Genomic DNA, 106,773 nt, shown 5'->3' with positions numbered 1-106,773 from the left:
AATATAAGCATCTATAACTGGCTATATATAACTGGCTAACTGCTGAGTTTCTAATAGCAATCAAACACATCTGAGCTATAGCCTACTAAAGACATTACAATTGAAAAGACTATCACAGTTACAGTATAACTAGTAAAATAGTACACAAAATATAAATGATGTTCGTTTTGAAAGAGGAGTTCTAGCAACTTTTACTTACAGGTGGTATGCTAGCTCTATACAATAACTTTCTTTCTCTCATTTACCCAAACATACCAAAAGTCAAATCTAATCCAATCCAATCTGCAAATCTAGCTTGTTATATTTTCATGTGTTGACTTCTCTGAATGAGATCTACATATCTGTAGATGGAAGAATATACTTACTAGTTTCAATATATTTCCTCTCTCTGGGCATTCAGCACTGCAGCTCTGTAAAGGAACAATAAGTCCTGCTGTTTTCCCTCCAAAAGTCTTCTTCCCACAATCCACTGCAGTCTACAGTAATTTACACTAATTTTAATGTAAATTACTGTGAACATCTCCAAAGCACTTTTGAAAGCGCCATTGTGGTACAATTTACAGTCATATTTACAGTAATATAATGTGAATATCATTCACAGTAACACATTACATAATCACAGTAATGGACTGCTCGTAATACAGTAACTATTGTTAGTGCAGTAAAATATTGTAATTCAATTCACAGCAAATTACTTATTATTTATGGGCTGGTTTTAATGTGAAAGTGTGTGTAATTTACAGTACTCTAATGTGAAAACATTTACAGTAAATTAGTGTCAATACTACAATAGTCCAGAATAGAATCACACTACTTAATTGTAAACATAGATCACAGTAATGCACTGTCAATAGTACAGTACCATACTGTGGAAATCACAAAGATTCGTTACAGTGTATGTGTATTTCTGTTGGCGTGAATATACTACATATATATATATGTGCATAAATGACCAGTCCCGGGTGAACTTCGCCTCTCGGCCGAAGACAGCTGGGATAGGCTCCAGCACCCCCCGCGACCCTCGTGAGGATAAACGGTAGACAATGAATGAATGAATGAATGTGCATCTCGGGCGGGTCTTGGGGGGTCGGCCTTGGCTTTGCCCGCACCCACGAGGCCGGTGGTTCTCTAGCGGTGAGAGCTTGACCTGGCTGCGCGGGGCAGGGTTTATTGGGTAGTAGAAGGTAGTCCCTCTCCTTTTGTCATTCTCAGTGACAATTACACATTCACACACACACATTCACACATATGAGCACACTTACGCACACATTATTATTATATACGTATTATCCACATTATTATTATTATTTATTACAGGGGAGCCAGGCAATGACATTTCGTTGGAAATTTCACTGCTGTGTTATTATGCAATGACAATAAAGGAAGTCAGGAAGTCAAGGAAGTATATTTACATAGTATATGAATATGCACACCAACAGAAGTACACACCTCCATATCCGCACTCACAGCACATGGGTGCTTCTCTACTCAATCTACCGTCTTATCCTTGATCCTATCCTTGTCCTTATGCTATTGGTATGCTATTATTACAGTAATAATGATGTCAAGCAGTGAGATTTTAATTACTGCAACTGTATGGCTGTAATTCTGTTTACTATGACGGTTCATGTCTTCATTGTTACTATTGCCACTGGTAAGTTGGACTGTTTCATTTCAGTGATATCATCTCCATTGTGACCCTCAGCCATCATTGACATTTAACTGATACAGTCCTGTTTGTCACTGTTGTTGTTATGAGAATTGTTATTACGGCTGTTTTTGTCTCTCTCTCGCTACTGTCTCACTGTCTCTGTTTATTTCATTTGAACATGCATCAGATAACAATTGAGTGCATCACATAATCAGTTCTTATGGTTTTAATTAGATATTTGCATGTGACGCATGTTTGAACCCCCTTCTACAAAATAAGACAAACTACGGGTATTTTACCCCCCTTTGGTTGACAACACAGGGGAGCTGTAGATATTTGGGAGCAGTGATATTTGCTGATAAATGAGAGATGATGAGAGTTTGGTCGTGGGTGGTTTGGTAATTGTTTATTGACTTCATTACCCAGAAGGTTTAGCGCTGTAGATGGACCGGAAGGCATCTAAGCTAAGCGTGTGTACCAGAACTGCACCATGAAAGCAATAAATAGTCTAGATATTGTTACACGTATACGCAAGAAAGAAAATAGTTGTGGTCATCAGTTGATATCCACAGACAAACCTGACTGGTGAATATGACAACAAGTTGCGGGCATAGGACAGCATCGCACATTCCTGCAAGGTCTGATAATTCTTGGCATTTTTGACTTCCAACAATATATATATCTTTTTATAACTGATTATGAACTGATTATTATTCATAATCATGTGATGCACTCAATTGTAATCTGATGCATGTTCAAATAAAATAAAACCATTACCATTACCATTTTTTGGTCTTTGGTTTTATTATAAATTTCCCTTTTTCTTGGTCACTGCAAACTTGTGTGTGGTCACGACAGGATCAGCGGCCACCTTACTCTGCATTTTTTGGTTGTTTCGTGAACTTCTTCCCCTTTATGATGGACTATCGTAGTGTAATAATATTTAGAATGTCCAACTGGACGTGATGTGCAACCCAGCAATTGTCATTCATCTAACAGAATGCAGTATGCGACTCACCGGAATGCAAGAGTACCTTCTGCGGTCACACAGGCTGAGGCCGCAGTGGAGGTAAACATCTCGGTATTCTCCCTGAAGAAGGAAGAACAGGGCGGAGAAACGAGCTTGGAGGCATAAGCCGCTCTCAACCACAGACACTTGCTGGCGGTCAGTGGGACATCTAGTAAAGACAGGCAGCTGTCATATTCACCCCAACAGAGCATAGACATACTTGTTCTGGATGAGGAAGTATCGTTCAGGATTATCAGGGTTGGATGAGTGAGAGGCGAAGCAATCCTCCAAGACAACTGCCAAGCTGGGATCTGTCTTGTCCACAGAGACCCCCACATATAATGGTGAGCCCACTGGAAGGACCACCGCACCTGCCCCATAAGGATCTGTGTAGTCGGAGTTCCGGAACAGGACCATGGCGGCTCTAGCTTTGGCACCTGAGCCGACAATGGCCCCTTCCGTCCTGTCAATAAAAGACACATATACACAAAGTCATCACACAGCGACTTAACACTCAAAAGGTACCAAGGAAATATACATTATGTTTAGCAATAGGAGTTGGAAATAACAAACATCAGCTATTTTAACATCTACCCATAATGCATAAAGCAACACATACTGTATGGATGGTGCTGCAATGCAGACTCTGTCCGCCAGAGGGAGCCAGAGGAGCCTCGCGCAGAGAACCCAGGGAGAGGCTGACATCATTGCAGCGTCTCAATGAATGCGTTGCTAGTATGCAATGCCTTTATATTTTTTCGTTTATACTCGTATTGGTACATGTGTGGTGTATATTTCTGTGGTACACTTTTGGAGTACAATGTTTCTGTGTGATGAGTGTTGTTCTCAGTCCATCCATTCATTTTCCAGCAGTCTCAGTAGGGAAGCCCAGACTTCCCACCTCCTCTAGCTCCACAGGGAGACACCAAGACGTTCCCAGGCCAGCTGTGAGACATAATCCCATCAGCGTGTCCTTTGTCTGCCCCAAGGGCTGACTCCTCTCGAAGCGGCTCTACTCTGAGCCCCTCCCGGATGATTGAGCTCCTCCCCCTATCTCTTAGGGTGAGTCCAGCTACCCTACGGAGGAAACCCATTTCAGCCGCATGTATCCGCGATCTCATTCTTTCAGTCATGACCCAAAGCTCATGACCATAGGTGAGGGTGGGAACATAGATCGACCGATAAATTAAGAGCTTTGCCTTCCGGCTCAGCTCTCTTTTCACCACGACGGTCCGGTAGAGTGACCGCATTACTGTCTGTCAACCTCACGCTCCCACCTTCCCTCACTCGTGAACAAGACCCCGAGATACTTAAACTCCTCCACCTGGGGCAGGACCTCATTCCCAACTCAGAGGGAGCACTCTGCCCTTTTCTGACTGAGAACCATGGCCTCTGATTTGGAGGTACTGAATCTCATCCCAGACGCTCCACACTCAGATACAAACCGTCCCGAAGAGGCCATAAGACCCACATCATTTGCAAATAGCAGAGATGAGATTCTAAGGCCCCCGAACCGGACTCCCTCAACACCTTGGCTGCGCCTAGAAATTCTGTCCATGAAAATTGTGAACCGAATCGGTGACAAAGGGCAACCTTGGTGGCCAAACACGCTCGACTTACTACTGGCAATGCGAACCTGAAGGTCGCAGCCCGAAGAAGCCATAAAGAACCACATCATCTGCAAATAACAGAGATGAGATTCTAAGGCCCCCGAACTGGACTCCCTCAACACCTTGGCTGCGCCTAGAAATTCTGTCCATGAAAATTGTGAACAGAATCGGTGACAAATGGCAGCCTTGGCGGAGGCCAACGTTTACCGGAAACAGGCTCGACTTACTACTGGCAATGCGAACCAGACTCCTGCCCCGTTTGTACAAGGACCGGATGGCACGTAGTAACGCGCCACCAATCCCGTACTCCCGAAGCAACCCCCAAAGGACGCCACGAGGGACACGGTCAAATGCCGTTTCCAGGTCTACAAAGCACATGTAAACTGGTTGGGCAAACTCCCATGCACCCTCAAGCACCCTTGTGAGGGTGTAGAGCTGGTCCAGTGTTCTGCGACCAGGATGAAAACCGCATTGGACCTCTTGTAGCAAAGGTTCGACCAAAGGTCGTATCCAGGGAGGTGAGGAGTGTGATCCCCATTTAGTTGGAACACACCCTCCAGTCACCCTTCTTAAAAAGGGGGACCACCACCCCGGTCTGCCAATCCAAAGGTACTGTTCCTGACTTCCACGCAATGTTGAAAGACGTACTAGCCAAGACAGTCCCTCAACATCCAGAGCCTTGAGAAATTCTGCCAGGACCTCTTCGGGGCTGACCGAAAGTCGTGCTCCATGGCCTCACCAAATTCCTCCCACACCTGAGTTTTTGCCTTGGCAACCGCCGAAACCGCAAACCGTTTGGCCTGACTCTAGCTTTGGCACCTGAGCCTGAGTTGGAAATAACAAACAGCAGCTATTTTAACATCTACCCATAATGCAGTTCATTGGAGAACAAGCAACACATACTGTATGGATGGTGCTGCAATCAGCCTCTGTCCACCAATAACAAAGAACTGCCGTCTGTGATAATTAACTTCACACTTTTATCAATTTGAGTGTTCAGTTACTTGTTTTTTGTGACAAAGACCAGTGCTCTATTCATTTCACCTTCACCTGACTTCATCATCCCTGAAAGAAAGGATTTCTACTGACTGTAAATTATTTATTATGGGAGTCAATGACAGGAAAATTGAGTTGAAAGTCAAGCTGATGGTCTGTCATGACGTATATGACTATAAAAACACATACCTCATGCTTTTGCAATGAGCTGCAAGAGCAGAAGCAATAACGTCCCTCTAGGCACCCCCATATTGGAGCAAATGTGAAACTCTACCAAGAAAAAACATGCACTTTAGAAGCCCACACACCACATCAGACTTACACTTGATGTGCATCACGCCTTAGCTTTGTTCTTCCTAAAAACATATCGTCATGCCTACCTTGTTACCTTGACCTGCCACACGGTCCAGGAGCTGGTCCCAATGTTTCACGTCCATACAGAGTGGGAGAATTTGTACAGGCTAAGTTGGCACAGCCAAACATTTATCACACACATGACAGCATATTCACTGAAATATTGCCTCCAAATAGTACTTCAACAAATAAAGGCGGGTCAGCTATGGAAGATCAAGTGGGACAGATACTAACTTAAATACCATATTTTCCGGACAATAAGCCTGTTTTTTTCATAGTTTGGTTGGTCCTGTCACTTGTACTCCGGAGCGGCTTATATACACTACAGGTTTCCCCGTTATTTATTGTCATTTCTTTTATTGTAACAAAGTACCAGAGGTTAAAAAAGATAAGGTTACCAAAACTGAAAAATTTGTATTTCACAATTATCAAATAAGGCCTGTTTCAGGGACCACAAAATGGGACAACAATTTAAAGCTGTTCTGCAGAAATAGAGGTTGATCAAACCTTGGCGACTTGTTTCAAGTTCCAGAGGACCAACTACCTCCTCTGTCTGCATTAAAGCAGCGGAGGGAGTCACCCATGGAAGAGCAACAAACCATCTTAATATATATAAAAGTGTACCTTCTTACTCCAGACAGATTGGTGTGTTCTAAATGGCCCTGATGAATGCATTATCATGCCACCTATTCAAGCTACAGACGTCAATCTTTAATTTCACTATTGTCCTATCCTATGCACCTGTCTCCAAACGTGTCAATGGTTGACTTGGCACTTTGTTCTAATCTAATATTTGCAATGTTTTATTCCAATAAATGAGCATTATGTAACACTGAAAGTACGCAAAGTAATCTCTCGCTGTGGGTTGTTCTCTTCCATCATTGTTGAAGGCTGTCATGATAATAGCACCTAATAACAAATAACTCAAGGACCATTCAGATGCTAGAACCCTTTTTTTACAGTATATGTGATGTAATGCATTGTATTTGCAATAGTACTGTCTACGGATGGGATTGATGACTAAAGCAGACATAGATAGATAGACTCCCTTTATTGTCATTGCACAAAAACACAGTAGTGAAATTGCCAACGAAATGTCGTTGCCTGGCTCCCATATAATAACAGACACAAAAGACAAGTAATAATAAATAATAATAATAATAATAATAATAATGTGGAGAATAAATAGATAGAATAGACACCAAATATGAACAACATAATGTAAAGTGCAGCGTGAACAGTAAATTGCCCAAATAATTTAAATAAATAATAATAATGTAATTAAGGGTAGAGGGGCTTATTTGGCATTCAGCAGTCTGATGGCCAGGGGGAAGTAGCTGTCTCTGAACCTGGTCGTCCTACAGCGGATGCTGCAGAGCCTTCTCCCAGACGCCAGGCGAGAGAACAGTCCATGCTGGGGGTGTGTGGGGTCAGAGCAGATCCGATGGGCTCTAGATACACACCGGCTGTTTGCTATGTCCATAATGGGGGGGAGCGGGGTCCCGATGATCTTCTCCGCTGTCCTCACCACTCTCTGCAGTAACGTCCAGTCCGAGGCCTTGCAGCTCCCAGACCAGACGGAGATGCCGTTGGTCAGCAGGCTCTCGATGGTCCCTCTGTAGAAGGTGGTAAGGATAGGCGGGGAGAGGGAGGCTCTTCTCATCCGCCGCAGGAAGACTAACTGTACTGTACATTTATAGAGAGCACACAACTCCATTGTTCAGTAAACGGAAAATAAACATTCCAGTGTTCCGGCCTGAGCATTTTAGCTAGACACTTACTGTTAAACTGACCAAATGTCCTGGTTTCGCAGTTTTTACGTCCTGTCAAGGCCATTTTGGTTTTCATGGTTTTTCATAGGCCACTCAGCTGCATGTGATGTAATCCCTGAGATGCCCAAAAGCAGCAAAAACCCAAGAAAAAGCTAAACATACGCACAGCGTTAACCCTCTTACGCTTGGTAAAATTGGGGACGTGATACACAATGGTGCAAATTTAGCAGGAATATTTCCCCCCCAAAACATTGCTTACATTCCAAAACTTATCAAGCATGGCCCCTTGGCCCCTTTGCCTTTTTGGAATCAACAGTTTTTCAACCTTCTTACTTTGGAATTTGTCTTTTTGCATCATAACAATTTTCTTTTCATACAAAAGGGGAAACTGAAGAAAACAGCACTTCTAAACATTCATTCATTCATTCATTCATTTTCTACCGCTTTTCCTCACGAGGGTCAAATTTTTGCCCCCAATCCTAATGCTTAAAAGGACCAAAACGAAGTATTACACAATGTCATGGGTGGACCTGTTACTACATGGTTACAGGATGTATATAAAACCATCAAACTTTCTTGGAGGTGTTTTAATAGCGGGCTTTGTAGGCGGAATAGGTGTGTCCATTAGGTGCAGTAATGAGCTGCCTCTTTTTAATCTGTTTTTATAGCTTTAGAACACACATGTCCTACAGTAGCGGAACTTCCTTCCTGGGCGCATTAACTTCACGTAGCAACATTGAAATAAACGCTACACCCAGCGTTAGCTTTTCCAAGCAGTGGCAGTAGCTCCAATATTCTGATGTGCTGTGGACACCTAGTGGCTAACCGCTAGTAGCTAGCCAGCGAGTAGCTAGCCAGCGAGTAGCTAACTGCTAGTATATAGCCAGCTAGAGCAGGGGTCGGCAACCTTTACAATCAAAAGAGCCATTTTACCTCCTGGCTCACTAAAGAAAAATAGACTGGAGCCGCAAAACATAATTTAAAAACAGCAGAGACGTGCTCGGGTGTTTAGCGTGCAGACCTCACAGCTAGGAGACCAGGGTTCAATTCCACGCTCGGCCATCTCTGTGTGGAGTTTGCATGTTCTCCCCGTGCATGCGTGGGTTTTCTCCGGGTACTCCGGTTTCCTCCCACATTCCAAAAACATGCTAGGTTAATTGGCCACTCCAAATTGTCCATAGGTATGAATGTGAGTGTGAATGGTTGTTTGTCTATATGTGCCCTGTGATTGGCTGGCCACCAGTTCAGGGTGTACCCCGCCTCTCACCCGAAGACAGCTGGGATAGGCTCCAGATTTGGAGGGAATTTTGGGGTATCAAAGTAGTTCAGAGTTGATCAAGTAGTCTTGGTCTCACAGAAAGTCTGGATTTTTTTTCAAAGATGCGTATTTTCCCCATTCGGGTGTTAAAAAAAATACTTGAGCATTGTGACGGGAGCCACAACAAAGAGGCTGAAGAGCCACATGCGGCTCTGGAGCCGTGGGTTGCTGACCCCCGAGCTAGAGCTAGCCAGCTAGTAGTGGTAGCAGCTCCAATATTCTGATGTGCTGTGGGCGGCTAGTAGCTAGCCGCTAGTAGATAGCCAGCTTGTATCTAGCCGCTAGTAGATAGCCAGCTAATTAGTTAGCTAGTTAGCCAACTAACTAGTACTAACTAACTAACTAACTAACTAACTAACTAACTAACTAACTAAGTTAGCCAACTAACTAGTTAGCCATTAGCCGCTAGCTGCTCGCAGCTAGCCAGCTAGTCGCAGTGTATTGGCAGCAGCTCCAATATTCTGATGTGCTGCGGACGGCTAGTGGCTACCCGCTAGTAGCTAGCCAGCGAGTAGCTAGCCAGCTAGTAGCTAGCCGCTAGTAGCTCATTAGAGTTGGAAAGGTATGCTGGAGCCCATCCCAACTGTCTTTGGCGAGAGGCGGGGCAATTGGTGGCCAGCCAATGGCAGGGCACCATGCCAGCATAAAAAGAAACAACCAGCCATTGGCACATTCATACCTAATATGTGTACAGAAAAAACTCCAAACATGCGAGATCCAAACCCCGATCTTGTGACTGTGTGGCCGACATGAGAACCATGGCCTCTGATTTGGAGGTACTGAGTCTCATCCCAGAAGCTTCACACTCAGATGCAAACCGTCCCAGTAAACGCTGAAGGTCGCAGCCCGAAGAAGCCATAAAAACCACATCATCTGCAAATAACAGAGATGAGATTCTAAGGCCCCCGAACTGGACTCCCTCAACACCTTGGCTGCGCCTAGAAATTCTGTCCATGAAAATTGTGAACAGAATCGGTGACAAAGGACAGCCTTGGCGGAGGCCAACGTTTACCGGAAACAGGCTCGACTGCCCCGTTTGTACAAGGACCGGATAGCACGTAGTAACGCGCCACCAATCCCGTACTCCCGGAGCACCCCCCAAAGGACGCCACGAGGGACACGGTCGAATGCCTTTTCCAGGTCCATAAAGCACATGTAGACTGGTTGGGCAAACTCCCATGCACCCTCAAGCACCCTCGTGAGGGTGTAGAGCTGGTCCAGTGTTCCACGACCAGGACGAAAACCGCATTGGACCTCCTGTATCAGAGGTTTGGCCAACGGTCGTATCCTTCTCTCCAGCCCCCTGGAATAGACTTTCCCAGGGAGGCTGAGGAGTGTGATCCCCCTATAGTTGGAACACACCCTCCGGTCACCATTCTTGAAAAGGGGGACCACTACCCCGGTCTGCCAATCCAAAGGTACTGTTCCTGACTTCCATGCAATGTTGAAGAGACGTGTCAGCCAAGACAGTCCCTCAACATCCAGAGCCTTGAGGGATTCTGGGCGGAACTCGTCCACCCCCGGAGCTTTGCCACTGAGGAGCATCTTAATGACCCCAGATACCTCAGCCACAGTGATGGCACTGTCCACGTATGTGTCCTCAGACTCTGCTTCCTCTATGGAAGGTATGTCAGTGGGATTGAGAAGGGCCTCAAAGTATTCCTTCCACCGTCCGACTACATCCCCAGTCGAGGTCAGCAGGCCCCGTCTCCACTTTAAACAGTGTGGACTGGGCACTGCTTCCCTTTTCTGAGGCGCCGGATGGTTTGCCAGAACCTCTTCGAGGCCGACCGAAAGTCGTGCTCCATTGCCTCACCGAATTCCTCCCACACCCGAGTTTTTGCCTCGACAACCGCCGAAGCCGCAAACCGTTTGGCCTGACGGTACCTGTCAGCTGCTTCCGGAGTCCCACAAGCCATCAAGGCTCGATAGGACTCCTTCTTCAGCTTGACGGCAGCCCTGACCTCTGGTGACCACCATCGGGTTTGGGGCCTGCCGCCGCGACTGGCACCGACCGCCTTGCGGCCGCAGCTCCAATCAGCTGCCTCAGCAATGGAGGCACGGAATATGGTCCATTTGGACTCAATATCCCGGTCCTCCCCCGGGATGCAGGTGAAGCTCTGCTGGAGGTGAGAGTTGAAGACTCGACGAACGGGAGACTCTGCCAGACGTTCCCAGCACACCCTCACTACTTGTTTGGGTCTACCAGGTCTGTCCAGCATCCTCCCCCGCCATCTAATCCAACTCATCACCAGGTGGTGATCAGTTGACAGCTCAGCCCCTCTCTTCACCCGTGTGTCCAGAACATGCGGACGCAGGTCTGATGATACGACTACAAAGTCGATCATAGACCTGCGGCCTAGGGTGTCCTGGTGCCAAGTGCACTTATGGACATCCCTATGTTCGAACATGGTGTTAGTTATGGACAAACTGTGGTTCGCACAGAAGTCCAATAACATCACACCGCACGGGTTCAGATCAGGGAGGCCGTTCCTCCCAATCACGCCCCTCCAGGTCACACTGTCATTGCCCACATGGGCGTTGAAGTCTCCCAGTAGAACGACGGAGTCACCAGCTGGGGTGCTCTCCAGCACCCTTCTGATGGACTCCAAGAAGGCAGGGTACTCCGAACTGCCATTTGGTGCGTACGCACAAATGACAGTCAGGACCCTTTCCCCAGCCCGAAGGCGTAGGGAAATGACCCTTTCGTTCACCGGGGCTGACTCCAACACAGAGGCACCAAGACGGGGGGCTATTAATAAGCCCACACCAGCTTGCCGCCTCTCCCCTGCAGCAACTCCAGAGTAGAACAAGGTCCAGCCCCTCTTGAGGAGTTTGGTTCCGGAACCCAAACTATGGGTTGAGGTGAGTCCAACTATGTCTAGTCGGAATGTCGCAACCTCTCGCACAAGTTCAGGTTCCTTCCCCACCAGCAAAGTGACATTCCAATGTCCCAAGAACCAGATTTGGCCGCCGAAGACCAGGTCACCTACGCACCCGCCCTTGACCACCACCCAACACACATTGCACCGGACCCTTATGCTTGCCCCCGTAGGTGGTGGGTCTACGAGGGGGAGATCCTGTGTGGCTTCTTCGGGCTGGGCCCGGCCGGGCTCCATGGGTGAAGGCCCGACCACCAGGCCTGGTTCCAGGGTGAGGCCCCGGTATCCCACATCCGGGCGAGGTACGTTGTCTCCTCTCGTTCTTGCTCATATGGGTCTTCTGAATCACTCTCGGTCTGTCCCGTCACCTCAGACCTGTTTGCCTTGGGAGACCCTACCAGGGGCATATAGCCCCAGACAACATAGCTCCTCGGAGCACTCGGGCACTCAAACCCCTCCACCACGATAAGGTGGTGATTCACGGAGAGGCTTTATGAGAATAATGATAATAAAATAAAAAATACAACAATAATAATAAAAAATTGCTATATGCTATTTTAGTAGCATAAAGATGAAATACTAAATAAAGAAAGTAGGATTTGTTAAAAAGTTGCAATATGGGAAACAAACATCATCATTTTTGGAGGGGAACAGCAGAAAAATAATATAGGAATAGGGTTAGGGTTAGGCCACACAACAAACACAGGCCACACAATCAGATGGGGAACACCTGGGTGGGTTTGACCCAGGTACAATCCGCCCCCATCCCAAAAACATCTCAAAAACATGTTAGCTTCATTGGCCACTCCAAATTGTCCATAGGTATGAATGTGGGTGGGAATGGTTGTTTGTCTATATGCCCTGGGATTGGCTGGCCACCAGTCCAGGTTGGACAGCTGGGATAGGCTCCAGCATAGCCTCGACCCTCGTGAGGATAAGCGGTAGAAAATGGATGGATAATATGCGAATAAACTAAAAATATTACTGGAATAAACTCTTAATATTTTGAAAAAAAAGTTACTTGAGATGAAAGTTGAAATATTACAAAAATGTAAAAGAAACACACAGTAAAAGTAGGTTTTTCCACATATATTTCAAAGCTGAGATGCAGATTTTTCTAGAAACATATATGACTTTTTCGCACAACGGCATCATTACAAAATATGAACGTGGTATCCATGTATTCATTTTTCAGTATGTGGAAAAAGTGTAAGTAACAGTATAAGTTCAGGGAAATAGAAATATTAGCAGATTAAAGGAGTGTCAGATATACGGTAAGAACTGAATGAAAGCACGTCAACAGTCATGGACTTCATTTGTCATGATGTGCCTTTCTTGTCTGTGACAGGATCAAACACTTAAGATGATGGAAAAGAAGCAAGGCCACTCAAATATTACGTAACTCTCATTGATTGGAATAAAACATTGCAAATGTTATACGGTATGAGAACAAAGCAGCAAGTCAGTCATTGACTTGACTTGTACCGCATGTTTTCAGAGGGAGTTCATGTCTCTGTTGAAGAAAACACCTTATTAAAACACGCCGTTATGTCATGGAATGCAAATTCTTCAGCTGTTGTGTACGATGTGTAATTATTTGACTGGAATAACTGATGCTTAGGAATCCTTTAATCAATTAAGGATTTTAATTAATTAATTGATTTATTTATTTTTTTTAATCTTTAATTAATTAAGGAAAAAATCAAGCGAAAGACATGATTTTAACTCCTAAGACGGAGTGTTAGGGCAAGAATGAAAAAAACTATTGGAGATATGGAGAATAAAGTTAACATTTACGAGGAAAACTTTATTCTTGTAGTATTAACACTTTTTTTCTGGGAAATAAATGACTGTATTCTCGTGAATTAATTACTTTTTTCTTGTAGTGTCAAGACTTTATGCTTGTAAGTTTGACTTTTTTTCCATTTATGACCTTTTTTTGTAAATTTCCTACTTTATTCTTATAAATGTATGACTTTTTCTGGAAAATTCCCAACTTTATTCTTGTAAAGTCATACATTTATAAGAATAAAGTTGGGAATTTCCATTTTGGGAATTTCCATTCAATTTGTAAAGTCATACATTTACAAGAATAAAGTTGGGAATTTCCCAGAAAAAGTAATTTATTCTTGTAAATGTATGATTTTCCCATCCGTGAATCACCACCTTATCGTGGTGGAGGGGTTTGAGTGCCCGGGTGATCCGAGGAGCTATGTTGTCTGGGGCTATATGACCCTGGTAGGGTCTCCCAAGGCAAGCAGGTCCTAGGTGACGGGACAGACCAGAGTGATACAGAAGACCCTTATGATGACAGCAAAGAGGAGAAACTGTACCTCACCTGGATGTGGGATACCGGGGCCTCACACTGGAGCCAGGCCCGGGGGAGGGGCTCGCAGGCGTTCACCTGTGGGGCCCGGCCAGGCCCAGCCCGAAGAACCCACACAGGATCTCCTCCTTGTAGACCCACCACCTACGGGGGCAAGCATAAGGGTCCGGTGCATTGTGTGTTGGGTGGCGGTCAAGGGCGGGTACCTGGGCGATCTGGTCTTCGGCGGACAAATCTGGTTCTTTGGACATGGAATGTCACTTCTCTGGTGGGGAAAGAGCCTGAACTTCTGCGAGAGGTTGAGACATTGTCATTCCGGAAGCTTCATCTTTATGTGGAAAGTGAGATAATTCTTTTTTTTCTGCCATGTTGTTTTATTCATAAAAGTGTTCCGGAGTGGAATGAAGATCTGCTCTTTATCTTTTCATGTGAGAACCTACTTAGTCAGACTCACCTCGACCCACAGTTTGGGTTCTGGAACCAAACTCCTTGAGAGGGGTTGGACCTTGTTTTACTCTGGAGTTGCTGCAGGGGAGAGGCGGTGAGCTGGTGTGGGCTTATTAATAGGCTTGGTGCCTCTGTGTTGGAGTCATCCCCGGTGAATGAGAGGGTCATTTCCCTACGCCTTCAGGCTGGGGAAAGGGTCCTGACTGTCATTTGTGCATACGCGCCAAACCCGGCCGAGTACCCGGCCTTCTTGGAGTCCATCAGGGGGGTGCTGGAGAGCACCCCAGCTGGTGACTCCGTCGTTCTACTGGGAGACTTCAACACCCATGTGGGCAATGACAGTGTGACCTGGAGGGGCGTGATTGGGAGGAACGGCCTCTCTGATCTGAACTGTTGCGGTGTGATGTTACTGGACTTCTGTGCGAATGATAGTTTGGCCATACGTAACTAACACCATGTTTGAACATAGGGATGTCCATAAGTGCACTTCGCACCAGGACACCCTCGGTCGCAGGTCTATGATCGACTTTGTAGTCGTATCATCAGACCTGCGTCCGCATGTTCGGGACATATGGGTGAAGAGAGGGGCTGAGCTGTCAAACTATAGGGTGATCACACTCCTCAGCCTCCCTGGGAAAGTCTATTCCAGGGTGCTGGAGAGAAGGGTAAGACCCTTGGTCGAACCTCTGCTACAAGAGGTCCAATGTGGTTTTCATCCTGGTTGCAGAACACTGGACCAGCTCTACAACCTCACAGGGGTGCTTGAGGGTGCATGGGAGTTTGCCCAGCCAGTCTGTGCTTTGTAGACCTGGAAAAGGCATTCAACCGTGTTCCTCGTGGCGTCCTTTGGGGGGTGCTCCGGGATTGGTGCCATCCGGTCCTTGTACAAACGGGGCAGGAGTCTGGTTCGCATTGCCAGTAGTAAGTCGAGCCCATTTCCGGTGAACTTTGGCCTCTGCCAAGGCTGCTCTTTGACACCGATTCGGTTCAAAATTTTCATGGAGAGAATTTCTAGGCGCAGCCAAGGTGTTGAGGGAGTCTGGTTCGGGGGCCTTAGAATCTCATCTCTGCTATTTGCAGATTATTTGGTGCTTATGGCCTCTTCATGCCGTGACCTTCAGCGTTTCCTGGGACGGTTTGTATGAGTATTGAGTGTGAAGCTTCTGGGTTGAGATTCAGTACCTTCAAATCAGAGGCCATGGTTCTCTGTAGGAAAAGGACGGAATGCTCCCTCTGAGTTGGGAATGAGGTCCTGCCCCAGCTGGAGGAGTATCTCGGGGTCTTGTTCACGAGTGAGGGAAGGTGGGAGCGTGAGGTCGACAGACGGATCGGCGTAGTAATGCGGTCGCTGTACTGGACCGTCGTGGTGAAAAGAGAGCGGAGCCGGAAGGCAAAGCTCTTAATTTACCGGTCGATCTATGTTCCCACCCTCACCTATGGTCATGAGCTTTGGGTCATGACTGAAAGAATGAGATTGCGGATACTGGCGGCTGAAATGGGTTTCCTCCGTAGGGTAGCTGGACTCACCCTAAGAGATAGGGTGAGGAGCTCAGTCATCCGGGAGGGGCTCAGAGTATTGCCGCTTCTCCTTCACATCGAGAGGAGTCAGTTGAGGTGGCTCGGGCATCTAGTCCGGATGCCTCCCGGACGCCTCCCTGGTGAGGTGTTCCGGGCATGCCCAGCCGGGAAAAGACCCCCGAGGCAGACCTAGGACACGCTGGAGGGATTATGTCACAGAACAGGCCTGGGAACGCCTTGGTGTCCTCCAGGTGGAGCTGGAAGAGGTGGCCGGGGACCGGGAAGTCTGGGCTTCCCTACGGAGACTGCTGCCCCCGCGAAACGGACCCGGATAAGTGGAGGAAAATGGATGGGTGGATGGATGGATGGTATGACTTTTCCTGGGAAATTTCCAACTTTATTTTTAGAAATGTGTGACTTTTTTCTGGGAAATTGATGACTTTATTCTTGTAAATGTACAACTTTAGTATTGTAAATTTAAAATAATATTCTTGTAAATTTACAACTTTATTCTCATAAATGTACAACTTCATTCTTGTAAGTTTGGGTTCTTTTTGTTGTAGATTTCCAACTTTATTCTCACAATTGTATGACTTTTTTTTCCAGGAAATTTATGATTTTATTCTGCAAATGTACAACTTTATTCTTGTACATTTATGAGTTTGTTTTTGTAAATTCTTGACTTTATTCCAATAAATGTACAACTTTTTTCTGGGAAATTTACAACTTTATTCTCGTAAATGTATAATTTTATTCTTGTAAGTTTATTACCTTTTTCCATGGAGTTTTTGACTTTATTCTTATGAATGTATGACCTTTTCTCGTAAAGTTACGAGATTAAATTTACTTATTTCTCATAAATTTATGACATTATTCTATAAATGTACAACTTTAGTCTTGTAATTGTATGAGTTATTTTTCTTGTAAATTTCCGACTTTATTAAGAGAGCCCAAAAATAAAACAGTGGACACATCAGCCCAATCAGAAGGCCTATCAGTCCAATCAGAAGGAATACGGTTTAAGTTGGGTTTTAAAAACATCAACAGAGTCTAATGAACGCAGAGAGAGAGAGGAAGATCATCAACAGCCTGAAAGGATCGGTCCCCTCTGGTCCAGAAACGAGTATGTGGAACCGTCAGTAGGTTCTGGTCCACAGACCTGAGTGATGGAGCGGGGGTGGAGGGCAGGATCAGGTAACTAATATAACACGGAGCCTGATCATGCAGTGCTCTAAAAGTGAGGACCAAAATGTTAAAATCTTTCCGATAGCAGACTGGCAGCCAATGGAGAGTTTTTAAAAAAGGCGATATATGTGTCCTCCTATTTGTGCAAGTCAGAATCCTTGCTGCAGAATTTTGCACCAATTGTAGGCGAGACAGCTCCTTCTTACCTAGACAAGAGAAAAGACTATTGCAATAGTGAAGACACAAAGGCATGAATGATTAGCTCCAAATCATCATACGACACCATATTCCTGACTTTGGAGATTTTTCTTAGTTGAAAGAAGCAATTTCTCATCAGCTGTTTGTAGTGCTGCTTTAGTGACATATCAATGTCAAGGATAACCCCAAATTTCTGAGGGATGTCTTGGATGACTGGCCCAAGTCACCCAAGTACAGCTGAATTCCTGGGATTGAGTCATCAGTGGCAAGAATCAAAGTTTCTGTTTCATTTGTTTTGCTGCAGGGAGTTAGCACTCAACCAGTTCCTGATTTCTACTAAGCAGCTTTTCAGGGAGTACTTGTGTAACTCAGATGGCTTGAAGGAGTAGTAAAGCTGGATGTCATCAGCATATAAATTATAAAAAACATCACAGAACAATTGAATGATCGTTCCCAAAGGAAGCAAATACAGCATAAACAGTGCAGGCCCCAGAACAGAACCCTGGGGGACTCCACACAGCTGTGACGCTAAAAGTATGACCAGACAGATGTGAGGCAAACCAACCAAGGACTGACCCTGACAGACCGACTTGGTGTCCCAACCTTCCCAACAGGATATGATGGTCAACTGTTGTCAATGTTTGACGCCATATTATCCACTCATATTATAAATATATTGTCATAATTTGGGATGTCTGATGTTAGCTTTTTTGGCAGTGTTGTCCAACTGTCTGTCTAACATGACATACGTGTCTCTCCTGTGTTGGAATGGACACGTATGTGTTGTATACTGCATTTCTTTAATATCGCTTTTCATGATCAGGAAAAAAAATCCTTTACTGATATCAACCGATATATCGGGCCAATAATTATCTGACATCCCTAATAGTAATGCAATATTTCATTTATGTTATGTAAACATGTTATGTTTTACTGTTGAAAAAGTTGTGATCGAAATGCCAGTGGGAAAAAACTGAACACTCACACACGCACACACACACACACACCAAAAATCCCAGATTTTCCCTAATTTCTCAGAAAATGCCCCCCATTGTCAGAAACATCTACCCTATTTCCTTTAATGTCCAAAAAAGGTAGTTTACTGTCCATAATTTTTCCCGGTTTTCTGCAAGATGTCTCTTATTTATTGTCATAATCCCATATACGTATTTATAAATATCTTCATACAGTGTCTATACTGTATGTATGCCTTCAATTGTTACTTTATTGAACAAATGACACATTGGAGTGATTACGTTGAATTCATTGATTTCGTTTGATCCTCTGGAGCTGACTGGCCTTTGTTTGCTGGAGTATTATTTCCAGGAAATATTTCAATGGATATGTCACCTTTAAAGACAAGGAGTGCTGTCATGTCGACATTCATGTGCGTGATAAATGCTTGGCGTGACCATTTGCATCACAAACGTGCCCTATATAAACTCTGCCACTCTGTCTGGACTTCACATCGGGACCAGCTCCTGGACTGGGTGCCAAGTCAAGGTAGGGAGGTCGGCATCAGGGTCTGGTTTTAGGAAGAACACAGCAAAAGCATGATGCAATCCAGCGTAACGTTGATGTGATGGTTGGAGCTTCTAAAGTGCCTTTTTTTTCTCAGTTGAATTCTACTCTACCTACCTGTGCTCCAAGATGGGAATGCCCAGAGGGATGGTACTGCTTTTGCTCTTGCAGCTCATTTCAAGAGCATCTGGTATGTTTTTGACTCTCAGATATGCTATGACGGACCGTCGCTTTGACTTTCAACCAAACATTCTTGTCACTAACTCCGTAAGAAATAATACACAATATGGAGAAATCATTTCTGTCTGAGGTCATCAAAATGTACATCAGGTTAAGGTTCAATCAGTAGAATAAGTTTTCAGCACTGGTCTTGGTGAGACAAATGTATGATACAAGGAACCGTAAACTCAAATGACAAAAATTGTCATGTGGGGTCGCCAGTGCGGAATCGCTAATACATACACGGAAAATAAAGGTTGGGAGTTTTTCATCAACTTGAAATTTTTGCTTGCAATTTTAGGCCAGATTTTTCAAAGTTTTTAATGATAACTGACTGATATTTCATTTAATCAGTTTTATTAATTGTTGTGGTAAACAAACAAGACATAAACCCGGGCTCACACTTTATCCGTTCCGGGTCCGATCCAGTCTGGCTGACTACGGCAGACGCAGTGGCGAGGTCCTACAGAGTGCTCTGGCGTCTGAAAAAAAATGTCAGTCCCCAAAAGGATTCTTTCCGTCGGAGACTAAGCTGCACCACACGGAGCTAGTGTGAGCCCACTACAGGGATTTCAATTTTGCCAAATGTTTCCGGAGCCGCGACAGATTCAGTGTGAGCCTGCTTAAAACTACAAGCTGCATGAACAATGAACAATGATGTATTGTTTTAGGGTCAGTTGTTTCCAGCTGTGACGCGTGCCATGATGATGCAACATGCCAGGAGTCACAGGAAGGAGTGGACTCCTTCAGCAGATTGTCATGTGCCTGCAAAGATGGCTTAGTGGGTGATGGTGTCGCCTGTTACAACCCCTTCACCTGCAGCGACGGTTCATGCTGTAGCCAAGGTTATCAGTGGGCACCTGACAGCGGCTGTGTGGACGTTGATGAATGCGCCCTCCCCCACCCACCTTGCATGGCACCTTGGATTTGCCAGAACACACCTGGCTCCTATGAATGCCTGATCCCTGCTTCACTCTCCACATCCGCCATTTCTTCACCATCAGTGCAGTTCCGTTGTGGAGACACTATGTGCCCAGCAGGCATGGACTGCGTTGGGAATAACGAGACCAGCTGTGGCGACCCCTGTGACAGCTACACTGTCCTGCATGATGCGTGGCGTTCCACAAAAAAGGGATTTGTACCATCTGACGTAAAGTGTGACAAAAATGTGGAGTGGCAAGGCTGGTATCGTCTGTTCCTGGGAGAAAACAGTGCACGTATTCCAGAGGGATGTGTTCATGGATTCAAATGTGGAACCCATATTACCATGACACTAAATGAACCCCATCCCACTCAGTCCAATGGAATTGTAAGTCGCTCGATATGCAATACTTGGGGAAATGAGTGCTGCAGTGTCCACGCTTCAATACGCATCCACGTCAAGCAGTGCTCCAGAGCAGGTTCCAGCTATTACGTCTACAGACTGGTCAGGCCTTCTGTGTGTCATTACGCATACTGTGCAGGTATTGTTCTATCTGAGACACCGAAACAAATACATGACCAATCAACCTGGTTTATGCTTCTGTGTCGGCTCGCTCCTCCCCCTCCAAACCCGCCCACGCATCGTGTCATCCACCTAAACAAAAATCCTACATACATTTTTATGCAAATAATAACAGGTGGTTGATGTTATGTTAACTCAACTGTACACCCTCAACTCCAACACCCAACTTCAGGGTTGACAATGGCATCAAAGGGGAGGGGCTACATAGAAGCATAAGGCAGCCTTTATGATCACATGGCATCACATCACTCGTTGACACAAATATTAAACTTCTAAATATATTTTTTGTGCACAGAGGTACAAGAAACAGATTCTTTTACACCTGGACCGGAACAAACCTCAATGGCGACAACCGCTGCCCTGGAAACGACTGGAGCACCAACTCGTCCAAGAACAACGACTGGAGCTCCAAGTCGTCCAAGAACAACCACCGCCATGGAAACATCTGGAGCTCCAACTCGTCCAAGAACAACCAAGCAAACCATGGACACGACCCATCGCCACTCAACAACAACATCCCCCTCAGTAAACGAGGGCGAGGTCCGTCTTGCTAACGGAGGGAGCAGCTGTGCCGGAAGAGTGGAAATCTTCCACCGTGGACAGTGGGGAACAGTGTGTGACGATATCTGGGACCTGAAGCATGCTCGGGTGGTGTGTAGACAGTTGGGATGTGGCAGGGCCCTGTCGGCCCCACATAGTGCCCACTTTGGACCGGGCAGAGGACCCATTTGGTTGGACAATGTCCGATGCACAGGCAACGAATCGAAGCTCAGTGAGTGCGCGCACCAAGGGATCGGATCCCACAACTGTAACCACAATGAGGATGCCGGCGTGGTTTGTGAAGGTGAGTTTCAGGTATTTAATACTACTTGGACATATTACATAAAGGAAAGGAAATGAACGCCCCCATTATATTTTCTTTAGCGTCGGATTCTTCACTCAGGCCATCTCGCCTTATTTGTGGCTCGGACAAAATCCAAGTGGCCGTGGATTCAGTTGTTACAACAAACTCTGGTTATGACCCACTCACTGGCAACCTGGCGGTCCACAACTGTTCCTGGGTCAGGGTGCAAGGTGATATGGTGTGGTACGAAGCTGACACTCGGGCAAATGCCTGTGGAAACATGCTGACGGTAAAAACAACCTGAGCTCCTTGACACACAAGTACTGTTGGCATTTTGATTTCATGTCCGAGGCAAACAATAACATTGGACATTTAGTAGTAGTATTTCATATTTCTCCTGTCGGTGCCACGCATACTCATTTTTAAGATGTAAGGCTTGAAATTTGAATATTCCTCATAAACAGAAATCCACCATCATCAGTGAAGGCTGCATTTCAATGAAATGTAAATGTTTCATATGATGACTATTTGTCTTTCAGACCAACAGCACACATGCCATCTACTCCAACAGCTTATTCCTTTATCCAGCAAGCAACACTTCCTTCTCTGTCCCTGTGGGTCTTCCTTTCTCATGCGTCTATCCCCTAAACACAGACAGCAGACTGAATGTGGCCGTCAGACCATTCCTGGTGTGAGTACTACCTTCATAAGTGGTATTGATGGAATTTTTTCCACTTCTTGAATGGAAAAAGGAAGCTGGGAATACAGATTTAGCAGTTTCACCTGGATCACCTGCTTTGCAAGTCGTTTTTTGTCATGAATTTACTTACGTACTGAGAACAACACTCATCACACAGAAGCATTGCACTCCAAAAGTGTACCACAGAAATATTCACCACACATGTACCAATACGAGTATAAATGAAAAAATATAAAGGCATTGCATATGAGCAACACATTCATTGAGACGCTGCAATGATGTCAGCCTCTCTCTGGGTTTTCTGCACAAGGCTCCCTCTGGCGGACAGAGGCTGCATTGCAGCACCATCCATACAGTGTGTTGCTTGTCCTCCAATGAACTGCGTTATGGGTAGATGTTAAAATAGCTGCTGTTTGTTGTTTCCAACTCCTATTGCTACACGTAATGTATATTTCCTTGGTACCTTTTGAGTGTTAAGTCGCTGTGTGATGACTTTGTGTATATGTGTCTTTTATTGACAGGACGGAAGGGGCCGTTGTCGGCTCAGGTGGCAAAGCTAGAGCCGCCATGGTCCTGTTCCGGAATTCCGACTACACAGATCCTTATGGGGCAGGTGTGGTGGTCCTTCCAGTGGGCTCACCATTATATGTGGGGGTCTCTGTGGACAAGACAGATCCCAGTTTGGCAGTTGTCTTGGAGGACTGCTTCGCCTCTCACTCATCCAACCCTGATAATCCTGAACGATACTCCCTCATCCAGAACAAGTATGTCTATGCTCAGTTGGGGTGAATATGACAACAAGCTACCTGCTAACCATCGTCTTTACTAGATGTCCCACTGACCGCCAACAAGTGTCTGTGGTTGAGAGCGGCTCATCCCTCCGAGCTCGTTTCTCCGCCCTGTTCTTCCTTCTTCAGGGAGAATACCGAGATGTTTACCTCCACTGCGGCCTCAGCCTGTGTGACCGCAGGAGGTACTCTTGCATTCCGGTGAGTCGCGTACTGCATTCTGTTAGATGAATAACAATGTTATGTCTGTCATTGGTGCGCTTGGTTGTAATGTTATCTTGTCGTTTGCCACCGTGTAGTCCTGCTCAAGGAGAGCACAACGCTCCGTGTCAAAGTCTACTCCAATCATGCCACTCACCGTTGGACCAATCACTTGGAAGTATGTCTCTCAGGAAGGCAGTGGTTTTTAAACCTTTCTGAGGTTTAAACCTTTCCTAAGTTGTCATCCCCCCAACCTCACACGGCTGTTAACCTTTACAACAACATAAAAAGTGTGACAAAATGTCATTTTTAAATAAATGACCCAAATAAAGAAAAACATAACTTTCATGTCATCTTTATTAATCTGAGCCACGGATCGATTATGTGTGGACAAAATGTAAATAACAACAAATATCTTCCAGTAATTCAGTAATATCCAGTAAAAATCCAGTAATAATGTACATAACATTAGTATTACTTTCGCTAATTAATGGTATCAAAGTTGATGGATGATTAAACAAACACAAAATAATAATAAAAGCATTCAAGATGAAAACGTTCTGCTTGTTTGCCTTTATTTCTATGAAAATACACTTTTAGACAGAGTACTGGAGGGAAAAAACATGACTAATGGATGCATCCATTAGAAAAGCCTAACAATGTATTTTTGATCCTCTAAACCAGAGGTCTAAAAGCCATGGCCTGTGAAATTAGCTTGTCTTACCATGAGCAATCACTGAAGAACACAAAAACCCAAACTCTGGATGGACTGGTGTCCTCTGTTGTTTTTTATTCTAAAAATATCATTCAAGTCAAAATATTAAGAGAATAACTTTGTAAAAAAAAGTTATAACTGTACAAGAAAAACGTATAATTGATATAAAATCATGACTGTTCATCGTCAGAATCACCATGTTGCCATTGGACGGAGGGAAGCCTATGACAAAGTCCAGTGACACATGGGACCACAGTGAGAACAGTGAGCAGAAAGCCGGAGCGCTTGCCTCAAGTGGCGCGGTGGTGACTTGGGGCACCGAGGCTGGCTGTGGAGTGGCGGCGGAGAGCTGCAGGGCCGACAGTAGCAAAAGGGCTACTGGAAAAACAGGGCGAGAGGCACAAAAACAGAAAACAACGAAGGAACAAAAAACACCGAGATAAAAGCCAGACAGCGAGGGGACAAACAATGGAGGCTGTGCAACAGGCAGACAAGGAACATGGAGGTTACTTGACGGACAATCTGGCGTTTTGCAGGTGGAAGCAAGGGATCTTATGTCATCCCAAGCTAAATTGGGTTCAAGTGTGCAGGAGGAGAGCGTCTGCTGCCACTTAGGGTGCACTAAAGACAAGAGGCAGCAGGCGGCAGCAGAGCGACACAGATCATGACATACGTATGTATATCACATATGATCATATATAGTGCTATAAAACATTGTAAATATTGAATGAGTGCTCAAAAAGTAAGCCATTTAGCTCATTTATGATTTGAATTTGATAAGAGAACACTGTAACAAATGGCTGTAAAAATACAGGGTATTTTGAACAGTAGTGTACCGTTCTCCATTAATACAGTTGAATACTGTAAATTCAAACGCCTCTGAGCAACAAAATATTAACAGCAAGCTTCTGTAAAATCTTACGGTACAAAGCCGTATTAATTTTGTTTTTTTACAGCAAGCTACCATAATCTTACGGTACAATACAGTATTTATTTTCTTTTCAGTTAACTTTAAATAAAGACTTGGTCTAGGGTCTGTTCAATCCTATTCATCTGAGCAAAATTACAAATTAAATACAATTTAAAAACCCTGTTGTTTTATTTTGAGATCGAGGGAACAATAACTAGAAAACGAAGAATTAGTTTTCACACGGACTCTTAAACTGAAAGCACCAAACTGGACGGAGCACTTGAGGAGGCGCCACCAACTGCTTTCTCCCCTTCTCGCTCAACTGCGCGGCGCATCATCATTATCCATCCTGCACCCCAGAATGTAAATATATCTTGCTGAAGTCAGAATAATGCTATTATGTGATTTTGTGATGGATTAACATTTTATTAAGGGAAGCTTTTTTTTGTGTGTGCCTAAAACGTTTAATCAACATTAGCGCCGCAAGCTAGCGTAACGCTACTAGCTAATTTAGCAAAGCTGTGTGGACAAAGGTTTAGCTTTTTGGGGGGGTTACTTAAAACAGTTACTTAACTTAACCATTACTTACATTTGATTTGCTGGCTACAATGCTCTATTTGACCAGTTCACTCTTTTAAAGAAAACAGTTTAGGGAGAGGCTTGTTTGAGGCAGGTGTGCATTATTGTAATATATGTAGCTAACAGTTAACAAGTTTACTTTTTTTCTTGAGTGTATTTTAAAGATTGTGTGTAGTTGAGATCATTCTGTTGTGAAAACATGATAACTTCCTATATATGTGGTAAAACTTGCAGGAACACATTTGCATATGCCAGGCACATGCGGACTCATAGTTGTCTGCCCAATGCGTCTTTCAAGTGTGGTTTCCCTGAATGCACAAGAACTTTTTCAAAGTTTTCAGCCTTTCGCTCTCACTCTCATCGCCATAAATATGTAAAGAACGTAACTAAACTGGATAATGCAGGAGATTTAACCTGTCATGTTAGTAACCTGTCATAGTATAAAGTGTGATGATATCCGGGGTCTTCTCTTGCACCTAACAAGTCATATAACTGATTGCAAAACTGTCTCATGCCCTTTTAGACATTGTGACAAAACATTTACAGTTAAGTCAACGTTCACATCACATGTGTCCAGAAAGCATAAACTAATGCCACACAAACATGAAGTTGCACAAAATATACTGTTAAATAAAACAGTATGTATGTATAAGAGGTGGCCTTTTCTGTGAACTTCTTATCCTCATATAGGGCCCATATTTGTTTTCCATTAAAATTTATTTGTTTACATCAGTTGCTGGTGATGGAGTCACATTGGGCCATTGGATGATCAGCGTCGAAAGCCAGTGTGTGAAGACGCCCAAAAATCCTTCATCACAGGGCTTGCTGCAGTTTTTGCAACCTTCTATGTGTTCAACCTGCAGTACCAAGAAGAAGCGGCAAGGACACTGGAGTTTGTTCAAAGGTAAATTTTCTGTTTGAAAAGAGTGTTACCCCTCTTTCCAGCTCTATTCAGGAATATTAAATTGTCATTTATTAAAAGCCATGCTTGTAAATTAACTTTTACTGTTACAGTTGTTGCACCTATCTCCCAACATCAAAGCGGTGGCATGTGGTCGTGCTGGTAAAAGAAAGAAAGAAAACAGAAAATACCAGATTGAAATCAATATCTCCTTACATCTGATTTAAACTGCCATCTGTCTCATGTGGAATAAATAGACCCTTGTACAGTTAGTAAACAATGAGAAAGCTGCACATGCATGCAAATGATCTTTACTTATCGCACCTAATATCTTATGTGCTATCTATTATTTCATTTTAGGCGCCTCATTGGTATCAATCCCGAGAGGGGAAGCAAGACCGGCCAGGGGAAGGTGCTGTCCAAGAAGACAGGGAATCTGGTCCACAAAAAGGCAACAACAGTCATGTGGCCACACTCCTAAAAAATTTGATGGACTTTGAGTGGGGCTTTATTTAATAAGTATAGCTCAGTCCATCTCTCGGTGAGAACCTGTTGTGTGTGTATGTTTTGTTGTTATTGTTTGTTGTGTAATGAAGTTACACAACAGTTACGTGAAGTTACGTGTACATAGTTTTTTTTTTTTGCCATCTCTTGGCATAGTTACAGTGTTACTAATTAACAGTGTTTTGTATGGATTTTATGGATACTGAAAATGTTCAGACTGAAGGGCAGACCCAAGACACGGTGGAGATTACGCCTCGCAGCTGGCCTGAGAACGTCTCAGGACAGTCTGGGTTTCCTTAGTTGGACTGTTTTAGTTGGACAGATAACCAAAAGAAAATGGATGGATGAATGAAAACTAGGAACTAATTTTATGATTCTATATATTTTATTGACAGGACGGAAGGTACCAAAGCCAGAGCCGCCATACAGAATTCTCTTAGACGAATAACAATGTGTAGTCCTGCACAAGGAGAGCACAATGCTCCGTCTCAACGTTGAGTCCAATCTAGCCACTAACCATTGGACCAATCACTTGGAAGTATCCATCTCTCAAAGGCAGTGGTTTTTAAACCTCTGACATGCTCTCTTTGAAGGAAGACAACTTGTGATCTTCCCAACCGACACCACTGTTGATCTATTGATCTACTTTGTCATTTTTGTGAATTGGTTTTGGGCCATATCAGAATTGCAATCACTGTACTAAAGTAGCAGGGTACAGTATGTGTAAAGTGTAAATAACAGGGATAAGATAGTAGAGTCATGCTATTGGAGTGAAAAGTTGAATGAGGGACAAACTTTATATTTTAAACTCAGAGATACAGATTAAGAAATGATGACAGGCATACAGTATACAGTATTGTACTTATATAATATGCAGTTAAACATCATCATGTCTTACCAAAGCAAATTCCTGCTGGAAACTTATGAGTGAATCAACATGTAAGACAGTGCCCTCTGCTGGGTTGATAGCTGCAGTGCTCTTTTCCTAAACCACGTTTTATTGATGTTCCTATTAAATAAAACTTTAATTACTAATTGTATGTCGGAATTGGCAGATATTTTTAAGCGACTACATTGGAGCAAGAGATCTGAATTATGTCAAATAACCCTTGCAGCATTTGCACTGGTCGGCGAGAGGCAACAGTGCGTGGATTGCAGGTTTTGTCAGTAAGTCAAGTGTTTGCAAGACAAACATGGCATGGGAACAGGCTGGAATGCTTTGCATCTACAACATTTGTTGTACAAATGTCAGGTACTGTACTTCCACACATGCACACATAGACGTGCAGACAATGTAAACACCTGTCCTTTACCATGCCCACAATTACATAAACATAGAAGTGTGGCCTATGGGAACAGACTCTGTGCTACAGGACCAGTTCAAGCACACAGACTGGAGTATGTTTGTAACCTCAGCAACCACTCACTGCCATACTGACATCGAGCGCTACGCTTCCTCTGTAATGGACCATATCTCTGCCACCATTGACGGCGTCACCACAGAGAAACGGATCACCATGTACCCCAATCAGCGGCCCTGGATGAACAAGGATGTCCGTCTACTGCTGAAGGCCCGCAACATCGCCTTCAGATCTGGAGACGCACAAGCCTACAGTACAGCAAGGGCTAACCTGAAACGGGGCATCAAGCAGGCGAAGCACTGCTACAAGCTGAGGGTTGAGGAGCACTTCTCCAACTCCAACCCCCGACGCCTGTGGCAAGGCATCCGAGTCATCACAGACCATAAACCCACCAAACCCTCCCCCCCTCCCTCTGACACATCCTTCCCTCCCTCTGACACATCCTTCCTAGATGAGCTCAACAACTTCTATGCTCGCTTTGAGAAGGACAACCACACATCTGCAATAAAGGCAAAATGGACAGCTGATCACCAACCACTAACAGTTTCCACTCCTGATGTTGAAGCAGTGTTGCGCAAGATCAACGGACACAAAGCTGCAGGACCTGATGGCATCCCTGGTTGTGTTCTCAGAGCATGTGCTGGTGAGCTGACGGGGGTCATGACGGACTTATTTCCTTGGCCCAGGCCATTGTCCCAACCTGCTTTAAAACCACTACCATCGTGCCAATACCAAAACACTCCGCCCCAACGTGCCTAAATGACTACCGTCCAGTGGCGCTCGCCCCCATCATCTCCAAGTGCTTGGAGCAACTAGTCCTGGCGCATCTCAAATCCTACCTACCCCCCACCCTGGACCCCCATCAATTTGCCTACCGTAAGAACAGGAGTACAGAGGAGGCCGTCTCCACAGCACTGCACTCTGTCCTCTCACACTTGGACAATAAGGATACATATGCCAGAATGCTCTTCATAGACTTCAGCTCAGCATTCAATACAGTCATCCCCTCCAAGCTAGTAGCCAAACTCACAGACCTGGGCATCACAGCTCCTGTCTGCAACTGGTTACTGGACTTTCTGACCAACAGGCCGCAACATGTTCGGCTGGATCACCACTGCTCCTCCACCCTCACCATAAACACCGGAGTACCACAAGGCTGTGTGTTAAGCCCATTCCTCTACTCTGTCTTCACCCACGACTGCAAACCCAAACATGGCTCCAATGCCATCATTAAGTTTGCAGACGACACTACAGTGATTGGCCTCATCAACAACAACGATGAGTCTGCCTATAGGAAGGAGGTGGACTGCCTGGCTGCGTGGTGCGAGGACAACAACTTACTACTCAACACAACAAAAACAAAAGAACTCATTGTGGACTTCAGGAAGAATTCTACCATGCATCCACCAATCTACATCAACGATGAGACAGTGGAGCATGTGGCCAGCTTCAAATTCTTGGGGATCCATATCTCACAGGACCTCTCCTGGACTACCAACTGCTCCAGCCTGGTCAAGAAGGCTCACCAGCGCCTCTTCTTCTTGAGGACCCTGTAGAAGAACCACTTCTCTTCAGACATCCTGGTGAACTTTTACAGATGCACAATCGAGAGCATCCTAACCAGTTGCATCACAGCCTGGTTTGGGAACTGCTCTGTCGCGGACCGGAAGGCATTGCCAAGAGTAGTGAAATCTGCCCAACGCATTGCCAGAGCCCCACTTCCTGGCATCGGGGACATCTACAGGAAGCGTTGTCTCACGAGGGCATCACAAATTGCTAAGGACTCATACCACCCACCGCACAGACCGTTTGCCCTCCTACCCTCAGGGAGGCACTATAGGATCTTACGAACAAGAACTACCAGGTTCAGGAACAGCTTTTTTCCCAACAGCTGTCTCCTTGTTGAACTCTGCCCCCCATTGCCCACTCCTTCCACAGCTTACATCCCCCCGCTGATCTATGCCCCCTCCCCCCAATCACTTCATTGCACTACTTCATTGCACTATTGTACATATTACTGTTATATCTTGAGCATTCATAGATCATACTGTTTATAATTTATATAATCTGCAATAGCCATAATCTAGTCACTTCATTGCAATACTGTACATATTATATATTGTCACATCCATACTGTGCATACTGTTTATAATCTGTACAATCTGCAATAGCCATATTATAGTCATTTATATCCCTGTACATATCCTCACTGTATTATAGTCATAGCCTGTTATAGTTTGTACATAGATCTGTCCATTTTTCTACATTTACTTACTACTAAGGTACTTATAAAATTGCACTTCTGGTTGGATGCTAACTGCATTTTGTTGCCCTGTACCAGTGACATGAGCAATAACAATAAAGTTGAATCTAATCTAATAATGAACCTTTTTGGCGAAGAGAGCCATGAAGGCCAGATATTTTAAAATGTGTATCTGTGAGAGCCATACACATTTTTTTTAAACATTGAATGCAATAAAATGTGTGCATTTTTATGTAAGACCACCAGTTTGAGATAATGGGCTCTAATTACGTAGACCAGGCACACTACCCCACGCCAATGGGGTGTGGCCAGCACACTTTCGTGAGCAGCGCAGTGTCTAATAATAAATCAAATACTTGTTGCCATTAATAGAACCTCTGCTCCTGCATAGTTTTGCACCGTACTCCGTAGACGTATTTCATTCTTTTGGCCATCTTCGTCAGAAGGCTTGGTTCTGCAGCTTTAGCTATTTGACTAAAGGAGGAAAGTTTACATTTACATGTTTTTTTGACATCTCAATGACCCAGGTAGACTACAGCATTACCCAGTAATAATCAAGTTTTGGTGTTTGACCTGGAAAATATCATCAGGAAAGATAGATATGTTTGGCCGTATTGCAGCAGAATATAGATGAACAAATTAAAATGCATAAGAAAGTTGTTGATTTTGAATATTATTTTTAACAGTCATTTCTGTGATGGTTTACTTTAAAATGTTAGCAAAAATACATTTTTATTGTGGTAAGAAATGCTTGAGAGCCAGATACAGTCATCAAAAGAGCCTTACCTGGCTCCCGAGCCAGAGGTTCCCTACCTCTGATGTATATGATACTACATAAACATCTTCTGTCTGTTCTCATACACACATGATATCAAACAGTCAATGATGTGAGGATCTGAGGAACCTCATTATTGGCCGCCCGCATGGAAATGCAAAAGAGACCACTAAGCACTGAGCACTTCTTGGACGCAGGTGGACTAGACAATAGTAGTTTTTGCTTATTTTACTCTGTTGACCTTTTTTTCTACTGTATGCAACAAAATTGAATAATTGCATTATTTTGTTGTTTTAATCATTCTCATTCCATACATTTTCTATACCGCTTATCCTCACTAGGGTCACGGTTATGCTGGAACCTACCCCGGCTGTCTTCGGGCGAGAGGTGGGGTACACCCTGGACTGGTCACCAGCTAATCACGGGGCAAATATATTCATTCACATTGATACCTATGGACGATTAGGATGCTAGGAACCTAGCATGCATGTTTTTTGGAATGTGGGGGGAAACCACGCACGGAGAGAACCAAACTCCACACGTAGATGCCTGAGCGGAGAATCGAAACCAGATCTCCTAGCTGCGAGGCCTGCATGCTAACCACTTGTTCACCGTGCGACCCATCATTCACATTTTTTTAACTTACCCTTGTTTGGTCCTGTTTATAATCACAATCAACAAATTAAAGACGAAATGACCAAATAATTCCACGATCTTGAAAAAAATCCAGTAAAAAGCATAAGTATGAGTATCGGCACCGGCAGCACTTCCCCAGTATTTACTTTGGATCACCAAAATATTTACCAAAATTGGCTGTATCGCTCATACCGAGCACGCACTCTGAATTCTGGAGTAGGTTCAGAAGAGTAGATCGCCACATCATAAACCAACCAGAATGGGTTGGAGTCCAGAGTAGGCGGGACTATACAACACTCACTGTTCCCATTGGAAGAAGGGGTTTCGAGCGTTTGGGACCAATTTCCTCTCTGTGGTGGACGTGTACACCAAGCAGCTCTAACTTTTCTTGGCGAGGGCCGTCGTCATGTCGAATAACAACGCCAGCAACAACTTAATCATCGCCCAGAGGGCCGTCAAGCAGCTGCGGTTAGAGGCCAGTATCCGTCGGATCAAGGTGCCAACGTCTAACACATCAAATTGCGGAGATAATCTAGTGTTAGTTTAGTGATCATGCATAAGAGACCAACACCGTACTGCATGGCGAAGATAAATGTTTTTTGTCTCCCTTAATTAATGTTCCACTTTGTGGCCTCCTTTTAAGTGTTAGTGTGTGTGGCAAAGTTGTAGAAATTTGATGCGACGAACACACTTGCTACTCGTTGCTGGTCACGTGGACGCAGAGAAAAGCAGTTTGGTTGACGCACAACAAAAGTCATGATTGTCTGTGGAGGTTTCTCTGCAAGTTACACGAAGTCCAAACGTTGCCTCTGCAGGTGTCCCAGTCTGCTGCCGAGCTGAGGAATTTCTGTCTCCAAAATGCCTCAAAAGACCCTCTCCTGGTGGGTGTCCCCTCCAGCGATAATCCCTTCAGACCACCAAAATCCTGTTCCCTCTTCTGAGGTAGGCTGGGGAACTCCGCTGTGATAGATCTTATAGTACTGCATTGATTGCAGTATTTATTACTGCACCATGCACACACTGACATTCAATATAAGTTCATTCACCACTGTATGATGCTGGACTATCAGGTGTTGTTATTGTCATATTTTGGGTATAGTATAAGATACATGTATTTATTGATGTAATAAGTTTATTTTATTTTTTTACCAAGTTATTTATGTAAGTTTAATATGTATTATTTCATCATAATTCCATTTGAATATGATTAGGAGTTTATTGAATAATTTATTTAATGGTAGTTCCCTTTCCCCATCTTTACTGCACAATGGCAGCACACCTCGCTAGCTAAAGCCAGGCTGAGAGGAGATGTCCCGCACACGTCCTCCTCCTCCTTGCCCATTGCCTCGCCTTATTAGTCCGCTTGTAGATGCTAGTAGAAGGATTATGAAGTGCTTGAAATCACTTTCTTCAATAAAACGGGTTACGCAGTCACACCAAAAGAATATAGTAATAGTATAGTAATAACAGTAAATGGGAGCGAGAAGGCAGCTATTGTTTGCTGATCTTCCTTTTGCTGTGTTTGTTGATTTTGTTTTGATCGTGTTTGCTGATCATCTTCTAGCCCCGGGGTGGGCAAACTTTTTGACTCGCGGGCCGCATTGATATGACAAAATTTACGGGGGGGCAGACTATATATTTTACACGTAACAGTCCACCTGGTATTATTGTATCTGTAAAATTGTCATGCAATCTGCTATTATTATTTATCATTTTATATTTATATTTAAATATTTTAAAAATAATAAAATATTATAATAATTACAATAAAATTACAATAATAATTATATTATTATTATGTAAAATATGCAAATATAACAATAATATTATATATAATTAATATAATAATTAGCATTAATATAATAATTATAATAATCATAATAGTTCTAATAATAATTATAATAATCTAATAATAATAATAATTATTATTATTATTATTATTATTATTATGTGCTTGTGTCCCTTTTTTCAGGAGCACTTTGTAAACAACAGACCATGTCAAAAAACGAAATTGATAAAACCATCAAAAGGTTGGCTCAGGCCATGATGCCAGGTTGTATGTTGAGTTTAAATGAAATACTTTGGAAAGATTGGGCGGGCCGTATTCAAACACTTGGCGGGCCGGATGTGGCCCCCGGGCCGTAGTTTGCCCACCCCTGTTCTAGCCGCTTTTGTTGATATGGTTGTGGTTGCTGATACTCTTGGCGACGTTTGCTGACATTCTTGTAGCTACATTTGCTATGTTGCTATGATCTTGCTATGTTCTCTGATAATTTTTTGCCTATGTTTGCTGATATTTTTCTATCTATGCCATTTGCTGTTTGATGATACAATATTGGCTACACTTGCTGATTTTCTTCTGGCTAGGTTTGCTGATACTCTTTTGGCTATGTTTGCTGATATTCTTCTAATGATGTGGTTTGCTGATGTTTGTCTGGCTACGTTTGCTGATATTGTTTTAGCTTCATTTGCTGATATTTATATTCTGATGGCCATGTTTGCTGATGCTTACATTTGCTGATATTCTTCTAGCTATAATGCTAATTCTCTCAACATTGGCTGTGTTGCTTATATTCTTCTACATTCACTGACAACATTAAAGCACAGGCGTGGCTCACTGATAGGAAATGGCCGCAGCTGGTACACAGTAAGCTTTCCGATACGTGGATTTCCCTGGCATCCCCACCCCTACCGATATGGGTGAAAGAGTAAAAACATTCATGGTTAGGATATACACACCAGCTATATGAGTTGAAGTATGGACTTTCATTATGGGTTACTTTCTACTTGTTTTCCTTACTCAGGCCAGCAGCAGCCATGAAGAATCTGCATTTCTGCAATGAAGGCTGTCTTCATTCTGACTTGACTCTGTAGATCTGCCATCTCTCTCCTGGACCACACGACTCTTAGTTTTTCAGGAGGACGTCTGTTTGCCAACACAAACCAAATAGTCACGAAAGCACCCTTGTGTTGTTCATATTCAGAGTTTCTTGATTTGCTAACATTATAAAATGTGTAGACTGCAGCGGAGGAAAAGAAACCCTCTTCCACGAGAAACATACTGACAAACAATTGGACTTGTGACCAGAGTATTTATGAAGTGTGTTTTCATATATTTTATTTGGAGCCATTCTACCAAATGGTACAGACCTGGATGGAAGTTACTCTCTTTAAAGCACACAATGCCTTACAATGATTTTCCATCACTTTGCTCAACTCGGCTATTTTGAAAATGCTTGTACATCTTCACCGTTTTAGGTCATGCAATGAAATATTTTACTGCCTTTATTTTCTTTATCTTTGCTACTGACAACAATCTTTTTAGAAATTAAATGTCTCTTTCATACACTTTGAGCATTATAAAATACTCATCTCTGATACAACTCTTGATCTTATTAGAAAGTACAGGTTGTCAGTGCTTTTTTTAAACATGATTTACTCCGACTCTACTTTAGGGTGACACCGTCAGAGGTATTCATTTGTTATAGTACTATTTGATGTTGAGAACGTGACTGTGTCATACTGTTGATTTAATATCACCTCTGTTGGTATTGAAAATATTATTTCTTTTTTTTTGCAACAGATTATACTGGCTCTAATTACTTTGTGTCCACTGAGAGTCACTTACTGCAAAATGTAAGACATGGGAGCCGTTCTTCACTTTTTGTCAAAGCAGCTATTTGGTAACTAATCCACACACAGCAGTAACGAAATGGCCTCCTTTGGCCATGATAACAGAAATACTGCAAACATGCTTACCTTCAGGAATAGAGCAGAACTTCAATGAAAAATAATGTGTGTTAATTCACAGATAACTTACACAAGCTTACAGAAACAGTTGATGATTTTGTTGCTGTTCATTTTGGTACATTGTACATAAATGCCAAGCTGAATCTTCCTTCAGCAAAGTCGTCTGGAGATGTTTACCATAAGACGTGCAATTTCCCACCAACACGCGAGGGGCAGTGTTTTCCCGAGGGCAAACGCAACGCTCTTGACTGCTCTTGACTACTTATGTAGCTACGGTGTAATAAACAATGGTGACTGAAGCGACATTCACATAAAATTAACCTATAATGTAAGTATTCATATTTGCGAACTAGTTCGCTCTGTAACCTTCCCTGTTGTTTCTGTTTTGGTGGGCTATTTGATATTTCCGCAAGCAGGCATAACCGGAAGTGATGTAAAGAAAAACCGACCAATCACAGCTTCGCGGTGCGCGTGGCCGTTCAGGCTGTGCAGTACGTGTATACATTGCGTGTTGCTGTAATGCAGTACAAGCACGGTAGTTCAACATAGGCAAGTTAGACATAGACTCCCTTTATTGTCATTGCACAAAAACACAGTAGTGAAATTGCCAACGAAATATCGTTGCCTGGCTCCCATATAACAACAGACACAAAAGAAGATAAGTAAGTTATACGTGGTATCTTTCACTTTTCATTGTGGCCCTAGAAATGTTCATGTTTATTCTTAGAATTAAAAACGAGATGCTCACAGCATTTTGTACACCGTTGATATACATACAGTATTGTTTAGTTGTACTACCAGTCTTACTACTAGTAGTATAAAAACTAGTATCGTACATATGGCATATATATGATGCTAGTGTAATTACATGAAGACTAACACCTAACTCCATTTGTGTCGGGTGTGTCTTTATATCTAAAAAGTTGACAGTTTTACTTCGATATAAGAGGTAGCAATTTGTGGGTTTCGCCATCGGAGCGCTGGCTGTAAATGAACATAATTGCTAACACCTGGAAGGCCCCGCCCACACTGCTCAGGTAAAGCCACACAGCTGAAGTGATACCTTTTCACTGTTCTAATGGCTGCGTTTTCAGAATTCATCATGAACTATTGAATTCATAGTTTATGATGAAACATGACTAACTTGCTTACTACAACGTGACCTCCAGATGGCATTGAGATTTTCCCAGATGGGGGCTGGAAAGCAGCAGGAGTTTTCAGGTAATGCAGCTCTCCCAACAGGCACAATGACCCCTAATTCACTAATTCACTCCCAGCAGTTTTTCCAAAGACATCCCCTCCAGTGCCAGCCACATCTTTCAAGGCACACACACTATTGTGTCCTATGGCTATCTAAACATAGAACCACCAACAGAAACACTAGATGCCCGTCTTTCAACAAGAAAAAGACTTCTCGACATTTTACCATTCTTTAGTAATCAGCTGTAGTGAGTGTCAGGAATATGGCAGTTCCTGACTGAAAAGGGAGAACATTTCTTCCCATTTCAGACATAACTTTCACTTTTGTGACAGCGGAAATATCTAAACAACTATAGCAACATAAACACAAAAAGGCTAATTAACTATTTAAAATGTTGACATTCTGAACTGAACTACATGGGTACGATTGTTAGAACGCTAACCTGCACTCTACATGAAATGGGCCTGCCCAGGCTTATCAAATGCACTGCTGCTACCTAGTGGCGGTTCTTATGGCCTGAGATTGCTGCAACAGTGACATCAATTAGTGGGAGTTGCCTCCCTTGCGAAAAAGCTATAAAATATGTTTAAATCCGTTGTTGGGATCGGGTTTATAAAAACCACTTGGTATTTATAAGAAAATTCACAAGTCACCAACTTATCAAGCATGACTGCATATATAGTGTGCAAGCTTTGTGTTTTAGTATCAATATTCCTGGTGTCTGCACTTTTAGGCCAATGCTGGGCCTCTCCCATGTTGTTGTTCTGCTCACGTGTGCACGTATAAAAAGGCTAAGACATAAATGCCGTAGCCCTATAATAACGTCCATGGTAATGTGGTATTGGAAAGTCACTTCTGTCATGAATCGTCCTTTTTCAGACGCCCACCTACCGAGCAACGCAAGCCCCTTAAGTCAAATCTTTCATCAAAGCATTTCTTCGTCAGAGTACCATTACCAAGCCGACTCCCTTCGAGTGAGTACAAGTACAACGCAGGAAGTAGATGGATGGCTAAAGTCTCGTCTTGCAGGAACAACTGAAAGAGATGGATGAGCATGTGGTCAGACTTCAGGACATGCTCAAGTGCGAACGCACCAAAGTAAGACGCATCTTTTGTGGACGGCTTCCCACCTGGCCGCTGACTCTGCTGGTATTGGCCTGGCCAGACCGCCCATTTGCAGCTGAGGTGGAATCAGCAGGAAGCGGAGCTCAAACGCAGAGAGCAGCAGAGCCACAGGATGAAGGAGCGGCTGACTGACAGACACAAGGAGAGAGGCCACTGTGAGATGATCAGTCAGATCGCTGTGGCAGATATCACATCACCATTCCGTTCTCTCCGCAGCCATTGAGGTGTTAAACTTTCCACTGGGGGGCGGAGGCAAGAGGGCGAAGCCAGTGAAGTCGTCCTGGTCTACTGCCAAGTGAAGTTGCTCGGATCGTCTTACACGGTAAAGTCCAAAAGCTCCAATTTATACTAATGGAAGAAACCATTGGTTAGGCAGGAGGAAGCAGCGCTGCGTTTGATGCTGGACCGCAGAGAAGCAGAGCTGCGGGAGGCCATGAAGCTGCGGCACAGCATCACCACCTTACTTCACACCCTCAGAGTGGACATGGAGCAGGTGAGCAAATGAGAAGCATCCAGCACAGCCAGATCATGGTCATATCCGCATCCACACAACTAAAACACGCATTGGGAAGCTCCTAGCAATGGAAAGCAGCAGCGGTAACAGGAAATATGCACAGATGGACTGTTTACACACACAGTCATATCTCGTTTATCATGGTTCATTGCTTGCAGACCCTACCACGGTTGGTGAATTACCAGGACTGGGATGCAAAACATTTTTACCACTTCCACACTGAATGGGAGGATAACTTTTTGACAATTTCCATCATTTCTATTTATAAATCGTTATGTGTTGGTGTTTACTATTTGACTTGAACTGATGGACAGAGCAGTATCATTCTATGTACTTAACAGGCTGTACTGTACTGTACTATTCAAGGCCATCATAAACCTGAAACCATGTGCAGGCCAAAGGATCTGTTAAAAACTGAATCAGCTTTTTTTGACTCTAAGCGGGGTTGCTTGTAACCGTTAGTTTGGTTGGTGTGTGAACACCGGAATACTTGATGGGTTTTTGGCAATAATATTCAAATGTAATGAAAACCAAGAAACTGCTATACCACCTCAATGTTCCTCCTCTTATGAAGGCATAATATTACCATATTCCAAGTCATCCTTTTTGTGTTTTTAGACATTGTCAAACTTTCAGGATGCTGAGGGTGAATTCCCAAATGATGACAAAAGCTTAACTCAAGCTGAAGCGGCGCTCGGTGATCACGTGACCGGCGGTGTGGTTGAAAGGTGGAAGCGGGTGCAGAGAAAGCTGGCTGAACTGCGAAGCGAGGGTGGCGACATTGAACACATCCTTGACTCGATGAGAGAGCAGATCAAGTTGATCCCTCCTGACTCTACCAACCCTCTGGTTGTCTTCTCGGCTCGGGCGCAGGCCACACGGATTTTGGGACTGACCACGACAAACTCCTGTCTCAGCTGCATGCGGAACTGAAAGAGAGCCAAGACCTTGTCAGACTACAACAGCAAATGCTGCAGGTATTTTGGATGGGCAAATCAATTAGTGGTGGATTTTCATGGTTCTCTGGTAGGTCTGCTGTAATCTAGTCTCTATAGTCCAGTGACAACATGGTGGTTTTTGTCCGCTCTGCAGGACAGTCTTGTGTCTCACCTTCCCTCTGAGTTGGCCGACTCTTACTACTTAGAGGAGTGGGAGCGTCTCAAAGTGCGCCGGGCGGAGCTCGAACATCAGAAGCGGACTTTCGAGAGGGAGAGGCAGTCCTTCACAGACGCCGCCATACGCTTAAGTCGTGAAGTGAGTTGAAAGTGTGATCAAAAGTTTGGATTTGTCTCTCACTACTCTTGTTGTGTCGACAGCGTCTTGACTTTGAGCAACAGAAGGGGTCTCTCTTGAAGCAGCTCTATTTATGTGGCACTCAGGAAGTACATGGAAACAAACATGATTGCACGCTTCACAGTGAGTACTTCTCAGATGAAACCGTTCATTTTGTAAGCAATGGTGCAAACCCTCTGGTCTGGTCTGTTTCCATCCATTCCACTTGCTAAGGTACTCCCCGTACAACCATCTAGCCACATGCAAAGCATGACATGCACAATTTTGGCATCATATTTGTATCACAGGTTTGGATGACATCCAGTTTTTAGCCTCATCAGCATCAGAATACCGCACCTATTAACGGGGTTGGGCCATTCAACCTTCTCGGAGCACACTGTGGTCAAAATCCCTTGTATTTGGTTTCTCAGGTTTGGGGAGTCCCGGCTTATCCGGATGTGTGCCCATTTCTCCATCTTCTACCAAGTCCAGCCCTGAGGGCTGCCATCTTGTTTCAGGCCTCCATCGTAGAAGACTTGCAACAGCCAGCACCCCTCAGCTCTACGCTGCCCTCGGGCTGTCATGCCCATGCAGGTAGCACCTTTCATTGGATGGCTACATGTATTGCGTGCAAGTAGAAACACCAACAGCGTATTAAAAAAGGCATGGTGCATCAATGCAGTGAAACCTGCTTAAGTGGCCCAGCCTGCATGGTTATTACTTAAACGTTCCACTCACGTCCATTTTGACATAACATTTATGTGCCAAAATTGTCTGCTTTCGATGCCAAGTCCTATTATGACATAAAAAGTGGAAATTATGAGATAAAACGTAATAATTTTGAGATGGGAAAGTCAGAATTATAAGAGAATAGTCCAAATTAAAAGAAACCAATTGTGAGATGCAAAGTCAAAATTGACGTAAAAAGTCCCAATTATGAGATGAAAAGTCTAAATTACGAGAGAAGTCATATATTTGAGAGAGCTTCAAATTACTTATGAGAAAGTGGCGCTGCCTTCACAGAAGGCTTGGTCACATGGCATTCTCATCTCATCATTTCAACTTGGACTTTCTCCTAATTGACATGTTTTCTCTCCAATTATGACTTGGAATTGGGATGTTTTCTGTCAGAGAACAAACAGAAGTGGACGTGCAAGCAATGGCCAGTTTCCGTTTCGGTTATGTCGACATCAGCCGCTCCGTAGTAAGAACTGGTAGCATGATGGCTGATCAGTAGGGAGAGTAGGACCGTACGCTGAGTGTCAAATTTGTGGCGTTACAGTGCCCAAGATGGAGAAAAGCAATCAGAGGGATGTGAAGATGGGATGGCAACGATGAACGCAAGTCAAGCTACACTTCTGGACTGCTCATTTTAAAAGCTGACTTTATATATTCATAATAAAATGTTACTTTCACTATGTATTTTTTGTGTTAGTCGTTTTGTCCTTCTTCCACACTTCAGTCGTTCAGTCGCCCTTCGTTTAGTTCAGAAACCATGAGAGTTCAAGATCATTCCATGTGGATCTCTTCCTGGGCTTTCCACTTCCTGTTCTGGGATCTGAGATCCAGCTTTTTAGTTTGCATCTCACCCAATGACAGCTGAGACAGGCTCCAGCAGACCCGCGGCCGACGGGCACCCCTATTTTTATTTTACCATTTTATTGTGCCGCTTATCCTCACGAGGGTAGCTGGAGCCTATCCCAGCTGTCTTCGGGTGAGAGTCCAGGTCCACAGTGGACTGGTGGCCAGCCAATCACAGGGCACACATAGACAAACAACCATTCCCACCCACATTCATACCTATGGACAATTTGGTGTGGCCAGTTATGTTTATGCATGTTTTTGGAATGGGGGAGGTACCCGGAGAAAAGCCACGCATGCATGGGGAGAAAATGCAAACTCCACACAGAGATGGGAGGCCTGTGCATCTACGCGGCGCAGCCTCTACCATTTATTATTGTATGAAATGTTTCAGCTAAATAAAGAAAAGGTAACCAAAACTGCTCAATAATAAACGCAGATAACATTTTTGTGAAAATGAAAAGGAGAACTGAACATCGTTTCGTCGCGGTGGTACCAACACGATACCGATGGCGCTCTTGGTATGTAAATTTTAGCTATGGCAGGACCCGCCCACCCCTAGTAATTATTGGTTGCTTTTTAAGTAGGCGGAGGAAAAACACGTGGTCAGAGATTGTGCCCAATTGGAGGACACTTTTGAAGGAAGCAAGTGCGCGCGTCTTGCGCGTGTTCTTGTTGTTGCTCCTCACCCACACTTCTTGTCCCCAATTAACAATCAAAGACTTGGGCGCCGTGCAGTCCCGGTTTTATTTGTTCTTTTTTTAAAGGCTTGTTTGCTAAAACAAGTGAAACAGTTTAGACCATGTACGTTGTCCGACTAGTCACTAGACAAACACTTGGACACGAAGTTACACTGAAGGACACCTCTCAAATGGAACCGGACGGCGCAACGTTCCAGCCCTGGAGGGACTACTTGGGCTTGTCGGATGCAGTTCGAAAGATCGTGAGTCGGAACCCGTCAACTCCGGCTCCTTTAGAGCAGCCGATTCCTTCACAACTGGGCTCTTTCGTTGCGTCTTTTCCTCGGCTGCACGTCAACGCTCTCCCGGAAAAAAGCGAGCGTCAGACGAACTGTGTAGCAGATGATCCGACCCAATGCACAAAACAGTTCCTCCGTCATGCACCAGGTGGCAATCTGCTGGATGCTCCCGCAGAAAGAGGGCTGAAAAGCCGGAAGAAGCATCTGAAGACGCCCGAGAGCATGATGTGCAGTTTCTGCAAACGTAACGGGGAGTGCGAGTTGGTCTACAAGTCTCATTGGCTGAAGGACCTCTCGGGAGATGTTGTGTGTCCGTACCTGCGGCAGTACGTGTGCCCTCTGTGCGGCGCTACAGGACCGAAAGCCCACACTAAGCGCTTCTGTCCGAAGGTGGACAAGGCGTACTGCTCCGTTTACACCAAGACCAGACGCTGAACTTGTGGTCTCCTTGCTTGGTTTTCCATGCATGCTGTGTGCATTTTCTTTGTGATGGGGTTCAAGCTTTATTTGGTTTGTGCGTGTAATTTGCTGTGTTATATTATTATTATTCCAACCAAGCCAATGTGATAGACTAGCAGGTCAATAAGCCACCGCCTCGTGCAATCATCTAGAATGGATCATTAATTTGATATCATTTGTGGTGTCCTTTCACTAGCGTGCATGTCTTAAAAACAACCAGTTGGAAGTTTTCTAGCGTGTGTGCTGTATGGATATAATTGTTATAAATATCTATGCTGTACATAGTATGTTTGTGTGTGTCGGTCCTAAATGTACAAACAAATACACAGCGAAGCATAAAATACAACCAATGGGAACAATACAAATTAGAAAGGTCCCACATTTATTTCAACATGAAAACATAACATGAAACAACAACATGGGTCTGAATGCTAACATGTAATGCACTGAAAAACATTTGGAGTGACATTTACTTGAGAAAAGCTAGGTAACAATTTGAACGCACAATTCCTAAGTAACATTTACTTTGGAAATATTCAAGTAAAATTACTTGGCAGCGAGGATCTTTTTTTTTTTTTAAGAAATACTCTAACTGGAGATTTACTGTCTTAGACACAAAAGGTACTCTCTTAGCTAGTAAATTTTTACTCAAAACTACCTTTGAATCTACTTAAAAATCAATATAAATATACTCTCTTTTAAGGATTGTTGAACTAGTTTTCCCTTACTTCATTTGGAGCAATTTATAAGTAATATTTACATGAGTTAAGCTACCACCAACACCGCTATTCTCATAAGATTGTGTTTTTTTTAAGATGGCCTTCTTTGAATTAAATGAAATTATCTTAACATATCTTCTACAAAACATTCTTTCAAAGCAGAACACCTTTAGTATATTTGTAGTAAAGGTGTATTTGCTTCCAGCAGTGATGTGTGGTTAGAAATACCATAAGAAAACATAAATCATTGGAGATTTGTTTTACATTCACAATTATGCAAATAATTACAATTAAAAGACACAGTAAAATGTTCTCCAAATAGGTATGAATGTGGGTGGGAATGGTTGATTGTCTATATGTGCCCTGTGATTGGCTGGCCACCAGTCCAGGGTGTACACCGCCTCTTGCCGGAAGTTAGCTGGGATAGGCTCCAGCATACCCCAACCCTTGTGAGGATAAGCGACATAGAAAATGGATGAATGAATAACTAAACCATGTTGGTGTCATTCAACAGTTGTACTGTGATCTTACCTTGTCTCAGCTGTTGAGACCCAATTTTTGAGCGTCAACATCCTTCAATATTCTGTGAAATTATTTTAATTATGGCAACAATACAAAATCTAAAATCCTCACAATGGTTTCTGATTGCGTGCACTTTGTCTAACCTACAAAGCTGCTTGACAATATTTGTTTTTTTTGTTAAACAAAACACTCAAAATCAACTTAGTTTTTAATACAAATATTTATTAATCTGTGTCTTGAAACCTAACCTTAACATAACTTATGGGTACATGTTTTTTTCCCTATCTTTATTCCTCACTGTTTTCAGACAGATATTGTTGAGGAACTCAACAACTGCAGCGTTGTCCTGGTGAAGAACCCAGCTGGTACCACACAGACCAGGACCCTCGGTCATGAGGGCAACCTCTGACGACCCCGCACCACCCGAAGCTCCAGTGTTCAGGTTACATTTTCCCCCTTAGAATGTCCCATGTTTGATCCTTCCTGGCAAAGTGTAAACGGGCAGTTTTGTGGCGTTGAAGGAGAGGAGAGGAGGTCTTTGGATTTGGTGTTTGTTTTTTGAAAGCCTTTTCCCACAGATGGCGTCTGATGGTTATTGTACTGCGGTCGGCACCGCTAAGAGCCTTCATTTGGGTCCAGGACCGTGTCCTGTAGAATGAATGTCTTAGTGCTGTCTTACTGGCGTGCTGCCAGAGGCCTTGCTGATGCAGCCCCACCATCCCACCACATTCAAGACGACAGAGCTTCTCAGCTTTAGCCACCAGGAGGGCCTGACCGTGTCAATGCCCGACAGAAAATGAGTATTTGGAGCCGATTTGGGCTTTTATAGCCTGTGGTCTTAAACTTTTGATCAGTGGAAAAACACTTTATAATTTTTTTTTTAAACAACAAGTTGAAGATGTTTGCCCTTGCCTTTGCATATTGTAGCTCTCCTTAAAACCTCACTAAGGTCCAAATGTATAAAATGCATATTCTAGCCAGTTTCCAACTGTTTTTAAGACTTTGATGAGGTCTGTACTGTCACAGTTCCGTTCCTGCCTTCTGGTCTGCCTCTCCTTGTTTTCCAGATGTCCTGGAGCGGGCTGGAGGCGGGAGGACTGGGCACACCTGAAGCCCATCCAATCTACTGCCTATTTAAGGCCGCCGCTTGCAGCGACAGTCGCTGGTTCCTCGCTTCGTATCCTGCTACCCAAAGGGAACTTCGGTCTACCCAGCACTCCCTAGCCATCCAGCCAGCCTCCTGTTATTCTGTTAAGTGATTTATGTTTGCTGAGCCCTGTGGCGAGAGTTTTGTTTTTTTTGTGCCCTTCCTCGCCACCACCTTGTGTTTGCCCCCTGGGCCGTTTATTTATTGGACTTTGCTTATTAAAAGACTCTAACTGCATCTCCTGTTGGCCTTCCTCTGCGTCTGGGGCCCAACCCACGACACCGCGTGACATGTACAAGCACCCACCCATGTGTGCCACACGTTTATTTATGCTTCTCTACCACTCAAAAGTGTGGAGACACTTACCTATGCTGTTAAATGTCAAAGTGTCTACAATCTTTTGACTACTAGTAGTAATTAGGGGTCTTAGGCAAAGTATTGTAGCCCGTATATTTTGACTTTATTCCCACAATATGACACTTTTGCCAGTGTAATTTTCAAAAGACTCAATTCTTTTGTGTGTTTCTCAGCTTTAAAAAACTTTTCTTTAATATTTCAACTCTGTTGCCAATAAAATTAATTCAATACACCCTGGACTGGTGGCCAGCCAATCACAGGGCACATATAGACAAACAACCATTCCCACGCACATTCATACCAATAGACAATTTGGAGTGGCGCAATAACCACTCTATACCGTGCAGCCCGCCAATACATTCATTCATTCATTCATTTTCTACCGGTGCTGGAGCCCATCCCAGCTGTCTTTGGGCGAGAGGCGGGGTACACCCCGGACTGGTCGCCAGCACATATAGACAAACAACCATTCACACTCACATTCATACCTATGGACAATTTGGAGTCGCCAATTAACCTAGCATGTTTTTGGAATGTGGGAGGAAACCGGAGTACCCGGAGAAAATCCACGCATGCACGGGGAGAACATGCAAACTCCACACAGAGATGGCCGAGGGTGGGAATTGACCCCTGATCTCCTAGCTGTGAGGTCTGCGCGCTAACCACTAGACCGCCGTGCCACCCCCCGCCAATACAATTAATATATAAAATAATAATAATATATGAATATTTCCTCCCTATTTAAACTTTTTTCATGTCAGTTCTCACTTTATTCTCATAAAGTGTATGCATTTATTACTATAGTATTTGGATTTATACTTTGTAACTCATCCTGTTTTTTTCCTTTTATTTTTTAGCCTTTTTCCAAAATAAAAATAAAAAAAATCTTTAGATTTGTCTGTATGCGTCTCCCAGTTCGGACACCCCTAAACACGAAAATAATGACATCCTTTTACAAAAGCTTTCATAATAAGCAAATGTAGCTTTTATTCAGCAATAAGAATGAATAAAGAATGAATAGTACTTGCTGTACTCGTGAACGTGAAAGGTGAGTACAGTCAGGGAGGGCAAAGTACTGATCTAAAGTGTGGTAAAGCTGACTATAAAGCTGGAAATATCAGCGTGGTACACTCCTTGAGTTCTTCCTGGCACGCCGCATGTTGTCAATCTCTCGATGAGCGGCCATGATGGTTCGACTGTAAGAAAACACGTAGCAAGGAGTCACCTTTTTTTAAGCAATAAGAGAGGAAGATGGGGGCTGGGAGCGACAAACTTGAGAAAGGAGAGTTCCCGTATGAGGCCACATATGAGTTGTGTGGCGTCTTCATCATCTTCATCCTCCCTGGTTGCCTGCTCCTCACTGCAGACACAGCGGCATCTCAGTCGATCCATGACATCATCCTGGACAGCTCATGCACGAATACAGGCTAAACTATTTGACTTCAGAGAAGCCCAGTTTACCGTAAAGACCAATGACGAGACCAGACATGGATAATGCGTACATCTGTCTGTGTTCACGCTTACATCAATGCAATGGCGTTGAGCTGCGTGTCGGACACAATATCCAAGCCTCCAGACGCCAGCAAGTCAGCCGTGTTGTTGGTTTGCGTGTCCTCTGCCTGCACAGCAAGAGGAGTATCTTCTAGACCAGTTCCACACTGTGTGCAGAAAGAAAGCATCATTTCCTGCATATAGTCAAGGTCTGCCGCCAGGCACTGGGGGGACAGTGAAAATCCTAGAGGAGAAGGTGTTTCCAAAGTGCAGCACCAGGGTTATTTTTTAATTGGCCCGCGGCACATTCTAACAATATCATTTTACAGGAAAACGTAAAAAATGGGCAAATCAGCAGAGCTTTCACAAGAAATCAAAACATGAAGGGAAAAAGTAATCTTACCAGAAGAAGATGGAAATGTACGTGAAGAATGTCGTATTATGGGAAAATATCATCTCATTTGAGTAGCAGTTATTTCTTTAAAACCGTAATATTTGGAGGAACCAAACAATGAATAAAGTCGGAATTAGAGGTTATAATGTTATACGAATAAAGACAAAAAAAATATGGGAATAAAGCCATATTTGCCAAAAGAACATTTACAACAAGTTTAGTTGGGGAAATTAAATAGCAGAAATGGAAAAAAAAACAGCTGTAAATTTACAAGAATAAAGTCCAAATATTAAGTGGAAAAAAATCATACTCTCATGGTACCAAGTAGGAAATGTCAGGAAAAATCATTTCAGTAGCATAGAGTTGAAATATTCAAGAAAAAAATGTTATATTTCTTAAAAAGCCGTAATATGAGAAACAAAACAAAGTCAAGCTGTAATTTTTGGAAAATTATGAACCAATCAACCACTATTACCCAGAAGGCTTAGCGCTGGGGACAAGAACCAGAATATTTACACAACACACACATTTACACAAAAGCAACCAAGGAAAAACATCTCAATCCTCCCCCTTCGTTCCAATGCATTGCAACTCACCGTGTCATTCATCTCTGAAGCACCAGAGGGCGCCAGAGCACAGCTTTGGCAAGCATCGGCAGGAGGGTCACCAGCAGTCTCATCGCTCTTCTCACTGGTTGCTACGGCAACACACTGCACATCCGCGACCCCACATGTAACGCTTGGCGGTCTACAGTCCACCTCCCGTGGCTTTGGATGGTCTAAATGCTGATTCTCCTCCTTTAGGGGGTCAGTTTGATCTGGAACAGGAGGTGGGTCCTGTTGCTGGTCCCGATCTTTGTCATCCACGCAACTTGGCTTGCATGCCGTCTCACTGCTATCACAAAAAGTGGATGACATTTGGACTTCAAGAAAAAACTGCATCTCAGCTTTGTGATAGAGGCTATTATTAGTATCAACATTATTAGTATCACTCTTTGCCTTTTTTTCCTCCCATTTTTTGTTCTTTTTGTTTTTTAAATTTGGCAAATATATTAAACTTTCTTCTGAAACAATCCTCGTAAATTTTCCTTTCATCATGATATGACTTTATTCCTATATTTTGCCTTTATTCCCATAATATTGTAAGTTTTTCCCCAAACCTAATGTTCCCAAAATGTACAACTTTATTTTGTTCGTTTCTCATATGGTTAGCACGCAGGCCTCACAGCTAGGAGACCCGGGTTCGAGTCTAGCCTCGGCCATCTCTGTGCGATGGTGGTGTTTGCATGTTCTCCGTGTGCATGCGTTTGGTTTTCTCCGGATACTCCGGTTTCCAAAAACATGCTAGGTTAATTGGCCACTCCAAATTGTCCATAAGTGAATGTGGGTGGGAATTGTTGTTTGTCTATATGTGCCCTGGGATTGGCTGGCCACCAGTCCAGGGTGGACCCTGCCTCTGGCCGGAAGACAGGCGCCCCCTGTCTATATATAGGCTCCAGCACCCCCTTGTGAGGATAAGCGGTAGAAAATATTTCAACTCTATGCTATTAAAATGACTATTTTCCCTCAAATTACTCATTTATGCTCGTAAAACTGAAAAGAAATGTATCATTAGAATGCAACTCTTTTCCTCTCAATATTTTGACTTTATTCTCACTAAATTACAACTGTTTTTGTGCATTTTTGCTGTCGTTTTTTTATTTGTCTTGTAAAATTTCCTCTCATAATTACGACACTGTTCCAATAATATTTTGACCTAACTTTTTTTGTTTTTGTTTCTCATATTACATCTTTCTTTCAACAACATATTTTTTCTTTAACTTGTCAACTCTGTGGTACTAAAATTACAGAATTTTTCCTCAAATTACAAAGATATCCTCGTGACACTGTGACTTGTTTCTCTTTAGTTTAAAACTGTTTTCTGTTAATATTTTGACCTTATTGTCATAAAATGACTGCTTCTTTTTCTTTATTTTCCTATTTCATGCTTCCTTTTTTCTATTTGTAATTTTGACTTTATTCACATATTTGGACTTTACAATAATCACATCAACTTTTGCCACAACAGAATATTCCATAAATTTTATTTGTTTATTCGTTGTTTTCTTTGTTTTTCATATTACTACTTCAAAAATATAGCATCTTTCTTTTGGTATTTCAAGTCTATGCTACTAAAATGACATTATTTACTATGAATTCTTGTAAAATCGTGACCTTGTTCTAGTTTTTCTCTTAACATTTTGACTTGTAAAATTACCACCAAATTTTACATTTTTGCTTTTTTATTTTGTTAAATCATATTTTTAGAATGTGGCACAAGTGACCCCCATGCCGCACATTGGTCACCCCTGATGTAACCATTGGACTGACCTGTCAGATGTGCTATGCTGACTTGATGTGAGGACATCTTCCCCCGTCGGTTGTGTGATAACCACAGGGGCTGTACTGATAGATGTTGGCCTTTCCTCTTCCTCTTGTCCATTTTTGATGTGTGAAAAATGACTTGCTTCCTTCACCATCGCACCACACATACCCATCCTTCTCTTCTTTTTGCTTGGCTCTCCTGCGGTGGCCGCTTCAGTTACAATAGCTGGTCTTCTTTTTTGCTTTCTCTCTAAATGGCACATGCTCTCTGTTGTCTGACGACCTTCCAAAGCAGCTGCACCGGATCCATTTGCGTCCACAGATGTCGGTGGGAATACATGGTGCTGATCAGCGGCCGTTTGGGACGGCAGCGGGCCACGTCCCTCTCTCATGTTTCCCTCCTGGTTCTTTCCGTGCTCACTGTCTTTCCTCACCAGCTGCGAGTCACCGATGGGATTGCTGACGGTTTGGTGTTGATGCTTTTCATCCGCTGTGTCGATGACGGCAGCTTCTTTGGTGAGAGAGGATCCTTCTGTTGCTTGACCGTGTTCCCAAATGAAGGTAGGCTCCAGCAGAGGGGACTGGGAAGCAGGAATTGCTCTCTTGTCACCCTGGAAATAAGAACAATACTTTGTTCTTGAAACTTTGAAGGGCTGATGAAGTTTTTTTAATTTAAAAAACCTGATTACCTGTTGTTGAAAAGTATTGTCAACGTCATCATCACAGCTGCCTTGAAATATAAAGTACCATATTTATGGATTAAAAAGTGATATGACATATTATAGTAACATATACCTTTGCTGTGGGTATTTGCACTCCTCTTCTCTTCCATGTTACCTTTCCAAATAAGTCGCATTAATAACACGTAGAATGTTTACAAAGGTAAAGTATTCATTCTGGCTAGCTTGACGCCAACTAACAATACTTTCTGACTTTCTTGAGCTAATATGGTAAATTACCTTCATAATACAACTCTGGATGGTACCACATTTACAAAACTTTAATCATATATATTTGTGTAGATCGGCATATTGATTTTAATGTCAATTCACCTGAATAAACTTCACTTACTTTTGAGCCTGGACATACAGTATGCTTGAAGACGAATTAATTATTTTACGTCAGTCAGGGCGTATTGCGTCCGGCCGTAAAGCAGGTTGTGTGTTACCCTGAAGACGCAATGTAGGAAGTCATTCCAATGCTTGGCGTTCTTGTTTTGACAGCTACAAGTCCGTGTTAACATTAAAACGTCGTTACGGTGTCTATTTCCCACATTTATCTAAGACCAACATTCGACACGAATAAGTGCCCAGAAGAGCTGTTTTTGTGGATACCAGAGTGCGTCAAACCGACAAGGTAATTTGACAACTTTCAAACATAAAAGTGTAACGACTGGCGATAGCATCAAATCAATTAAAATAGCAAATACACACAACTAAGCATTTTACGATACAAAATGGCTGCTGTCGGAGTACTGTTAGGTGAAGTAAAGAAAGTGAACACAAGCGTATTGTGTCTGGGTGTCTTTGGTAAAATTCATTCAAGGTAGCAGTCCATGAGTCGCAGCCGGAACCCACCTCCCCGGGGTCAAGGGGCTTCCCGCGCCAAACAGGTAAGTCACCTCAGGTGTGCTAACAGGTATGAAAGACGTGTCCATTCCTCGGCATCTGTCTTTGTTTCCACCTGTGGAACCGCGCCTCAGATGGGGCTGCTCCTTGATCTCACCCCGGAAGAGGGGATGGATGATGACGGCAACAATGAAGAACTCGAGACAGAGCTTCTGAATCTGGTGGGAGGAGGAGGAGGAATTCAAAGAAAAAAACGTGAAAATAAAGGTGAGAACATAGATCACGTGATTGTTGAAATGAAACCTTCCCCGTGTCTTACTGTAAGTGCACCTCAAATGTGTCTAGCTCCTGTTCCTATGGATGAAATTGAGCGAATGGCAGCTCTTTGTATGAAAGACGTGGATGAGGAGGATGTAGAAGATGAGGACCTGGATGATGAAGATCTGCTGGTAAAACACGTACTTAATATCTATCGTACTGTATTACAATAACGTGTGCAGAACAATTACATACAAAATACATAATTGACATTATTTGGCTAACAATTGGGGGGGGGGGGTAGTTTGAATTATCCATAAGCATGAATGTGAGTGTGAATGCTTGTTTGCATTTTACTGGTATTACTGGTGACCAGTCGACAGTGTACCTCAACTCTCACCCAAAGTCCGCTGGGATAGGCTCCAGCTCACTCATGACCCAATGAGGACAAGCACAATAGTAAAGGAATAAAATGCTGTTTACTTGGTCTCCACACTGCAATGCCCATGTTTGTTCACAGGCAGAATTGAATGAAGTTTTGGAGGATGAAGAAGAAAGCCACCCAGCTCACACCTCACAGGCTGGTACACCTACAGCTCTCAAAGCGAGAGTCGCATCCCATTCTAGTCCTCCTGTCAACTCCAGCGGCGCAACTGGTCCGGAGTCTCGTCTGTTAGAGCGAATGGAAATGTATAAGGCCGCAATATCCAATGCCACTGCAACTGGGGAAACAAGCAAAGTCCGAAGATATGAGCGTGGATTAAAGGTTTTGCACGCACCATCTCTAAAATCCTCTTCTGCTGAGATGACATAAAGTACGCTCACGTGTCCTGTCGTTTCCAACTTCAGACACTGCAGTCCATGCTTACATCGGTAAGGAAAGGTAAGCCGGTCAATGAGGACGAGATGCCACCTCCTGTTGCTGCAGGCGGAAAACTCTGTGCTGCAGAGCCTGAATCTACCAAGGAGCGGCAAGTCCCAGAGCCTGTCCTAACGCCCTCCCCTCCATCCAATCAAAAACCTACACGGGAGGTGGCGCCAACAGGTCCTAATACCAAGCAACGCCATCTATCTCCACCTCAGAACCTGACGGCGGCTATCACTCCAGGAACTCCTGCTATCTCTCCACTCACACCCCAGCAACCCAGCACACAACACTCTGGTGATCTGTCACAGAATATACTCAAGCCTTCAAAATAAAATATGAGCCATTCAACCCAAGGTGCACACACAGGACTAATGTTGATGTTTGTTTTCCTTCCTTTAGCGCTCAAACAGGTCGTGTTATCCCGACAGAGGGAGTACAAGGTGGCTGCCATACAAGCCAAGCAGAATGGTGACATCGACCTGGCCAAACGGCAGTATGTCATTGCCAAGGTAACTCAACGTAGTGATCCGAGGAGGGTTTATCACAAGCTAATGAAGATGATGTTCATACAGAACCTGGACTCATTGGTGGAGGCCATAGACAAAGGGGAACCAGTAGACCTCAGCTTGCTCCCTCCACCCCCTGGTGAGCATTACCTGAGGTTGTGTTTTTGCCATTTATCTAGCCACCATAGCACAGGTATTCATACCATATTGTAGTTTTGGTTTCATTCATATCTTGACTTATGTTGCTGGTTAATTTCCAGGAGATGTAGTAGCAGAGACCAATGTACCTCATTCCTCTACAGCAGCACCTCCCGCTGCTCCTGCTGCACCCACCCATTTGCCACCAGCCGGTACTAACCTCTATTTTTTTCTGACTGGCAAGCATTTTGTGGCGGTGCTGAGGTTTTCGATGTGTGTGTGCTCCTTGCACAGACATTGGTGCTCCCAGTAGTGTGGCAGAAGCTTTGCAGCAGAGGCTGGACATATACAAGTCAGCAGCCGAGACAGCTAAGAGCAAAGGAGAAGATCGTAAAGCCCGCATGCATCAGCGTATTGTAAAGGTATTTGCTAAACAACTAGTACAAACTTGCACCTGCACAGGACAATTCGCCGTTATGGACCATGGTTTTTCAATACATTTTACACTGTATGTGTCGTGTGAATGTCCCATTTTCCACATTGTACATTGTGATGGACAGTTTGCCGAAAAGGCGAGGCATTTGGAGACCTAGTATATGTCGTCAACGCTCACTCAGGCGTTTGGTCTGAAAAGTAAATATAAACATAACAGTGCAAAATGGTGCGCGCTCACAGATGGTGTTTCTCGCTACATTGCAAAGGCAACTCCTGCGTCAAGCTAAAGCGGCTCACACAGGTACACTTTACCTGCGTAGCAATCAACCTACGTTATCAGTCATTAGTGGCGACAAGCTATATATTTTATACTTGAAATGTGTGGAATAAGTAAGTAGGTGTGTGAGTGTCATATTTAGGGCTTAAACCTGGATTGTGTAGCGAGTGAACAGTGGCAATTGAAGAGAGAAGGACAGGGTTCATGAGCTGAATCGAAGGTAGTAATTACAACAGTCATCTGAAATCGGAGGAGAATGTCAACATCAAGCTAGCAGGAGTTGTTTGAACGTGTAGGAGCAACCCGTAGGTCAAAAATAGAGTTTTTTCATCTTTCGCGGGTGGTTTGGTAACATCGCCCCTGCAAATAGCGGGGATCAACTGTGTAGTGTACATATGTAAGGGTAGCGACACTCATCAGCCCTTCTTTCACCAGCAATACCAAGATTCCATTAAAGCTCACAAGGCTGGGCGACCTGTCAGTTTATCCGACCTACCCGTACCACCAGGTATGTTTCTGATGGCATACATTTACCATTGGTTTGCGATTGCTATTGCACACAAATGTCTATATTACTGCACATCTGTCGCTCTTCTAGGGTGTCCACCATTACAGGGCTCAGAGGGAGAGCGGCAGAACCTCATGGGTGTCCTGGAAACGGCGATGAAAATTGCCAATCAGGATCCAGATGCAGAAGAAGAGGAGAGTCCAAGACAATCTTCCAAAGTAAAAAAAACCAAACAACAATTCATACTCATCGCAGGGTTTTATGTTATTGTGATTATTATTAATTCTATATTACTGTGTAGGTATTATTACTTCATGTAAAGTTATTGATGCCATGTAGTGATCCTAATGAAATATTCTCTCTAGCCCTCAGCACACCCGCCTGCCCAGAAAGCCAAATCTCCAACTCCAAGCGGCTCCACAACACTCAAACTAGGATCCAAAGGTTTGCTGAGAGTATCTCCAGGCGTGCAACACAAGACTTTCACTTACTCTTCTCCTAATCATCCTTTAGCCCAACAGCAAGTGGACTTCCTGTTGCTACGGCGACAGGCTTTTTTGCGCGCAGCACTGCGCTCCAAGCAGATGAAGGTCATTGGAGGTTTTCTTTCGTAGTTTAATACCATGACATGTTTGTTTTTCTATCAACTTCAATACGAATGTAATCTCGATCATATATTTTAGGACATGGCGGCAGCGACACAGCACCTCAGACATGCAAAAGGATTCGACCCCATGATTGACGCCGCCAAGTCTGGCCTTCCTGTTGATATTACCAAGGTTGGAAATATATTTGGTACTCATTTTAGTGTAGTAGAACCTTGGTTTTGGTTATTAATCCATTCCGTAAGTTCTTTCAAAAAACAAAACATTTGTGCACTTATATTCTGTATATGAAGCTCGTGCACCCTATCCTTTTCCAGGAAAAGGTCTGTTGTACAAATCTGGTCATCTTCTGGTGAGCTTGGCTATATAATTATCCATCTTGGCAGCAAATTCTTTCATTCATTCATTCAGCTGAACATAAACATATCTTTAACGCATTTGCCTTGCTGCTGTCATAAAACGTGTTTTGCGTTAACAATTTCATAAAACGTGTCTTGTGTGAACATTTTTGGCTGTCCGGAACAGATCAATTGGATTTACATCAATGGGATAATTTTCTTTGGTTAGAGTCCGTTTTGGTTTGAGTCAGACCTGCATCTGGAATTAATGATGTTAACCAAGGCATCACTGTATTTATTTGTATTTTTGTTATTTTTCCTCATGCTGTCACTAGTGTGTCACTTGCGAGTGAGTTTGTCAGTCATTCTGCTGAATGCGATGCAAGCAACAGCAACCAAAGTCATCGTGTGTATGTGAGTTAGATGGAGACAGAGCGACATCGACTTATGTTTGTGTGTGTGGCTCAAGCACATTTCCCCACATGACTTTTTTTCCTTTGTTCTGTTTTGTTTCCTATAACTCACAGATTTCTTTCTGCCTCAGAGCCACAGTCGAATTGTAAAAAGAATATTATTCCTGTTCCCTTGTTAGTTTGCCTTTCTTCACTGTCACAGCTTCTAGTAGAGAATAGAAAATTCATGTGATAAGGCTAAATAATAATATGTTTTTAAAATAACAAGTTTTGTACTTGTCTCAGATTCCCAGCAGTCCAGTCAGTGAGGAGGACTACTTGTTGGCTCGTGCACGTACCTCTCCACTTTCTCCTCGCACCAGTGAGCAGTACCACGGCCTCATGGATCTTTTGCGGAAGCAGCACGAGGTTGAAATGTTACCCTCTTTTCAACCATTTTGACATCCTGAACCCTACTCTAAATGACCCACTGTTTCTCACCCCGACTTGATCTCCAGAAATGTATAAGCTCCTCTCAGCAGTTCACACAATTGGGCAACGTTGCAGAGGCTCTCAAGTAAGAATACGTTGTGTGATAGATATTATTACACATTTCGTTTGCAGACACATTATTTTTCTTCTGTGTTTAAGAAAAACACAGAGTCGCTGTGACATAAAATAACCTTCTTCTTCATTGTAGAGGACACCTGCATAATCTAATCTAATCTGAATCTGTACAGTAGGCCCTCGTTTATCGTGGTTAATTGGTTGCAGACCTGACCGTGAGGAATCCATTTCCACTTACTAGGAGTCTCTATTTTTGTAGTTAGAACATAGAAATCCTGTTTATGATCTTCTAAATGTGGTTTTTAACCCCCCTATAGTCACTTTGACCCTGGTGTTAGCCAATATAATCCACCTCATAAGAAAATACAAGATATATAAGACGGTTTCCTCCCCCATTCAAAAACATGTTAGCTTCATTGGCCACTCCAAATTGTCCATAGGTATGTGGGTGGGAATGGTTGTTTGTCTGTATGTGCCCTGTGATTGGCTGGCCACCAGTCCAGTGTGTACCCCGCCTCTCGCCCCAAGACAGAAACTGCGGAATTGGGGGGGAGAGATCATTCACCTGCAATAAAATCCTGTTGTTCTAGTGGCCAATCTGGTTCACCCAACATTAAAGTAACATGACCAGTTACAACGTCTTTGAATGTGTCCTAAGAATTCCTGATATTTATACTTTACTTTATTTCGTCATTGTAATCCTTGAAAATGCTTACTTTTGGCAAAATTCTTCTTTTTTACTAATACCAGATCATATTTAATCACAAAGCAGTGATGGATTTTTTAAATTTGAAGCCCAAAGTGCAGAGGGATTACTGAATTTTGTACTAAAAGCAGACCAAATACAGCCATTTGTGTCAGCGTCACTGCAACACAAGGTTGGAGTTTTTTCAAAGGTGTAAGTCACACTGCGTGAGATGGTTTTGGGGGAGGGGGCAAGGGATGGGGCAGCAAGCTGTCGATAGAAAAGAGCAAAAATACTGAAGGGGCAGGAATACTTCATTCAGGTGAACTATGGCAGGGAAGGAGATGTGTGGCAACGTAATATAAATGTCACGCTGAACCGGTGCAAAGGAAACATAAGGAAATGGAAAGAAAATTAAAATACAAAATAAAATGACAGGAGCGTGTAAGGAAACTATATATGTGTTATCTTCCATTTAGTGGTGAAATAGCTTTATGGCGACGGATTGTTTGCATGTGTGTATCCTGTGATTGGCTGTGAGGGACGATTTTCTAATATGCATATGCTTACCTTCTTGTAAATCAGTAATAATTTCTGTAATCTGTGGCTTTTGATTGTCAGTCGGTGTGCATGTTTACCTTTCTTTTCACAGACAATGCTGGTAGGAATGCACATACTTTTTACATGAGCACGGTATTGTGCAAATGTTTATATTACCTGTCTTACCAGTCTTTGTTTTTTTCCAGGTGTGAGAAGCTCTTGGAGGACGCTTTCAAAAACATCGAGATACTGAAGAATGCCCACGCCAAGGGCCACCCTGTCCCCAAGTGCTGCACAGAGGAGAAGACCTTCAATGTTGCAAAGTCAGCACCAAATGTTTCAGTTCTTAACCAAAGAAAGAGCTACTGTTTGCTCACTGACTCGCGAGCAGCACAGTATTTAAACGATTAGTAGTAGTTCTGAAGTAAAGAAGATGTCACCAGATTAGAGCATGGTCATAAATTAGCCGCAGCGCTGTACAAGCTGCAGGGTTCAAAGTTTAAGACAAAGGTAGTGGCTTATACACCGGAAATTACGCTACTTTTTGTGTGCCATCATCATTATTAAATTTATTTACAGGATACCCACATGCATGGTTGTGCTACTCGTTCATGATTGACTGTGACTCACCCTGACGCATTGTGAAGCCAAATGAGTCATATATCAGTGGTGCTGGGCTGATGTCACCTGTGTGTATGTGTAGGAACTACCCCAACGTGGCTGCCAATGAAATGCTGCTGTACATCATCAGAGGCATCAACCTGCCAGCTCCCTCGGGTAGGTTTCCTTGCAGGTAAGATGCTCCAATTATAAATTGATGAATTGACACCCCCATCTCTGTCTCCAGGGGTCTCACCCAATGATCTGGACACCAGTGTCAAGTTTGACTTTCCTTTCCCTAGTGCGGTACGTTGGTGTCACATGGACGGTCCACTTCAGAATCTTATTCAATCATCTCCTCTATGTTTATGTAGGAGGAAGCGCAGAGGGACAAAACCAACACGGTGAAAAACAGCAGCAGTCCGGAGTTTAAAGAGCAGTTCAGGCTTAACATCAACAGAGCGCATCGAGGATTTAAACGAGTCATCCAGTCCAAAGGCATCAAATTTGAAATCATCCACAAGGGGTACCAATCAGAACCCTTTTGATGTTGACCCCTGTATTCTCCGCACCATGTCAATGAGATGCTCTTGTGTGTGTTAACAGGGGCCTCTTTAAAACAGACAAGGTTTTGGGCACAGCTCAACTGAAACTGGAGGGTCTGGAAAACCACTGTGACATCCGAGAGATAATTGAGGTGAAATGGAAATAAGTGTAGAGGCTCCCTATTTATGGCTCTGGTGGTTTTTCATCTGCCTAGTCTGCAAAAGAGCTCGTTGGTAACCACTTTTCCATGGAATGAGACAGTCTTTGCTGGAGAGATGTCAGGACGGTGTTGTAAGTCAGGGGTGTCCAAAGTGCGGCTCGGGGACCCGTTGCTATTCTAAAAATATAATTCATCAAGAAAACCTAAGACAAACAACAGTAGCAGAAAAAATTAATAATACGAGACTATTAAAGCTATATGACCAAGCTGAGATGCAATTTCTTCTGGAAATCCTGTATATGTCACTTCTACATGTCGACATGTCTTGCTTTCCTGGGTGGAAGTTTGGACACCCTTTGGACGTTGTAAGCAGACCATAGGAAACAAGGCCTTTTTAGCTTGACACACTGTAGATGGCCTTGGATCGTGTTTTTAGAAGGGTGGCTTGCTGTCGCCAATGTAGAATCACTGCACTCATACAATAGTGTAACAATGTGAACCAGCTTTTGAGTGTGTGCGTGATATGTCAAGCATTTACAACACTTACCTGTTTGTGGCTCTCAGGTGATGGACGGACGTAAAGCCACAGGTGGCAAGCTGGATGTGCGGGTGAGGCTCAGAGAGCCTCTATCCGGGGTGGATCTCCAGCCAGTGACTGAGAAGTGGCTGGTCCTTGAACCCGTCTCCCCACTCTCACCTCCAGAGAGAAAACAAGAACGGGTGAGTCAGTGACCTGCGTCTGCACCTTCTTGAGGGCTCATCGGTGAGCACTCTTGACAACTCAGACACATGTTGGCAAGTAAAAGACTCTTAGTTGGGCCATTTATGTCAAACCTAACATGAAGACCCTTTGTGCTTGAACAAACCAGGCTCCATCTCCTCAAGCCAAAGCCAAACATGAAGCCAGCAGCAGGAGCAGTCACCACAACAACTCCCCTCCTCAGTACAAACTGCACAGCTTCAGCCTCCTCAACTTCGACAAAGAGCGCTTAGAGAGAAAGGTGTATTTGTGTGCCATTTGCTTGTAGTAACTCATGACGGAGTATTATACTTAAGAGTAAAAATAATAATACACTTCCTTGCCATGATCTGCAGAGGATCTGAATGATGCAACTTCCTGTGGCCCATGTGACTTGAATATTCGACACTTTTTTACATTTTAATTTGCATTGTGACAAATGTAGACTTATTCTTTGAAACCACTACCAGCAAAACAACGCATGTGAACTGGTGGTGGTGAGCTTATATTCTTGGGTTAAAAAAGTATAATTGGGATAAGGAGGGACACAAATACAGCACGTACATACTGTATATAAAATAAATATACAATTTGTAAAGAATTGAAATGGTTCGATTTGATTGTAAATTCTAATTCTAACAAATGGCATTTTACATTCTTCAAGTTTTGTCTATGAAATTGTACGTATTAAATAGGACACTCCTTTTTTTCTAGAGTCGCATAATCAGTCTGGGACCGATTTTGGAATGCATTTCATGTCTTTGAGAGCTCTTCAGTGACTGCATGCATTTCTCTCAGATTGCAGAGTACCAAAAGAGCCGACGGGACCCCCCTCGTGATGTGCTGCATCAGTACAAAGAGGTCACACACAGGCTGCAGTGGCAAAAGGCGCAACTGGAGGGAGCGTCTCCAGCTCTGCTAACAGGTAGGCCAGACACATCGTCATCCTGTCAAGATAACACCACGCATCTCATGTGACACAGCCCTATCTTCTCCGCATGCAGAGTATGAAAATGTGCTGCGGCGCTTCACCCAAGGACTCACTGACTCTGTGAAGAAGTTCTCAAGTCAAGGCAACAGGGTGAATGCACGCTTTGGCTTACTTACTTACCGTAGCGGACGTCCCGCATTTAGGGTGAGGTCTCACAATGGACACAAATGGGTGGATGCATGCAGGCCAAAAACGCAGCACTGACTGTTTCCTTTCCATTGTACACTTTGCCATAATGGGATATCATCGTCGTCACACATAAAGGATCAAATAAAACACCAATGTGATGAAATATGTCATAACATTACATGACACTATCTACTATGGTAGACTGCAGTATAATGTTTGCAGATCCTCTTCCAGCTGCCTGGTGACCCTTGTTAGGATTTTAAAGTTGGAGTACAACTCCAATCAGTCCAAAAAAGTGTTATGAAGAGGAAAACACATGCAGTAATCCTTTGTTTATCACGTTCATTGCTTCCAGACTGTGATAAAATAGGAGTCATTCTTTATATTTGCCCCGCTTGTAGCCTTGTTTTTACCTCTGGATGAATGTATGGATGTTGTATTTTAATGCATCTTTTACTCTGGTTTGTACTCAACTCTATTTTGCTTCACTGTACAGCGTCTTTGAGTACTCTGAAAAGCGCTATACAAATACAATTTATGATTATAAATGGAATGTTTTCGTAGTTGGAGCATAGAAAACCTTCTAAATACGGTTTTAGTATTATTAGAGCCCTCTTGATATGAAAACCTGTTTAAATGTGTTTTTAACCCCACTATAGTCACCTTTACACTCGTATTACCCAATATAGTCATATAATATGACATCTTTGACATAAAATTCACACATTCATAGCAAACCTCCTGCGATGGCTATTGTCTCATCAGTGTAAAATCATCCCAGATGGCCGGTACCGAGACGGATGGCTTTTGACAAATGGCTGTGATCGAATGAGTTAATAGTATCTTGTTAGACAACATTCCAAGCAAAGCTTACATTTGGGAATATTTCATGGGGGCAGGGCACTGTATGCTGATATCTCCATTGCAATATTTGCTGAAAATATGCTTGACTTTTTTGATAAATGCTTCAATTGTACTTTGTATGAGTAAAAGGTTTAAGTCAACGGTCAGTTCAGACAAAGCCCCCCCCCAAGAAACAATTGTCACTATGCATCTCCGTTTAAAGCCTCCGTCCTTTGCTTCCAGGAGGCTGCCAAGGATGCTCTGAGCAGGTTGAAGATGGTGGAGACTGAGGTGAGGCTTCTCGTGTATAGGACATGCGTTAAGTGCATGTGCAGCGGGTTGACAATGTGTGTGTCTGCTTGATTCATCAGTTGGAATCCCTGAAAAGGAAACGCGCTGGATAAGAAGAGATGAGCGGAGCAACGCATTGGCTGGTGTACTGTTATGAGTTATCATCTCTTCTTTATCCTACACACACACACTTTAGCACTCCACTCTTAAGACCTTTAGCACGGCTTTGCTCATGCCCGAAATAGATGCATGATGCCCACTTTTTGTAAATCTGTGTGAGGTCACACATCATATCATCTGACCACGTTGAAACCAGCATCTGGTGTGACGTGTGAAATATGCCGGCCCTTACTGGCCTTTGTTGACTTCCTGCTAGTACCTTTCACACAGCCGCTCTTCTGTTCTGATTGCATGCATTTTGTAGTTTGTGTAGGTCGGGATCGTAATCTGTCTGCTCCAATGTTTCTAGATTATAATAATCTGCTTCATTTGAAATGCTGCAATATGGGGGGGGGGGCACAGCCTGTATCCCAGAATGAGGGATTAGTGTTGGTGTCACCAAGGAGACGAACAGATCGCCTTTGAGGTTGGAAAGGGGGATGTGTTAACAGACCGAGTGTGTTAGTGGTTCTTCATCGCCTCCTTCACGTTCACTGTCTTCATTCACACTAATTCCTTCACACAAGATCACAAATGACTCCTGGTCACGCACCGCTCAATTTGGCTTTCCATCTGCCTTAAGAGACTCTAATAGACAGCTAAGTCCATAACGCTCTCTATTACAAAGAAAGTGATTCATTCACATTCATTGAAAGTGACACTTGGCGTTTACATCAGGGGTGTCCAACGTGCTGCTCGGGCCGTTTGCGGTCGTGGTTGTATTTTTATTAGCATGCAGCACATTCTAAAAATATATCAGGAAAAGAAAACAAACAGCAGAAAGCAGCAATAGTTTTATAATAATATAATTCATTCAAACTCTTAAGACAAAAAGTTACAATCTCACAATGAAAAAGTTGTAATTTTACGAGAATAATATTGTATTATGAGGAAAAATAACATCATTTTTAGTAGTGTTAAGTTGAAATATTAAAGAAACAAAACAAAATAACAAAGTCATCATTTTAAAAATAATAATTATCCATCCATTTTCTTTGCTGGGGTGTTAATTTTTGCTAACATTTTAAAGTAAACCATCACAGAAATGACTGTTAAAAATAATATTCAAAATCAATAACTTTCTTATGCATTTTAATTTGTCCATCTATATTCTGCTGCAATACGGCCAACCATATCTATCTTTCCTGATGATATTTTCCAGGTCAAACACCAAAACTTGATTATTACTGGGTAATGCTGTAGTCTACCTGGGTCATTGAGATGTCAAAAAAACATGTAAATGTAAACTTTCCTCCTTTAGTCAAATAGCTAAAGCTGCAGAACCAAGCCTTCTGACGAAGATGGCCAAAAGAATGAAATACGTCTACGGAGTACGGTGCAAAACTATGCAGCAGCAGAAGTTGTATTAATGGCAACAAGTATTTGATTTATTATTAGACACTGCGCTGCTCACGAAAGTGTGCTGGCCACACCCCATTGGCGTGGGGTAGTGTGCCTGGTCTACGTAATTAGAGCCCATTATATCTAAAACTGTTGGTCTTACATAAAAATGCACACATTTTATTGCATTCAATGTTTAAAAAAATGTATATGGCTCTCACAGATACACATTTTAAAATATCTGGCCTTCATGGCTCTCGTGGCCAAAAAGGTTCCCGACCCCTGCCCTAGGCAATGCACACCTGTGGTCTCTCCATAAGTCCTGGTTCAGCCGTGCATCACAGTAAGCAGCCAATAGTGTTGGATGACAACTGTTAAGTCATAGGAATAGTCAGTATGACTTCATTGGAACCTGAACTAACGCACGCTTAAACGCCACATCACCTGGAAACGCCTTGAGTAAGAGGCTGCCTTGTTGTCATGGTGACCAGCTCATCAGCATTCCTTGTGGATTTTGGATGGTTTGGGGAGGGCAGAAGGACATATTGCAAAAGTTTGCTCAGCTGGTAGCACAGACACACTTGTTATCCTTCGTCATCTTGGTCTCTGCAATGAGGCTACACAACCTTAAAGGAAGCCGCTCCGTACTGAATGTTTGTCATTTCATGCACTACTGTCTGCATTCCTCTCGGCTTATTCAACCCATCATTGAACAATCACGTTTGTATGCTGCTCACTCATGTCTGGGCAATTCAAGAAATATTCTATTTCTATCAATAAAAGAAAGAGCGAGGTACGCTCTTATTTGTGGGACTGAAGCAAGGCTTAGTCTTTATTATATTATTAAGTACATGGGTTGTGTCTATATGAATACGTGCTCCATGCTATGCAAATGTGGCGGTTGGGGTGGGGGGTGGGGGGTGATCTGCTTGCGTCTTGAAATTGTGATTTTATCTGAAGGAACAATACCAGAGTAACCACTTTACAGTGTGTATTATTTTGCCAGACAGTATTAGCTGTGTTGAGTTTCAATTTATAGTAATACAGTAATACTTGTATAGCAAACAAGCTGTACAACTTTATTTTCAAAGTACTGGTCAATGAGAAGATGTGCTGAGATGTGAGGGGTGTACTCACTTTTCTGACTTTCTGTGTATATAACTAATCAGTTTATCCAGTATATGTAACCATTGGATTTTCAATACAGTTGTGTAACAAAAACAACCATGACGAGCGCACACATAGTATACAGGAATAGTAAAGTTGAAAAGACACGATGCAAAGATACAAAAATACAAGAATTGTTCGAAATGCTTTGCTTTTATGCTAATAAGGGGCCGAATGTGACAAAGAGAGAAGGGGGGATGGGCAGAGGGAGCGTTGGGTGGGCGTGGCCAAAGGGGAGAGGACTTCCGGCTTGGTGGACACGTGGTTCCGTGTCTGTCTGCCTGTCAGCGTGTGAAGCGCTACAACCCTCTTCTCCTAAAACCTTCTCCTCCCTCCTTCTGGCGTCAACTTTATTCTTAGCAGCGACCTTCCCGTCAAACCAGCAAAGTGTGAGAGTCAAGGTGTGCGCGAGAGCACGCTCGCGCGCGTGTGAGTGTTAGTGTGTGTGACTGTGAAGTGTGACAGAGAAGCAGCTACCGGTCGGCCCGCGGTCTCCCCCCGCCCCCTCCCCAACATCCCGCCTCGTCGTGTCGGTCATGACGCTGGAATCGATCCGCTACCGGAGCGGGTCTCTGCAGATCCTCGACCAGCTGGTGCTGCCTCAGCAGACCGTCTACGATGACATCCGCTCCGTGCAGGACGCCTACGAGGCCATCAAGTCCATGAAGGTAAGATAAGGTAACGTAAGGTAAGTAAAACTGTCCACCCCCCTCACGTGCACGCCGGCTGCATGTGCGTCTCCTCCCGTCGAGCGTGCGCGACTCCTTTGTGCTCCCGCCACTGTCAGTGCACGCGCCACCCTCGGCCTGGATCTTTTGTTTTGATGCACCTGCAGCATCCTTCCATTTCTAACGCCAAATAAAAGACACCATGTGGACTTTCTTTGATTATGTGGCGTCTTGTGGAAGATCGAAAATGTTGCTATCAAACGGACCCTCCTCTTTCTCTGGGATCCTTTTTGATGAATTATTAATGTTCCTGCCAGGCTTTTGTTCCCTTTTTCCTCCTGTGCTGCACTCGGTGACACCTCCACTGTATTGTACATTCTTGAACGTTGTTGGACATATTGCCTCATTATTTCATGTGGCTCTTTTGTTTCAACATTTCAACTTGGTGTGTAGTATGAAGCAATGTGCTGTATGTGGAGAGGTGATGTCATGATGAGGATGTTTGATGGTAGACTTGATGGAAGACATGACTAACCCGTCCTTTCACAGCAATGATGTCACACTCATCTGCTTATGAGATAATAGTGGGAGATCTCATTTATTTTCACAAGATGAACTAAAAAGGTAGCTAATGTATTCATGTATAATGCATGTGTTAAATCAAAATCACATTAAAAATATATTTAGAAAATATTTAAGTTGTGCTTCTTTATCTGTCAAGAAATAAAGAAGATACAGTGAAGAAAATAAGTATTTGAACACCCTGCTATTTTGCTATTTCTCCCACTTAGAAATCATGGAGGGGTCTGAAATTTTCATCGTAGGTGCATGTCCACTGTGAGAGAGATAAACTAAAAAGAAAAATCCAGAAATCACAATGCATGATTTTTTAACAATTTATTTGTGTGATACAGCTGCAAATAAGTATTTGAACACCTGTGTATCATCTAGAATTCTGACCCTGAAAGACCTGTTAGTCTGCCCATTAGAAGTCCACCTGCACTCCATGTATCATCCTGAATCAGATGCACCTGTTTGAGGTCGTTAGCTGCATAAAGACACCTGTCCACCCCATACAATCAGTAAGACTTTAACTTGTAACATGGCGAAGACCAAAGAGCTGTCCAAAGACACCAGAGACAAAATTGTACACCTCCACAAGGCTGGAAAGGGCTACGGAGCAATTACCAAGCAGCTTGGTGAAAAAAGGTCCACTGTTGGAGCTATCATTAGAAAATGGAAGAAGCTAAACATGACGGTCAATCTCAATCGGAGTGGAGCCCCATGCAAGATATCACCTCGTGGGGTCTCAATGATTCTAAGAAAGGTGAGGAATCAGCCCAGAACTACACGACAGGACTTGGTCAATGACCTGAAAAGAGCTGGGACCACCGTTTCCAAGGTTACTGTAGGTAATACACTAAGACGTCATGATGTGAAATCATGCATGGCACGAAAGGTTCCCCTGCTTAAACCAGCACATGTCAAGGCCCGTCTTAAGTTTGCATATGACCATTTGGATGATACAGAGGAGTCATGGGAGAAAGTTTTATGGTCAGATGAGACCAAAATAGAACTTTTTGGTCATAATTCCAATAAGCGTGTTTGGAGGAAGAAGAATGAAGAGTACAATCCGAAGAACACCATCCCTACTGTGAAGCATGGGGGTGGTAGCATCATGCTTTGGGGGTGGTTTTCTGCACATGGGACAGGACGAGTGCACTGCATTAAAGAGAGGATGACTGGGGCCGTGTATTGTGAGATTTTGGGGAACAACCTCCTTCCCTCTGTCAGAGCATTGAAGATGGGTCGTGGCTGGGTCTTCCAACACGACAACGACCCGAAGCACACAGCCAGGAAAACCAAGGAGTGGCTCCGTAAGAAGCATATCAAGGTTCTAGCATGGCCCAGCCAGTCTCCAGACCTGAACCCAATCGAGAATCTTTGGAGGGAGCTCAAACTCCGTGTTTCTCAGTGACAGCCCAGAAACCTGACTGATCTAGAGAAGATCTGTGTGGAGGAGTGGGCCAAGATCCCTCCTGCAGTGTGTGCAAACCTGGTGAAAAACTACAGGAAACGTTTGACCTCTGTAATAGCAAACAAAGGCTACTGTACCAAATATTAACATTCATTTTCTCAGGTGTTCAAATACTTATTAGCAGCTGTATCACACAAATAAATTGTTAAAAAATCATGCATTGTGATTTCTGGATTTTTCTTTTTAGTTTATCTCTCTCACAGTGGACATGCACCTACGATGAAAATTTCAGACCCCTCCATGATTTCTAAGTGGGAGAAATAGCAAAATAGCAGGGTGTTCAAATACTTATTTTCTTCACTGTATATCTTAAGAAGTCAGGCAACATGATGATCTGCCTTGTAGTTTCCAAGAAATTCAGATGCAAAAGTCAATTTCATGAAGTTTCTCTACATGCATGCTTTTTGCCCACTTCCAATTCTGCACATAAAAACGGCTTTTGATGGTATGAATATACTGCAATGTACAGAGAGGCTTTCAGATAAAACTGCTTGCACGTTCTGACAAACTAGGCTTTATGCCTTATTTTGCATAAAGTTCCTTTATTAGTGACCTAAACCAAGACAAATGTCACCATCGACAAGAGACATGGCTAATGTGTACACATGTGTATTGTGTGTGGGGCGTGGCTTGCAGCAGGAAGTGGGCGGACTATACACATTGGATGGGATGTCCATGATGTTTTGCTAACCCTGGCCTGGCCCTCTCTACCAGGTTCGGGGGGCCCCAGCCATCGCCATCGTGGGCTGCCTCAGCTTGGCCGTGGAGTTACGAGCAGGTGCAGGCGGCGATGACCCAGTGACCTTCATCCGGGAGTCTCTGTGTCACCTGACCTCAGCCCGACCCACTGCTGTCAACATGGGCCGTGCTGCCCGCGAACTGATGGAGTTTGCGGAGAACGAGAGCATGGAGAAGAACTCTGAGCAGCTGAGAGAAAGGTGGGTTGCCGGGTTGATGCCGTATTTGTTCTGGTGCCTTTTGATGAAATGATACAAAGCGGAACCTTGGTTAACATCGTTAATCAATTTTTGCATTAAGAAATACTGTAAATCCAATTAATCCATTCCAGAAAAATGTGAACTCTCAGCCCAATTATAGTGCTTGTAAATGCTTACAAATGATGAAAGGGATAAATGAACATATCTTGTGTCACAAGATCTTGAAAGATTAAGGCGTGACGGGATTTCTCATTAAGGAAAACTGGGAACCGAGTTGATAATAAATAAATTTGTCACAATAAATGTAAATGAGCTCCATAATTTTGCCAGCCTCAGTACGTGTCTGTTTTCCTCATCTCTCAGGAAGTGAACCCTGTCCGTTGGCACGTTTGTTCTATAGAGTCCCTTCAGTCTACAGTCTATTTGTCTTGGTGGGTGGAGGCGGGGCTGCTTGCATGCACACAGAATGCAGAAGAGTGTAGCCTCACGAGAAGCAATGCAAGGTCACGGTAGAGATGAAATAGTAGAATTGAGTGTCTCATGACATCCCCACTAAGTTCCAAAGTAAAACTGAACTACAGGAAGTTGAATGAAGACCTGTGCTATTGCACTCTTTGGGCAGCATTGAAACAGGAGTTCAAAACATTCCAGGTCAGATCGTCCATCCCATTAGAAGTATTAAAAGGGAACATCAAAACATGAGAAAAATCAAGTGGAATTGAATGGACACATGCAGACCCCATGTGACCTCTGGTGTTGGTGTGCCCCCAACAGTGTAATAGCCTGGATCGAAGACATGCTGGAGCGAGACGTCAATGACAACAAGAAGATCGGCAACTATGGCGCCCAGCACATCCTTTCTGGCGTCCCGAGGGACTCCGTGACCATCCTCACGCACTGCAACACCGGCTCCCTCGCCACCGCTGGATACGGGACTGCACTGGGTAAGAGTCGGACCGGAAGGAAGGATCGGGACGCCATTGCTGGAGCTAAGCAGCAGTCTCTGTGTGCGTGTGTAGGAGTGGTACGAAGCCTCCACTCGTTGGGCAGGCTGAAGCGTGTCTACTGCACAGAAACCAGGCCGTACAACCAGGGCTCTCGACTAACGGCGTACGAGGCGGTAGCCGAGGGAATCCCCGCTACGCTCATCACCGACAGCATGGCGGCCCTCACCATGAGAGAGATGAACATCACAGGTTTGGTTCTTCTTTTTCACTTCCATCACGGTCAAGCCGGAACCACCTCATGTTCCATCATGGTTCTCCTTGCAGCTGTTGTGGTTGGAGCAGACAGGGTCGTTGCCAATGGCGACACAGCCAATAAAGTGGGAACATACCAGCTAGCCATTGCTGCCAAGCATCATGGTATACCATTCTATGTGGCGGCGCCCAGCACCTCATGCGACCTAAGTCTGGAGAGTGGCAGAGACATCATCATCGAAGTTCGCCCGCCTGAGGAACTCACCAGTATTAATGGCGTCACCATTGCTGCTCCAGGTGTGTGTGTGTGTGTGCATGTGCATGCACCTCAACAACATTGTTAAATGATGTTTATCATAAAGACTTTGAAAAACAGATTTTTATTTTTTCACATATTTCTTCTTGAATATTGATATATCAACTCAACCACAAAAATGAAATTTTTACTCATAATATTCCAAGTTTATTCTTGTAAAATTTCAACTTTTTCTGGTTAGAATGACTTCCTCCTAGTATTTTGACTTTATTCTTGTAAAACAGTTTTTTTTTTATTTTGCCACTATCTCAACTTTTTGTAAATTTATTTTTGGTAATTTGGACTATATTCACGTAATTTTTGTAACTTTCTGCAATCTCATTTTTATTAGTTTTGTTTCGCATAATACTACAACTTTAAAACATCTTTTACTTTTCATATTTCAACTTTTTGTGGGCGGCATGGCTCAGGTAGTAGAGTGGTCATCTCTGACCCTGAAGGTTGCATGTTTGATCCTCCGTCCTCCCATAAGCATCAGAACCCCAGTTGGTCCTGATGCTGCGTCATCAGTAAGTTAATGTGCTAACAGTGTCAAAGCGCTTTAAGTGCTTTGGAGATGGAAAAGTGCTATTCCAGTGAAAGACCATTTCTCATAACTTCCTGGTGAGATGACAGCTTTTTTGGCCTCCTATTTAGACTTTGGTCTTGTATAACTGCTGCCGGCGTTTCTATTTTTACTCGTTTTTCTTGTAAAATCACATTTTTATATTGTGACGTGAGCCAATAAAAAAAACAGCCCTTTGGCCACCCCTGATTTATAGACCTCCATCCTCCATGAAAAACTTTTTTTTTTTTATTTTCTGGAGCATATTATTTGTTTGTCATGCGGTGCTACTCTGCTACCTACAGCTAAATTCATTCATTTTCTACCGTTTATCCTCACAAGGGGTGCTGGAGCCTATCCCAGATGTCTTGAGGCTGGGTACACCTGTACACCCTGGACTAGTGGCCAGCCAATCCCAGGCCACATATAGACAAACAACCATTCCCACCCACATTCATACCTGTGGCCAATTAACCTAGCATGTTTTTGGAATGGGGGAGAAAACCGGAGTACCCCGAGAAAAGAACATGCAAACTCTTCAAAGAGGGATTTAACCCAGGTCTCCTAGCTGTGTGGCCTGCACGCTAACCACTCGGGCCAAGTTAAATGCAGGACGAGCCGGCGGGGGGGAGGTGGTGGAGACGGGGGGGGCACCTTTGTTGAGAACCTGTTATCTGCTGAGCTAGCAAGGAGAGCCCAACCATCGGCTGGAGCAAAACAACACTGACTGTGAAAGTCTTCACTGCCCCCCACTATTTGAGTAGCACTGTTTCATGGTGCTAAATCTTAAACATCATTGAGGGCCCCTTCTCTGGTTCATCTCTTGTACTGGAGGCGTGTCTGCAATAGAGGAACCTGATTTAGTTCCTTTGGCGAGTGCTGGGCTAAGTCACTGAGCTCTAATTACGTTTGTGGAGCATAGAAGTGCTCTAAAGTAATGAAAAAACACTTTTAATGGGCACACGGGTCCCTGCAGAACACCATGTGCACTTGAGTCTCTTACAGCTCCTTCTTGTCATTCTGTCGGCATGCTCTTCCTTTCTGGAATCACTTTTGGCTGGTTCAGAAGGGAAGCCATTATTGTTTTATGCCTAAACTCTCATCAGTCAGCTCTAGCTTGCCATAACATCCCAACAGCACATCCCACTTTGCACACAATGTTTAGCAAACGCTGCATATTTGCGAGGCGGGGGCGGGTTTTTCCTGCATTTTTCTTCCAATAATCCCCAGTGGTGATTTGTGCAGGTATTGAGGTGTGGAACCCAGCCTTCGACGTGACCCCCCACCAGATGATCACAGGAGGCATCATCACAGAGCTGGGGGTCTTCCTGCCCTCGGAGCTCCAAGCGGCCCTCACTGGCCGCCTCACTGCTCTCTAGAGCATCACCTGCTGGCGTCGGTGCGCCACTGCACCTTAACACACACACACACACACACTCTCACACACACTCACTCTCCATCATGATGTGGTTCCACGTTTTTCCTCACACACATCCCCAAACACACACTGCAGGGAGTCAAAGAAACGTGTGCAGCCACCTTCCACATTTTTTGTATGATTTTCCTAGAATTACTGTCACTAGACATTAGTGAACATGACGTCTTTTTAAAAAGCGACGGAAGCACATTTACAATCACAAATGAGGGGATTTGATTTGTACAAACAACTGACTTGACTGTTTTGGATTTATTTCAATGTTGGGCATCCGTTCAGCTATGCTGTCCACTTGTAAATACACGTGCCCTGCTGGTTGCGTGTACATAATGTACAAAATGTAGCCACTGCTATTTTCAATCATCATGTTATATTAACATTCATATTTGTGTTGCTGTCGACACGCTTGTAGGGGATCCATCCACATTTATAGCTGTAATACCAGTAGACCTGTCACGATAACTGGACCATAATTCTTCTGCAAGCTATTGCCTCTTTGTTGAATGAACCTAATGATAATATATGACACCATAATGCAGGTACACCATATCAAAAACAACTTTAATTTCTCAAGAGTATTAATTAACATTGTAATTGGATGGAATGTATGTATAACTAACAAATAAAGTCATAAGTCCTAAATTTACACAACGCCAAAGATCACATCAGTCCCCTTTTTCATTGTTGTCTCAGGCAATGCCAGTTACCTACATTTACAGGGAAGAAAAGTTGTACATTTTACAAAGTTGTAAAAATTCCTTTTTTCTTCTATGTGGCTAGTAATCTTTCATCTCATTTGAATGTCAATATATTTTAAATAAATTGAACAAATAAGAAAACAAAAATAATTTAAAGAAAAAAGACAGAAAACCCCAAATGAACACAAAACAAATATAATTTCATTCACATTGTGTCACAGTAATGTATTTTATAGAGGCCGGTGTGATGACTGGACTATCGTGACAGGCCTAAATACTTGCTGCTCCTGTGGCCACATTCTGAACTTGTGGAATCTCTTCCTGACGACACACACGGCTGTATTTATACCTTATGTCATGTTTACATCTCCATTATCTCTTACTTCATCATACCAACGCATAATACACTACTCACAAAAAGTTATGGATATTAATGTAGCTTCACACCAAAGTGTCCACTACTTCTTGTGAGTAGTGTATATGCAGTAGTGTAGTGATATATGTAACCGTGCTGATGTTCACAGTACAGCACTGCACTGGACACTCTGTAGAATAAAGAATTTAGAAAAGAGAATCATCAAAACAGCTTTAAATGACACACACACACACAGCGAGGGAAGGAATAGCTCATCCCAAAATGAACACATTTAGTGTGAAGGTGGTCAGTTAGCCATTGTGAAGCCAGGCGGAGTGAGACATTGCTACTTCACTCCCTCTTTACAGGCTCTAAAGGACTTCACTGTTAAAAAATTTTTTAGGTGTAATTATTCCAATGAGTGAAAAATATGACATTTATTTCACTGCAAACCCACCCAAGCGCCAAGTGTGCGCCACATGTGTGACATCATTTTTATAAGTCTGTTGACATAAATAATGCTGTAACTATCCAAAAGTGAATTTACACGAACGATGGTTAGGATATCAACAAAGAGTAAAAAGTAGTTTTGGTATTTATGTTGACATTATTTGTGTGGAGTAAACACCTGGAAATGACGAACGCGTAAAGTTGGATCGTTTCAACAAGGACTTAGGTCAAACTTTCTTCGTCGATCAGCTTGACTAATTAAAATCAGATATAGTCGTTTTTATAACTCCACTCCTTGTAGTCTTTTTAGTGCGCATTTCAAAGCAAACACTTTAACGAACACAAATACCTTTATATTTATATAATAACTTAAAGTCATAAGAGTGTTAAAACGGCACAGGGTTATAGAATAGAATCTCTCTTTTGGTTTGTATGTCGTTCATATCAACCAGGTTATATAGACCATGTTACATTTTCCGAACCAGTAGATGGCGGCCATTAAACCAAAAGAAGAAGAAGACGCATTCGGAGTGTTGTCTTCCGGTTTTCAAACATGGCGCAGGGTTCGCAGAAGTTTAAAGCTCAACGTCCCGGAACCACGAAGAAACACCAACAGAGCAAACAGAAGGGCCCAAAGAAAGGAGGTATGGATGTCATATTGTACATTTTATCTATTGTCCATGACAGAAAAAACAATGAATGCTCAAATAGCCTCAACACGTGGCCACGTTTCGTGTGACGTTTTTCTTCCAAGAGTCTTTCATTACAGAACAAAATCATGGATGTAACAGCTATTTGTAAAATGTGCTACACATACTGCCCATAACGTCCTTTACAATAACAATAGAAACAAAAGAATGTTAGAAATGCATTAATCAGAAACGAAAAAACTGAAACAAAAACATGTTTTTTCTATATTAGGATGACAGACTGACCTGTAGGTGGTGCTGTACCCTGCTTCGGAAACAGCAGATAAAATAATCACGGACCAAACACAAACGAGTGCCTCTGCGAGAGACGACTTACGGAGCTTTAATTTTGAAGACCTGACATTACCGGATACTGGAAGTGTTGCTCCGAAATGGGCAGCGTGTTGCGAATGAAGGAAACGTTCTTGTTTTTTTAATTCCTATTCATGCAAAGAAAATTAATTTTCCAAAAGTTACCTCTGATGTACAATATTATAGATACCCTGTGTGTTTGTGGTACGAATATTATTGTGTTGCACACGGCAGCGGTATTTGTTGTGACGTCATCAGTACGCGCCAGCAGCCAAGCGTATTCGTCATAGATGCGAATAAATCATTTTGGCTTTTATTTTCCATTCACGAAAAGAAAAATTCACAGCTGAGGAATAATTGCGTGACGTCATCGTTCTGCGTCTTCAGTCAAGCTATTTTTGAGCTATTTGATGGTGATGGTAGTGTTATGAATACATAATTATAATATTGTTTGACATTGTCTTAAAGGGAGGATCATTGCACCCAAGAAGGTTCAAGTGATTCAGCAACAAAAGTTGAAAAAGGTAAGATGTTTCACCAAAGCTGTGTTTTAAAAATAATAATAATTTAAAAAAGGTATATTAAGAACCGCCAACGTGCACGCATATTGACCCTTGTTTCAGTTTGGAGCGTAGCGCGACATATACGGTGGAACAATTGTTTTGTTACACCGCTGTTTTTGACAGATAATAATTTTTTATGCACTTCATATTCAAACCCAAGTTTTGTTTTCATATTATTATGATTATACTTTTTGGCACGGTTGCTCTAAGGATAAGCTATACATGTGTGAGTAGTTGAGTTTTAAAAAATGGTAAAATGAAAACTGGCACTGAAGCTATTTACCAGGCTAAACACCCTCCCCAAAGGGCCTGGAAATTGCCATCAGAAACAAGATTGAGCAGGACGTGACCCAGAAGGCGAGCTCATCCCTTCATAAGCCACTGAGCGTGGTCAAAGGTTCTGAGGGCAAAGCAAAGCCAGGAAGCAGCTCCAAATGAGGTTACCACTCCGCACCTCAGTGTGGAAGTACAATGGATGTTCGCGGTATGACATACAAGCCTTGTCTTAACACTGAGCACACACATCTTTGTATTTGATATCTTCAGCCCAAAAAACATTGATGACTGTGGCCATTTGTTTTGGTACAGAAATTTCTGGACTAATTTAAGAAATGCTTTTTCCTCACAGATGTACACTGATGGTTGAGTCATCTTTGGTTGGACTCCTTTTGTGGTGACATGCTAAAAGAATGCTAGAAGATGGAAGAGAGTGCAGCATATTGTAACAATTTTAGTAACGATCAGTTTACTAGGATAAATGTGATTTTATTCCCACCTAGTGGTGAACCCGGATCAGGACACCTGCAAGACACAGCCACAAGAATTGTTCATTGTATTAAGTCACCATCAAGGAAATAAAGTACTTTTATATGCAAAAATTAAAATGTACTTGAACGCAGTTCACTATTTTTCCGTATTATTAGTATCTAACAAGTGTCAGTAATCTACAAAATTATTATTGTTTTTATTAACCCTGTTCACTAATGTACAGCTCTAAAAATCATATTCAACGCAGTTCCGTAAAGAGCGTTGCATGAGCGTGTGTGTACCCCGCCTCGCACCCGAAGACAGCTGGGATAGTGGGGTAGGCTCCAGCATGCCTGTGACCCTTGTGAGGATAAGCGGTATAGAAAATGGATTGATGTGTGTGTGTGTGTGTATATATACATATGTGTATACACGTGTGTGTGTGTGTGTGTGTGTGTGTATATATACAGTGCATCCGGAAAGTATTCACAGCGCTTCACTTTTTCTACATTTTGTCATGTTACAGCCTCATTCCAAACTGAATTAAATTAATCTCTTACCTCAAAATTCTACACAAAATACTCCGTTATGACAATGTGAAAAAAGGTTTTTTTGACATGTTTTGAATTTATTAAAAATAGAAAACAAAAAAATCACATTTACATAAGTATTCACAGCCTTTGCTTAATACTTTGTTGATCCACCTTTGGCAGCAATTACAGCCTCAAGTCTTTTTGAATATGATCCCACAAGTTTAGCACACCTATCTTTAGGCAGTTTTGCCCATTCTTCTTTGCAATAAGTCTCAAGCTCCATCAGGTTGGATGGGAGACGTCTGTGCACAGCCATTTTCAGATCTCTCCAGAGATGTTCGATCGGATTCAAGTCTGGACTCTGGCTGGGCCACTCCAGGACATTCACGGAGTGGTTCTGAAGCCAATCTTTTGAGATCTTGGCTGTGTGCTAATGTCTACTGTCTATATGGTCAAGGTACATGACCAGTCTACTGAGGTCAATTTCATCGTTTTCGTTCGTTTTCATCCAGGATATCTCTATATATTGCTGCATTCATTTTTCCTTCTATCCTGACTAGTCTGCCAGTTCCTGCTGCTGAAAAACATCCCCACAGCATGATGCTGCCACCACCATGCTTCACTGTAGGGATGGTATTGGCCTGGTGATGAGCAGTGCCTGGTTTCCTCCAAACATGGCGCCTGGCATTCACACCAAAGAGTTCAATATTTGTCTCATCAGACCAGAGAATTTTGTTTTCTCATGGTCTGAGAGTCATTCAGGTGCTTTTTGGCAAATTCCAGACGGGCTGCCATGTTCCTTTTACTAAGGAGTGGCTTTCGTCTGGCCACTCTACCATACAGGCCTGATTGGTGGATTGCTGCAGAGATGGTTGTCCTTCTGGAAGGCTCTCCTCTCCACAGAGGAACGCTGGAGCTCTGACAGAGTGACCATCGGGGCCCTGGTCACCTCCCTGACTAAGGCCCTTCTTCCCCAATCGCTCAGTTTAGAAGGCCGGCCAGCTCTAGGAAGAGTCCTGGTGGTTCCAAACCCCTTCCATTTACGAACAATGGAGGCCACTGTGCTCATTGGGACCTTCAAAACAGCAGAAATGTTTCTGTATCCTTCCCCAGATTTGTGCCTCAAGACAATCCTGTCTTGCAGGTCTACAGACAGTTCTTTTGACTTCATGCTTGGTGTTTGTGCTCTGACATGCACAGTCAACTGTGGGACCTTAAATAGACAGGTGTGTGCCTTTCCGGATGCACTGTACATATGTGTATACACGTGTGTGTGTATATATATACAGTAAAGTCTCATTATATCGATATCGGTTATAACGAATTACTACTTATTACGATACTATTTTCATTTCCCGGCAAATTTCTAGTCTTTTATGATATAATTAGTTCCGTTAGTACGATACCCGGTTATTATGATAATCCGGTTACTATGATGCCCTTTTCATCTCCCGCCAGCCAATTTGGTCTGCTTATATCGATACAAAAGCAGCTTAAATCAATCTTTGCTTAAGGATTTCAATACCAAAAAAGAACACGGCGAACGGCTGCTTCCAGTCAACTTTATTTTTCACACTTCCACCACCAGAGCGCAGCACACACCACACTTCCTGGTTCACAGGTCATGCTCAACCCGCCCCACAAAGCTGGCCAAACACATGCCTGCAACAGAAGAACCAACTGACATAGCATACACACCTATTACAACGAAGACACAAGCGTACAAACACATGTATTTAATTGTGTTGTATTCAGATATCTTTTTATCGCTTGCAATAATCACTGTTTTTCATATGTACATGCTGGCGTTTGTGGTTCTGTTGCAGACATGTGTTTGGCCAGCTATGTGGGGCGGGTTGAGCATGACCTGTGAACCAGGAAGTGCGGGAATCGGTGTGTGTGCTGTGCTCTGGTGGTGGAAGTGTGAAAAATAAAGTTGACTGGAAGCAGCCGTTCGCCGTGTTCTTTTTTGGTATTGAAATCCTTAAGCAAAGATTGATTTAAGCTGCTCGACATTGTTCTATACTATAATTGTATACTATAGAACAATGTCGAGTGCATTATTGCCCACTTTTAATGCAGTTCGGCGCAGGATCGGATATATGGATAGTCCGGTTATATCGGTATTTTTTCCGACTCTCGAGAATATTGATATAACGAGACTTTACTGTACATATGTGTATACACGTGTGTGTGTGTATATACATATATGTGTATACACATGTGTGTGTGTGTGTGTATATATACATATATATGTATACACGTGTGTGTGTGTGTGTGTGTGTGTGTGTATACGTATACATATATGTGTATACACGTGTGTGTATATGTTGAACATTTAACTGGAACAAATAAGAATGATGTTCTACTTCTACGGGCCTCCCATTTAAGCTCATACACTGGAAATAATGTCCTATTTGAATATACAGTCATATTCTTTCACATCGAATGCTAGATTTAGGATTTGAAGTCCGCCTCCTCTCCTGTTGGCAGGGCACAAGTGCGGCAGCACTGATAATAAAGTATGATTTCTTGTTATATTATTTATTGTTGGTGTCCGCAATGAATGCTTTCTCGCCGCTGAAGTGTAAATGGGTTATTCATAAGTAAGTCAAACATCCACTCTGCGTTCATGTCTTCATTGCATCCATCCGCCAATGAGGTCTCTAAGAGCGTCTCTGTATAGTCAATCTCTGTATAGTGTCAGCCTTTGATAGAATTCCCAATGGTTTATCCAGTGCTTGGGATGGCAATCTAAACCACATGAAATGAGTTTGTTGCGACACTTGGCATATTTTAGAAACATGTATTTAACATTAATATATAACATCTATGTTTAACATTTAATTTAGTAATTAATTTTTAATTTCATGTTTGTTTCAATTAAGCATTTAACATGTATATTTAGCATTGTACTGTATATAACATTTACATTTAACATGCATTTGTAACACATCTGTTTAGATTTACCATTTATATTTACATTTAGTGTTTGTATTACAAATTAATATTTATAGTTAGCATTTATAGATGATATATTTTTAAAATGACCTTTTATGTTTAGATTCAACATTGAATTTAGCATTTATATTTACATTTAATGTTGGTATTTCAATGTAACATTTATATTTAGCATTTATAAATATTATATATTTAAATTCGCCATGCATGTTTAACATCTATAGTTACATTTAATGTGTGTATTTCAATTTAACATGTATATTTAGCGTTTATATACATCATTTAGATGTAACATGTATCTTTAACATTTATTTGTCGATTTAACATTGATTTTAGCATTCATATTTACATTTAATGTTGATATTTTGATTTATCATTTATATTTACATTTAAAGTTGATATTTTGATTGATCATTTATATGCAACATTTGTACTTAACGTTTGTCTTTGGATGTAGCAGTTAGGTAGAGATTTCTGCCTGAAATGTGTAGAAAATGAGTAGAAGGAGAGAGAAGCACATCAGGTCAGAAAGTCTGATTGTTTACATTTGGCACCAAGAAGAAGCATGGCGTCACGAGTCCAGGTTACGACGTCACGAGTGTCAGTGCCCCCCCCCACTCACCACCACGACCCCCCTCCTTGTGCTTCTCCTCCATGGGAGCTCTGTTCTCCGTATCTTTGTGGACTTGAAATTGAAGATGAAGACGATGACGATGAAAGAGATTTCAGGTGAGCCAAATTGATCCAAAAGGAGACAATGCTCAGCTTTCAGTTTTTTGTGTAAACTCATCTCCCTCTTTACCTCATACAAGTTTATGTTCGGCATTCATTCCGGCAACAAACAACCGGAGTTGGAAGTGGATCAAGTACTTTCACACCAAACGATGTGGAATTAGACTTTGATGTACTTTTTTGCGTTTGTTTCCCTCAAGTTGTACCAACCATGAGGACGATCATCAACACTCTCCTGCTCTTCACCGTCTTTCTCACACGTAAGTTGCTCTCCTTCCTTCTCCTTCCGTTCCATTGGAGATAGGATTCATGGGAGCACCACCGTTGACGTGCGGTCGGGGGCAGGTGTCAGGATGGAAAGAAATACAAAGTAATGATGGGAACATGACCTAAATATGAATATATTAGACATGCGATTCTTCTCATTAAAATCATTGACATATTTCCTGATCAAACAAAAGGCAGAAACCAAAGCTGAGGCTGCTGATGTTGCCAGCATGTCCTCTCCGGTTAGTGTGCAGATCTGCCTACCGTCTGAGTGAGTGCACAAGTTGGAGCATGTCGCCAATCGGGCGCTGCCGGGAATTGTGGGCCTAATGGGAAAAAAATCCCATCCGCCCCCCTTGTCGCTACACCTCTAGGACTTACAGGATTTATCAACTTTCCTTCAATGTAAGTCTGAATTTTATACAAGAAGAAACAAAGGTAGTATTATAACTTCTTGTCGGAAATATACGAGAAAAAAGTTGTAATACTGCTGTTTTTCATAGCTATCCCAGGCAAAGCCTGTATTAAAATAATGTGAAATTGTGAGAATAAAGTTGTAAATTTTGAAGAATAAAGTCCTAACTTTATCTATGAAGAGGGGGGCTATGAGATGCTAACCCATGCTAATCTGTAATGTTAGCACTATTCCCTCTGACGGGATGATGACTTTATCCTCCTCAATTGACTTACAGTGCATCCGGAAAGTATTCACAGCGCTTCACTTTTTCTACATTTTGTCATGTTACAGCCTCATTCCAAACTGAATTAAATTAATCTCTTACCTCAAAATTCTACACAAAATACTCCATTATGACAATGTGAAAAAAGTTTTTTTTGACATGTTTTGAATTTATTAAAAATAGAAAACAAAAAAATCACATTTACATAAGTATTCACAGCCTTTGCTTAATACTTTGTTGATCCACCTTTGGCAGCAATTACAGCCTCAAGTCTTTTGAATATGATCCCACAAGTTCAGCACACCTATCTTTAGGCAGTTTTGCCCATTCTTCTTTGCAATAAGTCTCAAGCTCCATCAGGTTGGATGGGAGACGTCTGTGCACAGCCATTTTCAGATCTCTCCAGAGATGTTCGATCGGATTCAAGTCTGGACTCTGGCTGGGCCACTGCAGGACATTCACGGAGTGGTTCTGAAGCCAATCTTTTGAGATCTTGGCTGTGTGCTAATGTCTACTGTCTATATGGTCAAGGTACATGACCAGTCTACTGAGGTCAAGAGCGCTCTGGAGCAGGTTTTCATCCAGGATATCTCTATATATTGCTGCATTCATTTTCCTTCTATCCTGACTAGTCTGCCAGTTCCTGCTGCTGAAAAACATCCCCACAGCATGATGCTGCCACCACCATGCTTCACTGTAGGGATGGTATTGGCCTGGTGATGAGCAGTGCCTGGTTTCCTCCAAACATGGCGCCTGGCATTCACACCAAAGAGTTCAATCTTTGTCTCATCAGACCAGAGAATTTTGTTTCTCATGGTCTGAGAGTCATTCAGATGCTTTTTGGCAAATTCCAGATGGGCTGATTGGTGGATTGCTGCAGAGATGGTTGTCCTTCTGGAAGGCTCTCCTCTCTACACAGAGGAACACTGGGGCTCTGCCAGAGTGACCATCGGGGCCTTGGTCACCTCCCTGACTAAGGCCCTTCTTCCCCGATCGCTCAGTTTAGAAGACCGGCCAGCTCTAGGAAGAGTCCTGGTGGTTCCAAACGTCTTCCATTTACAAATAATGGAGGCCACTGTGCTCATTGGGACCTCCAAAGCAGCAGAATTTTTTCTGTATCCTTCCCCAGATCTGTGCCTCAAGACAATCCTGTCTCGCAGGTCTACAGGTTCTTTTGACTTCATGCTTGGTGTTTGTGCTCTGACATGCACAGTCAACTGTGGGACCTTATATAGACAGTTATTATATTTACAAATCATGTCCAATCAACTGAATTTACTGCAGGTGGACTCCAATTAAGCTGTAGAAAGATCTCAAGGATGATCAGTGGAAAAAAGATGCACCTGAGCTCAATTTTGAGCTTCATGGCAAAGGCTGTGAATACTTGTCAATGTGATTTTTTTGTTTTCTATTTTTAATAAATTCAAAACATGTCAAAAAAACTTTTTTCACATTGCCATAATGGAGTATTTTGTGTAGAATTTTGAGGTAAGAGATTAATTTAATTCAGTTTGGAATGAGGCTGTAACATGACAAAATGTAGAAAAAGTGAAGCGCTGTGAATACTTTCCGGATGCACTGTATATTCTCAAAATATTCTCAGATCTCAGATTTTTCCCTGTGGCCCTATAGGCCGTCGTATGAAGGTGATGTGTTTTCTGTGCAAAAAAAACTTTTTTTTTGGACCAAAAATGAGTGAAATCAGTGGCGAATTGCGAATGCATACAAATACACGGAGCTGGCTGTGTGTGGTGTCCATTCACTCCAGATATCGCTTCATAGCTGGCATATGTACCATATATATAAATATCTCTAGCAAGACGCAGATGGGTGCTTTCAATAATTCACTGATGGTCCTTTTAACCTAAAATCAAGGAAGCAGAAAGCCAGGCGGACAAGACTTGCTTTGTTTTCGAGAGAGCTCTCCATCTTCACCTACATATTCATCCAATTTGCTGACTTTTTAAACACTTCTCCAGACAAAGACACAAATCGGAGGCATCGCTGTTCAAATCCGCTCGGCGAAAACAAATCCACTCTTGACAAAGTCAAGTCCACCAGGGTAGAAATACCTTCCATGATGGAAGCCATGCTGGTGTCTTCCACCATGCGACAAGCCAAACACCACCAATGATATTTTATGATCTGCACCCGTGGTGGTTTCAACATTTGCCAAAGCACCCCATCCACACCCACACCGACTTCATCAGACTAATTATGTCGTCTCAGTTCAAATGATTTATTTCTGTCTTGTGACTTTTCAGGAAGCAGAGCAGAGAGTGCAGAGGAGCGGCTGGTCAACGACCTGTTAGGTCCACAGCGCTACAACAAACTGATCAGACCAGCCATCAATAAGAGCCAGCAGGTCACCATCTCTATTCGAGTGTCGCTGTCGCAGCTCATCAGCGTCGTGAGTATCCTTATTCTCTCCGCCGTTAGTTTCCAGGAACAGGTCTGAATTTTGGCCATCATCCACAATCCTTGTGTCAGACATGAGCACAGCTTTTTCTTTTTCTTGTACATTTGAAAGATACAAAAACAGATCAAGAGAAACTCTTCCACAAGGTACCATTTAGCAACGGTACATTGATGATGACATACGCAAACAGACAGAGGATGTTTACAGTGATGGGACATGAACCTCCTACAACACTGACTTTAGCCTTAAGATGTGAAGATGACGATTGGTGGCCTTCCACAGCCTTAGAGCCGCACAGGAAAAAGGCCTGTGGCCCATGGTGCGACGCTCAACCCAGCCTCCTGTCTGTTGGTCAGACCAAACATGAGGGCCGGTCTCGCGATGGCCCCGTTCCCTTCACCTGGGCACCTCCTGACATGCTTCCACGCCACCCTGGCTTCTCCGCCTCTTTTCCACACTCCCCTTCACCTCAAGAAGTGGAACTCCTTTGCCTTTCTCACCTCTCTGTTCTCTTTCAGAACGAGCGAGAACAGATCATGACAACCAACTTATGGCTGTCTCAGGTAATGTCGAAGGAAAACATTATTCTCAAATAACGACTATTCCAATTTGATAAAATGAATACAACCTGAACAAATGGCTTCTAGAGCTGAAGTGTTCTAAGTGTTATATTGTAAGGCAATACAGGAAACAACACATACGAGGGGGAGGAGTGGTAGAGATGATTGTGTTGGGACATACCATAATATAAGGAGGTCGTATAGACTATAATCACTATGCTTGACGGACTGACTGTCTTTTAACAGGAGTGGAATGACTACAGGCTGAGGTGGGACCCAGAGAAGTACGAAGGCATCAGGAAACTTCGAATACCCTCCAAGCTCCTCTGGCTTCCTGACATTGTGCTCTACAACAAGTGAGTGCAAGGATGGAACGTGATGTTTTATTATCGTGTTGGATTGGTGCTGTTTCTTTCAACGGGATGGTCCAGTTGGAGGATGATTACCTCTAATGTGACGTGTCTTCCCCAACATGCGGTCACAGTGCTGATGGCGTGTATGAAGTGTCCTTCTATTGCAACACGGTGGTCTCCAACACGGGGGACATCTTCTGGCTTCCTCCGGCCATCTACAAATCAGCCTGCGCCATCGAAGTGCAGAACTTCCCCTTTGACCAGCAGAACTGCACCCTCAAGTTCCGCTCCTGGACCTATGATCACACGGAAGTCGACCTGATTCTCACCAGCGACTTTGCCAGTCGTGACGACTTCACGCCCAGCGGAGAGTGGGATATCGTCTCACTTCCCGGGCGCAAAAACGAGGACCCAAACGACATCACTTACCTGGACATCACCTATGACTTTGTCATCAAGAGGAAGCCGCTGTTTTACACCATTAACCTCATCATCCCCTGTGTGCTGATCACCTCTCTGGCCATCCTGGTTTTCTACCTGCCTTCAGACTGTGGCGAGAAGATGACCTTGTGTATCTCAGTCCTGCTGGCGCTCACTGTCTTCTTGCTGCTTATTTCCAAGATTGTGCCGCCCACCTCCCTGGCGGTACCCCTCATTGGTGAGTGGCATCTATGTTTTATTCTAGAGCCCACCATTAGGATTATAGTCATGTGAAAATCCCAACTAGCAACAAAAAACATTCCCTGACACCATTCAATCCCGTGTGAGTATTTTTAAATGAATGCTTCTGCTTGAAAGAGTCCAGTAATCTCACCATAGCGGATTCATTATTCCCGATGAATTTCCTCAAAGAAGAAACGTTTATTTCAGGGAAATAGCATTGGAAAAACACCATATCTCATCATGTTCCATTTGAGATGCTGTTGGGGGGTCAACATTTGTTCCACGTTTGTCCCACAGCCACCAGCCTCGGTGTCATAATAGACGGTGATTTTAAACTTAATAAACAAATTAATGCTGTTTTAAAATCATCTTCAGCTTTTATCCAAAATTAAATCATTGTTATCCTAAGTCATGCACACTTTTATTTCATCACGTCTGGACTACTGTAATGCACATTACTCTGGAATTAGCCAAAAATCTCTCTCCTGCTTACAGTTAGTCCAGAACTCTGCGGCACGGCTTTTAACAGGAACCAAAAGGGAGAGCACATCACCCCAATTCTCGCCTCCCTGCATTGGTTGCCTATTCGCTTTGGGATTGATTTTAAGACTTTATTGTTTGTTTTTACGGACTTGATTGGGCTGGCCCCAAAATACATTTCGGACCTCCAGCGCAGTCACTGAGGTCCGAGGGCCAGCTCCAACTCGTGGTGCCCAAGACCAGACTTCAGACCAGGGGAGACTGAGCCTTTTCTATAGTCGGCCCCAAGCTATGGAACTTTCTTCCCTCCAAAGTAAAAAATGCCCCCACTTTTAATCTCTGGCTTTTATCTCGGCGTGAGTCGTATGGTCCTCTGTGTCTTTTAGTCCTTTCTTTTTGTTTTCATTGTTTTTATTTTTCATACTGTTATTGCTTTGTTTCTTGTTTTTAATATTTTACTGTCTTACATTTGATGCAATTTGATTTGATTTATTTGATCTTTGAATTCCTGAGTAAATTCAATTTGTAATTTAATTTCTTTTATTTTTACTTTTTATTTTAATAGTCGGTGCAGCACTTTGGAAATGCTGTTTATAAAATGTGCCATATAAATAAAGTGGATTGGATTGGATTGGATCGGGTCCTATTGCAGGCGCCTGGAAACACAATATACTGTAACTTGATGGCTGCTGAGATATGGTGGAAACATGGAAAAATGGCCAAAATCATACAAATTCCCTCCGAACATTGAAACATATACTGTATTTCTTAATTTGACCAAAAACAGGGGGAAAAGACTTGTCATTGAAATTGACTGTGACGTGCAGTGAGGTTCATGGCAGGTGGGGCACGACGCTGACTTTTTTTATGTTAATACACTTCAAATTTCAAAATTGATTTCTCAGTCCATTTATTTATTCTATTAAACATTTGTGCTCTTAAATGTTATTTAGTATATGACGTACATGCACCCCCGCCATCCATCCTGTCGTGGGTTCATTCAAGGGAGAAAATAAATTGTTACAGAAACAAAACAAAAATATGATGGCTCAGACGAACAAAAAAAATACACAAATCTAGCAGAAAATAATTTAAAAATGCAGGCACATGTTACCAACAATGTAACCTTGTACCACTTCTACTCTCTCATCAATGCAACAGCAACTACTCTCATATGTTCTTTTCACACGTTCCTCAATCTACTCTCTCTCCGTTTGGAGAGACACCTTCCCGTTAAATAGTCTCGCCCCTCCCTTGGGCGTACCCACTCAACAATAGGGGTGCAGCACTCTGTTTGCGACTTGGTTCAGTCCAACGTTACCTGACCACTACTTGCGCGCCAATTTCGCTTCTTAGGGGGACTGTCCCGGAAGTAGTCCTTTCCGGTGTGCGTCGGCAGCAGGCTGCGTCTCGTGGTTCAATGAGGTGAGTCTTGCGTATGCATAGTATGGATTGTGTGTGGCGTGTGGACATCGAGTGTGCACCCTCGAATGTCCACACATGGGGAATACATTGTCCGGACGCGGGGAAAAGTTTGTGTTTGGTTACGTGCCAGCGTGCAGTGCGTGCACCTTCATTGCCCCGTGGGAATGAGCAGCGCGAGCAGCGCAACGTCTCATCGGGATCGAGTAGTCCTCTTCTTCGTCACATTATCCTCCTCCTCCCCAAGGTTGGCGATGTGCGACAACCTGGAGAGGTAATCTGCCACAATGTTTATTTTGCCTGCTCTATGCTGAATTTGAAACTGGTATGGCTGGAGAGAGAGGTACCACCGAGTGAGGCGGCTATTGTGGTCCTTCATGGTTTTAATCCATGTTAGAGCATGGTGGTCAGTCTCCAGGTCAAACTCTCTCCCCAGCAAGTAATAGCGTAGGCTCTCAAGGGCCCGCTTCATGGCAAGGCCCTCCTTCTCCACTGTCGAGTACCGGGTTTCACGGGGAAGCAGCTTACAGCTCAGGTACATCACTGGGTGCTCCTACCCTAGGTCCCCTTGTGCCAGGACTGCCCCCAGTCCTACAGCAGAGGCGTCCGTCTGTACCAGAAACCTGCGACTGAAGTCTGGCGTTCTCAACACCCGGGAAGAGCACAGGGTCGCCTGGAGCATCCGGTACGCAGTCTCGCAGGCCTCGCTCCAGATCACTGGGTTTCTCTGGTCCTTTGCCGTGAGTGCCGTGAGAGGTGCAGCAATGGTGGCAAACTGTGGCACAAACCTCTGATACCAGCCTGTCAAACCAAGGAAAGATCTAACTTCTTTGTTTGTTTGTGGCCGCGGGCAGGCCTGGATGGCCTTCACTTTGTCCCACTGAGGTCGGACCTCACCACGTCCCAACCGATAACCCAAGTATTGGGCCTCCTCCTTGGCCCACTGGCACTTGGCTGGGTTGAGGGTCAGTCCTGACTTCTGGATCTGGCGCAGGACCCGGTCTCGATGGTTCAGGTGGTCCTCCCAACTTTTACTGTAGATCACTACATCATCCAGGTAAGCAGTGCTGTAGTCCTCACACTCTCGCAGCACGCAGTCCATCAGCCTCTGGAAAGTGGCGGGTGCTCCATGAAGCCCAAAGGGCATGACCGTAAATTGAAAGAGGCCTGCAGGCGTCTGGAAGGCAGTGTAGGGACGGCTGGACTCTTCCAATGGCACCTGCCAGCAGCCTTTACAGAGGTCAAGGGTAGTGATATATTTAGCTTGACCAATCCTCTCCACCAGGTCATCGATCCGGGGCCTTGGGTAGGCATCAAACTCAGAGATGGCATTGAGCTTGTGGAAGTCGATGCATATGCGTAGAGAGCCATCTTTCTTTACCACTATGACAACCGGGCTACACCACTCAGACTGTAAATTCTCGATCACTCCCAAACGCTGCATCTCCTTCACCTCCCTCACAAATGGTGATACCAGATGTTGGGGTACCCGATAAGACCTCTGGCGGATGGGCCGTCTGTCTTTGAGGCGGATGACATGACCAGTGGTGTCTTCCCTGGATTAGCTGCAAACAACCCAGGGACCCTCCAAAACACTTGGCTGAGCTGCATGGCTTGTTTTCCGGTGAGGTGGTCCAGCACAGGTTCTGCCCTTTCTGTGACATCTACCAGGTTTGTTTCCTCCTCGTCTTCGCTGTCGACCTCTGCCACCCGGATCCTGTATTGCGGCCTCCCTCTGTACAAAAGACTCCTTGTTATACCCTGTTCTGTTCTGGTTTTCTGACATGTGTGTGGGCGTGACTCGGAATTACTACGCTGGTCGGGTACTTGAACGCACCGTGGTAGCCGCTAGCTTTGTGAGTTGATGTCACTCGAACTGTTTAGCCCTGGGTGTTGATGTGCCCACACGGACGTCGTGGTGGATGATATGTATAGCTGTGTGCGTCTATAAACGTGAGTAAAGTTTATCACTCATTTAATGTTAGACACCGCCAATCTAGTTCGCTATTGTAGTGTTTTTGTGCCATTATGTCCAGCCGTCTGGCTGGTTGCTAACTGCCTGTTAGTTAGCCTCGTTAGCATCGCTACTGTGTTGCGGTTCAGACGTGAACGCATTGCTAACTAGTATTGTTTTGTGTGGTTGTTGCCACACAGAAACCACACACACACACATATATATATACACACACACTACACTCACAAGTTACCATGCGCACCCACCTACCTGTGATGCGACGTATTACAAATAAATAAAGCAGCCATCAAGCTGGATGTGGACGTCCCTCATTGCTACTGCACTCACCTGAACAGAATTGCTGTCCTGACCCGACACCCTGGAGTGATTGCTGACCATTGCTACACCCAATTAAATCCCCCTTACTACAATTTTTGGTCCTTCGAGCCGGATAGACGCAACCACTTCAGTCATTATGTTCAGGCCACAGGAGAGAGAGCCCAGAGGTGTGGACCGCCCACAAAGAGTAAGACAACCGCCATCACATCTTCAGGACTACGAGGTCAGTTACCCTATGAGGTGCCACGTTCCTGGAGATGATGAGCGGGCCACACAAATGTCTTCTCCAGAAATTATTAGATCGATCCAGAGCATGAGAGAAGAAAACGACCAGCTGCGGAGAGATGTCCAACGTCTTTCAGACATGATCCACAGTCTCCCAGCAACCTCCTCAAGGACCCAGACACAGTCCAGACGCCAAATATTCACCACACTGGCACTCGCCAGCAAGCCGACGCCATCTAGTGGCCATCAAGGCCCACGTCAGCCACTCATTAATCCACCGGTGAACAACGATGCTCCTTCACCTCCACAAGGCAACCAAAGTGACGTTGTTGAGGACCTCAGACAGTGTTTGGAGGAATCAGGATTAGCCAACAAGCACACCGAGTCACAAGTCACGTCTGGCATTTCAACTCCTTGCTCGCAAGACAAATTTGAGATGAGCTACACAAAGGAGTGCCAAGAGCCGCGTCACCACGACGACCAAGACAGCTCACCACCCAGTAAAGCTCACCATCAGTCTAACTATGGCCAACAACCTTGGCCTAAAGTTGCACCGAGGCAGTCTTATGTCAAGCATCACTCAAGCTATGAAGAGGGCGACAACCACTATCATCATCCTTATCATCCTCCACGCCATCCAAGTTATCCTTACTACAGCGATGAAGGCCGTCATCCTGCAACGTCCCGTCTACAAAGTAGTCCAAGAGCCTGTCACGAAAGCCGCTACTACGGGCACGAAAGTGGATACCCTCTGGATTATAGAGGCCACCTCGATGATTATAACAGCGCTGTTTATGGACATGACAATCGGCAAAGGGAGGAGAGATACCCACCTGACACGCCATATCCTTCTACCACTCCATATGGCCGAATGCCAGCTCTGGACTCCTACCATGGACCGAAACCAACCATCCCAGACTTTAAGTCAGAGGATCCTCGTGAATTTGAAAGACTGAAATTGGCCCTGGACAATTTACTAGGCCTTTAAGTCATTCGCGCTCCAGGTTCGTGCACTTGTCGGAATGCTGCATCAACTTGGAAGCCAAGGTTGGACGGAATTGAGATGTGGTTCACATGTGTCTCGCCTCTTAGCTAAGTTGCCCCACGACCTAAGAGCTAACTTCCACAGATACTATGTGAACCCCATTCATAATCCTATTCCAACTCTAATCAATCTGGCAAACTGGCTTGAATATGAGGTACGAGTTCAAGTCAGTGGAGACCAACACAGCAGTACCTCAGCCAGAGAGAGACAAGTCTCATACAAGACTCGACCTCCCGACTACAAGTCACAGAGAACTAGTGCTATTCTTCATGGCAGCGAGTCTACCGACCTGCAGGAGAACTCCGATAAAGCGCCAGCTGTTCCAGTGAGGGATGCAACGCCTGATAAACCAAAGAAATACTGCCCCTTCTGTGACACAGTGCAGCACTATCTGAACCAGTGCAGCAACTTTAAACTACTGTCAGTAGAGCAAAGGATGCATTGGATTAAAGCAAATAATCGATGCTGGAGATGCGGCCGACAACACCTTGCAGCAAAGTGCAACCTGAAAGCTAAGTGCAAATGATGCGAGAGGAAGCACCTGGAGGTTCTACATGAGGTCAATTCAAGCCAACATTCTTCAGCACCCAGTAAACCCAAAGTACCTGAATCAAGCACTTGTTTAGTGAGTTCCGTGTCAGAGACTTTGTTCATCGATCGGCCAGCCAGTAGCCGCCAAGTGTTACTCAAGTTGAGTCGAGTCATCCTCCGGAGCGGCAACAAGATACTCGAGACCTATGCAATATTGGATGATGGGTCAGAGCGCACAATACTCCTCAACGATGCTGCTGTTCGTTTGGGCCTTGATGGGAAGGCTGAAGACCTCACACTCCGAACAGTCCGACAAGAAATCTGTACCATCTGTAGCCACTGTGTCCTTCTCAGTAGCTGCTGCATCTCAGCCAGACAAATGCTACAAGATTAACAAAGCCTTCACTTCCAGAGAGCTGAATCTAGCCAGTTACACCTATCCAGTCAAAGCGCTACAGGAGAAATATCGCCACCTGAGAGACATTCCACTGCCACCCATCAAGGATGCCCAGCCGCTGCTGCTAATTGGGTCAGACTATCCTCATCTAATTACACCAGTGGAACCAGTATGTCTAGGCCCACCCGGCGGACCTGCAGCAGTACACACCCGACTCGGATGGACGTTACAAGGCCCTACCAGCCTATTGAACCACCAACTTTCCCCCCAGCAATGTCTGTTCACCGCCTGCAATGCTCCAGAAGAAGAACTCTTCAGGCATGTGGAGAAACTATGGCAACTAGACATCTTACCATAGAGAAATGAGCGTCTGATTACTAGATCAAAGCAAGATGCAGAAGCAGTCCGCACCCTTGAATTGAAGACCACCAGAGTAATGGTAGATGGCGTAAACAGGTATGCTACTCCGTTACTATGGAAACAAAGCCTACCTCTGCTTCAGACAACAAAGGAAGCAGTGCTGTCCCAGCTATGTGGGGCAGAAAGACGACTTGTGAGAGATCCTAAGAGAGCCGCCATCTACTCGAAAGAAATCCACAAGCTCATCGATGCCGGCTACGTCAAGGCCATCTCTCCTTGTAAGACCAAAAAGAGCAACTATTCGTGGTTCATCCCCCACCACATGGTGCAACACAATGGGAAATACCGAATAGTCTTCGACTGCTCCTTCACATTCAATGGACAGAGCCTAAACGACCACCTACTCCCCGGACCCACACTTGGAGCTAGCCTCCTGGGGGTCCTGCTCAGGTTCCGGGAACACCCAGTGGCCATCAGCAGTGATGTCAAGGCAATGTTTCACCAAGTCCGCCTGCTTGAAGAGGACAAACCATTCCTTCGCTTCTTGTGGCGGGATGTTAAAGTGGATCAAGAACCTACCACCTATGAATGGCAAGTACTCCCGTTCGGGACGACGTGTAGTCCATGCTGTGCTACCTTTGCCCTTCAGACTCACGTTCACAGGCACACTGAACCAAAGGAGAATGCCCGCCTGTCAGCAGAACGCTGCTTCTACGTTGACAACTGCCTGCAGAGCCTTCAGTCAGAGGATCAAGCCAAGCAGCTGGTAAGCCGACTACACACATTACTGATGGAGGGCGGATTTGAACTCCGAGAATGGGCCAGCAACGTACCCGCTGTCATTAGACACCTGCCCAAGGAATCCCAGTCAGAAAGTAACACCCTATGGTTCGCGCAACAGACAGCTGACCCTCAGGAACGCACACTTGGACTCTTATGGCAGTGTAGGGCAGACACACTTGGCTACAAACAACACCAGAGTGAGTGTCCCGAACCGACTATGCGCAACATTTATCGTCTTCTTGCTCAACAATAATGTCCTCTGGGATACGTTGTTCCCTACATCACAAGAGCCAAGATTATTGTGCAGCGCCTTTGGGACCGGAAAAGAGGATGGGACGATCCCAATCTCCCCGAAGATCTGCTGCAGGCTTGGAGGGCATGGGAATATGAACTTCCTCAGTTGGCACAAGTCATATTACCTAGATGCTACACTGACCGCTTCACTGATTGCAGTATCAGCAACCGGACCATCCATGTCTTCTGCGATGCATCCGAACGTGCATATGGATCGGTGGCGTACCTGCTGACCGACTGCGGTGAAGGACAAGTTCAAGTGGCATTCCTAGCAGCTAGATCCAGAGTCGCGCCAAAGAAACAACTCTCCATACCCCGACTTGAGCTGTGTGGAGCCTTAACCGGTGCACAGTTGGCTTCTGTGTTGATCAAAGAGCTCACAATCAAGATCCAAGCAGTAGTATACTGGACCGATTCCACCACAGTCCTCCACTGGCTCCAGTCAGACTCCTGCAGATATAAGGTATTTGTGGGCACTAGAGTTGCAGAGATACAGTATCTGACAGACATCAATGCCTGGCGCTACATTGACTCAGCCACAAACCCAGCAGACGACATTACAAGGGGAAAAACACTAACACAGCTCAGCGGAGTGAGCCGATGGAGTCACGGACCCCCCTTTCTTCTACAACCGTCTGACCAGTGGCCTGAATCACCACCCAGTCCAGTCCTGGAAGAAGCGGAGGAACTAAGGAATGCCATGTTTAGTGGCTTGACGGTCAGCTCAACCGATTCAGAAATACCTGACATCATTCAGTTTAGAACATTTCAAGAGCTTCTGGAGGCAACCACACAGAAGCTGCACGGGGCGGCTGACAACCCACGTCCCACTGCTGCTGATTACCATGAAGCAGAGCTGGCCCTCCTCAGGCTCACCAAATCAAAGAGTTTCCCAGAAGAAGTATCCCTGCTCAAAATGGGTAAACCACTCTCATCTAACAGTAGACTGTTAACCCTAGCTCCTGAATATGACCAGTCATCAGGTCTGATACGTGTCGGGGGAAGGCTTAGACGATGTGATAGTCTGAGCCAAGAGGAACTGCATCCCATTCTCCTGCCATCTTCTCACCCAGTGGTCAAGCTTCTAATTCAGCATTATGACAACCAGCTGCACCACCCTGGATCAGAGCGTGTTTTTGCTGAACTTCGCAGGAAATACTGGATACTGAGAGGCAGAGAAGCGGTCAAGAAGCACCAGCATTACTGCGTGGACTGTAGGAAGTGGAGAAGCCGCCAACAGGTACCAAGGATGGCCGATATACCCCCCTCCAGTTTGAGACTATGTCGACCTACCTTCTATTCCACTGGTGTTGACTGTTTCGGACTGATGATTATTAAAGTGGGACAACGCACAGAGAAGAGGTGGGGCATTTTGTACAAGTGCCTCACTACTCGTGCAGTCCACCTGGATCTCCTACCTAACATGGATACCGATTCCTTTTTAATGTCACTCAGGCGCTTCGTTGCTCGCAGAGGCAAGCCCTATGAACTACTCTCAGACCAGGGCACCATTTTCAAAGGAGGAAATAAAGAATTGCATGAGGCCTTCGGTGCCCTAGAACCTGCAATCAAGGACCGACTTGCAGCCGAACAGATCCGTTTCAAATTCAACCCACCTAATGCTCCACACTTTGGCGGCTCCTGGGAACGAGAAGTGAGATCTGTTAAGAACGCCCTACGTACCACTTTGGGAGCTCAGACAGTGCCAGAGGAAGTTTTGATGACCGTCCTAATTGAAATAGAAGGAATCCTCAATTCAAGGCCCTTGGGTTATGTATCCTCTGACCTTGCTGACCCTGATCCAGTCACACCCAACTGCCTGTTGATGGGGCGGCCGGACTCATCACTCCCTCAAGTGATCTACCCTGCAACAGAACTGCTGAGTCGGAAAAGGTGGCGTCATTCTCAGATTCTAGCCGATCACTTCTGGAAACATTACATTCAGCACTTCCTTCCCACTTTGCAAGCCCGACAGAAGTGGAAGACGGAGAGTGATGACATTACCGTCGGCACAGTCGTCCTCATTGTGGATCAGCAAGCCCCAAGAGCCCTCTGGCAAATAGGGACAGTGAAGACTGTCATTCCTGGAGCAGACGGCCGAGTGAGTGATGTGGACGTCCCTCATTGCTACTGCACTCACCTGAACAGAATTGCTGTCCTGACCCGACACCCTGGAGTGATTGCTGACCATTGCTACACCCAATTAAATCCCCCTTACTACACCCTCCATTCCTTGAGTAAATTGACATGATGTCTGCTTTGCCTTCTTCTTGTCAGGGTGATGTATTTCATACATTACTGGGCCCATCTTCCGGATTACAGTGTATGGGCCCTGCCACTTGGCTAGCAGCTTGGAGTTGGAGCTCGGCAAAAGCAGCAGAACCTTCTGTCCGGACTGGAGTTCTCTATGTCTGGCTTGTTGGTCGTACCAAGCCTTCTGGGTCTGCTGGGCCTCACAAAGGTTGACCACTGCCATGTCTTGATATTTGGACAGCCGCTCCCTCATTTCCAGCACGTACTGTACTACACTGCGATCTTTGGCTGCCTGGCAAGGCACCTCCCAGCTCTTCTTCAGCAGGTCTAACAGGCCCTGCACCTCCCAGCCATAGAGCAATTCAAAAGGGGAAAATCCGGTGGAGGCCTGTGGGACCTCCCGGTAGGCGAAAAGAAGGAAGGGCAGCCACCGGTCGCAGTCCCGTCCCGTATCCGCCACTTCTGGAGCATTTTTTTCAAGGTCTGGTTGAAGTGCTCCACCAACCCATTTGTCTGAGGGTGGTATGGGGTGGTCTTGATGGGGCTGGCCCCCAGCTGCCGATGAAAGAGTTGCATCAGTCTGGAGGTGAAGTTGGTCCCCTGGTCTGTCACGATCTCATCTGGGATCCCCACCCTGGAAAACAGCTGCACCAGACAACGCTACACAGCCGGGGCAGTGACAGTTTGCAAGGGGAAGGCTTCAGGGAATCTCGTGGCATAATAGCTGATGACTAAAATGTATTGGTGCCCTCTGCTAGTTCTCGGCAACGGTCCCACAATGTCCATCGCAATACGTCGGAATGGTGTGGTAATTATTGGTAGAGGCTGTAAGTGAGCACGGTCGGATCTGCGTACCTTACAGGTTTTTTGGCATACTCCACAGGTTTTGCAATATGCTTGAACATCTGCATACATAGAGGGCCAATAAAACCTAGAGCTGATTCTGAGATAACTTTAATTGCGTCCTAAATGTCCTGCCCAGCGTAACGTGTGTGCGAGGTGCAATATAAAGGTCGACATGATAGCGGTACCACCAGGCGCTTAGCTCCATCTTCTGACACATATAATATACCCTTTTCCACCAGAAAACACTGTCACTCTTCCACGCCTCCTGCCCATCCCCCACTTTTCCAAATAAGCTATTCAGAGTCACATCTCCCTTTTGCAAAACTGCAATGTCTTTGGGTATATGCCACATGTCCTTGCCCCTGGTGTCTTTTAGGTCTGGCTCCCCAGACTTCAGACCCTTCTCAAAGCATCGCTGGCGGCGAGACTTTCGCCACCTCAAATAAACTATTGTCCAAGGCTGCGAAAGCATTCAAGCACGAATGCTCCTTCTGTTCTGGTCTGTTCTGCTGTGGTCTGGGCTCGAGTAACGGGCCGTGACAACCTGGTTTCCAACCCCTCTTCCATGAGTACATTTAACAGCCCCGGTAAATCCCATCCCAAGATGGCTGCTACCGGCAACTTGTCCACTACTCCCACGGTCATTAAATAGAGTTGTTCATCTCCAACAATGGTAACATCCACAGTCGGGTAAGAGTGTCTGTCCCCATGAACACACGTAATGTCCTCCAGCCTATTATAATTCACCAGGCCCATCGGCACTAAATCCCTCCGGACGAATGACAACTAGCTACCTGAGTGTAGTAGAGCAGTTACTGGTTCCCCATTCACAGTAACGTTTTTAAAGCGCCGCCGTTTCCCTCCAGTTTTCAGGGCTTCCACACGGAGTGTGTAGCAAGCCCCGGTTAACTTAGCCGTCTGTATCGGGCACACTGATGCTTTATGTCCCGGCTGCTGGCAATAGAAACAAATAAATCCCTCACCAGCACCTTGCTGACTTGTTGCTGGGCTGGAGTTTGCTGACGTCGGCTGGGTTGCTCTGTATGGTCTTTGCTGTGTTGAGGAGTCACGGCTGGACCAATTTGAACCTGCTGAGGCGCCGCGCCTGGCGTGGATGTACTGCAAAGCCAACTTGGCTGCCCCAAGGCCGTCGGTAGGCCCATGCTCCTTCACCCACTTGCAGATGTCTCCCGGAAGGACGCGTAGCAGCTGCTCCAGTATGATGTGCTCGCCGATCTGCTCCTTCGTGTGCTGTTCCAACGCCGATAAAGACCTTTCAGCCTGTGGTAGGTCTCTTTCGGGTTCTCCCAAAACGGGACTCCAGAGGCCCGAAACTGCTGCCGGTAGCTTTCTGGTAAGATGTCAAATTTTGTCAGGAGTGCTTCTCTTAGGTCCGGATACGAATGAGCCCTCTCCTCGGCCATGCCAGCGCCTTCCCAGTGAGCAGGGGCACCAGACGACATGCCCACTCACCCTCTGGCCATGCCCATGTTTTGGCAATGCGCTCAAAGCGCAACAGGTAATTTTCAATGTCCTCTCCCGCTTGATATTGCGGAATGCTGGGATCCCTCCAAGGTCGGTGCTCTGGTCCTGGTGGATCCACAGCGCCACCTATCCTGGAGCTGCGTCCATAGGAGAACTGTGCCGCAGTCTTGGGGCTGGTGTGGGGGGACTAATTCTGAGGCTCTGTGTCGTCCACTCAGCAGCAGAGGGGCCCTGATGGGCTGCTGGTGCAGCCAGTCGTGCCTCCTGTGCCCTCTCCTCTTGCCTTTGTATAGAGGCTCTCAGTCCCCTAAGCTCAGCCAATACCTCCAGCCCTCTTTTCTGCTGGCCTTCCATAAAGATCCTCATCACAGCGAGAAGTGGCTGTACTGCCTCCTGAGCCCCACCGGGTGTTCGAGGGGCTGCAGCGCCACCCTCATCCTCTTCTTCCATTGCCAAATCCAAAGCACCTGCCTCGCCTTCTGCCATGTTGAGCTCCTGTTTGTGCGTATGCTTTCGACTGGCCATCATCCCACTTCTGACACCAAATGTTGTGGGTTCATTCAAGGGAGAAAATAAATTGTTACAGAAACAACACAAAAATATGATGGGTCAGACGAACAAAAAAATACACAAATCTAGAAGAAAATAATTAAAAAATGCAGGCACATGTTACCAACAATGTAACCTTTTACCACTTCTACTCTCTTATCAATGCAACAGCAACTACTCTCATATGTTCTTCTCACACGTTCCTTAATCTACTCTCTCTCCGTTTGGAGAGACACCTTCCTAGTCTCGCACCACTCTCGTGGGTGTACCTACTCAACCATAGGGGTGCAGCACTCTGTTTGCGACTTGGTTCAGTCCAATGTCACCTGACCATTCCTTGAGCGGCAATTTCGCTTCTTAGGGGGACCGTCCCGGAAGTAGTCCTTTCCGGTGTGCGTCGGCAGCAGGCTGCGTCTCGCGGTTCAATGAGGTGAGTCTTGCGTATGCATAGTATGGATTGTGCGTGGCGTGTGGACATCGAGTGTGCAGCATCAAATCTCCACACATGAGGACGCGGGGAGAAGTTTGTGTTTGGTTACGTGCCAGCGTGCAGGGCGTGCACCTTCATTGCCCCGTGGGAATGAGCAGCGCAACGTCTCATAGGGACGGAGGAGTCCTCTTCTCCGTCACACATCCATTTTTTATACCGCTGATCCTCATTAGGGTCGCAGGGGTACGGTGGAGCCTACCCCAGCTGACTTTGGGCGAGAGAAACACACTAGCCTTCTTCAGGAAAGGTTTTGATCACCTTTTGTGAGTTTGGATTTATAATCCTCCATTTGGCAGCTAAAATCATTCATTCATTCAGCAGAGAATCAAAATATTTGACTTGCTGTTGTCAAAACAAAACATTGTTTTCCTCTCTATGGAAGCACGACACTGACAAGCACAAAGCATTCCAACAACAAAACCAAAAAAATGTTCTGTTCATTGGGGACATGCAGGATATATATCAGGAGTTTTATAAAAATTCCCCCATTTTCCATAATTCAATGTTTTTTGTGACATTTTTCCCAATTTCAATGTTCAAATGTAACATTACGTGTCACAGTCTGCTTATTTGGTGCACGGTTGCCTGGCTCAGGTCGGACAGTTGTCATCTCCCAACCTGATGGTTGCTGGTTCGATCACCAATCGGTCAATAGATTTTAACACATTTCTAGGAAACGCTGATTCTATATTTTAGTTCAGCTTCAAAATCATTCGCAATTTCTACCGACATGTTATTTATTCATCCATGAATTTGTCTTGGAGATGAGTAAAATATCTATCGGTCACTTCACCACATTTTTGGCTAACCTCTCACATTTCTCAACCGATTCAAACCAATCCAACTTCCAAATGTTCAGCTCATTTGACCTGTATTATCACTTAATTCTGCATTATTATCCACTTATGGAATAATGGGATCAATGGGATGGGTTTTCCTCCAAAAAACGGCCCATTTTCAGTGAAAAATAGAAAAGAAAGAAATGCAAATCTGCTGGATCTTGTGGGACGGTGACCCTTGTCTTCACCAGTTGCAGTACTATTTACATCCTTCTTGTGTTTACCTTTAGGTAAATACCTGATGTTCACCATGGTGCTGGTCACGTTCTCCATTGTGAGCACCGTTTGTGTCCTGAACATTCATCACCGCACCCCGTCCACTCACCACATGCCTGAATGGGTGAAGCGTCTCTTCTTAGTCCAGCTTCCCACCCTTCTTCTCATGAGGCGTCCAGGTGCGGCTAAAAAACTCAAACGGACTATTGCGCAACAGAGGGCCATCCCAAAAAATCCTTCCCAGGCTGCGACGGATAAGCGACAGTTCTCCAACATAAAACTTGGTGGTGCTCAGACTGATTCTGACTCCTTCTATGTGAACGCGGACTGGGCCCACAAGTATTGTTGGAGGGTGGGGGACATCCCGGACGTGGGGGGTCGACGCTCAGACCTCCAGAGGCCCTTGGCCACTCAGTGGGATGCGGATCTGCAGGAAGCAGTGGAAGGAGTTCAATACATCGCTGAGCACATGAAGACCGAAGATGATGACGAAGGGGTGAGGATACTTTTGTCACTTACTGCCTTCCTGAGACGGTAAACAGCCGCTTTTCTGACATGTCATTCTTGATGTGAATGAAATCATATCTGTCAATAAACTATCTGAAGTTTTCGTCATGAGAGACAGCAAATTTCCTGACTTGCGCAAAGCTCTGGTTCTTCATAAATATTACAAAATCATAATTGCACATTAGCCTAGTGGATCATAAGCCTTTGTAAGCCAGCAGCCATGAATAAAACACAAGCTATTGGACACGTTTCAGCCTCAACACCCTCAGACGTCTTTTGTCTGTGTTCTTTTCAGATCATAGAGGACTGGAAGTACGTCGCCATGGTCATAGACCGTTTGTTCCTTTGGATCTTCATCTTGGTGTGCGTGGTCGGGACACTGGGGCTCTTCATGCAGCCGCTCTTTCAAAGCTACAACACACCCACTGCTGATGACGCAGAGTAAGCAAAACACACGATGAAACACAATGGAACACACCCTGAAACCAAATGAAACACCCTGAAATAGACCTTGAAACACACCCACTACTGACGACACTGAGGAAGCGAAACAAACCCTGAAACACAATGGAACACACCCTGAAATAGACCCTGAAACACACCCTGAAACACAATGGAACACACCCTGAAACACACCCTGAAACACACCCTGAAACACACCCTGAAACACACAATGGAACACACCCTGAAACAGACCCTGAAACAAACCCTGAAACATAATGGAACACACCTTGAAATAGACCCTGAAACACACCCTGAAACACAATGGAACACACCCACTGCTGACAACACAGAGTAAGCGAAACACACCCTGAAACACACCCACTGCTGATGACACAGAGTAAGTGAAACACACCCTGAAACAGACCCTGAAACACACCATGAAACAGACCCTGAAAAATACCCTGAAACAGACTTGGAAAAAGACCCTGAAACAGAGCCTGAAACACACCATGAAACAGACCCTGAAACACTATGGAACACACCCTGAAACAGACCATGAAACACACCCTGAAACACACCTGAAAAACGATGGAACAAACCCTGACGAAACTGCTGACGACACAGAGTAAGTGAAACACACCCTGAAACACACCCAGTTCTGACGACACCGAGTAAGCGAAACACACCCTGAAACACAATGGAACACCCCCTGAAACACACCCACTGCTGACGACACCGAGTAAGCGAAACACACCCTGAAACACAATGGAACACACCTTGAAACACACCCACTGCTGACGACACAGAGTCAGCGAAACACAAAATGGAACACACCCTGAAACACACCCGGAAACACTCACTGAAAGACAATGAAACACACCCTAAAACACACCCTGAAAGACAATGAAACACACCCTGAAATACAGCATGAAACAGACCCTGAAACACAATGGAACACACCCTGAAACAGACTATGAAACACACCCTGAAAGACACCCTGCAACACAATGGAACACACCCTGAAACACACCAACTCCTGACAACACAGAGTCAGCGAAACACACCCTGAAACACAATGGAACACACCCACTGCTGACAACACAGAGTAAGCGAAACACACCCTGAAACACACCCACTGCTGATGACACAGAGTAAGTGAAACACACCCTGAAACAGACCCTGAAACACACCATGAAACAGACCCTGAAAAATACCCTGATACAGACTCGGAAAAAGACCCTGAAACACACCTGAAAAACGATGGAACAAACCCTGACGAAACTGCTGACGACACAGAGTAAGTGAAACACACCCTGAAACACACCCACTGCTGACGACACCGAGTAAGCGAAACACACCCTGAAACACAATGGAACACCCCCTGAAACACACCCACTGCTGACGACACAGAGTAAGCGAAACACACCCTGAAACACAATGGAACACACCTTGAAACACACCCATTGCTGACGACACAGAGTCAGCGAAACACAAAATGGAACACACCCTGAAACACACCCGGAAACACTCACTGAAAGACAATGAAACACACCCTAAAACACACCCTGAAAGACAATGAAACACACCCTGAAACACACCCTGAAACAGACCCTGAAACACAATGGAACACACCCTGAAACAGACCATGAAACACACCCTGAAAGACACCCTGCAACACAATGGAACACACCCTGAAACACACCAACTCCTGACAACACAGAAACACACCCTGAAACACACCCACTGCTGACGACACCAAGTCAGCGAAACACACCCTGAAACAGACCCTGAAAAAGACCCTGAAACACAATGGAACACACTCTGAAACACAACCACTGCTGACGACACCAAGTCAGCGAAACACACCCTGAAACAGACCCTGAAAAAGACCCTGAAACACAATGGAACACACTCTGAAACACAACCACTGCTGACGACAGAGTCAGCGAAATACACAATGGAACACAACTTGAAACACACCCTGAAACAGAATGGAATACACCCTGAACAGACCCTGAAACACACCCAGAAACACAATGAAACACACCCTGAAACACACCCTGAAACACACCCTGAAACACAATGGAACACACCCTGAAACACATCCACTGCTGATGACACCAAGTAAGCGAAAAACACAATGTAACACACCCTGAAACACAATGGAATACACCCTGAAACAGACCCTGAAACACGCCCTGAAACACACCATGAAACAGACCCTGAAACAAAATGGAACACACCCTGAAACACAATGGAACACACCCTGAAACAGACCCTGAAGCATACCATGAAACAGACCCTGAAACACAATGGAATACACCCTGAAACAGACCATGAAACACAGTAGAACACACCCTGAAACACACCCTGAAATACACGATGAAACACACCCTGAAACAGAACCTGAAACCGACCCTGAAACACATTATGAAAGAGACCCTGAAACACACCATGAAATAGACCCCGAAACACACCATGAAACACAGCCTGAAACACACATGAACTCAGACCCTGAAACACACCCTGAAACAGACCATGAAAAGGACCCTGAAACACACCATGAAGCAGACCATGAAACAGACCCTGAAACACACCCTGAAACAGAACATGAAAGAGACCCTGAAACACATTATGAAAGAGACCCTGAAACACACCATGAAACAGACCCTGAAACACACCCTGAAACACACCATGAACTCAGACCCTGAAACACACACTGAAACACATTATTCATAAACAAACCCTGAAACAGACCCTGAAACAGACCCTGAAACACACCATGAAACACATCATGAAACAGACCCTGAAACACACCCTGAAACACATTATGAAACAGACCTTGAATCACACCCCGAAACACATTATGAAACAGAACCTGAAACACACCATGAAACAGACCCTGAAACACATTATGAAACACACCTTGACACATCAAAATCAGGGCAGGGACAGAAAAATCTTTTTTTTTTTTTTTTCCTCCCAAGCAGTGAGGTGATCCATTTATGTTTTGAAATATTGATTGAAGCTACTTTAAAGAGCGAGCAGTCTTCAGTCGAGCAGAAACAACCTTTATCCTGAACTTTTCATGCTGGTTGCATCTTTTATGCTTCTGCAGAATTTCACGACATTCCACGGTGATGCACTTAGGACTTGTGTGTCACTGGGCTACACAAATGAGTAAATATGCACAGGAGACAGTGGAGGGCAAGCTAAGCTAAGCTAAGCTAAGCTAAGCTACTCGATCTCCAGAGTACCAGAGTCTACGCACACCACCCAGCCAGGCGAAAGCACTCTTAGGCAGTGTGGAAAACGTAAACGAAGACAAGGAAGGCATGCAGCAATACGAGCTGAGCTCGACCTTTACACTTCATTACCCAATATAAGAGACACGATAAGAAAATAAGTTATTTTTTCTTACTTCCTGTTTCTGTACAGTACTTCCTGTGATGGCCACTGTCTCATCAATATGGCCAGTGTAGAATACCACATATCATCACATAATCTTTGAATGCTTATTCTGAATAACGGAATTAGTGATATTTATATTTATAATAATAATTTATAATTTATTTATTTATAACACCCAACAAGGACATACTGACCATGTTGTCTTTTCCTTTCCGTAGGTACGGGGATTTCTAAGACGTGAGAATGAATATTGACTTTTATAAACTCAAACTAGGAAGCCGTGTACATAGCGGCAAGTGCTCTCCCGAACCGGATGCGGTATCAGCTGTGACGACTGTGCGTGTATCGAAGTACCTTCAAGGTAGAAACCACCACACATTGTTTCTTCGTGTTGTGCTGTTATATGGGTTGGAATTTGCCCAGACTTCACTGACTTTCTACGAGTATCACTGACTGTTAGCACAATCTTGAATCTGTATCGTTCACTTTCACCAAGTAGAGACAATAAAAAGTATGAGGTTTAATGACAGCAACGGTTTGAATGAAGTATGTTTTTTGTTGCACCACTCTTGAGAAATACCATATTGTGTAATTGTTAATGTTAGCGTAGTACAGAACTTGACTAAGACTTTTTATCTTCTCAAAGGGGACCAATTATGCAAATTTTTGACCCTTTGTATTGAGTTTTTTGCGGGGCTACCGTGTTCCTGACAGTGAGCACTGAGGTTCTCTCAAACCCTCGTGGATGCACAGCACGTCCAACATTGCATGCCATTCATAATGCATGTTCATGTTCACATAAAACAATCCCATATGAAATGCCGTTGACAGATGAAAATATTTTTCTCTTGTTCCGATAACTTCTGCCTGATCTTGCCTCGTAAACAGAGAAGCAGAGCTTGGGGGAGGGCTGAGAGTGTATTGTGCCCACAGACACCTCTATAAGGAAACCCGCCCCTGTGTGACATCACAAAGGATCGGCCCTTTGGAACAGAGTGTTTTGAGCCATCCCAAACTTCTTTCAAGGCTTACTTCCAAATGCGCAAACCTCACTGTCTGAAACTTTTTAACACCATAATACAACATTCTAACTACATTTATAGGTTAGAAAAGTGGAAAAAGCATAATAGGTCCCCTTTAAGACACAGTATCTCTCAACTGAATTGTACACCAACGAAACACGTCTTCTTGAAAAATGACTGTTTCATGTTCTAGTGTTGTATCACTGCTTGCTGTGATGGAATAATGTTTATAAAGATCATAACCTCCTTTTGCTTCCACCCCCCCGGCTTTATATTACTTTTATTTCATGCAAAGAGGCAAAGCTCTAATCGTAGATGTCGAGGAATGGAATATTCAGTTGCAAACCTAAAATGTTTGACCGCAAAGTCCAATATGTTGACTGGAAATGGATTTCAAATCACGACAACAGGTGGTATGGCCTCCGTTTTCTGGTATGCAAAAACCGCAAAGTCTAATATGTTGACTGGAAATGGATTTCAAATCACGACAACAGGTGGTATGGCCTCTGTTTTCTGGTATGCAAAAAGTACAGAAAGTGTGCAATCATTATTTCAACAAAAGTAGGCAGGTGTCTAAATTTGGGCATCCCAACAGAAAAATGACATCAATATTAAGAAATAAATGCTTCCTATAGCTTCCAATGAGGGCCTGGATTCTGGTTGAAAGTATTTTGGAGCATTCCTCTTTCCAAAACATCTCCAGTTGCGTCAGGTTTGATGGTTTCCAAGCATGGACAGCCCGCTTTAAATCCCACCACAGATTTTCAATAATACTTACTAGGTCTGGGGCCTAAGATGGCCATTCCAGAACGTTGTAGTTGTTCCTCTGCATGAATGCCTTTAGGAATATTTGAAGAAGCTTTCCAGTACCTGCACTGGCCACACAGCCCCCCAGCATGATGGAACCACCACCAAATGTTACTGTGGGTAGCAAGTGTTTGTCTTGTAATGCTGTGTTCTTCATCCGCCATGCATGCCGCCCCTCCATTTGACTTTCATCAGTCCACAGCACCTCATTCCAAAATGAAGCTGGCTTGTCCAAATGTGTTGCAGATGTAGCATACGTACGACTCCGTTTGTGGCATGTGAGCAGAAAAGTCTTCTTCCCCATGACTCTTTCACAATAGCTGAATAGTTGAAGGATGCACAGTGACACCATCTGCACCAAGATCATGCTGGAGGTCTTTGGAGCTGGTCTGTGGGTTGACTTTGACCCTTCTCACCATCCTTGGCCTCTGCTTATCTGAGATATTTCTGGGCCTGCCACTCCGGGCCTGAACTAGAACTGTACCTGTGGTCTTCCATTTCCTCACTACGTTCCTCAGAGTGGAAGCTGACAGCTGAAACCTCTGAGCTAGTTTTGGTATCCTTCACCTAGACCATGATGTTGAACAATCTTTGCTCTCAGGTCATGTGACAGATGAGGCTACCATGGTGCTGCTCTTCAGAGAAGATGCTGATTTGGCTCCCTTAAATACCCTTTCTCATGATTGGCTTCACTTGTGTATGCAGGTCAAGGGTCAATGAGCTGTGTTCCAATGATTAGTGTTAAAGGTAGTCAAATCAATAAAACAACAAGGGTGCCCAAATGTATGCATCTATTTTGTTGAAATAATGATTGCACACCTTCTGTAAATCCTTTAAACTTTAATTTCCCTTCTCATCTATGACTGTGTTGGTCTGCTATAGGATATAGTATTTACCTGGAATGGATGATCCCATTTAGTAATTTAGAAAAGAAATTTATCAGGGGTGCCCAAACGTTTTCATATCACTGTACTTTTAAAATGACCAAGTCCCAAAAATGTACCTCATACTATAAACATAGAAAATATACAAAAGTTTTAGAACACCCCAATTTTCCAGTTATTTATTGAAATCCAATGAGTAGTGCGATATGGCACTAAGGTTAGTGCCAGAAGTTTTTAAAAAAGGTAAGGTTACCAAAACTGAAAAATAATGTGTATTTCAGAATGATCCAAAAGGTCCTGTTTCCTGGACCACAAAATGGGTCAACAATTTAAAGCTGTTCTGCAGAAATGGAGGTTGATCAAGCCTTGGTAGTTGGTTGGTTGACAAAATATTGCATTATTATTAACTATTTTTCCTTATTGTTAGTACATACTGTTTTTGTCATAACAATGATTTATTTGGTCCTGTAATGCAAATGCAGACAATTATATGGTTAAGCATCATTTTATGGGACGATAAACACACAATACACAACAATAAAACACACCGGGATGGTTTGGTGACTCGGTTAAATGAAAAAGTTTGTCCAGTCATATTTTTTCTTTGTACTTGATGTTAAAATCTCGTCTTGTCTTATCCACAGTAGTCACAGCCTCACCAGCCATTATTTGAGCACTTTAAAGCACATTCTCCTTGCTTTCATGTCAGTGGGAAGCCTGAGGCTGCAGATTTACGTGATCATGTGTTGTTTGCCTGAACGAGCAGAGCTTTGCATCATGGTGGCAGGTCTGGCTCCCTGTGCCACTTGACTTTCTGGAGGTTGCACTCCGAAAAAAGCAGAGTGCGTCAGACGCTCC

The 106,773-nt window shown here is 44.0% G+C and overlaps 10 protein-coding genes and 1 long non-coding RNA gene across 15 annotated transcripts; 10 read left to right on the top strand and 1 right to left on the bottom strand.

The window, feature by feature from the left end:
• The first annotated feature begins 18,646 nt into the window (after positions 1-18,646).
• LOC131135914 (pancreatic secretory granule membrane major glycoprotein GP2) lies at positions 18,647-23,560 on the top strand. Its single transcript, XM_058082338.2, has 9 exons — positions 18,647-18,769; positions 18,885-18,977; positions 19,678-20,469; positions 20,806-21,354; positions 21,435-21,643; positions 21,894-22,045; positions 22,576-22,818; positions 22,884-23,043; positions 23,142-23,560. Exons 1-9 carry the CDS (start codon positions 18,652-18,654, stop codon positions 23,250-23,252), a joined length of 2,427 nt encoding a protein of 808 aa, XP_057938321.2. The 5' UTR covers positions 18,647-18,651; the 3' UTR covers positions 23,253-23,560.
• Positions 23,561-24,568: 1,008 nt separating this feature from the next.
• Positions 24,569-27,640, top strand: LOC144899775 (uncharacterized). Its single transcript, XR_013628061.1, has 3 exons — positions 24,569-25,031; positions 25,981-26,151; positions 26,509-27,640. It is a non-coding gene; the product is annotated as an uncharacterized LOC144899775 (long non-coding RNA).
• A 4,353-nt stretch (positions 27,641-31,993) lies between these two features.
• On the top strand, positions 31,994-35,039 carry LOC131135945 (guanine nucleotide-binding protein G(I)/G(S)/G(O) subunit gamma-10). Its single transcript, XM_058082377.2, has 3 exons — positions 31,994-32,183; positions 32,503-32,629; positions 34,492-35,039. The coding sequence occupies exons 1-2, from the start codon at positions 32,094-32,096 to the stop codon at positions 32,626-32,628; spliced, it is 216 nt and encodes a 71-aa protein (XP_057938360.1). The 5' UTR covers positions 31,994-32,093; the 3' UTR covers position 32,629; positions 34,492-35,039.
• A 1,092-nt stretch (positions 35,040-36,131) lies between these two features.
• On the top strand, positions 36,132-40,968 carry LOC131135925 (afadin- and alpha-actinin-binding protein). The gene is made up of 12 exons (XM_078793415.1): positions 36,132-36,658; positions 37,518-37,612; positions 37,668-37,736; positions 37,804-37,918; positions 37,980-38,058; positions 38,136-38,256; positions 38,896-39,049; positions 39,151-39,254; positions 39,370-39,531; positions 39,594-39,693; positions 39,981-40,143; positions 40,832-40,968. The coding sequence occupies exons 1-12, from the start codon at positions 36,607-36,609 to the stop codon at positions 40,923-40,925; spliced, it is 1,308 nt and encodes a 435-aa protein (XP_078649541.1). The 5' UTR covers positions 36,132-36,606; the 3' UTR covers positions 40,926-40,968.
• Positions 40,969-41,958: 990 nt separating this feature from the next.
• nanos3 (nanos homolog 3) lies at positions 41,959-42,919 on the top strand. The gene has a single exon (XM_058082367.2). The coding sequence runs from the start codon at positions 42,002-42,004 to the stop codon at positions 42,542-42,544; it is 543 nt and encodes a 180-aa protein (XP_057938350.2). The 5' UTR covers positions 41,959-42,001; the 3' UTR covers positions 42,545-42,919.
• Positions 42,920-46,199: 3,280 nt separating this feature from the next.
• Positions 46,200-51,362, bottom strand: LOC131131264 (uncharacterized). 4 transcript variants are annotated; one of them, XM_058075841.2, is made up of 8 exons: positions 51,139-51,362; positions 50,357-50,398; positions 50,251-50,291; positions 49,568-50,172; positions 47,795-48,092; positions 46,838-46,971; positions 46,587-46,673; positions 46,200-46,509 (listed from the first exon to the last, which is right to left on the bottom strand). In XM_058075841.2, the coding sequence occupies exons 2-8, from the start codon at positions 50,391-50,393 to the stop codon at positions 46,431-46,433; spliced, it is 1,281 nt and encodes a 426-aa protein (XP_057931824.2). In that variant the 5' UTR covers positions 50,394-50,398; positions 51,139-51,362; the 3' UTR covers positions 46,200-46,430. The 4 variants fall into 4 exon arrangements, with proteins under 4 accessions (XP_057931824.2, XP_078649538.1, XP_078649537.1 ...); XM_078793412.1 differs by having other exon boundaries at positions 46,838-46,932; XM_078793411.1 differs by having other exon boundaries at positions 47,795-48,089.
• cc2d1a (coiled-coil and C2 domain containing 1A) lies at positions 50,719-63,863 on the top strand. 2 transcript variants are annotated; one of them, XM_058075790.2, is made up of 28 exons: positions 50,719-50,917; positions 51,107-51,173; positions 51,264-51,396; positions 51,475-51,578; positions 51,908-52,153; positions 52,237-52,549; positions 52,655-52,764; positions 52,828-52,900; positions 53,022-53,111; positions 53,194-53,321; positions 54,047-54,119; positions 54,210-54,337; positions 54,485-54,563; positions 54,633-54,709; positions 54,803-54,898; positions 55,761-55,883; positions 55,973-56,031; positions 57,453-57,569; positions 57,950-58,023; positions 58,094-58,152; positions 58,221-58,372; positions 58,453-58,543; positions 59,117-59,272; positions 59,422-59,553; positions 60,090-60,216; positions 60,296-60,372; positions 61,498-61,545; positions 61,626-63,863. In XM_058075790.2, exons 2-28 carry the CDS (start codon positions 51,117-51,119, stop codon positions 61,656-61,658), a joined length of 2,955 nt encoding a protein of 984 aa, XP_057931773.2. In that variant the 5' UTR covers positions 50,719-50,917; positions 51,107-51,116; the 3' UTR covers positions 61,659-63,863. The 2 variants fall into 2 exon arrangements, with proteins under 2 accessions (XP_057931773.2, XP_057931782.2); XM_058075799.2 differs by lacking the exons at positions 50,719-50,917; positions 51,107-51,173; positions 51,475-51,578.
• A 579-nt stretch (positions 63,864-64,442) lies between these two features.
• mri1 (methylthioribose-1-phosphate isomerase 1) lies at positions 64,443-72,001 on the top strand. Its single transcript, XM_058075864.2, has 6 exons — positions 64,443-64,880; positions 67,633-67,856; positions 68,631-68,800; positions 68,876-69,052; positions 69,128-69,352; positions 71,161-72,001. Exons 1-6 carry the CDS (start codon positions 64,749-64,751, stop codon positions 71,292-71,294), a joined length of 1,062 nt encoding a protein of 353 aa, XP_057931847.1. The 5' UTR covers positions 64,443-64,748; the 3' UTR covers positions 71,295-72,001.
• Positions 72,002-73,333: 1,332 nt separating this feature from the next.
• On the top strand, positions 73,334-75,584 carry lg9h19orf53 (linkage group 9 C19orf53 homolog). The gene is made up of 4 exons (XM_058073868.2): positions 73,334-73,497; positions 74,323-74,378; positions 74,724-74,901; positions 75,046-75,584. Exons 1-3 carry the CDS (start codon positions 73,407-73,409, stop codon positions 74,853-74,855), a joined length of 279 nt encoding a protein of 92 aa, XP_057929851.2. The 5' UTR covers positions 73,334-73,406; the 3' UTR covers positions 74,856-74,901; positions 75,046-75,584.
• Positions 75,585-77,637: 2,053 nt separating this feature from the next.
• On the top strand, positions 77,638-105,550 carry LOC131138154 (neuronal acetylcholine receptor subunit beta-2-like). The gene is made up of 9 exons (XM_058086850.2): positions 77,638-79,387; positions 79,591-79,650; positions 82,602-82,747; positions 83,275-83,319; positions 83,563-83,672; positions 83,801-84,327; positions 98,855-99,336; positions 99,643-99,788; positions 103,421-105,550. Exons 1-9 carry the CDS (start codon positions 79,153-79,155, stop codon positions 103,434-103,436), a joined length of 1,767 nt encoding a protein of 588 aa, XP_057942833.2. The 5' UTR covers positions 77,638-79,152; the 3' UTR covers positions 103,437-105,550.
• On the top strand, positions 92,130-94,413 carry LOC131127691 (uncharacterized). Its single transcript, XM_058069827.2, has 2 exons — positions 92,130-93,524; positions 93,618-94,413. Exons 1-2 carry the CDS (start codon positions 92,863-92,865, stop codon positions 94,411-94,413), a joined length of 1,458 nt encoding a protein of 485 aa, XP_057925810.2. The 5' UTR covers positions 92,130-92,862.
• Positions 105,551-106,773: the final 1,223 nt, after the last annotated feature.

Source organism: Doryrhamphus excisus, linkage group LG9 (assembly GCF_037039965.1).
Source record: "Doryrhamphus excisus strain RoL-2023G ecotype Guam linkage group LG9, RoL_Dexc_Guam_v1.1, whole genome shotgun sequence".
Classification (NCBI taxonomy): domain Eukaryota; kingdom Metazoa; phylum Chordata; class Actinopteri; order Syngnathiformes; family Syngnathidae; genus Doryrhamphus; species Doryrhamphus excisus.
The sequence above is the reverse complement of the archived record's forward strand: the minus strand, read 5'-3'. Positions and strand labels throughout refer to the sequence as shown.

Excerpts from the sequence above, each read along its gene's own strand:
- LOC131135914 (XM_058082338.2), top strand. The coding sequence starts at position 18,652 with ATGTGCGTGATAAATGCTTGGCGTGACCATTTGCATCACAAACGTGCC. Across the intron at positions 21,644-21,893 it reads CCTGTGGAAACATGCTGACG|ACCAACAGCACACATGCCAT; the intron begins GTAAAAACAACC and ends TTTGTCTTTCAG. Across the intron at positions 23,044-23,141 it reads GGAGGTACTCTTGCATTCCG|TCCTGCTCAAGGAGAGCACA; the intron begins GTGAGTCGCGTA and ends GCCACCGTGTAG.
- LOC131135945 (XM_058082377.2), top strand. The coding sequence starts at position 32,094 with ATGTCGAATAACAACGCCAGCAACAACTTAATCATCGCCCAGAGGGCC. Across the intron at positions 32,184-32,502 it reads CCAGTATCCGTCGGATCAAG|GTGTCCCAGTCTGCTGCCGA; the intron begins GTGCCAACGTCT and ends TTGCCTCTGCAG.
- LOC131135925 (XM_078793415.1), top strand. The coding sequence starts at position 36,607 with ATGGCATTGAGATTTTCCCAGATGGGGGCTGGAAAGCAGCAGGAGTTT. Across the intron at positions 38,059-38,135 it reads TCGTCCTGGTCTACTGCCAA|GCAGGAGGAAGCAGCGCTGC; the intron begins GTGAAGTTGCTC and ends ACCATTGGTTAG. Across the intron at positions 39,255-39,369 it reads TACAACAGCAAATGCTGCAG|GACAGTCTTGTGTCTCACCT; the intron begins GTATTTTGGATG and ends TCCGCTCTGCAG.
- nanos3 (XM_058082367.2), top strand. The coding sequence starts at position 42,002 with ATGGAACCGGACGGCGCAACGTTCCAGCCCTGGAGGGACTACTTGGGC.
- LOC131131264 (XM_058075841.2), bottom strand. The coding sequence starts at position 50,393 with ATGGAAGAGAAGAGGAGTGCAAATACCCACAGCAAAG. Across the intron at positions 46,972-47,794 it reads CTTCAGAGATGAATGACACG|TGTGGAACTGGTCTAGAAGA; the intron begins GTGAGTTGCAAT and ends TTCTGCACACAG. Across the intron at positions 46,674-46,837 it reads CTCAACGCCATTGCATTGAT|TGAGGAGCAGGCAACCAGGG; the intron begins GTAAGCGTGAAC and ends CTGTGTCTGCAG.
- cc2d1a (XM_058075790.2), top strand. The coding sequence starts at position 51,117 with ATGAGTCGCAGCCGGAACCCACCTCCCCGGGGTCAAGGGGCTTCCCGC. Across the intron at positions 52,550-52,654 it reads ACCCAGCACACAACACTCTG|CGCTCAAACAGGTCGTGTTA; the intron begins GTGATCTGTCAC and ends TCCTTCCTTTAG. Across the intron at positions 53,322-54,046 it reads TGCATCAGCGTATTGTAAAG|CAATACCAAGATTCCATTAA; the intron begins GTATTTGCTAAA and ends TTCTTTCACCAG.
- mri1 (XM_058075864.2), top strand. The coding sequence starts at position 64,749 with ATGACGCTGGAATCGATCCGCTACCGGAGCGGGTCTCTGCAGATCCTC. Across the intron at positions 64,881-67,632 it reads AGGCCATCAAGTCCATGAAG|GTTCGGGGGGCCCCAGCCAT; the intron begins GTAAGATAAGGT and ends CCTCTCTACCAG. Across the intron at positions 69,353-71,160 it reads CGTCACCATTGCTGCTCCAG|GTATTGAGGTGTGGAACCCA; the intron begins GTGTGTGTGTGT and ends TGATTTGTGCAG.
- lg9h19orf53 (XM_058073868.2), top strand. The coding sequence starts at position 73,407 with ATGGCGCAGGGTTCGCAGAAGTTTAAAGCTCAACGTCCCGGAACCACG. Across the intron at positions 73,498-74,322 it reads GAAGGGCCCAAAGAAAGGAG|GGAGGATCATTGCACCCAAG; the intron begins GTATGGATGTCA and ends ATTGTCTTAAAG. Across the intron at positions 74,379-74,723 it reads AGCAACAAAAGTTGAAAAAG|GGCCTGGAAATTGCCATCAG; the intron begins GTAAGATGTTTC and ends CCCTCCCCAAAG.
- LOC131138154 (XM_058086850.2), top strand. The coding sequence starts at position 79,153 with ATGAGTAGAAGGAGAGAGAAGCACATCAGGTCAGAAAGTCTGATTGTT. Across the intron at positions 83,673-83,800 it reads GACATTGTGCTCTACAACAA|TGCTGATGGCGTGTATGAAG; the intron begins GTGAGTGCAAGG and ends ATGCGGTCACAG. Across the intron at positions 99,337-99,642 it reads CCGAAGATGATGACGAAGGG|ATCATAGAGGACTGGAAGTA; the intron begins GTGAGGATACTT and ends TGTTCTTTTCAG.
- LOC131127691 (XM_058069827.2), top strand. The coding sequence starts at position 92,863 with ATGTTTAGTGGCTTGACGGTCAGCTCAACCGATTCAGAAATACCTGAC. Across the intron at positions 93,525-93,617 it reads GGACAACGCACAGAGAAGAG|GCGCTTCGTTGCTCGCAGAG; the intron begins GTGGGGCATTTT and ends AATGTCACTCAG.